The sequence below is a fragment of the Callithrix jacchus genome, chromosome 3 (genome assembly GCF_049354715.1).
Source record: "Callithrix jacchus isolate 240 chromosome 3, calJac240_pri, whole genome shotgun sequence".
NCBI classification, from domain to species: Eukaryota; Metazoa; Chordata; class Mammalia; order Primates; family Cebidae; genus Callithrix; species Callithrix jacchus.
This window is the reverse complement of record NC_133504.1, coordinates 142,013,180-142,157,358: the sequence shown is the minus strand read 5'-3', so window position 1 is coordinate 142,157,358 and position 144,179 is coordinate 142,013,180. Positions and strand designations below refer to the sequence as shown.

The window sequence follows — 144,179 nt, the reverse complement described above, 5'->3', positions numbered from 1 at the left end:
TCCTCTAGACACTGTTTTAAATGTGTCCCAGAGATTCTGGTATGTTGTTTCTTCATTATTGTTGGTTTTGAAGAACATCTTTACTTCTTCCTTCATTTCATTGTTTATCCAGTCAACATTCAAGAGCCAGTTGTTCAGTTTCCATGAAGTTGTGCAGTTCTGAGTTAGTTTCTTAATCCTGAGTTCTAATTTGATTGCACTGTGGTCTGAGAGACTGTTTGTTATGATTTCCATTCTTTTGCATTTGCTGAGGAGTGATTTACTTCCAATTATGTGGTCAATTTTAGAGTAGGTACGATATGGTGCTGAGAGTACGCTGTGGATTTGGGGTAGAGACATTTACATTTGTAATTGTCTATTAGGTTTGCTTGGTCCAGATCTGAGTTCAAGTCCAGGATATCCTTGTTAATTTTCTGTCTTATTGATCTGTCTAATATTGACAGTGGAGTATTAATTTTTCCCACTATTCTTGTGTGGGAGTCTAAGTCTCTTTGTAGGTCATTAAGAACTTCCTTTATGTATCTGGGTGCTCCTGTATTGGGTGCGTATTTATTTAAGATCATTAGCTCTTCTTGCTGCATTGATCCTTTTACCATTATGTAATGCCCTTCTTTGTCTCTTTTGATCTTCATTGGTTTAAAGTCTATTTTATCAGAGACTAGGATTGCAACTCCTGCTTTGTTTTTGCTCTCCATTTGTTTGGTAAATCTTCCTCTATTCATTTATTTTGAGCCTGTGTGTATCCTTGCATGTGAGATGGGTTTCCTGGATACAGCACACTGATGGGTTTTGACTTTTTATCCAATTTGCCAGTCTGTGTCTTTTGATTAGGGCATTTAGCCCATTTACATTTAAGGTTAATATTGTTATGAGTGAATCTGATCCTGCCATTTTGATGCTAGCTGGTTGTTTTTCCCATTGGTTGATGCAGTTTCTTCGTTGTGTCAATGCTCTTTACCATTTGGTACATTTTTGGAGTGGTTGGTACTGGTTGTTCCTTTCTATGTTTAGTGCTTCTTTCAGTAGCTCTTGTAAGACAGGTCTGGTGGTGACGAAATCTCACATAAGGTCTGATTCTTTCCATCATCTAACTCCTGTGTTCCAGGCCCTAGCTGTAAAACAGGCAAGCTGTAGAGTTAAGAGTCATAGTGGCATGTTATAAAGCATTTAGGAGGCCTAATCACCTTTAGATTGTACAACATTTCTGGCATAAATTTATTTTCCTAAATTCTTTCATGACTTACACAGACATTTTTGGACTTTCTGACTTGCCCTAAACATCCTTCTTTTTAAACAACCAGTGATTTTACTTTAGGACAAGGATTTACCATACAGTGTCCTTTCTTATATAAAATCTCCTTTTTTTATAAGCTTCTTTGCATAGCTACAGGGCAGGGCTAATTCCATATATCACCAGGCCTTATTTAGAAGTTAATGTCTCCAAAATAAGTTGAATGATTTTCAAAAGTCAAAGCAGTTTATGACCTTAAAGCATTCAGCAAACCTAGTGTGCAACCTGCATGATTTGGACAAAAGGTCTTTATCAATAATATTTAAAGCTGTTTTTATTTTACTTTTGAAATATTTAAGTGCTTATTTTTGTTTGGGCCAATTAATCAGAGCTCTTTGATATAAACATTACACACAACACGTATATATTTATACAGACATGCAGACAGAAGATTACTACAGCAGTTGTAAGATTTCTCATTTGCCAGTTTTTAGTTTCTTAACTAGTTATTGGCTTTCAGGTGAAGCCCTTGGAAGAACAGGGCCAGAAAGTGATTTCTGGTGCCTCCTGTTTTTCCCAAGGAGTTCACGCAATTAGAGCTTGAATATCCGATCTTAATTAAGCTGACTTTTTTTACTTTTTTCTTTGAGACAGAATTTCGCTCTTGTTACCCAAGGTTAGAGTGCAATGGCACAATCTCGGCTCACTGCAAACTCCAGCTCCCACGTTCAAGTGATTCTCCTGCCTCAGCATCCCAAGTAGCTGGGATTACAGGTGTGCACCACCACGCCTGGCTAATTTTGTATTTTTAGTAAAGCCGGGTTTTACCATGTTGATCAGGCTGGTCTAGAACTCCTGATGATCCACCCGCCTCAGCCTCCCAAAGTGCTGGGATTACAGGCATGAGCCACCACATCCAGTCCTATTAAGCTTTTAACTATAGTAGTCTTTAATAAAATTATTTTAAAATTTTTATTATCTTATTTTAGCCAGGTCAAACAGCTGATTATTTCTGACTTTTGAACTTTACCAAACGTAACCTCCCAGGTGCTCAGAGAAAGGAAAATTTAAGATAATACATGGAGGAAAAGAGACTAGACAAGGTCATGCAGATATTAAACTAGAAACAACTTACTTCATAGGCAGAGAATTGAACCCAGATCATCAGTGTGAGAGGGCAAAGCCTTAGCTACTGAGTTACATCATAGGGCCGTCTTCACTACTCTTCCCAGAGGGAATCAAGAGTAGTTAATTTTGAGCTTGCAAAGGCTTTTAACTACTCAAAATAATTTTTAGAACTATGACATAAACCCTAAAATTCCTGTTCCCTGGAGGGCAGAGACCAAGAGAAAGTACCGCCGTGTCGTTACAAGGTCAAGCTCCCAAGGACATAAAACAAGAAGGGGATAAACAGTGGTTTTTACCATTCATTCAACCATTTTCACAGAGAGAAAGAAGGCCAAAATCTGACTGGTAAGAAATTCTTACACTTTTGCTAGCATGCCAGGCTTCTGAGTTCCCTTTCCCTGAGCGGCCATTGTGACACAGCTTCCCGCACCATCATGCGGGAAGGGGCAAAGCCACATCATAAAGGAAAATTATCATTTTTTGTTCTGGCCAGAGTAAAATACATGTGACAAAAACATAGACAGTAGCCCCTCTGCTTAGCACCCCGTATCAAACTAGCAAGGCCCAAATTTGCCCCTGGTTGGCAAATTTGTTAATCCAACCTCCAACCAGGTGTTTCAACCTGTGGTCTCTGGGCAAGATGGTCACCCTGAATAATAGAAAGATAAGAAAGGGAAAGGAGAGAGAAAAAAAGCATTGCCTGTGGCAGGGTGGGGAAGGCTAAATGATCAGGGAGGCCAGAGAAGGACCCACCCATTGCAGCAACACTGAAAAGTTCAGGTGGCTACTTCTTGGTAGCAAACGGATTTTTCCAGCAGTCTCCTCATCTCTCAAGTTTCCCCTTTGAGGGAGGAGAAAGCTCCCTATGTCCCACAGTCCTGTAAACATGCCTAATCCTGTCGCCCACAGCCTTCAGCAGAGTGCAAGGCAGATTATGCTAAAGAGAATAGCAGTTGACATGCTGTATGCTAAACCTTTCTTAGCCCAAAGGGACTTTACCAAGAGCCCTCATTTTTTAAATGTACTTTAATGCATTGTTGTTCATTGGGAACATTCCACGTAAGTTATTTTTAGTAAGATTTTGCTGTTTCTGTAAGAGTTCGCTGCCTCCCAGGCCTAAAGTATAAGCCAGAAAGAGCTCAGTTTTCCAGAAATTAAGGATCCCATTTTTACCTCAAATAATAGCTTTAAGCTCAGGTTCTCTTGATTAACTTAGCCAATGATTTTTTTCCTACCTCAGCACTCAAGAAAAATGAAACAAAGGTGCATATGAATTTTCAAAAGCCAAATTTTATAACCTCTGTAATATTACTGCTTACCACCAGTTCCTTTCTGACCCAGTCAGATGTAAGAGACCTCTAACTGGATCCAAGCCAATTAATTCCTGGATCAAATCCATTTCTGGACCCGGTCCAGTTTCTGTCACGGCTCCAAACCCAATTTGGATCAGAAATTTATTCAAAGAAACTTGAAGAGCTCAAAACACAAATCTGTGGAGCTCTGAGATCCGAGAGGGAGTTTACCCACCATCCTCAGCGGCTCTGAGAGGTGAATGGACACAGCGGGGTCCTGCAGGTACCTTGCCTGTTCACTCAGCGCTTCCGGTGGTCACTAGAAGCTCCACTTCGGATATGGCTTCTGACACCATCTGATAAAAGAAAAACTTCAGCTGAATTAAATGTAAAAGAGTTTAATTGAGCAATGAACGATTCGTGAATCGGGCAGCCCCCAGAATCACAGCAGATTCACAGAGACTCCAGGGGTGCCTTGTGGTCAGAACAAATTTATAGATAAAAAGGGGAAAGTGATGTGCAAGAATCGGAAGTGAAGTATAGACACAGTGAGATTGGTTACAGCTGGGCATTTGCCTTATTTGAACACAGTTTGAACATTGAGCCGTCTAAGAGTGGTTGAAGTAAGGCCACTGGGATTGGTCAACACTCAGCCATTGTTACAGGTGCACATTATTAAGTTACATTTTCAATTTTGTCTATTAAGCTAGGTTATAGCTTATATATTTGAGTCCTTCAACCACAAGGACTCAAATACATTAGAGTCCTTCTCAGGCCATATTTAGTTTGCTTCAAGAAGGGTAATGAACTAAATGTACAAACATCAAGATGTATAGACCCTTCAAACAGAGGGTAAGAAACCAAAGATTTGTAGCACCATTCTATGTGTATAAATTGAAACCAAATAGAAACATAACACTACTAAAAAGGTACATGGATTTTAAGAACATACATGAACACATAATTAAGTCCTATGGAAGTGGGGAATGGGAGTGGAGATTGGAGATGAAGGGGAAATATACAAAATAAAAACAAACATGAGAGGAACCTCATATGGGTCAATAATGATGGTATTTTATGAAGTAAGAATGATTAATTCAATTCTCTAGATTGTGAGGACCAAAGTAGAAAATATAATTTCTAAAAAATTAATAGCAGACCAGGCACAGTGTCTCACGCCTGTAATTCCAGAACTCAGGCAGGCAGATCACCTGAGATTGGGAGTTCAAGACCAGCCTGACCAACATAGAGAAACCCTATCTCCACTAAAAAATACAAAGTTAGCAGGGCATGGTGGTGTATGGCTGTAATCCCAGCTATTCAGGAGCCTGAGGCAGGAGAGTCACTTGAACCCAGGAGGCAGAAGTGGCAGTGAGAGATCGCATCATTGCACTCCAGCCTGGGCAGCAAGAGCAAAACTCCATCTCAAAAAAAAAAAAAAATTAGTAGCAAATTATATAAAATGGTTTCTAATGCCTTTACAGGTTGTCTGCTTGCTGCTGAAGTTAGAGCTAAGTTTGAGTTTTAGTTGTGCTGCAGCTGGTTTATCCCAGCTGTTTTCTCAGAGATTTGTCAATCCAACTCAACTGAATTTCAATTTTGTGAGTGACTCACATTTCAGACACTAATCCCTTCTCAAGTGCTTGAAATACAGGCAAAATATTTATTTGAACTAACTGATTAACAAATCTGTGAATTAAGAGATACACAAAAGGCAATGAACTGGAATGAAAAGTAGTGGAAGAGAGAAACCTGCTGTACCATTTCTAAATCCTTGTCATCCAAAATGCATGCATTCTAATTTGAAATACCAATGAAACTCTCACTCCCCAAAGTCATTGACCCAAAATACAGAAAAATTTGGAATATACTGAACTTTGGTCTCAGAAAAACAGCTAGAGTAAACTAGAACTAAGTTCAAATGAAAACTAAGCCAAAGTAAATCTTCAAATTTATCAACTAATATTTCGTGAAAATCTTTAATATCTGCTAAAAATAATTCCATCCAAAACAAATTAATATAAACATTATGAACAGTTAAAAGAAATAAGTAAGTCAACAACCAAGGAGAATTTACTTGAAAATCTGGCTGATCATTTGGTGAATTCATCCTTAGTGAATTGACTTGGAATAAAGGATTAATCACTTCCTCTTCCCTCCTCAAGCTTGCCTTTGACATGCATCAGAACTGTGGGCACCTGGATCAAAATGCTGGAGGGTGGGACGGGGCGGGGAGGGGCATGAGATTGTCCTCAAATATGTTCATCTTCAAGGGCAGCCCAGTCTACCATGTGGCAGAATTTTAATACATGCATCCCCATCTCCCTGAACCTGATTACAGGAAACAAAGCAGAAAAAAATTAACCATGGGCTGAATCCAGTCCACTTGCAGCTGCAGCCCAAGTGGCCTTTTTAAAGCACACATTTGATCATGCCACTCCCCAACTTAAATTTCAAGGACTCAGGATCAAGTTCCAACAGCATCTTGAGGCTTACAAGTCCCTTCAAAATAAACCTGCCTCTTTGACCTCAGCTGAAGCCTACTTCTCCTCAGCCTCCAAAGCCTCCTGGGCTTTCTTTTCCAAGCTGTTTCCTCTAAAATACTCTTCCTACACCTCCCATCCCCAAACGTCTGTTAGCTAACCACCCCCCCACACTTTTTTTTTGTTGGCTCCCATTAGATACAACTTCCTTTAGGAAGCCTAGAATTGAGAAAACTGCTACTAGTACTGCAGTATTAGGAGACAGTTGCCTGTGGGTCTCTCACATTTGTGCACATCTCACAGAGGTATTTGCTTCTCTTTGCTCAAGACTAGCTTTGCAAGAATGTTTGGAGAGCAAACAACCTTAGAAGACAGAGATGGGGTCTTTCTCTGGAGCAAGGGACCAGGCTTTCAGCCCTACAAGATAGAAACAATGCCTCCCTCTCTCCAGATCAAAGGGCAGGTATGCTTACTGCCCATTAGAAAACATAGGTTCCCATGGATGGAGCTGGAGGCCATTATCCTTAGCAAACTAACACAGGAACAGAAAAACCAAAAGCTGCATGTTTTCACCTGTAAGTGGGAGCTAAGTGATGAGAACTAATGGACACAGAGAGGAGAACAGCAGACACTGGGGCTTTCTTGAGAGTGGAGGGTAGGAGGAGGGAGAGGAGCAGAGAAAAAATAGCTATTAAGTACTAGACTTAGTACTTGTGTGACAAAATATTCTGTACAACAAACCCCTGTGACATCAGTGTACCTATATAACAAACCTGCACATGTATGCCTGAACCTAAAATAAAAGTTTAAAAATAATAAATAAAATAAACTATGATTTCCCTAAGTTCCGGGTTTTTTCCTGTAAGGCAGCTCTCTGTGTGTAAAGTACAATGATCTGCAGTTTTTCATATCACCTTGGAGGGAATTTGGAGGCACGGGGAACTGACGCAGATATGCCATTCATGTCACTTGCTGTGTAATGAGTAATAAAGTGCTCTGTCTCTGACCCAGGAGTCTTATGGCTTCTGCCAACATCCATGAAACTATGATAAACTAACCTATCTGTTTGAAAGTGGAAGACAAACCCAGACCCTTCTCAGTTCTTCACAGTGATATGGTAACATTAATCTTCTGATTTAGATGGTTGTGCTGTATTTTAATCGAATTATGTCATTGTTTGTGTGAAATAAACACTAAAGTGTTTAGGAGTGGTGGGGTATCATGTGGACAAATTTCTCTTAAGGACCAAAATAGGTATTGTATTGTACTTGCAACTTTTCTGCATATTTGAGATTGTTTTACCTTTTTTAAAGATGGATCAGTGGTCTCAGGCGATATTAGCCTGACCCATCCAAAACACAGTTCCCCATTAACTTCTTACTTTGTGGTTTCGGCATTTGTTGACAATGATTGCCCAAATCCATTATTTCATTAGAGATTTCCAAAATGTTACTTTTCTAATTCAATTACTTATTCTAAATTTATTAACCATAATTCTACTATAAAAAATAATTTCTTCTCATCAACTATCTGGTTACCCTGAAATGAAATTTATACAGGAAAAGCAGGCCAAAAAAAAAAAAATTGATTCTGTCCCTTTATTTTCAAAGTAATGATTTGTTGCCCTAGGGAATTACCAAAGAAATTTGTTTTTGATTGCTTCGGATGAGCTTGTAATTTTTATATAGTTAATATTTTCAGTCCACGGCAGTCATTATTCCTTTTGATGCTCAAATGTCCCATCTTAGGTCAATGTAAGCCCGTTCAAGATGAATCTAGGGTTCTTTTGTCATGACTTTATCAGTCTTTGATGCTTCCCTGCTCTGGGCACAATTAGATAGTTTAGGTTCATTTTGTACATTTTTTGCCCCAGATCTGAGATCAGTCATTTCTTTAGAGATCTTTGACTCCTTTTAAAGGGAGGTTGGTATTTACAGGCCGCAATCTAAGAGTCAGTTTCTTCTACTGGTTCATCATTAATTTCAGGCTTATCAGTGGGCAGAGGTAGGACATTGGTATCTAATCCTGAGTTCATGCTGTATTTACAAGATTTACATAACTTCTTCGATTTTATCCTTTTTCCTATATATGGAAACCTTGGTTCCTAATCACCTTAATTATATGTTTATCTTATACTTTACTGTGCTTATACTATAGGTTTACTATAATGATCTTATAATACAATACTGCAATGAAACACTGAATGTACTTAAATATTTCTTTGTGGTTTGTATTTGCCCTTAGAATATGTCTTACTAGAGATGTGCAGCCAAAATGTAGGTTTTATAATCCCCTGTTGGGATGGCCAACTGTCTTGTTTGCTCAGGACCGAGGGATTCTCCTAGATCAGTGCTAAAACCTGGATAGTCCCAGACAAACCAGGAGGGTTGATCACCCTACTTGAAGTAATTCTCTACTCTTTGGTTTAGCCACCAACTTGACATAGAGTCAGGTTCATTTGTTTCAGGATGTTTTTGAAGTTTTAGGAATTTTTATTTATTTATTTATTTTTTGAGACGGAGTTTCGCTCTTGTTACCCAGGCTGGAGTGCACTGGCACGATCTCGGCTCACTGCACCCTCCACCTCCTGGGTTCAAGCAATTCTCCTGCCTCAGCCTCCCGAGTAGCTGGGACTACAGGCGTGCGCCACCATGCCCAGCTAATTTTTGTATTTTTAGTAGAGACGGGGTTTCACCATGTTGACCAGGATGGTCTCGATCTCTTGACCTCGTGATCCACCAACCTCGACCTCCCAAAGTGCTGGGATTATAGGCGTGAGCCACCGCGCCTGGCCAGGAATTTTTAATTAAAAAAAAAAAATCTGAAACATTTATATTGTTTCAAAGCCAAAACCATGTGATAAGTCACATTCAGAGAAGTCTAGTGTCCATCTTTATCTTCTCCACATTATTCCCTATCTCCTGCTAGATGCATCATTTGCCTTAGTTTTTTAAATTTATTCTACCATTTCTGTTTTGAAAAATACATACATGTAGTAATATCTCCCTTTCTTACACAAAAGATAACATTTTACAAACACTATTTCCATATATGGTGTTTTGTTTGTTTGTTTTTGAGACGGAGTCTTGCTCTGTCACCCAGGCTGGAGTGCAGTGGTGTGATCTCAGTTCACTGCAACCTCCAGCTCCTGTGTTCAAGCTATTCTCTTGCTTCAGCCTCCGAAATAGCTGGGACTACAGGCACCCGCCACCATGCCTGGCTAATTTTTGTATTTTCAGTAGAGACAAGGTTTCATCATATTGGCCAAGCTAGTCTTGAACTCCTGATCTTGTGATTCCCCCACCTCGGCCTCCCAAAGTGCTGGGGTTATAGGTGTGAGCCACCGTTCCTGCCACATACACTGCTTTTTAAAGGTTTCCCACATCAGCATTTACTCTAGAACTGCAGAGCCATATATCTAAATAATCACATTTTTCATCCTCAGGATGGCCCTAAACCTAAGACTCCAGAATTGAGGGAAACAAGCCACTCAGAAAGAGACAGGATTCTATGAATAAACCAGCTTAACTGAGATAGAAAAATTTAACATTTTCTTTCCATGCCAAACCCTGGCATTACCTACTTCATCCCAAATAGCTTTCAAAAATTGTTGCTGAGCTCAGGCCCAGGGCAATTAGAGATTGAATGTAATGATGGGTCCCCGATGGTGACAGGAATTGCTCTCAGCTCCCAGCTGCTGAGGATGGGAAATGGCTGGTGAGATGACAGCAGTGAGGGCCACTCATTTAGTTCAGCGTTACAGTACCGGTGTGCAAAGGTCAATGCATGTGGGCAGCTCAGGCCTCTGCTGTTACAGGGCCCAGGAGAGGAGTCAGAGTGTTTGTGTCCTGCTTATGGAGCTGTGTGAGACTCTACATGGGAGCCCTTGGCTGGGTGCAGTGGCTCATGCCTGTAATCCTGGCACTATGGAGGTCGACATGGGCGGATCACTTGAGGTCAGGAGTTCGAGACCAGCCTGCTAACATGATAAAACCCTGTCTCCACCAAAAATACAAAAATTAGCTGGGTGGGGTGGTGGGCACCTATAATCCTAGCTACTATATGGGCTGAGGTGGAAGAATCTCTTGAACCTGGGAGGCAGAAGTTAGCAGTGAGCCAAGATTACACCACTGAACTCCAGCCTGGGCAACAGAGTGATGAGACTCCATCTCAAATAAAACAAAAACAAATACATGTGAGCTCTTCGTATAATGTGTGCTCAGTAGTGTCACAGGAGAGAGGTTTCAGGGGCTGCAAGAGAAGTCATTTATGAGATCCAATGATTTCTTTTCGTGTGAGAGAGGACCAGTCTCCTATTGGTTATTTATGAAGAGCCAGGCTCATCTTGGTAAATTGGCTTGAGCGCTCTGCAGACTCACTGCAGATTGCCTGTGGCTGCTGGTGTTCTAGACGGTGCTGCCCAGATTTGTGGACCAAACTGATAGCTGTCTACCTTCTACAACTGAAATACAAACTCCCTCAGCCCTTTCACACTTCCTTTCTTCCAGGGCCTGTCCCCTTCCCCTCTCCTTCTATTTGGGGAAGACACACTCTCCTGGGTTCTTTTTGACTATGAAAGAAGGACAACATCTTTTGAAGATCACCCTTTAAACACGCTCTCACCAGTGGGAAAAAAAGATAGAGAAGCTCTAGCTAAACCCCGTAGAAAATTCAGATTGGTGTGTAGAGGGAGAAGAGCACAGTGTTTAGAAAGTCCCTGGAGACTGACTGCATGTGTTTGAATCCTGGTTCTATTACCTCCATGGGGATCTGGGGTATATTATTCACCTTTTCTGTGCCTCAGTTTCTCACTTGCAAAATAGAAAAAACTGGGGCTCTGACCGATTACCTCAAAAAGTTGCTTTGAGCCTGTAGTGGGTTGAATTGTGGCTCCTGAAAAATACATCCACCCAGAGCCTCAGAAGATGATCTTTTTTGGAATAAGAGTCTATGTCAATTGTTTAATTTTCTTCTCTTTTCTTTATTTTTCTTTCCTCTTTCTTTCTCTCTCCTCTTTCTCTTTCTTTCCTTCTCTTTCTTTTTGTCTTGCTCTCCTGCCCAGGCTGGAGTGTGGTGGTACAATCACAGCCCGCTGCAGCCTCAACCTTCTGGGCTGAAGTAATCCTCCAACCTCAGCCTCCCAAGTTGCTGGGACTACAGGCATGCGTCACATCACTCAGCTTATTTATTTATTTTTTTAAAGAGACAAGGTCTCACAATGTTGCCCAGGCTGGTCTTGAGCTCCTGAGCTCCAGTGATCCACCTTGACCTCCCAAATTCAGATATTATTAAGTTAGACATCTTAAAATTAGAGTATCTTGAATTTAGGCTGGGGCCTAAATACAGTGAATAGAATAGAACTTGACCTTTCCAATTCAGATGTTATTAAGTTAGACATCTTAAAATTAGATTATCTTGGATTTAGGCTGGGCCCTAAGTATAGTGAATAGTGTTTTTCTAAGAGGAAGGAGAAGGAGATTAGGAGATTTGAGTCTCAGACCCAAGAAGAGGACAAAGTTAGAGGATGGAGTGATGCATCTACAGGCCAAGGAATACCAAGGATTAGCAGCCACCACCCAAACCTAAGACGAGACAGGGATTATTTGTCTTTTCCTATTAGAACATAAGCTCCAGTGACAACAGGCCTAGAAGGGGGTTTGCTGCCTAGTAGGTGCTCAGTAAAAATGTACTTAAAGAATGATGCTGTTCCTTTTATTTGGAACATCCTTTCCCTCTTGTCGGCCTGGAGAACTCCTTTCTATCCTTCAAGACTCAGCTTCTACATTGCCTCTGTCAAATTTCCCTGATCCTGCCTCATGCTCACTTCTCCCAAACCACGTCCTCTTGTGGACCATTTGGGTTCTTCAAGGGTCCTCTGTGATGGTACTTGTCCTGCCATTGATAACGGTGGCTTTATAAGTCTGTCTTCTGGAAGACCAGGCATCAGAGAAGGTAGGGGCCAAGTCTTGCCGACTGAAGGCCCCCAATCCCAGCACACCATCCTAAAGCAGGAACAGTTAGTGAGCACCATTTCTAATAAATGTTTAGGAAAACAAAAATGGGAATGCCAAGTTGTGGGGGGTGTAGAGAGGTGGGGTCAGAGAAGGATTCCCAGATGAGAGATTGGAGCAGAATCTTCAAGGGAGATAAAAGGACATTCCAAAACACAAAAAGATATTCCAAGATCTGCTCCAGAAAGTCCTTTGAGAAAAGTGCTGCTAATGACTACTGGGCTGGCCAACTTGAGCTAAAAATAAGGTGGTTCAGAGGGTGATATCATTGCCTGAGCAGCCCTCTGTGCTCTCCACCAGAAGCCAATAACAGTCCCCAGCAGTCGCCTCTTCAAAGCCTAGGTCAGGAAGGCGGAAAAGAACATGCAAATTGCTATTCCAATGGCAGTTTTGCCTGCCGGCAATTTTTGAGACCACACAATAGAAGTTTTCAAATAGATGGTTTCAAGTATCCACAGTGCAATGAGATCAAGACTCAGGACTGCCAGCATGTAGCCTAACAGGAAAAGTATCATTTATGGCAGGCTCATGAGTTCTATTTGCATAAAACTTATGAACCCGAAAGCACACAGTCCCAATGCAGTGAAAATCAAGACTTCTCCCAGTTTTTATTTTCTCTGGATAGTGGCAGCCTATCAGACAAATCAGCCTTTGTGATAAGAGATTTCTCTAAAGCTGCAGAAGGTTACTTATAATAGATTCCTAAATATATGACTGGCCAGGTGCTGTGGCTCACGCCTGTAATCCCAGCACCCTGGGAGGCTGAAGTGGGCTGATCACCTGAGGTCAGGAGTCCAAGAACAGCCTGGCCAACACAACGAAACTCTGTCTCTACTGAAAATACAAAAATTAGCTGGGCGTGGTGGTGCACACCTGTAGTCCCAGCTACCTGGAAAGCTGAGGCAGGAGAATTACTTGAACCTGAGAGGCGGAGGTTGCAGTGAGCCCAGATCATCCCACTGCACTCCAACCTGGGCAACGAAGTGAGACTCAGGCTCAAATAAATAAATAAATAAATAAATTTATTCAGATATTTTTTATTTCTTTTATTTTATTATGACAGATAGTCTTTCCACTTAAACTGTTTTACAGCCCTTAAACACCTGCACACTTGTGTGCCCACTCTGCCCCACCTTCCTATCCACCTACCCAGGCACAAAATGTGCACAAACATGCGCCCAGGAGCAAGTGCACATCTACAGAAGCCTGGCTGTGGTACTGCAAATTTTTCAAAGCACTCATTCTCCCTGGCTGATCTGTAAGCTCACACAGGCATGGTCCCGTGTGAGGGAAAACACACCCGACAGGGTCAGGAGAGCTTCTTTCATAGGTAAATTGGGGGAGTTGAATGATGTAAAGCTTGAAGTCCCTTCCAACATTTCAGCATTCTCAATTTCCCTTTATGCCCTCCCTCCACACTGCCTGACCTTACAACACAGCATCAAGTTTAGCAAAGAGCAGGTGCAGGATTTCTTACGCAAGAGCCTTTCTGTGCCTTCAGGGGCCTGAGCTTTTCTGCTGGAGCTCTCCAGCCCGTGGTTTCCATCGGTGCCAGTTGCCACTGCATCATAGAGTTGAATAAATACAAATTGAATTAAAACCCTGCTTCAAATGCTTTGGATAATGTCCTTCATTAGTGTTTTTAGAGGCAACACGTCAAACCAGGGAGCCTAATGGTGAGTACCAGAGGCACCCAGCAATAAAGTGGGGCAATATTTCTGGACATCAGGGATGGTTAGGATCATAGAAAGCTGCATGGGTCTGGCAGGGGGTGAGGGCGATGGGGAAGATGAGGATGCACTGGAACTTGTGAGAGAGGGAAAGGAGCCAGGGAAGATGGCGTAGAGCAGAGATGAGCACAAGGACCTGAATATGGGGTCCTTCTGTTCCAGAGTTGTAAATGTCCCCTGTCCCAGATTGGCAGCGTAGTTTAAAAATCCCTAACCTGGCAGGTGCCAGAGCAGGGGTTGCAGATTCCAAAGCTTACTTAAGGACAGTGGTATAATTGTGTAAGACCTTGCTTTTTCTCAGTGTTGGGAAGAGAAGAGTGAGTAAAAGGGACTGTGGACAGAGCAGTCCAATTGTGTATTTTAATGCATAGGCACTCAGCATTGCAAGATCTGTAATTTAATGTGGAACTTGCACATTACATTATAGCAACTAAATCAAATTGAGAACAGCATGCATTCCAAACAAAATACCTTAGTGGACCAGATTTGGACCTCCAGGGGGATTTACGCAAAAGACCAAGTAAACATAGACACTTCATGGTGGCGGAACCCAAGAGTCTGGCCTGGGGAAAGCATGTGGGGACCCCCAGATAATCTGTGAAAGACAGACAAGTCATAACACTCAAAATGCCTAAAAGCGAGGAAGGCTAAGACTATTTGGAAGCATGGAGAAAGCTTAGCTTCTCCAGGAAGATTGTATGGTCAGGGTCCAGGGACACGTCATCCTAGGGTATATACGACTGTGGTGGAAACTGGAATACCATGAGCCACTCAGGGAAAACAAAACCAAACAGTACATTGATCTTCTTAGCAATACGTAACGCTAAAGACAAATTGTACCTAGGTTATACCAGAAGGAGGAAATGAGGTCAGAAAAGGGTGAGAATAAATCACCTAATCAAAATACTGGTTTATAGGAAGAGCTAGCCCACCTGCTTCAGGACTGCAAGAAACAGCAATGCTTTCAGGAGACCAAGTTGAAGAACACAAGCCTGTTCAGCCATACTTGATTACATGCAATTCATGCTCTAAGATTCTGTCTCACTATGGTTAAAAACTTGTGTTTTTTGAATGACAGGCTGGCAATATTGCATTATTGTAGATGTAGAAGGAATATTGCAAATGAAGTAGCATTGGAGAATCAACATTTTTGAGCACCACCGTGTCCCAGACGTGACTGAGGTGACTCAGGTATGACAACTGCTTTTGCTACTCACAACATTCTTATGAGACAGGGACTTCTTTTCATTCCTGTTTTGCAAATGAGGAAATTAAGGCACACATTGGTAACATGACTTCTCTAATGTTAGAGCTCTAATAAGAAGAACTGGTATTTAAACCAGTTAAATATAATAATGATAATAGCAGTAAACAATTCTATCCTCAGAAGTCTTTGTGTGACTTCTGAGCTCTGATTTCCATTATTAACTCCAGCCTGTCTTCAGAGGTTTGTGAAGATTAAATGAGATAGTGCCTGTAAGCACTTAACCCTGACGTGTCCAGTCAATTAGATTAATAGTTATTAGTAGTAATGGTAACTGGATCCAGCATGCAGAAGGCTGTAGTGGGAGGAAGGATAGGGACAAATTGCAATGGACTGAGAGTGACTGGGAGGTAGAAAGAGGTAACAGGGGTAGACTTCCCTTTGGGAAAGTTTCAGATTTGACGTTTTGTTTTTTGTTTTTTTTTTTTTGTTGTTGTCATTGTTGCTTTGTCTTCTTTTGTTTTTTTGAGATGGAGTTTTGCTCTTGTTGCCCAGGCTGGAGTACAATGGCACGATCTTGGCTCACGGCAACCCCACAATCTCCGCCTCCTGGGTTCAAGTGATTCTCCTGCCTCAGCCTCCCAAGTAGCTGAGATTGTAGGCATGCGCCACCACATCCAGCTAATTTGTATTTTTTAGTAGAGAAAGGGTTTCTCCATGTTGGTCAGGCTGATCTAGAACTTCCGACCTCAAGGGATCCACCTGCCTTGGCCTCCCAAAGTGTTGGGATTACAGGCATGAGCCACTGTACCCAGCCTGAAGTTCATTTTTAAGAAAGCTTATTTACCATGACTGCTATGAACAGAATTGTGTCTCCTTTCCCTCCCCAAACCACCAAATGTGTAGCTTGAAGCCCTCTTCCCCAATGTGATGGTATTGGCGGGGAGGGGGCCCCTTTTGGGAGATAATGAGGATGGAGCCTTCAGGATTGAATTACTGCCCTAATGAAAAGAGACTCCAGAGAGCTCTCTCTCTCCCTGCCATGTGAGGATGTACTGGTAAGTCAACTATCTGCAAGCTAGGATGTGGATGTGGGCCCTCACCAAACACCATATCTGTTGGCACTTTGATGTCGGACTTCTCAGCCTCCAGAACTGTGAGAAATAGTCTGTTGGTTAAGCCACTCATCCTATGGGATTTTGTTATAGCAGCTCGAGCTGACTAAGACAGTGGCTGCACGTGGAAGGAGAAAGCCTGATGGTGCCAATGGCAAGGGGTTTCAGGTGAGTGAAGACCAATCCCCGGGCCATGGAGGGAGGGCATCTAGAGCCCATATGAGAAACTCAGCCCTGAAAAGAGGTCAAAACACTTGTTCTCCTGAAACAGAGGGAAGAAGAGAAGAATGGATGGAAGACACTGGGAGATTTTGATGTGGAAGGAAGAAAATTGAGGGACTGTGAATTTGACGTAATCCAACTGGAAGGGAGAAAATCTGACTGATGAAAATGAAAGGTGAGGTGCTGGGGGTGGAGGAAACCGGGAGAGGTGGGCCTGGCTTCCATGGGGATTCAGGACCAGGACAAGCACACACTCCAGAACTTCTGGCATCGCTTTGATTTCTCTCCTGCTGCCCCCACCCCTATACCACATGCGTAGGCACTGGCTACTTATGGGATCTGAACAAAATAGTCCTACCAGCGCTGACGGACGCCATCTTGGAGTCCTGGTCCTTTTCACTTCTTAGCAGTTCTGGTAGACTAGTTTGTATTTAGGATCGGAATTGATAAATGCGGATAGCAAGTTTAGTAGTCTTCTCCAAATCCTCTAGGCGCCAGTAACCCCGCTCCCACCTACCCCATTCTCACACTTGTGAGAGGTAAGTGCTGGATATTGGGTGCTCTTTGGTCTCACAGACAGAAGGTGTGGGTTCAGACTTCTCCACCTACTAGCTGTGTGACTTAAGGCAAGCCAATTAACCTGCCTGATCCACAGTGTTTTTTAATTATAAAATGTACATATCAGTTCCACCAAGACACCTGGTCCCAGAAAGCATAAGTGTCTCCTTCATCATTTCCATAGACAAGTTACTATCTTGCTTGGAGGATTCATCTCAGGAATGAATTGGCATTGTTCAGATAGGTTGAACAAGGCTCTGGTTTGGGGATGGGACTGAGGGAAAGGAGCCTAACTCAACACTCCATCAAAGCTCCACACTGGAACAGGGCTATTTCTGTGAGCCATCTTCCTTTCCTTTAAAATTAATAGCAGGACCAATTTTCCCATAAACTTAGTACTACTTTTTGTCATTTCCACGGCCTTGATAGCCTATCTAAATTGATACTCATTTTATGTTTAAGTTTTTTTTTTGCCAATCAGTTTGAGCTTTATGAGGTTGCTCAGGTTAGCCTTGAACTGATGACCTCTCCTTCGCGAGCGCCATGACCTCCGGCGGGAGCCACTTTGGACCCCATGTTTAAGTTTTTAAACTAAGGTTCAATGCATGGCGTAGACTTGGAGAACTGGATTATTCATAGAAAAATCAGTGAAGCTGGTGATATATCGTAAACTAGAGGTATTTTTTATTCTCAAAGATACAGCAAAATTCAGGATCATTTTATAGGTACTTGAATCAGTGATTATTTTTTACCTTAGGCGTATAGTACTAAATGGGACTATAGATACTTACATATTCTCATGTCCTCAACCCTCCTAGAGGGAATTGAAAAAAAAAAGCAGAATAAAGTTGTTGTACTACTACTGTATAGTTCTTTTCACCCAAGAAATTCTAAGAGTTGTGCTAATAATGCAACTTGTCCTGGACAAAGCAAAGTGATATCGAAAGTGTCTCAATTTAATCAATGGGAAAACTGAGGCCAGAAGAGGTACATGCCCAGCTGGTCAATCATCATGCACAGAAAAGCCATCGTGTAGGCTCGAATTTTCTGAATTCCATCCTGTATCTTCTGTTTCATTTATTCATTCACACTCACATCATTCACTCACTTATTCGTTCAGTGGATACCATGGACATAGCAGTCAAAGGGGTTACAAAGAATACCAAAGAAATAGAAAAGAATTTTTGGAATTAAGGATCATAATCTAGCTGAAGAGATAACGCCAACACGGCAAAAACAAAACACAACAAAACAAAGCCAAAATGACAAAGTGCCTGGTACTCTTAAAAAGATACTTTAAAAATCCAGAGAGGGTCCACTACAGTGTACACCTGTCTGTTAAGGTTTTGCAAAGAAGGTGGAACTTGATGTCAGAAGTGACAACAGTTTTTTTGGGAGGAGAGCAGCAAGGTGAGGTGGTGGCAGCATAAGTCTTTTCAAAGAGGAAACGATGGTCTGAATATTTGTGCCCCTCATGATTCATATGTTGAAATCCTAACCCCAGGCACTGATATTAGGAGGGGGGGCCATTGGGAGGTGATTAGGTTATGGGAGATTAGTGGCCTTATAAAAGACAACCCAGGCCAGGCACAGTGGCTCACACCTTTAATCCCAGCACTTTGGAAGGCCAAGGTGGGGAGATCACCTGAGGTCAGGAGTTCGAGACCAGCCTGGCCAACATGGTGAAACTCTGTCTCTACTAAAAATACAAAAGTTAGCCAGGCGTGGTGGTGTGCACCTGTAATCCCAGCTACTCAGGAGGCTGAGGCAGGAGAATCACTTGAACCCAGGAGGTGGAGGTTGCAGTGAGCCGAGATCGTGCCACTACACCCCAGCCTGGGCAACAGAGCAAGACTCTGTCTTACAGGGAAAAAAAAAGAGAGACCCCAGACAGAGCCTTCATTCTTCCAGCCACACATGAGGTTGGTTACAAGGAGAAAATAGCCGCCTGTGAGGAATGGGCTCTCACCAGACACTGAATCCTCTGGCTCCCTGATATTGAACTTTCCCGCCTCTAGACGTTGAGAAGTAAAGTTCCATAGTTTATAAGTCACCCCAGTCTATAGTGTTTTATTATAGCATTCTGAATGGACTAGAGAGAGGAAAAACATAAGCAAAATAGTAGGAAGGCAAAAATGAATATTGCTTATTAAAAAATAGTGGGGTTGCCTGGGGTAGGGGGAGGGTATAAAAAAAGAAAAAGAAAAAAAAATAGTGGGGTTGTTTTGAAGTGAATATTTCTTTTGGAAAAGAAGGTGAGAGGAAGGGAAAAAGGTTAAGAGAAGAAAAGAAAACCTACAAGGGGGAAGGAGGCGAGGGTCTGTTGCCTATGCAATCAATTGGCACTCAGAATCTATTTCCCTTGCCCCTGGTATATATATGTACAGAAGCTAGATAGCAAAAAAATGACTTTTTCCCAGCCCCCTTGAACTAGGGATTGTGGATATTAATTAGGTTCCACTAGCCAGGCCAGCTTCCAGGCATGTAACCTGTGTTGCATAGGACCTCTTGCTCAGAAGGGCCCCAGGTTTATTTTAGTGCTCTGCTGCTGCAGCCTTGACATCCTGAATAATTTTAGCTTCAAATTCATGTTTTGTAAGTAAAGTCCAATGGAACAATTGAGGATGAGCAGAGGAGATAAGATCAATATGGGTGTCCACTGTGGTCCCTTACTGCCCTGTTCCCAGGCAGCTTCAGGGGTGCCCCAGCACAGAATCTGGTGGACCTAAGTAAGATGCATGAGAGCTCAGCCAACCTCAAAACCAGAACAAAGTAAGTATATCAGAAACAACTGAGTCCGCAGGCTGCTGAGAGCCCTGAGAGATCACGCTTTCCATGTGAGACAGTATTTGCTTGGAACACAAAAAGGTGAAGGTATTCTAAGAAACGTGACCCACTGAGGTACCCTGATCATGTCTTCCTACTTGTATATTTCTTACCTCTCTGTATTAGACAACCACTTATGCTGAAAATAAAGACATGGAAGGAAAGGAAAAGATGGGGCAACGCATAATTCCTTTTCCTTAGTCATCAGCAAAGCCAAAGGTGGAGAATATTGATGGAATGTTAGCATATCAAGAAATAAAATAAAAACTGTTGAGTGTTTTGTGCAGTATTTTTGCTGTTCTGGTAAAAACAGAATACCTAAGTATGTCTACAAGCTACCAGCTACAGTTGATTCTAAAGTTGTGCTTTTGGTGATTCTACACTTAAGTGAAATGCTATCATATTTGCTTTTGAAACTGGCATTGTACGATGTAAAAATGAATGATAAAATTCATACTGATAATGTTAATGTTTAATTTTTTTTTACTTAGAAAGACATTGGTTGGGCATGGTGGCTCATGCCTGTAATCCCAGCACTTTGGGAGACTGAGGTGGGCAGATCATGAGGTCAGGAGATGGAGACCATCTGGGCTAACACAGTGAAACCTGGTCTCTACTAAAAATACAAAAAATTAGCCAGGTGTGGTGGCATGCACTTATAATCCCAACTACTGGGGAGGCTGAGGCAGGAGAATTGCTTGAACCCAGGAGGCGGAGGTTGCAGTGAGCCAAGATTGTGACACTGCACTCCAGCCTAGGCAACAGAGCGAAACTTCGTCTAAAAAAACAAGTAAAAAAACACCATGACAAGAAAACTGTTACAGGAAAAAAACTTCCTATTTTAGTACCTTTAGTGGCACTTCTTTCCTCCTTCATGAGCAAGGTGCCCCACATACTATGTAGCAAACCCTGTTCTTAAGTTTGTTTCCCATGTGTGAGATCTAGGAGGCAGGCAACAATAGTGTGGACACCACCTTCCTTCCTACCCTCTGCCTGCATCAAGGTCATTGCCACTGCCTGAGGCCAGCTATGTTTGATGATTTAAGACACTGTCATCACAAGAGGAAAACAACGTGAATCCCGAAGTAATGTTCAAATTAGTTTTGAGGTTCTTTTACATATCCCAAAGCTAATTCAGGGTTTTGAGAATAATATAATGTAAAATTTATTTTAATTTTTATTGAGGTAATACTTTTGTAAAATTTAACATTTCAAATAGTATATGATTTTTAACATTTAGATACAATTCCCAAATCAGAAAATTCAGCTTCTCAAAGTACACAATTTGTAGTTTTTAGTATACTCACAAAGTGATCCAACCATTACCACCATTCTAATTACAAATATTTTCATCATCCCAAAAAAGAAACTCTGTACCTTATTGGTAGTCACACCCCATTTCCCCTCTCCCAGGCCCCTGTCAATTACTAATCAATTTTCTGTCTCTGTGGATTTTTAAATTCTGAATATTTCATACAATTGGAATCATATGATACGATATCTTTTGTATCTGGCTACTTTCACTTAGCACAATATTTTCAAGACTCATTCTTGTTCTAACAGGTATCAATACATCATTCCTTTTCATGGTTAATATTCCATTGTATGGATAGGCCACATTTTGTTTATCCATTCATCCACTGAAATATATAAAGTTATGTGTTTTGCGATTTTGTGGGTTTTTTTTTTTTTTTGAGTCAAGGTCTCATTCTGTTACCCTGGTTGGAGTGCAGTAGTGCAATCATGGCTCACTGCAGCCTCCACTCCCCAGATCAAGCCATTCTCCTGCCTCAGCCTTCAGAGTAGTGGGGACTAAAGTCACACACCACCAGGCTTAGCTATTTTTAAAACTTTTTTGTAGAGACAGAGTCCTGCTATGTTCCCCAGTTTGGTCCCTAACCCCTGGGCTCAAGTGATCTCCCCACCCCGCCCCCATCCCACTTCAGACTCCTAAAGTGCTGGGATTACAGGCATGAGCCACTGTGCCTGGCCTGGAGTCCATAAAGTTTGAATGAAATAAGAGTAGTTGCTTTCTCCATTCTTTCCTATTTTTCCTACTGCACAAAGGAAGCCACTTTCTAGTCTTTTGGTTGTTTCTCCTGGTATTTACCTGTGTTTCTATATATCCTCTTTATACTACAATTTATTTATAATTTACATATATATTTATTATATTCTTACTTTGGAAGATGATCATTCATTATTGTTACAACTGTTTACATACTTATTCTTTCTTCTTCCTTTCCCTTAGTATAGTTACATGGACACTTTTTGGTTAAATTACTATTTAGCAGATAGATTACTGTGACCATGTCAAAGAATGGTGACTGCTAAGCCAAGAATTACATCCTTGTTACTTTTGCTTTTCTGAACCAGGAGAATCGCCTCTCTTCCTGATCTCACGCAGGGGAACGCCATAGGGCTCAGGGCATGGGCCAATGCTTTTCTCTGTCTACACTCCCTCCCTAGCCATCCTCCTGGCTTAAATAGTAACCATGTGCTTATGACTCCTAAATTCAAACTGCCAGCCTGGTCTTCACCAAAATTCTAGTCTTTTTTTTTTTTTTTTTTTTTTTTGAGACTGAGTTTCACTCTTGTTGCCCAGGCCGGAGTGCAATGGCGAGGTCTTGGCTCACCGCAACCTCCACCGCCGGGTTCAAATGATTCACCTGACCCAGCCTCTCAAGTAGCCTGGATTACTGGCACTTGCTGTCATAACCGGCTAATTTTTGTATTTTTAATAGAGACAGTGTTTCACCACATTGGCCAGGCTGATCTTGAACCCCTGACCTCAGGTGATTCACCCGCCTCAGCCTCCCAAAGTGGTGGAATAACAGGCGTGAGCCACCACGCCTGGCTTGAATTCCAGTCTTGGTTGGTTTTGTCCAAAGCTGACTTGACGTTTGCACTTGGATGTCTAACAGGCACCACATACTTAACTTGTCCAAAACAGATCCCCTATTTCTCCTCCCGGGGAGCCACAGCCTTCACTATCTCAGTAAATGGCACTGCTATTTTTCCAGTTGGTTCAGCCCCAAACCTTAAAATGATCCCTTTCATGTTTTCCCTTTCATACCCTACATCCATTCCACAGAAAATTCTGTCAACTCTATTATCAAAATACATCCAAAATTCAACCACTTCTCACCACCTCTCCTCCCGCCTTCCCAAGGCCAGGACAGCAGCAGCATCTCTGACAGTTGTTACTGCAATAACCTCCTGACAGGTCTCCCTCCTGCCATCCTGACCTCCTGCAGTTTTAGACACCAGTCATTTTCACATCACCCCTGTGCCCATATCTCCCCAGTGATTTCCCACGTCACTCAGATAAAAGGTGGCGTAAGTTCTGGCTCTGCTGCCTTTATCCTCATCTCTTTCCACTCTGCTGCTCCTCACTGTATTCCAGCAGCACTGGCTTCCTTGACATACTTGGAACTTTCTAAGTTCATTCCAAGCTCAGTGCCTTTCCCCTTGCCACTCCTGCCTCCTGGAATGCTTTGCTCCCAAATAGCCGCATGACTTGCTCCCTTTCTTCTCAAAGGCCCTTCCTCCTCAAATGTCACTTCATTGGAGTGACTGTCCTCAGTTAGCTTGTGCAAAACAATGCTCTACTATGATTCTCTCTATACCTCTTATCCTGCTTTATCTCTCCCCATGATATCTATCGCCACCTGACACATTACTTATTTATTGTCTGCTTTCTTCCCAGTGGAAGGCAGGGATGTTGCCTGTTTTGTGCGCTACCATATCTCTAGTGTCTAGAATGTGTCTGGAATACAGTAAGCACTCAACAAATATTTGATGAGTACATGAATTAATAAGAAGTGTCAATAAATGCACGTATTCAATCTACAAATTGAATTTAGAAGCAGAGTTTTATATTCTGCATTAAATTCTATGTAGCTTCTCCTCATAAATGCATCCTTAGTCAGTAGGACTCCGTGTTTAAGTACCTTTCTCTCTACTAGCTTGAAGCTCCTCAGAGGGATTCTCAGTGCCTGCCTCAGAGGCCACTAATAAAATGTCTGTGCGACTGTGCCACCTTAGAGATTTAAAGAATTAATGCAAGTAACTGTTCATTAGAGTCACATGTTGCCTATCCCTAAAATATGTTTAGGAGTGAATGTGATACATCAAAGAAAGATTATTCCAAAACCTCATTCATCCATTCATTCATTCATTCAACAGTTATTGATCGCATATGTATTAAATACCTTCTCTGTGAAAGTTTCTAGTTCCTAAACACTTTCTATTCTTGTGTCTAAATTACCACTCAATTCTCCCTCAGTAGTGATCTAAAACACTGTTTCTTGTTCTGACCTCTGTGGAGTTGGGGAACAGCTGGGTATCAGCATCTGCCTAATCACCCTTCATCCCTTGGCAACTGTTAAGACATGCCAGGATGCTCTTTGCTGATGCCTCTCAAATTTAAAATGGGAATACTGGGTATTCAAAAAAAGAGGCCTTGACATTTAAAATACCTGCCACTTCTCTCTCAGCCTGAGAAAAATGCCTGGTTGTTGACATTAAGGGTCCAGCACTGGCCAGCCAACCTTCCTTGGGGCTGACGTTTGGCTTGGTGGGTTGAGTTCACAGAAAATGAGCACATTTCCTAAGTCATTGAAGCAGGAGGAACCCACATCCTTGGAAGCAAATTGTGGTAGTATGATACAATTTTCATATTTTATATGAAAATTTCATTTTTTTTTTAAATGGAGTCTCTGTCACCCAGGCTAAAGTGTAGTGTCACCCAGGCTGGAGTGCAGTGGTGCACTCTCTGCTCACTGCAACCTGCACCTCCCAGGTTCAAGAGATTCTCGTACCTCGGCCTCCATGGTAGCTGGGTCTACAGGCACCTGCCATGATACCCAGCAATTTATTTTTATTTTTAGTAGAGATGGGGTTTCACCATGTTTCCCATGCTGGTCTGGAACTCCTGGCTTCAAGTGATCCACCCGCCTTGGCCTCCCAAAGTGCTGGGATTACAGGCATGAGCCACTGCACCAGCCCTGGAATTTGAATTCTATTCAGCTGTTATGGAGCAATTTTATTTTATTTATTTATTATTTATTTATTTTTTTTGAGGTTGCGTCTTGCTCTGTTGACCAGACTGGAGCACGGTGGTGCAATCTCAGCTCACAGCAACCTCCACCTCCCAGGTTCAAGCAATTCTCCTGCCTCAGCCTCCCAAGTAGCTGGGATTACAGGTATGCACCACCACACTGGGCTAATTTTTTGTACTTTTAGTAAAGACGAGATTTCACCATGTTGGTCAGGTTGGTCTTGAACTCCTGGCCTCAAATGATCCGGCCAACTCAGCCTCCAAAAGTGCTGAGATTACAGGCGGGACAATTTTAAAATGTGGAGAAAGGAATGAGGCCAAATTAGAAACAAAGCTCCCGTCATACAGGACGCCTGTTTTGTACTCAGGACTTTACAATTTCTCTACAAAGTCACTGGGCTCCTTGCACTTCTTCCAAACTCCTTGCTTTAATTGGAATGAAAAGGTGTCCTTGGAATGAGTTTTCTGAAACTCTGCTCACTGTTATATAAACAAACCAGTTTTATAAGAAAGTGCCATGGAGGCCTTTTCCAGAAGGGCCTTATTTGTAGATCAGAGGTCAAGCAAAAAGGACAATTAACAATAACGTTTTGCAACATTTATTCAGTTTTTGTTAGCATCATTTTAAAAAGGTGATCGCTTGCAGGTTAAAGGTATGTTTTACTTCAGGAAAACAAGAGGCAAAAGTTTATTCTTTTAAAAAAAAATTTTTAACTCTCAGAGCCTAACTCTTTTAACTCAAGGAAAGAATCTGAAAAAGCAAGTTTCCCTGTTGTACTTGAGTGTTCAGTTTGCACAGACAGGTTTACGTACACACACTCTCTCACCCAATTTGATTTACACCCAGCTTTTTGTTTGTTTTTTTCCTCAGGTTCAAAGGTATTATGTAAAAGGAAGCTGTAGCCATTGATTTGCCTGTGGGACATTAGTAGGGGAAATGGGCTCATCTGCCTGGAAAGGTGAGCGGGGATTTCAGGATATAAAACTGACTGGGGCCTGATTCCTATCAGATACATTTGTGGGTGAAGTGACCCATTCAGCTGTAATGAGGTAAACCTATTGCCCATGGCCAGATTGTCCGGAGATCTCCCTGGAGCCGCTCAGGGACCTGCCGGTGAGGTGAGAGTTGGATTGGTTCCCCACACAGCTCCTGGGTTAAACTGGAGTCTTTTGTTTTCCACTGAGAAGTTGGCTCAAGCCTTCAGAACCTTGCATGTGGCCTGTTCCCCTGCCAAGTGACTCTGTCCTTGGGTAGGAATGGGCTGTAAACACAGGGACAGCCCAGGTAGCATGCATGGTTTGTAGTTTTATCTAACGCTGTGTTTCTCCTGATACGCCTTTCTTCAAAATCACTTTTCCCTTGACCACTTTCTACTGGGAGTGACTGTCGTGTTCACTCTAAAGGATTTTCAAAATCCTATGTTCTTAATCCTAACTTTCCAAGTCTTACACTGTTCCCCATTGTTTCAGGGAGAAAACTCTCAAACGGCATTTTTCCTCTGCTCTCAAACCACCGCAACAGAAGACTTCTGTGACCACAGATGTGAGGGTTTTTCCCCCACGCACCAAGCAACAGACACCAGCCAGTGGCCTCCAATTCAGTTCTGACACTATCTATCCAGAGACAATGTCAGATCCCACAGGTTGAGGGCTCAGTCCCACAAGATCTATTCCACCCACCAGCCCCCTGTCTCAAGTCCGAGCCTCTAGCACTTCTGACTGAGTGGCCTCAAGTTGGGGTTCCCATGACCCCCAGTTCAGGTTTGATTAATTTGCTAGAGCAGCTGATAGAACTCAGGGTAGCACTTACTTATGTTTGCCAGTTTCGTTAGAAGAATATTTTATTTTATTTTTTTAAGAGAGGGGAGTCTCAGGGTCTTGCTGTGTTGCCCAGGCTGGTCTCAAACTCCTGGCCTCAAGCAATTCCCTCCATCTCAGCCTTCTGCAGTGCTGGAATTATAGACATGAGCCACTGCACCCGGCCCTAGAAGGATATTTTGAAAAGTACAAATAAATAGCCAGATAAAGAGACACAGTGGGGGAGGTCTGGAAGGGTCCCAGGCACAGGAGCTTCTGTCCTCACGGATTTGGGGCACGCCACCGTCCTGCTTGGATGAGTTCTATGCCTTCCTGTCAGCCTCCATGTACTCAGCTCTCTGGAATCTCCCCAGACCCTGTCCTTGGGGCCTTTTATGGAGACTTCATTGGGTGTCTGTGATGGAAGCATGGACAACTGTAACTAAACAAGATTGGGCAAAAGGAGTGTGATCTAAACCCAGCATGGCCTGTCTGTTCAGATTCTTCTTAGCCTCTCTGTGCAGGATTTCTTCCTCCAGAGTATGGGGCAGGACCCTCTTTAGAATGAGGGTCATACGACCCACCATCAGGTTAGAGTCCTGCCTCGGGCAGGTGAAAGAAAAATAGAAGGTCAGAGAGAGAGAGATGTTTCCTGAGCCCTGAAGTGCCCCCAGCATTATAACAAAAGGCTGTAACAATGGCTATGACAGTTAGGAGCTAGCAACTGTGAACAAAAGATGATGTATATTACTATAATCATAATATCACATCCATCCTACTCACAAGTTCCAGATCAGAATGTTCCATCCACCTTATGCCCTCAATTTCTACTTGAACCACATTTCCTCTTAGCAAGAATGCAAGCAGATTGGGGATCTTCTGGACTGAGCCCTCCAAAGAACATGAGCAGTCAGTTTACCCCCTGATACCTGACTAAATAAGCATTGGATTTTTCTGTGTTTACTTAGCGATAGGGTTTCACCATGTTGGCCAGGCTGGTCTCGAACTCCTGACCTCATGTAATCCACCTGCCTTGGCTTCCCAAAATACTGGGATTACAGGCATGAGCCACAGCGCCCAACCAACAAGCATTGTTTTTGATGGAGATAAATAATAAAGAAAAGAAAAGCAGCATGTCTCAGGGAGTTAAGCAACAAAAACAGGTGACTGCAAATTCCTTTCTTAACTCTACCATCAAGTCCCTGTGTGACCTTGAGTTTCTAAGACTTATCATGAATACAGAGAACCTCAGATAACTTCCTAGGGCTATTTTGAACAATACATATTAATTAATTGGTTAAATAATGCAGTGATTACAAATCATGTTGTATATGCAGAGCTTTCACCAAGTAATTCTGCATGACTTACTAAATGACTGAACTAAAAGCAATGGAGTGAAGTTCACATTTTTTTTTCTGCTAATAGTGAGAGCTAACAAATATTAAATCTTCATTATATACCAGGTGCCTAACTTAGATGATCTCTAATTTTTCCTAACAGCCCTAAGTTGTCAATACTTTTGTTTTTCCCATTTTAAAGATGAGGACACTGAGACACAAAGAAGTTAAACAACTTCCGAAAGTCTTGCAGCCAAAAGGAGCCGGAATGAGGTTGTGGACTCTCAGAGTTCGCTTTTAGAGTTGGTGCTTTTACTCAGTCTGCCATAATGCCCACATGCCTGGAAGTTTCTCAAACCATTGCAGGAAAGCTTTGATAATTCTCTTTCTTTAAATCATTCAGTCCCATGGATGAAATAATCAATAACTCACACTTGTTGAACAACTACTATGTACAACTGCACTTTTATTTTTCTTTGAGATGGAGTTTCGCTCTTGTTGCCCAGGCTGGAGTGCAATGGCGCGATCATGGCTCACCGCAACCTCCGCTTCCCAAGTTCAAGCAATTTCCTTCCTAGTAGCTAGGATTACAGGCATGCACTACCATGTCTGGCTAATTTTGTATTTTTAGTAGAGATGGGTTTTCTCCATGTTGGTCAGACTGGTCTTGAACTTCCGACCTCAGGTGATCCACCTGCCTTGGTCTCCCAAGATGCTGGGATTACAGGTGTGAGCCACTGTCCCCAGCACAACTGCACATATTAAACCATTTAATTTTGACATTAGCACTATGAAGTTGGCACTGATATAATTCCCAGTTTATAGATGAGGCACAGAGATGTTAAGAAATTTGTCCAAGTTCCCAGAGTTAGCAAGTGGCAGAGGCCAGCTTTGAACCCTGGGCAGTCTAGGTTCCGAGTTCATGCTCTTTATCAAGAAATATGCCCAATAGGTGAACATGGTGCCTCATGCCTATAATCCCAGCATTTTGGGAGGCCGAGGCTGGTGGATCACATGGTCAGGAGTCTGAGACCAGCCTGGCCAACATGGTGAAACCCTGTCTCAGCTAAAAATACAAAAAAATTAGCTGGGTGTGGTGGCACGTGCCTGTAATCCTAGCTACTCTGGAGGCTGAGGCAGGAGAATCACTTGAACCCAGAAGGCGGAGGTTGTAGAGAGCAGACATCACGCCACTGCACTTCAGCCTGGGTGATAGAGCAAGAATCTGTCTCAAAAAAGAAAAAAGAAATACGCCCAATAAATGACTGAAGGTGTAGTGCAGCATGTAGAATGCTGGTATAGACTCAAGGGGTAGACCTGGCCACTAAACTAACCGTGTGATGTTAGGCTTGAGTTTCTTCATCTGAAAAATAGATGTTCTCCCTGACCCTGCCAGGTTTATAATTCAGTAATTTAACATGTATGCATTTCTTTGTCTTTTCTTCTTTTTTTAATTTTTTTTATTTTTTAAGACGGTCTCACTCTGATTGCCCAGGCTGGACTACAGTAGCACAATTTCAGCTCACTGCAACCTCTGCCTCTCAGGCTCCAGTGATCCTCCTGCCTCAGCCTCCTGGGTAGCTGGGATTATGGGTGCGTGTTACCACAGCCAGCTAATTTTTGTATGGGTTTTTTGCCCTGTTGCCCAGGCTGGTATTGAATTCCTGAACTCAAGCAATCTGCCCAACTTAGGCTCCCAAAGTCCTGGGATTACAGGCATGAGCCACTACACCCAGCCATGTCTGGATTTAGTGATAAAAGTCTGGAGACAATCACTGCAGTTTCAGAAAAAAATGGGTAGAAAAGATCAGTTTTGGGAATTTGAAAAGAGGCAGGAAGGATACACAGGTTTGGAATTTCATTCAGGAGCCCTGGGATGCCAGAAACCAGAGTGTTAGGGAGACTTCCAGCAGATGAAGCCACTTGGCAAGAGAACAGCATTTTGATTCCAGCAGGAGAGAGAGCAGGTGTGGTTTATGGAGATGTGAACAAAGAGCCCTACAAGATTCACCTGGAGCAGAAGGTGCAAATGGAGAGCAAGGAGGAGAGAAAGCAGAGTTTGATAGACAACAGTGACATTGTGTTTGGCGAATTGGGACCTGATATTGGGGAAAGAGTAGTCACCATTCCATTATTCTTAAAATTCAAGGTTTTATTTATTTATTTATTTATTATTTATTTATTTATTTAATTTTTGAGACAAGGTCTTGCTCTGTCACCCAGGCTGGAGTGCAATGGCACTAACCCTAACCCTACCCCAAGTTCAAGCAATTCTCCTGCCTCAGCCTCCTGAGTAGCTGGGATTACAGGTGCACACACCACTGTACCCCGCTAATTTTTGTATTTTTAGTAGAGATCGGGGTTTCGCCATGTTGGCCAGGTTGGTCTCGAACTCCTGACCTCAAGTGATCTACTCTACTCTGCCTCCCAAAGTGTTGGGATTATAGGCATGAGCCATCGTGTCCAGCCTAAAATGCAAGTTTTATGGTCGAGGCGGCATATAAAGAGAGCCTTTAAGGGCTTTGTGGTGGAGAGACGTGGTTTGTATCCCTCGTCCACTGCTTTTTAGCTTGGGATCCTAAGAAAGTGCCTTAATATTCTCTTTGGTAAAATAGGGATTATACAGACACCAAATAGGGACTCGGTAAATGCTATTTTCAATGTCAACGAGTCAGAATGGCTTCTAGCAACCCCACCCCAAACCTAAGAAAATCAAAACCCAACTAACTCCTAGCAGTGAGGAAAATCTTTGATCTTGAAGAGGAATGAAGATGTCATGTTTACCCCTGTTGTTCCTTTCAAGTTGCTTGAGATTTCTCAAGGAGCTTAGCCCTGATCTCAGAGAAGCAGGGATGGGAATACAGTGATTGGCAGCCAAACAAGCAATCCGAAATTAAAACGGATGAACTTGCTCCCAATGGTAAGTACAGAAGGGTTCCGCTAACAAATCTGAGTAGGGGTTTCCCCTCCTCAGTTCTGCTTCCTCACCGCCACCCAGGTACAGTCAGCTGGGCGGATGCTGGCCGATGGCTGACCCACTTCAGGGGGCTGTTCAAAGAAGGAACTCTGCTTATATAGCTTCTCAGGGCCCCCCAAATGGAAGAAACAGCAGCCTTGACGTCACTCCGGGGGAAAACTGGGGAGACAAGAGTGTCACATACAGAGGTGCACGAGGGCAGGTGGGAGAGGGTGGAAAAAGCCGACCTACATTAGCTTCCTATGGCTGCTACAACAAATTACCATAGACAGTGGCTTGAGACAACACAAATTTGTTATCTCACAGCTCTGGAGATTAGAGAGCTAATATGAGTTAGCAGGGCACCAATCCTTCTAGAGGATCTAGAGAATAATTTGTTTCATTGCCTTTTCCAGCTATTAGAGGCTGCCTGTGTTCCTTGGGGTTTTTTGGTTTTGAGACAGAGTCTTGCTCTATCACCAGGCTGGAGTTCAGTGGCACAATCTTGGCTCATTGCAACGTCCCCCTCCCAGGTTCAAGTGATTCTCCTATCTCAGCCTCCTGAGTAGCTGGGATTACAGGCACCCACCACCATGCCCAGCTAAGTTTTTGTAGTTTTAGTAGAGATGGGGTTTCACCATGTTGGCCAGGCTGGTTTTGAAGTCCTGACCTCATGATTTGCCCACCTTGGCCTCCCAAAGTGCTGGGATTACAGGCATGAGCCACCGTGCCTGGCCCCTTGTGTCTTGTTTTAAACCATTCCTACCTCTGCTTCCTCTTCATATCTCTGCCTCTGACTCTTCTGTTTCCCTCTTGCAAGAACCTTTGTGATTCCCTTGGGCCCACCTGGGTAATCCAAGATGTCCCCCCATCTCAAGATCCTTAATTAAATCACATCAGTGAACTCCCTTTTGCCATGTTAAGTTAACGTGTTCACAGGTTCTGGGGATTCGGACACAGTCATCTTCAGGGTACCATTATTCAGGCTACCACACTACCTAAGTTTTGGTATCCAAAAATTTGGCTCATCTCCCTAGCAACTTTGTGACCTCAAACAAGTCACTTCTCTCTAACCTTGCCGCCTATATCAGTAGCAATGCCACTTGATTTCATTACTTTGAGGGTTTATGGAGTAATCTATATAAAATGTCCACCACTGAGCCCTGCATGGTGTGAGTGCTAGTTCCCCCTCCCTTCTCTACCACCTGAGTTGACATTGCGCAGTTGAAGGTTGGGAGAGGGCACTGGGACTCTAGCCAGCGGTCACAAGCTGAATTCCTGAGAGAATTGACTTTGCGATGGAGATACACATGCAGGAAGTTTATTAAGGAGTGGTCTTAAGGCGGACACCTGTATAGGAGTGTGAAAGAAGGACTAGGCAGAGGGAGAAGTTGGGCTGCAGTGAAAATGTAACAAAGGCCCATGGGAACTCAGAGTTGACTCAAGTTAGGGCAAGGGACCAGGCTTTTCTATCCCTCCATGAACTAGTCATTATATGTGAGTTGCCCAGGAGGGCCGTGACATTGACCAAGGTGGCTCTCTCCCACAGAGACAATCCTGGGTTGGGGGGAGTCATCAGTGACCCACACTTCCAGCACCTGGGGGAATGCATGCCCCAGTCATGCAGCAAAGATCTGCTGAGTGTCCCATGGCATCCACTACAGCTGCTGATCCTCATGGCTTATTAAGAGAAGACCAGAGAGAAAAGAGAAGGTAAGTGTCCTAGCAAGGCTGTATGCCTCAGAGGCTCTGAGGTTTTGTTCCCAAGCAGGTAAGCCTGACTCCAAATCCCTTCCTCCCATTCTGTGATTTGGGGCATGCCCTTCAACAACTTAGTGTCTCAGCTTCCTCATCTCCAAATTAGAGGATTTACCTCTTAGAATTATTGTAAGGATCAAAAAAATAGTCCATGTCTCTGCAACGATGGATGACGGGTCCCATACATGTTAGATTTTGTGGTTAATAGTATTCTCACAACCCCTTGCCTGCTTGTCCCTTTTGGCTCAATCTAGATGTTTAACATATGGGCTGCAAAGAATAAAGAAGACTCCTACAAGAACGCTCATCATGATTTAAGACATGTATCAGTAAAGACAGGGATTGGGGGTTGGAAGGTGGGAAGAGGGGGTATTAAGAGCACAGAACTTGGAGCCAGGCTGCCTGGGTGAGATTCCCAGATGTGCCACTAACTAGCTGGATGACCTCTCAGGTCACTGCGAGAACTAAATGAGAGAAAGCAAGTAAATCTCATAAGACACTGCCCAACACAGACTAGGTGCCATATGTGTTGTAATAGTATTCTTAAACTACAATACAATTCACAAAGGCAACATTGAGGGAAGATTCAAGCCTCGAAGATTCTCCAAGAAGTTTAAAACACTCCAAGGCTGAGCACAGTGGCTCACACCTGTAATCCTAGCACTTTGGGAGGCCAAAGCAGGCGGATTGTCTGAGCTCAGGAGTTTAAGACCAGCCTGGGCAACACGGTGAAACCCCATCTCTACTAAAACATAAAAAATTAGCCAGGAGTGGTGGATACTCAGGAAGCTGAGGCAGAAGAATTGCTTGAACCCATGAGGCAGAGGTTACAGATCGTGCCACTGCACTCCAGCCTGGGACAGAGCAAGACTCAGTATCAAAAGCAAAAGAAGGAAAGAAGGAAGGAAGGAAGGGAGGGAGGGAGGGAGGGAGGGAGGGAGGAAGGAAGGAAGGAAGGAAGGAGGGAGGGAGGGAGGGAGGGAGGGAGGGAGGGAGGGAGGGAGGGAAGGCAACAACAAAAAACACTCCAGACATACAAAATGAATTCCTGAAGTTGGCTACAGACCGTCTGTTTCATCTGTTACCAGGTTAATTCTTCACTAGCACCAATTCTTTGGATTATGTATTTAATCATTTACAATTGCAACAGAATGGTCAAAGAGGATGATGTTTTCTATAGTTGCAGGTGTGATTAAGTGCAGAAAAGAAGTTCAGGAAAAATGATTCCAGGGATCAGTAAAGGACTTGGTGTTCCTTGAGAATTCTGCCCATCTCCACCCACAATAAAGGTAAAATAAGAGTGTGGTAAGGTAGGCTGAAGTCTCCATGCATTATATGATCTTTTCATAATTGTTTTTTTCTACATGAAAAATTAAAACTTGTAGGCCAGGCACAGTGGCTCACGCCTATAATCCCAGTACTTTGGGAGGCTGAGGCAGGCAAATCACCTGAGGTCAGGAGTTTGAGACCAGCCTGGGCAACATGGTGAAACTCCATCTCTACTAAAAATACAAAAATTGTCTGGGTGTGGTTGTGGGTGCCGGTAGTCCCAGCTACTCAGCAGGCTGGTGGGAGAATTGATTGAATCTGGGAGGCAGAGGTTGAAGTGAGCTGAGTTTGCACCACTGCACTCTAGCCTGGGTGACAGAGCGAAACTCCACCTCAAAAATTTAAAAATAAAGAAAATTAAGACTTGAGGAACTTCAAACACCCTCACAAATCTGCCGTTTGCTCCGTATTTGCTGTCTCCATTTTTTTTTTTTTTTCCCAGTCCATCCCAGCCTGGCATACCCATGCTGGATAGGGCTGCAGAAGATATGAATGATCAGAATAGAGCTGGGCCTACACTATGGGCATTGAGAGACATAGCGAACAGACTGAAGAGAAACTTCTCCTCACAGATGGCCTAGGCTCCAAGCTAAGAGTGCTTGCCCTAACCTCTCTCCTCATCTTGCTCCTCGTTCTGTAACAAGTTGAAAAAATATTAAATGTTTACTCTGATTTTGCTTTTCAAATATGCTTGGTTTTCAAGCCCAGCTTCTTTGTGATACTGCTCCACTGGGCTCAGGCTGGCTTTGCAGACGTCCTGCTGCGTAGAGTGAAAAAATAAACAAGTCACAGGAATCCCAAGTCACATAGCAAGTCAGTTATTTTGGACTCATTTAAATTTTATTCAAGATTAACTCCTCATTAGTTTTATTTTGTTAAGGGTTGCTATAAAGTTTATTCTGCAACTATGGTGTCTGATTTTTTTTTAGCAAGTAAAACAAATGCACAAGTATTTTGATAAGAGGGGCAGCTATGCTGTTTCTATCTTTTATAAATCTGAATAACTCCTGGTTGTCACATGGTTTTGGCGTCGAGGGAGATATTTAGCAGACGGATCATGCCCCTGACTTTGATCTTTGCAGACTTAAACTCAGTGAAAGTCAGTTCACAGAGATGTTCTTATTAGGCTGCAGTGGACTGTTCATTTCCTGCCCTGACTTTTCATATCAGAAGAAATAGTTGACTTTAAATCTTGTGATTTTTGTTTTCTAGAAAAAGTCAAGAACAGGCTAATAGAGAGTCGTGGGATTTGAGTAAAACCCCCTAAACAAGCGATATCTGACATCTAAGCCTTTCTCACTGTCTGCAATGCCACCATCTTACGGCAGCCACCATTACCTCTTCCTGAGATCATCACTTACAATGGCCTCATCTTTGATCTCCCTGTGTCAATGATTGCCTAATTCTTTTTTTTTTTTGTAGACGGAGTTTCGCATTTGTTACCCAGGCTGGAGTGCAATGGTGCGATCTCGGCTCACCGCAACATCTGCCTCCTGGGTTCAGGCAATTCTCCTGCCTCAGCCTCCTGAGTAGCTGGGATTACAGGCACGCGCCACCATGCCCAACTAATTTTTGTATTTTTAGTAGAGACGGGGTTTCACCATGTTGACCAGGATGGTCTCAATCTCTTGACCTCACAATCCAGCTGCCTCGGCCTCCCAAAGTGCTGGGATTGCAGGTGTGAGCCACCGCGCCCAGCTTGCCTGATTCCTTTGTGCTTTCTGCACACACAACAGCCAGGAGGATTTTTCAAAAAGTGTACCTTAGATCAAGTCCTTCCCCAACTAAAACTCCATAGGAGCTTCCCTAGTGCTTAGAGTAAACCTGAAGTTCTTAGTTGTGGATACATGGCCACGTATGGTCCGGCTCCTGCTCGTTTCTCCAGGCTCAGCCCACTATCTTCTAGACCCACCAGACTCCAAGTCCTTGAGTGGCTCTTTTAGGCTTAGGACCTTCACACATGCTGCTCTATTTAGAAACCTTCTCTTCACCCCATCCCTTTCTCCCAAGTGACTTTCTCCTTATTCTTGGGACTTCAGCTTAAATAGCATTTTCTCAGGGAGAACTTCTCTGACTGTCCTATTTCAACTAGATGTCTCACTCTTGTCATTAGTCTATGTTAGACTTTTTCAGAAGATTTATCATGATTATCATAATTTTTATTTTTTTTTCTGATTTATTTTCTGATTCCTGTGGTTGAACGTAGAGAGCCAAAATCGTGATTTTGTCTTTTTCATTTATATCCTTTTTGTCTAGGAAGCCATTTGACACAAAGTCAGGGACTCACCAAATAATTGTTGAATGAAGAAACCCTTTGTTCTGGTTGATAGAGAAAATGGCTGCATTTTCCAAGAAGCAGTCTTCTTTTTATTTATTTAATTTCGATTATTGGTTTTGTTGTCATTTTTAGAGATAAGGGCTTGCTCTGTTGCCCAGGCTGGAGTGCAACGGTGCAGTCATACCTCATTGCAGCCTCAAACTCCTAGGCTCAAGCAATCCTCCTGCCTCAGCCTCCCAAGAAGCTAGGACTACAGATGCGTGCCACCATGTCCACCTATTTTTTAAAATTATTTTGTACGAGAGGCTCTTGCTATGTTATCTTAGATGGTCTTGAACTTCTCACCTCAAGCAATCCTCCTGCCTTGACCACCTAAGTGATGGAATTACAGGTATAAACTATCATGCCTTGCCTGCTTTTAAAGCTTTATTAAACTCGATATGACATGCTGAACTGTCAAAATCATCTAGCTATAAATTTGAGATATTTCCCATCGAATTCCTTATGTTTTGTGGTCTTGTCTTTTGTGAATTCTATGAATATGAATGTAAGCTTCATTTTGCCTGCTGTATCTCCAGTATCTGTAATAGTGCTTGGCATATAATAGGCATTATATATGTACTGATGCTACACAAAAGCTAACCAGGATGAAATTTCTAAATTAATTTAGCACTAGGACCACAAACTCACAGAGAAGTGATTCTTAGAGAGTTTGCAAACTGGTAGCCTATCAGCTAGAGGTGTCCCAGAAAATTGTATTATTTGACTTGGGTAATGTTTTAACTTATATTCAATCAGTTGCCAATATATTAAAATTGGGAGATTTCATATAAAAATACCGATGTAACTTTTCTTGAAAAGCCAGAAGATCTGGCCATACAGGGCCCTCTGCCATGTGCCACAAGCTGCCCCTTTTGAAGGTGCATCTCCTTTCCATTACATTTTCTTTTTTTTCTTTTCTTTCTTGTTTATTTTTTTATTTCTTTTATTTATTTATTTTTGTATGCCATTGCACTTCAACCTGGGCAATAGGTTGAAGTGCAATGGTATGATTTCAGCTTACTGCAACCTCTGCTTCTCAGGCTCAAGCAATTCTTCCTGCCTCAGCCTCCCAAGTAGCTGAGATTACAGGTGCCCACCACCAGGCCCAGCTAATATTTTGTATTTTTAGTAGAGATGGGGTTTTTGCCATATTGGCAAGGCTGGTCTCGCACCCCTGACCTCAGGTGACCCACCCGCCTCAGCCTCCCAAATTGCTGGGATTACAGATGGGAGCCACGGAGTCCAGCCTCCATTTGCATTTTCTATCAGTTTGTATTGACGAAAGAATTGTGCCCCATTACAATCATCCTGAAAATAATAGTAGGGAATTTTAAAACTGGGTAAATATAGAATTCCATCAGAAATGAAGAATAACTCAGGGAATATTTGTGCAAGACTGCGATAGCGTCAGGCCTGATCAGTTCTTCAGAGATTTGTTCAAAGCTGTCTGCAAGTGGTGCAGTAGGTAGTGGCTGGAATAGAAATTATTTACCCTTGAGATTTTCTATCTTGTTAAATTCTAGGCATGAAGTAAGAAATTAAACCAATTTCTTCCTCTCAGGACCAAACTAACTTGGTTCATAATTATTCAAGGACACCACACCCCCAACTTCCAAAGAAAGGAGGAAACAATGTAAAGGCATTATTCAAATTGATTCCTGGGTCATATGCCTGGCAAGCTGGCAGACAACTAGTGCCTTGATGAGTCAAAGTGCACATTCCATCAATTGAGGATTAGTTAGCAGGAGTACAGCTTCACCTTCATCATCATCACCATCATCATCATTATCATTGTCGAAACAGAGTTTTAATATGGACCTTTGGAAACAAGCTGCTATAAAGAGGTTGAAGTTACATTTGATCAGTAAATTCTCTGGCCATGTGGTCCACAGGGTCGAAGTAAGAAATGATCTATGAGAACTGGCAATGAGTTACTGGCTCAAGTAAATTTAGGCTGACATCAAAATTATAATTAAGTTTATTATAATTTTGCTTTTGCCTCCATTTACTTGTTTTGGTCATCATGGAAAAAAAATCGGCCTGATGAGAGTAAAAACACCCAGTATTGCTGAGTTTGATTTAGCCTAGCAATTAGATACATTTTTATAAGTGCTACTAATTGTCCCTTAAAATAATCTGGAATGTCACAGTCTAAAATTACTCCTCTATTTTGAAATCTAATTCATAGCTTCTACTTAAATGTTTACAGATTATAGTAAAAAATAAGAACTATCAAAATTATAAAATGTTTAAGTATAACTTTGAGGAATTTATCATTCATGATTTAATTAAGCAGTTCTTTGCAGCTGTTCAGAGTCATTCCTGAGTAAAAATATCTTGCTCCCGAAGTACTACAGAAAACCAGAATTTCTTCTACAACAAGATTTGCTCGTTGTTTTTCTTTTTTCTTTAAAAGTGTAAGAAAACAAGAATTTAGGAAATTAGAAAATAATTCTTTTTAAATGTGGAAAAAATTAACACGTAGTCATTTACTGGAATAGTAGCATTGTTCCATGTTAAAGGACCAGTCAGTACCTTGGATTGAGATTACTCTGCAATTTCTGGCCCACCTGGGCCCCCAGGGCAGAGCAGCTGAGCTTCAGAATCACCGATGGAGCGTATTAAAAGTATACATGTCCCTGGAGCTTCTCATTGCTTTGGTCTAGATTGAAACCTGAAAATCTGTATTTTTGTCAGGTGTATCTGAGGTTCACCCATATTAGGCAAGTATTAGGCTAGTTCCAGAGGATTTAGAAACACTAGAGGGATCTGATGGATTTCTTATCTTGTTCTTCAAATTCAGATGAGCCTGGAACCCATGATCTGAACCAGACAAGAGCCCTCCAGGCCGATTTGATCCTTACATTCCAAGAGTCTCAGATTCAAATGCTTAATCTAAGTCGAATGATCTCAGGGGATTGGCAATTAGACAATTTTTTTCTAGGCATCTTTTTGCTTCTAACTTGTAGTGTGAAACCGCTCTCTTCTTTGGAATTACCATCTTGTAACTTACAGGTTTGTTACCCAATGCGCAGTGAGTCAGTATACCAAGACACCAAAATGGGCAGCAGAATGAGGAGGTGGGAGGAAACCTCGAATCCACCTCCCTGAGAGGTTGGAGTATGAAGTGTTTAAGGGATCTGGATGCGTAATGGGCTAAAGTGTGAGGATTGCTGATTGGTCACGAAGTGAGAGGTGAAATCGTGGGACAGAGAGATATAGAAACTACATTCTTACGCTCAGTCAGTTCCTTGGCGGGTTCTTCAGATGGGTTGGCATTTGCTGCAATTCAGAATCTGAAAAGCAATTTTGGGGAAAAAGGTGCAGTCCGAGGTTCTGTTTATAGGAGTAATGCGGGAGCAGGTGGTCAGCGAGCCACCTGACTCTTGGTTAGTTAGCAGCTATAGGGAAGCGGGTCAACGTGCATCAGCGCAGCCTGATCAGTGTCTAACTAAATCGGCCTAAAACCTGGATTGTAATTCTCATTAACCTTGCAAGGGTAGTTTCAATCTGTAAAATGAAGGAAGTGGGATAAATGGTTCCTATGACAAGCATTACAAAGCAGTGGCCCCAGGGCATATCCAACCTGCAGACTGATTCTACTTGGACCTACATGGTCTTTGAAAACAAATTTCAGTTATGTTCCAAATAGGGATATTTTACCCTCAAAAATCTGGATTTTCAGCTTCTCTTGGAAAATTGAAAATTCTGGGCAACACTGGGCTTCCTGTTCTTGTGACTGTGCTGGGTAGTGTTTTTTTGAAACAGGCCATGAGTTCTTATAGTCCAACAGTAGCTTCCCCTCTTACCCAGCAGCCTGCTCATTCATTTATGTTTCCTGCTCGTGCCTGGAGCTGCTGGAGCTGCAGGCTTGCCCCCAGGTCATTTTCAGGGTTAACGTTTCTGGATTCTCCAGCTTACATCTAAGGGCTGGGTCCTTTAAACAGGCCTGGCCTGATTGGGACCTTTCTTAATTTTTGAATCTGAAAAGCAATTTCTGGTGTTTCTTTTTCAGGGTACAGTGAGTCTTTAAAGGAAAGAGGCCAAGGCAGGCAGATCACAAGGTCAAGAGATTGAGAACATCCTGGCCAACATGATGAGACCCTGTCTCTACTAAAAATACAAAAATTAGCTGGGTGTGGTGGCATGTACCTGTAGTCCCAGCTACTCAGTGGCTGAGGCAGGAGAATCGCTTGAACCCAGGAGGCAGAGGTTGCAGTGAACTGAGATTGTGCCAGCCTGGTGACAGAGTGAGACTCTGTCTCAAAAAAAAACAAAAAAGGCAAGAGAGTAGAGGACTGAAGGAACGTGGTTGTTGCTTCTTCAGAAACGGCCCCAAAAAACTAAAAAATTTCTGTGTTTACAAATTTCTAAGTACAGTATACCCAAGTGAGTCTTATTTAGGCCAAATGTTTGTACCATGGGTTATGTGAAGTTCTAGCAAGAGGAAAGAGATTACTTAATTGCCAGTTTGTTGCAAGTTATAATGAAAACTGGAAGGCACCTAGTCTAAAATCTTTGTACCAATATAATAATTGCTGGATGGCTAGAATTACTGAAAGGAAGTGGCTTTTCTAGGAAAAAAAAAAAGTGGGAAAATTCTTTCAGCTTTTTCAGAAGCATCTTAAGCCTAAAGGTGGGGCAGCTAGGGTTGAGGAATATGTGTTTAGGATGCTATTGAACTGATATAGACCTGTTTGTGAATTAGTCAGATCTCACAGTTATCAAAGGGACTGACTTATCACACCACTTCCGCTTAAACTCAAAATGTGCCAAATGCAGAATGGCTAGAGCAGGTATTCTTAGCTTCCCCAAGGCAAATTAGTGTCAAAAGTACAATTCCTATGATCACTTACCTCAATTCAAATCAAGCATTCCTGGTCCCTAGTAATGGGCATGATTCTACATTACAAAAGATGGATCGAATTTGAGCCCAGAGCTAGTGTATGTTACAGACACCTATGCATGTGACAAAAATAACTGTTGAATGTTTTAAAGGAGCCCATTGTTGAGAAATAAACAATGTGCTATGTAAATGAGAGGATAGCATTTAGATTGGGCCTGGAAGGATGAGTTGAGTTGGGTGGTGAAGTGACAAGGAAAATTTAGGCAAAGGATCTGTCAATAGCAATATGTGTTTGGGGGACCCCGAGTGATCTGCTGTGACTGGAGTTGAAGCTTCTAGGATGATGAGAGAAATAAAATGGAATGAGGACTGGCAAGAAACAAGGCTAGAAAGCTAAGTTATAGCCAAACTGAATAGTCTTGAATGCCATGCTATGGGACTGGAACATTATTTTTAGGTAATAGTGATGTCACTGAATATTTTTGAGATAGCCATCAGAAATCCCATTTTTTTTCAGAGGTAGAGTTTTGTTTTGCTGCCCAGGCTAGAGTGCAGTGATGTGATCATAGCTAATTGCAGTTTTATCCTTACAGGCTGAAGCACTGCACCCACCTCAATATCCTGAATAGCTGGGACCACAGGTGTGTGCCACCACATCTGGCTAATTGTTAATTTTTTTCATAGAGACAAGGTCTAGCTATGTTCCCCAGGCTGGTCTCGAATTCCTGGGCTCAAGCAATCCTCCCACCTTAGTCCCCCAAATTGCTGGGATTACAGGTGTGAGTCACCATGCCCAGCCAGAAATATATTTATTTTGGAATATCATATTTTTATTTGCAACGTGCAGCATGGATTGGAGAGGCAGGTGTGATGGAGGAGAGGAAGAAGCAAAGTTCTATGGAGGTTTCTACCTTGGGCTTATCATTATCTTCTGCCTTAAATCTAAAAAAAAAATCTATCCATTCATATTTCATTCATTAATATTTGTTAACTGTTAATTTAAGGTTAGATTTGAATAACAGTCCTTCCAATAAATTGAATTATCCTGTTGAAATATTTATTATTTTATTCCAATACACTCCTTCGTTAAAAACATACATAAAAAATAATCACAGCTTAATTATTTAAGGATTCATCCAACACCCTTTATGAATTTCCCCTTTATGTCTTTCACTGTAGTCTAAGCAATTTTTTTGGTACTTATGAGCAATACAACCATGTTTGGCCACTAAATCAGTGATGGGAATTTGAGGTTTGGGCTGGAGAGCTGAACGTTTCTGGATATCCCTGTTCTCATCTGCTGCCAAAGCTGAAAGTGTTGTAAGACATATAGAATGGAAACTATTAAGTCAAATGTGGTAATAAACCGATAAGCAAGTTTTTAGACAAGAAGTAACAATGAAAAAGATGCATAACCCATTGAGAAGGGGACGAAACATACACACTACTATTTCTCCATGTTTTACATTGGTCCATTATATATGAGATCTGTTTCAGGCTCATGGAAAATGGATGATTCTCAGCAAAATCTAGCAATAGCAGACCTTTGGGGACACTGGAGGGAAAAAGGAGCCCTTATGTATAAAATGCAATTACAACCATATGAAGTGTCTTATTGTTGGGTCTGGTATTACTATACTGCTCTGGTAGAAACATATTTAAATGTTCTATTCCTATAAACTGTGGGAAATGATGGCTGATAAAGAACATAAGGCTGTTTCATGAATTTCACATAACTTCAGACACATTCTGCCCACCAGTATGCATGGGGAAGAAGAATTCCATGGAATGAGAAAAGACTGCATTTGATATTTTATTACTTTGCTAATACTTTTATTATTTTGGAGAATTACTTATAAACTTGATGCATGCCTTTATTAAATACTGTTACTAATTATAGATTAATATTATCTTAGTAAAAATAATACAATCTCAGAATGTTTTGGTTGGAAAGATGGAAAAGAGCAATTAATATACTCATAGAATTCACATTTTGAGCCGGGTGTGGTGGTTCACACCTGTAATCCTAGCACTTTGGGAGGCCAAGACAGGTGGAGCATGAGGTCAGGAGATTGAGACCATCCTGGACAAAATGGTGAAACCCAGTCTCTACTAAAGATACAGAAATTAGCTGGGCATGGTGGTGCATGGCTGCAACCCCAGCTACTCGGGAGGCTGAGCAGGTGAATGGCTTGAACCAGGGAGTCAGAGGTTGCAGTGGGCCGAAATCACACCACTGCACTCCAGCCTGGCAACCGAGTGAGACTCTGTCTCAAAAAAATTAAACAAGAAAATTAAAAAAAAAGAGAGTTCATATTTGAGCTAAGAGAACAGGTAGAGTTGAAGACACCTGCGTCCAAGTTTGTATATGGTGACAGTGATGGACTCTAGGAACTTATGGCAGCAATTCTCTGTTATGTAATCATAAAAGCCACAGTGTAACGCAAGATTATTTGTTGCTTTCCCACCCATACATGGTGGGCAAGGTTAAGACCTCCATCAGACAGGACTGCTCGGGAAAGCTGCTGCGCTGCTTACTAACTGTGTGGTCTGAAGCAACAGCTCTACCTCGCCTTTCTGTAACTCACTTTTCTCATCTGTAAAATGGAAATGACAATATTCCAGGGTTGTTTTGGATTTAAATGAGATAATTTATTGAAAGCAGGATTTATCAGCTTCAGCACTATTGCGATGTGGGGCTGGATAATTCTTTGTGGTGGGAGGTTGTCCTGTGCATTGTAAGATGTTTAGCAGCACCCTGGCCTCCATCCACTAAAAGCCAGCATCACCTCCCCACTCTCCTCGTCCCTTAGTTGTAAGAATTGAAAATGCCATGTGTGTTCCTACGCAACAGTCTTGCATGCTCTGCTCATGTACCCCAAAACCTAAAATCCAATAAAAAATTAAAAAAAAAAAAAATTGAAAATGTCTCCGGGCATTGCCAAATGTTCTCTAGTGTGTGAAACCACTCCTCCACGCTAACCAGTGATTTTAGAAATGAACCTGGCACACAGTAAACACTAAAAAAAAAAAAAAATAGCTCTCACTATTATTATTTTGTATTCCTGTTAAGGAGTAGTAATTTTGTACTTATAAAATCTTTGTTTCTTTTTTTGGCCTTCATGAAAAGGTGTAGAAAAAATGGTTAAATGCAAGTGGTAGGGAAAAGATTAGCCACAAACCGTATAACCAGCTTCTAAACAGTTTTGTTAAATGTAGTGATTATCCTTTTTTTTTTCTGCTTCTCTAAGGAGAAGAAGATGACCCCATACCTAGCCCTTGGATACTTTCTGATGTGTTCCGAATTTTACCAGGCCCTGAAGATGCCTGAGTCAAGAGAATGCTGTCGCCGTACCAAGCCTGCTATATGAGAAAAGAGAAAAAGATAACATGGTTAAACCACTTGCATGCTATTAATACAAGCTGCACTCTGGTGAGCCAAGCCATCCCCGAATGTAATTTCTGTGTATTTCTTCACCTCTCACCTTCCACCATTGCTATTACTTAACCCACTGACCCAGATAGCTGCTTATTAACATTTAATACATGTTGAAGTGTTAGTGGGCTTTGAACAAAACATGAAGAAGTTTCTGATTTGCTTTTAGCTCATTGCCCTTGAACCACTACGTGAGTAATTCTTTAAAGTCCTGCTCTGTCATTGCTATAACCGTGGTATGCATTTTCTTTAAGACAAAAATGAACAATTTATGAAAAGGAATTTCCTCCCACCCTCATGCATGCAAGCTTTCATTCATTTAACCAATGTTGATGAGTTCCTGTTATGCTAGGCATTCTAAGCTGGGGAGGTCACAATGAACAGACATGGTGTTTATTTTCCAGTTGCTTGTAATAAGGGAGATGGGAGGCTGGGAGACAGGAGGACATAAATGGGAGATTACAACACAGTGTGGGAAGTACAAAGACACAGAAGGTGTGTGTCCATCCACAGGGGACAATGAAACCCATCTGAAGGCCCCAACCAGTCTCAGGGTTAGAAATGTTTTCCCCATTGAAAAGCAAATGAAAATAGAAGTATCCTCCCTCCCCTCTCCTCCTAAATAAATAAATAGTCACAGGGAGAAAAATATGGGATTCAATCAGGTAGGAACCTGGAAGTCTGTAACATCTGAAGTGTGTAGCCCTCATACATGCAAAATGCAAGAGCATTTGAGAATAGGAATGTTTAATTTGACATAAATATTTATTAATTCCTAAGTTCATTCCAGAAAATATTTGCCGTAGCTAAATTGGGCAAATAGCAGCTTATTTTTTTATTTCTTAAAATGTAAAAATAATACATGAACATGTGTGAATAGAAGTTCAAACCATATAGAAACAAATAGAGGAAGAAGTGAACTCCCCTACAGAGCCCCCTCCCCTTCATTCCTTAATTTTACCCTCCTAGCCAAAGATGAGCAATAAACAGTTTGGTGAATGTCTTTTCAGAGATCTATTTATATAAAATCACATTATCAGTATCTTGGTATGATTCATCCTGATAGTTAACCTAATTCAAATGATCCTACACATATATTCTGTGACTTACTCTTTAACAACATACCTTTAAACTTTGTGTGAACAAATAGAGATTAATCTAATTTCTTTGGCACATAACATCTCTAAAAGCATTATTAAAAAATACTCTTGAGAAGATAGATTAATGCTACAGAGGAGATGCCAGTGATGGAAGAGCTGCTGGAAAAATTACTCATAATAAGGGACAATTTGAAAAATAATTCCTGGTCACCTGAGGTCAGCCCAGAGGCCCAGTTCTTTCCAAAAGGCCCAGTGTACACTGGTTAAGAAGCTTTTCAGTATGCAAACAAAAGAATGCCCCTGTCCCCTTCTCCCTGCTGGGCTGGCTTTTGCTGGCTGTTGTAATTTACCTTCCAGCCACCCAGTGCTCTCCAACTGCACTGTGCTGGGCTCCAAGCTGTCTGGGAGAGAGGCTGGCTGGCTCCAAGACCCAGAGGCCGCAGTCTGAGACTCAGATGAAGTTTTTGTGGTTAACAACAAATGTTAACTTATTTTCTGATGACTGCTGGAGTCTTGGGATACTACCTGATCCTTCTAGATTGTTGTCTAGTATAATTTTTCATGATTTGCTATTTTCATAATAATGCCCTAAGAGGGCAATTTGAGTAGAAGCAACATTGGATTTATGGTTTAAACATTGCGTTTAAATGTCCGCTTCCTCCACTGTTTATTAAAACGGATAGACTGGTTAAATCGCATATCCTCACTGAGCCACAATTAGTTTTAATAGCTATAAAATTGGAATAGTAAAAAACTATATATCTGTCATTTATTGGGTGCTTCCTATACGCCAGGCACTGCTTTTAGCACTTTACATGTATTAACTCACCTAGTAGTCATCATAGCCCTAGGAGGTGGTTATGACCCTATTCTCACCCTGTTCTACAGATGAGAAAATTGAGGTGCAGGGAGGTTAAATAAGTTGCCCAAGATCACATAGCTAGAGAGCGAAGGCAAGAGGTGCAGTGTCTGAAGAGGAATGAAGAGATAAATAGGAGTGGTTTCAGCAGCTCTGCTTGGCCACCAGAGCTAGCCAGGACAAAGGGTTAGGGAACTTTCTTTTTTCCTTTAACTAATTTTTTTTTTTTTTTTTTTGAGACACAGTCTCACTCTGTTGCCCAGACTGGAGGGCAATGGGGAGATCTCAGCTCACTGCAACCTCTGATTCCTGGGTTCAAGCCACTCTCCTGCCTCAGCCTCCTCAGTAGCTGGAACTACAGGCATGCGCCATCATGCCTGGCTAATTTTTATACTTTTAGAAGAGACAGGGTTTCACCATGTTGGCCAGGCTGGTCTTGAACTCCTGACCTCAGGTGATTCTCCACCTTGGCCTCCCAAAGTGCTGGGATTACAGGCATGAGCCACCACTCCCGGCCTTTCCCTTTAACTATTGTCCTCATATCTGATAATTAGAATTTTAGAGCTAGATGGAATCTCAGAGATAAGAGATTGTCTGGGGCAGACCTCTCATTTTAAGAGCGACAACCGTATGTCCAGAGCACGGAAGGAACTTGGGCAAGGTTCAAACTTGCTGATGGTGTGCAGGACAAAGATTTCGCTGCCTATGGCCCTGTCATTCCCTTGGTTTTCTCCATTGGGTTAAAATACCATTAACAATTTAAAACCACTGTTTATTGTGGAAAAAGTTAAATGCCTACAATAGTATAATGAACCTCTGCAACCTGCCACTCAGGCTTCAGCAGCCATTCCGCCAACCTGCATCATCTATATTCCCACCCACTCCCTACCGCCCCTCACCCCCACTCTACTGGAAAATTCTGAAGTGACTCTCAGGCATCGTAAGATTTCATTGTAAGTACTGAATATATCACTAAACTATAAAGACTCTATTTTTAATGTTAGTACAATGCTATTATCACACCTTAAAAATAATCTTGCTTAAAATCATCAAATATCCTGTTAGTGTTCAAATTACCCCATTTGCCACACATATTTATTTTTATCTTTCCTCTGTAGGAAGCAAGTTTTGAACTTTGATTCAGTATAAGATACTGTAGAGAACACAGAGATGGCTAAAAATACAATCCCTTTGGTTCCAAACAATGAAGTATGGAGTTGAAAACCTATTAGTAAAATGGAACAATAGTGCACTACAGTCCGGTGGTGCAGAGGGAGGCAGCAGTGGAGAGGTTTGCCTGGATTCTTTTTATTTTACGTTTTACATTTTCTTTTTTTTTTGAGACAAAGTCTCACTCTGTCGCTCAGGCAGTGGCGTGATCTCTACTCACTGCAACCTCCACCTCCCAGGTTCAAACAATTCTCCTGCCTCAGCCTCCCACGTAGCTGGGATTACAGGCACCTACCACAATGCCTGGCTAAGTTTTGTATTTTTAGTAGACATGGGGTTTCACCATGTTGGCCAGGCTGGTCTTGAACTTCTGACCACAAGTGATCCGCCAGTCTTGACCTCCCAAAGTGCTGGGATTACAGGTGTGAGCCACCACGCAAGGCCTATTTTACTTTATTTTATTTTTGAGATAGAGTCTTGCTATGTTGCTCAGGCTGATCTAGAACTCCTGGGCTCAAGTGATTCTCCTACCTCAGCCTCCTGAGTACCTGAGACTACAGGCATGGGCCCAGCTGGCTACCTGGGTTCCAAGCCGACCTCCACCACTTACTAATCAGGTGACCTCAAGTAAGTCACTTGACCTTTCAGTGCCTTCCTTTCCTTATCTGTAAGATGGGGTTAATGATAGACCTACCTCAAAGGGTCATTTGAAGGAGAAATGTGGTAATACAAGCAACCACTTCCATCAGCACATGAACCACCATGATTAATCAATAAACATTAGCTACTATTATATCTTGATATGGTTATGGCCCATGAATAAGTCTTAAAGTCACTTGTGTAGTAAAACATGGGTATTCTGATCATTATGTCCTAAATATATAATTATGAATTATTATAATGAGAATGATGATTATTTTGGCCAGGAATTATTTTTTAAATATGCAGGTCAACACTATTGGTGTTTCTCAACTGGCTTAAGCTCTCTCTTTCTCCCTGACAGCCCATAATCTTCACACTTTCCTCCAAGCTGAGGTAAAAAGCACTCAGTATTTGCAGCCACATTTTTAGGGCATTTCTGTTCTAAAGGGCCTAAGGGATAGAAGAGACCTGATTCCCAACTGAAAGGGTGTTAGCAGAGAAGTTTCCACAACCCCTATCCTCAGGATAGCCATTCATCCTGGAGTGCTCAGTTTACACCTTTTGTTCTTTTTCACTACTAGAAGTGTCCCAGTGTGGATGATAAATTACATGATCATCCTACTTATATGCAATTCAAAATCTCAAGCATGTTTTTAAAAAAACACCTTGTAGAGTCACCCGCCCTCACATATCTCCTTCCTCTTACCTCAGGGCCCTGCCAAGTAAATATCCCCATCTGCAGAGTCACTTTAACCAGTGGAAGCCTGTAGTCAAGTGATGATCAGAGACTCCTTCTGTTCGCTGGGAATGGTTTATGCTACAGGAGTTTGAGACCAGTCTGGCCAACATGGTGAAACCCCGTCTCTACTAAAAATACAAAAATTACTTGGGTGTGGTGGCATGCACCTGTAATCACAGCTACTCGGGAGGCTGAGGCAGGAGAATTGCTTGAGCCCGGAAGCTGGAGGTTGCAGTCAGCCCAGATAGTGCCACTATACTCCAGCCTGGGTGACAGGACTCCATCTCAAAAAAAAAATGAAAAGGCAGTCCCTAATCTGAGATAGTTTAGTTGCAAATGTTAAGAATTGCATATAGATTATAAATAATTCTGTTTCCCCATTCCCCCACCAATCAGGAAACTTGATTTATCTGTACTCTTTCTTGTGTTAAACACATATTTACTCCTTGTATTTACTCAATCATTTAAGGCTTGTATATATATACATATATATATATATATATATATATATATATATATATTTTTTTTTTTTTTTTTTTTTTGAGACGGAGTTTCGCTGTTGTTACCCAGACTGGAATGCAATGGCACAATCTCGGCTCACCGCAACCTCCTCCTTCTGGGTTCAAGCAATTCTCCTGCCTCAGCCTCCCGAGTAGCTGGGACTACAGGCGCGCACCACCATGCCCAGCTAATTTTTGTATTTTTAGTAGAGACGGGGTTTCACCTTGTTGACCAGGATGGTCTCGATCTCTTGACCTCATGATCCATCCGCCTGGGCCTCCCAAAGTGCTGTGATTATAGACGTGAGCCACCGTGCCTGACCTAAGGCTTCTATTCTTAAGAATAAAAAGAAGAAAACCAAGTTTTTCTCCTGCAGCAATGTAAGGTAACTTCTTTATCAGATCAGAAGGAAAATAATAAAAGTAAAAAGAGTCATAGTGTTCACTAAGAGATTAACATAGATTTGGATTATACAAATTTATGATGATAATAATAATAATAATAATAATAAATTGGATTTCCTGGGGACAAAAAATATCCAGATGAAGTAAAAAACAGAGGGAAAAGCCTCCAGATGCATAATTTGTCAGTAATTATGGTTTTGTGAACACAGTACCTATTGGGTGCCTGGCTTACCTGCCTTTGTTTTGGGCAAGCCCTTTGTTTGAGCCTCACAGTTGACTTAGGGTCCGATTTCCTCGAAGAATTTATTACTCGGTAAAGAGGCTGTGACAAGGTTACAAATAATTGTTATACAAGCCAAAGAAAAATATATGACTTAAAGATGTCTGAACTATGTGCTAAGGAGATTTATGGAACTCTAAAGTTCAGAAATACTCCTAAATCTGGGAAGCAACAGGGATTGAGATAAGACGCCCTATCACTTTATATATGTATGTATGTATTTATTTCTGTGCAGTGCCTCTGTTGTAGGAAATTCTCAGGAATGATGGTTGATAATTATGAAAAAGTTATCATAAATACTCACATATCTAATGGGACTCTAGCGTTTTTAAATTCAGCCTACACACTTTGCCTGTTTCTCATTGGACTTGTTCCTTCCGTTTCTAATGTTCATTCTTCTATCTTGGCTTTAGATTGTGTTTTTATTTCCCTTTTAAAATCATCCTACCCCCTCACCTAGATCTTCCAGATCTATTTTCTTTTCTATTTTTTTTTTTTTTGAGACAGTGTCTCACTCTGCTGCCCAGGCTCAAGCGATTCTCCCACCTCAGCCTCCCGAGTAGCTGTGACTATCTGCACACACCACCGAACTCAGCTAAATTTTCTATTTTTTATAGAGACAGAATTTTGCCATGGTTGGTCTCGAACTTCCAGGCTCAAGCCATCCTCCTGCCTCAGCCTCTCAAAGTGCTGGGATTACAGGAAAGAGCCACCGTGCCAGCCCAAGATCTCTTTTCTCTGGTGCTTTCAGTGGATCCTACACACTGTGCAAGCCTCCCCAATCTTCCCTTAACCTCCTTAACCTCTTGCCTCTTCCCCTCTTTCCTCATATCAACAAACGTGAAAGCTTTCCAAGGAATAAATCGTTGGGCCTACCTCTTCACTTCTAACGTATTGCTCAACCTGCTACATTCTGATTTCTGGCCCCACACACTGTGTATGTGTATAGATGGTTGTGTAGGTGTGAGAATATGTGTTTAAAGTTACCAAAGACTTGTAGGTTTAGGGACATGAGATATTACAGTAATTAGCACAGGGGTTATGCCAAGGGTTCCAATCCTGGCATAGGATTCAAATTTTGTGCAAGTTACTTCACTTCCTTGTACCTCAGTTTCCTCATCTGCAAAATGAGGAGAACAAGAGTATCCACCTGGTAGAGTTCTTGTGAAAATTAAATGAGTTAGTGTACATAAAGAATGGAGAACTTTGGTAGATGTTGTCAGTTCTTATTCTGATTACAAACTCCCACTGATGCTCTTCTGCCCTTATCATATTTGACCTCCCTAAGAGATATGACACCGTTGAGCACTTCAACTTTCCTGAAAATCTCCTTTTGCTACAGCCCTTCTTTTGGCTTCCTGAACCCTGCTTATTGGGATCCGTTAAGGGGTACTTTTTTTTTTTTTTGAGAAAAAGTCTTGCTCTGTTGCCCAGGCTAGAGTGCAGTGGCGTGATCTTGGCTCACTGAAACCTCTGCCTACCAGGTTCAAGCAACTCTCCTGCTTCAGCCTCCTGAGTAGCTGGGACTACAGGCGCCTGCTACCATGCCCAGATAATTTTTGTATTTTTAGTAGAGACAGGGTTTTGCCGAGTTTGCCAGGCTGGTCTCAATGTCCTGACCTCAGGTGATCTGCCTGCCTCAGCCTCCAAAATGCTGGGATTACAGGTGTGAGCCACCACCCCCAGACCCTTTATGGGGTACTCTCTGCCTGTACCTTACATGTGAATAAGGAGATGACATCTTTCCTCTGCTTTCCTTGTAATGTACATTTTATCTGGAATGACCTCATGCAAATCTGAGGCTGCAGTACACCCTTTCTGCAGCCTGGTCCTGTGTGGAGCCCCAGACTGGCATATCTAGTGTTAAAACATCTGGCCAGGCACAGTGGCTGTAATCCCAGCACTTTGGGAGGCTTTGGTGGGAGGACTGCTTTAGCTGAGGAGCTTGATTGAGACAAGCTTGAGCAACACAGTGAGACCTCATCTCTTAAAAAAAAAAGTAGCCGGCTGGGCATGGTGTCTCAAGCCTGCAATCCCAGTGCTTTGGGAGGCCGAGGCAGGCAGATCACAAGGTCAGGACTTCGAGAGAGCCTGGCCAACATGGTGAAACTCTGTCTCTACTAAAAATACAAAAAATTAGCTGGGTATGGTGGCAGGTGCCTGTAATCCCAGCTGCTCAGGAGGCTGAGGAAGGAAAATCACTTGGACCCAGGGGGCAGAGGTTGCAGTGAGCCAAGACCACACCGCTGCACAGCAGCCTGGGTGACAGAGCGAGACTCAGTTTCAAAAAAAAAAAAAAAAATTAGCCGAGTGTAATATCATGTACCTGCACTCCCAGCTGCTCAGGAGGCTGAGGCAGGAGGATCAGTTGAGCCCAAGGAGTTTGAGGCTGCAGGGAGCTAGGAGAGCACCACTGCACTTCAGCCTGGGCAACAGAAGGAGACCTTGACTCCAAAAAAATAATTAAAATAAAAGACCACGAGCATCTCAAAACCAACAGGCTCAACTCCAAATCTTTCACCTTCTACAACCAACTACCTCCATCCATGTCTTGCTGGATGGGAGCACGAGAAATTGAGCTATCATCCTAGACTCCCTCTTCCATTCATCTTCCATAGTACGTTTGGTCAGGCAGGCCTATTGAGTCTTCTTACTTTCCTTCATCCCCTCTCACTAGTCTCACCTGTGTGGACTTAATTCAGTTCCTGTTACTCCCGTGGATCACTGCATTAGGCTCCTTACCATTTTCTTCCTGCCTTAAGTTTTGCCTTCTTTCAACACACCCCTCACTGAGTTTCTTCACTATCTTTCCAAACTGTAAATCTTATCACATCAGGCTGCAGCTTACAGTCCTTTAGTGACTCCCCATAGCTCAGAGGATGAGATTCGCATTTCCGAGTATTTACAGTGCTTGTCTATCTCTGTGGCCTCAACTCTTCCTGCTCCCCTCCAAGTCCCGTTTTCTTGACTGGGCAGCACTCCTTGTTCTTCCGATTCCTGTTGTTTCCTGCCTTTAGCCCTGTGTGTTTGTACTTCCCATTGCTGGAACATTCTCCTCTTCTTTCCCTTTCCTCACACCTGATCCTTCAGAATCTAATGACCACCTCTCTGGGAAGCCGCATGAGCTCACCAGACAGGTGCTCCTCTGTGTTTAAACATGACTGTGCATGGCTCTATTAGAGTACTTCATGCCATGTCATTTTGGCCCCTTTATTCGTCTCTCCCCTCATTTGCTGGAAATCCCATAAGGGCAGCATCTGTGTCTTGTCTAACTTGGTATGCCTGGCACCTAATGCACTATATCTGACACAGAGATGTTCAATTAATACTGAGTGAAAGCTGGAACGAAGACCATACATTATCTCCTTTCATACTCACAAACTGCGAAGTGGTTATTGTTAGTATAGAATGTAACCAGGGGGATTATATTAATCTATTCATTTCTTCAACTTTATGGACAAAAGACTTTCAGATGATTGCTGAAAACCAAGAAAAGCTATTAAAAAGCGAACTTGAAAAGGATTATATTCTTGGTGTAGTAATTCTACCCCTGGGTAGGAATGCATACTTAACTAATCAGAAGCAGGCAAGTTTTATTTACCAAGAAATTAATCATCAAGTAATTTACGATAGTAAAAAAATTGGAAAAAAGATGAATGATTAAATGCCCAGAATTACGGTACATCCATACAATTGAACATTATACTGCCACTAAACAGTACGTTTCCAAAGGATTTTTAAATGATACGTAATAATGCTTATGCTCTTTGTGAAAAATCTGGATAGAAAACTAGAAAGAATGTAAAGGAAAAAAAAAAACCTCACACATAAACAGAGAAAAAAGAAAGAAACATAGTAAAACAAACCATTCAGTGATTGCATCTTGAATGCTTATTTTGGTTTCTGTAATTTTTGGTATTTTCCAAACTTTCTACAATAAGCATCTTTTCTTTTACAGTCAAAAATAAAATATTTTCAAGTTCAAGATTTTAGCTGTGTTAGTTCTATTTGCGTGGCATTATTCCTTTCTTCTGTCTACGGTGAGGCAATTTTTCTTTGGGGATGCAGCCCTCCCTATCTCAGGCCACATGACTCAGACATGGCCAATTAGCGTACTCCATCCCTCTGGCTCCTTCCCCGTGGGCACATGACTTAGGCTGGGTCAATGAGACTGGGTTTCTCCCATAAACTTTTATAGGAGATGTTTATGGGGGCAGGAAAGCTCTACTTCCCCGGGGCAATAATGAGCTGAAAGTCTAGAGCTGCCCTGAGTATACACAAAGACAGCAAAACAACGCAGGAAAGTAGTGTTGAGGATAAAGGTGGAGGAAAGTGTACATGTACGTGTGCACAAATGCACCCATGCACACTTGCCCTTTAAGTCCTGATAACTGAGTCCTTGGATCTAGGAAAGTCTGAAACACTATCATCCCTGGACTTACCAGTTACCAGAGCCAATACATTTAGGTTTCTTTGCTTGCTTAATTTAAGCAGCTTCTACAAGTTGCGATCGAGAGTCCTTACTAAAAGAATTATGAAAACAATAGAATACATAAAGCATAACCCCTGAACAAGCCCAGGACTATCACAAAATACAGTATAGAATTAATCCATACATCCTACCTGTAATACAAAACATTTCCATCATTGCCAGTGTTCCATTGGACACTGCTGATCTATAATATAGTTCCTTATATATTACAGCACATATGTTCATTCATAGTGCCTTATATATTATGCTTCCTTCCTTTATTGAACAGGCGGTGGGGGGGGTACTATTAAAAACAACTAAAGGTACAAGTACTGGAGGCTCTCTGTTGTGGCCAGCATTAACATTTGAATTCCCAGATCCAGGAGATTTGGTGTGTCTCAAGGTTGGGTTGGAAGATGTTTCAGGGGATGGCTTTTTCTGTAATCAGCACAGAAGGATTTCAATATTGTTCCAATAAGGCCAAATTGGTGTGTACTGGCTGAACATAAGCTCTGTTAGCAGATATTATAGTTTCTTATTTGAGTACCTATTTTCCCTGCTGGACTGTGAATTCTACTAGGCAGAGACGTTGTCTTACTCATTTATGTGGGTCTTATGCCTACCTAGGGGCTCAAAAAATATTTGCTGAATGAAAAACAGGAATGACAGTCCAACATCGTATAACTCCCTATTCAGTTTTTTTTCCTGATAGAAGATTCTTGCTTAGAATTAAATTGCAATATGGTCTCTTTTCACCCACTCTTTTGAAGATGTTATCCTCTCCAATATCAGCTGATAGAAGAAGAAAATTGTAAATTTTCTCTCTCAGGCATAATGTTGATATTTTAGCTCGTAGTGATTTTTTCTCAATACAAAATGGATTTTAGAAATATATCAAGATCCCAGAAACTTATGATTGCTTTGAGTGGTATCTTTTATCTGTCATCCTAAGAAAAGCATGAGATCTGATGGCCCAGAGCACAGACCTTTTGCATTTCAGTTCTCCTACAGCTGCAGGACTTGAAACTTTTGCTGGGAGATTGGGATGTAGGTCCCATACTTGATTATAAGGACTGTGAGGGCAGGGGCCACACCTGCATATCTGTCTATTAATAATAGTACTCCTGGTACCTAGCTCCTCCTTGCTTCACAGCAGACACTAAATGTTTGCTGAGTGAACAAATACATACATTTGAAGAGAGGCAAATATACACATTGATTATTTGATCATCCTCTAGTACTGATAATTTCTAAGTGATTAGCTTTAAAAATCACTTTTCTTACATCATCCTGGGCCCTGTCACCATTAAACAACAGGAGAGCTTTCAATATCCAATGAAGTGGGGTAGCTGGGCAACTATAAATTTTGGATGATACTTCAGAGAAGAGTCTAGGTGTATCTGTTCTATCCCTTTTTCTGATGGGCAACTGCCATTCATTTTCCATTCTTAAGCTCTCAGGAGGGATGTCTTATTAGTTTATCAAAATGCTTAGGGGAAGCTCATCTTTCTTGGAGTAGGTCTTCAAACAAGGGTTTTTCCTTCGCTACAATAAGAAACATACCTGCTCTATACCCCTCACAAAGCTGTTATCCTGAGCATGAAAGAAGAGTCGGTGTGGAGAAGAACTAGTAACCCCTACACTGTTGCTGCTTTCCGTTCAAGGATCCACCATGAGACCGTGGGTAGAGCACTTTCTGGGCAGTGAAATCTGGCTTAAAAGAATCGTTGTACTTTTATCTTACTCCTGGGACCGGCAAGAGCAGTTAAGAGGAACACAGGGATCCCTAGCCCTGAAACCGTCGTCTGATACAGAGGCAGAGAAATCATTACAGGGGTTGGCAGCATTGGGGTGGGGGGAGAAATGTGTAAGAAAACCTGGGCTCCCAGAGCAAACTTCGCAGCGCGCCCCTCCCCACTCCCTCGCCCCAGTCTCCACAAAAGTCCGGGTACGGGCTTCTTGGGCGTAGGCCAAGCCGACCAATAGGAACTCACTGTGTCCTTACATGTTACAAAGCAGGTGGAGAAACTGAGCAGAAACAATTAGCTAAGCCAGGCTCAGCCTTTACCGCGGTGCCAGGCGCTCCTAACAGGCCTGGAGGGTAATGTCGGGGCTCAATTTCCTACCGCTCCCCTCCCCATCCCCGTACCTCCACCACCAGCGGCGTCCAGCCTACTCTCGCTCGAACGCGCCGGAGGGGCGGGGAGCCGACCTTTATTGTCTGGAGAGCACCTGGCAGGTGGCGGGCCCGTGCCCTAACGTGCGCGTGGTGCCCAGCTTCACAAAGCCAGCGGGCAGCACCTCCCTGGTTCGGGAACGGCCTCGGACGGGCAGACCACATCCCGGGGTTGGAGAGGTGGAGAGAGAAAGGGGCTCCGGGGTCAAGAGCCAGCGGCAAGGGCGGGCACAGCCCCCCCGGCATTAGCACGTCGAAAGAGCAGGGGCCAGACGCCGCCGGGAAGGAGCGAGACCCGGGCGGGCGCGAGGGAGGCGAGGCGAGGAGGGGCGTGGCCGGCGCGCAGTGGGAGGGCGCTGGGAGGAGGGGCTGCGCTCGGCGCTCGCGGCTCTGGGGGCTCGGCTTTGCCGCGCTCGCTGCACTTGGGCTAGAGCTGGAACGTGGACCAGAGCTCGGATCCCAGAGTAGCCACCGCGATGAGAGGCGCTCGTGGCGCCTGGGATTTTCTCTGCGTTCTGCTCCTCCTGCTCCGCGTCCAGACAGGTGGGACACCGCGGCGGGCACCCCGGCCGTGCGACTCCTCGGCGAAACCTGTGCCTGGGAGGGTGGTACACGCCAGGGTGCGTCCGGAGGGGGAGCTGCGGGCCCTCAATACCCTTGCGTTCCAGCCTCCGGGGAGACTCCAGGCGGCCCTCGGACTCTCCAGAGGCCTGCCTTGCTCACCTGTGCGAGGAGACCTCAGCTGCTGGTGGTGGGGGGCGCGAAGCCGGGGTTCTTTCGGGAGTGGGGACAGCAAGGGGGTTAGGCGTGAGCGAGGCTGCAGGCTGCATGTGAGTTTGGGGTAGCTTTTGTGCCGATGGTGCGCTGGGGGCGGAGGCGGGCGGCTCAGGGGTTCGCACCGAGCGCCTTATCTCTCCGTGCGAGGCGCGGCCGCAGATTCCTTTTGTTAAAAGTTGCGTGTGTGTAACCGGTGCCCAGGATGACCTGCCCACAGGTTCTCCGCCACGCGGAGGGCAAAGTTAAAGAGCCCTTTCTCTCCTCTGCGGCTGCTGCCTTCCAACCGCAGGCGCTCTTTGTGCCCAGAGCTGGGGACCGACCCGCTGCTGCCTCTGCTCGCGGCGCCACCCGTGGAGACGAATCGAAGGCTGCAGCGTTTCCCCGCCTCCTGGTTAGGGTTTTGCACGGGAAGCGTGCGGCGTGCGAGTGTGGGGCTGGACCCCCGTGAACCTGGCGGTAGTGGCGACGGGGACAACTTGGGTAGGGCGTGTGGAAAGCAGCCGCTAGGTTGCAGACTTTTTGCTTTCCTACATCGCGTGCTCGCCTCTTTCTGCCGTGGCGCCGTTTCATTCCTGCCAAGCGCCCCGGGGCTGCTGGAGGCTGCGTTTGCCGCCTGCTCCTCTAAGGCAGCGGACAGCGTGCTGATACTCTGCGGTTTCTGACCCTGGCCGCCTAGCCCGCTGGCCCAGTGCCTGGCCTGCCTGGCGGGCTCTGGAAGCCCCTAGTCCGGCTGCCTGCGAACTGTATTCGCAGGTCCTTATTTTCTTAGGACATTTTTGAGGTTCGTAACCGCCCGTCTCTCCACTCCCGGGGCGTCGAGACTTCGGGGCTGCCTGGGGATGGAGAGGGAGATGGAGTGGAACTTTTTGCAAATCTTAGTTCTTAAAGCTGTAACAAAAATCTAGGTATATTCGCGTGGGAACTTGGGTCTTAGGTGTAGGACTTCCAGGCTGCTGGAGCCGCTCGGTCAGATTCCTGCCTCCGGTTCACTTGTTTTCTCGGTGTCGCTGGTGCGCGCGAGTGCAGGTCGCTCACTGAAGCTAACCCCTGAAGCCCTGTTCTCTTCCAGGTCATTTTAAAAAACAAACCTTTAAGGTTACCCTGATGATGTAAGGATAGAAAGTGAGTCTGAGCTGGAATCAAGTGCTTGAAAGGAAGCGGCGCAATGAAGGGTTGTGAGACTGTCGACTATCGGTCAGTTTCTCTAGAAAGCTTCCAGGCGCAGCCTCCCGGGTCCTCGTCTTGTAACCATTGTGAGGGCTTTCCTGTGGGGGTAGAGAGGCCTTGCATCTGGACCCCTGCGCAGCAGGAGGGGTCAGCAGGGGTCACGCGGGAGTCTTCGGATTCCCTGGAGGATTTGATTACCTGTCTTAAAAAGACTCATCTGGTCTTTGTTTTTGTGCCTTGGCCTTTTTAATATCAGTTAAGGTATGTGAACTAGACCCTACTAGGAGACTAGAAAGACAGCCCACATTGAATATCTGCCTTTTAAAAAATTAAATGAATCAATGGTTTCCTTCTTCCCAGTAGATTTTTGGCAAAGGAAATTTGAAGGTCTGCCTCCTGGGGGGCAGTGTGGTATAACGACCAAGCCTTGCTCTCTCCCCGGGATTCTCCTTTTCTCTGCCATTCCTTGGCTGCGTGTCCTTGGGCAGGGTGCTTACATTCCGGGGAATCCAGTGTCCTCCAGAGTACAAGGGGGCATCTGCATCCTGAAGTATCCTTTGCGTCTAGAATTATCCTCCAATGTTCTAAGTGTAGACTCAGCAGTCTTTTCAACTATTTCCCTGGTCTCTGCCTGCCTCTTTGAAATTCCTCTGCCTCTCCTGCTCACAGGGACCTCATAGTGTATGGTTGCATCTGACTGGAGCTGTGGCTTATGCTGCCCGCCCCTCAATTCCCATATATTCCTCTGCATTGCTCTTTGAGGGCTAGGAGGTACCCACTTTGTCCTAACCCTCATTCTTCTCCTCCCCTTCCCCCCTACAACAGTATTACAGCTCCTGTGCCTAACAGGATGAACCTGCAAGGAATAGTGAATCATACCTTCTCGCCTCGTTCCTGCAGGTGTGAGGCTGGAGTCATTCTCAGCAGCTGGACACAAGGCACTCTAAATTATCCTGCTGGAAATAATAAAATGGTCTTATAAAGAGATCCCAGACAATTCATTTATCCCTATTGTTTTTCCCCCCACTCATCCCCCTATTTTCTTCTCGTGACTCTGTAAATCCCGTATGCTGTGCATTTACAACATACTTTCTAACGCATCTTAAATTCCGTATGACATGTGTGATACATAGTTGTTGCTCTTCAGTTGGAAACGATGTACCAGGCCCGGTGCTTGGGGCTTTACCTGCTATTTCTAGTAGTCTCAATGAGCCCAGGAGGTAGTACTATTACTCTAATGTTTTACAGCTGGAGAAACTGGCAAGAATAAGCCCCAAATCATCAGTGGTGAAACCTGATGATTTCTCACTACCATGAAGGTAATGAGATTGGCTTCATGTGCCCAGCTGTATATCCATTCACATTACTCACCAGAATCTGTTGTAAGATTCATTCAAAAATATTTAATGAGTTTTTACTATGTGCCAGGCATTGTTGGAGGTTCTGGGAATGTAGAATGGCCAATGTCACTACCTTCCTAATTTTGGTCAAAAATACTGAGAATTGCATGTCTTATGACAAGAGAGTATTTGTGGAGGGAGGATTCATTAAATTTTAGCTTGGAGAAGGGGCTGTAGGCATTTAACCTGTGGTATGCTGGCTTTAGGTGTTAGCTGACCCATTCCAGGTAGGGTCTCTGAAATGAAGGTAAGCTGTCTCTAAAATGATGATGCAAGCCAATTTAAATCCATCTCTCCAAAACATAAACATGGTCTTGTGCATAGGTGGGAGAGAACACCCCTAATAATGGCTGATACCATTGGCTATTTACCCTGGATAACACAATGAGAAATAACGACAATTTACCATCCAGGGCCATTTTTTCTCCCAAAAGAAATTCTCATCAGAAATGTGCCAGGTATTCTGCGGGCTTTCCTTGGAGCACATTTATGTAAAGATGTTGTGGTGATGAATTTTGCTGCTGTTGTTGACAGTCCTTCAAAGTTACCCTTAGGGTTTTGACTCATTTCCTCAAGCTTCTTCCAGATAATTAAAGAAGGACACAAGGAAAAGAATCACAGTGTCTCCAGTGGAATTTTCAGAGCTGGACTGCAGTGTGGGGACCCCTTCAAGGTGTAGTGGTCAAGGCTGTGGCAGCATTTTCTCCAGAATGAATTCAGTTGAAGAGTTGGCAGGCTATCATGTTGAAGTGCTTTCTTTTGCTGCATTAGTGTGTGGTAACTTTTAAAAAGAGGAATTAAATGACATTTACAGGAATCCAGATATGCAGAATTGCATGTGCAGTTTTAGTAACTTGAATAGATATTGCCATAGCTATAAGTCCAGAATGAGCAAGGCCTGGGAGGGAGTAAGCGGAGGTAAAAGTTTGCCTGGAGGGCAAATCCAGTGTAAATCTTTGTTGTACATAGAGAGGACTAGAGTTGAGTCAGTTTGGCCCAGCAGCTCTGATTTCTGACATTTTTTGGACATGATCATACTGCTCATCTTTTGACCTCAGATTCTTAAGTAAAGGGCAGTTGTAATCTGATAGCCGGCGGAGACGTGTTTTGTTTGGCCTACATGATGCTTTTTAGAAAACATTGAGGTGATATTAAACAATCTAGAGTTTTTATCAAGATCTCTATTTCTGTCTTCTCTCTAAGAATTGAAGGTCATGGCCCCCGTAGATGGGGCCTGTGCTCTTCAGGTTGCATTAGGCTCTAGGACTTGATCCTGCCAACCCTTAGCATTTCCCACTGGGCTCTGGTGAATGCAGGAATCCAAATCTTCCCCCTGGGACCACGCAGAGGCAGATGACAAGTAGGAGGAGCACAGTCCAGCCTACCTTGTGTTGGTCTGATGGCTTCATGACTGACAGCTCTGTAGCCTTCAAGCAAAAAATGGGATTAAATGACACTTGGAGGAATCCAAATATGCAAAATTTCCCGTGCAGTTCTGTTAACTTGAATAGATATTGCCACAGCTGTAAGTCCACAGTGAGGAAGGCCTGGGAGGGAGTCAGGAGGTAAAAGTTTTATTTTTATTTATTTATTTATTTGTTTGTTTGTTTGTTTATTTATTTATTTATTTTTGGAGACAGAGTCTTGCTCTGTCACCCAGGCTGGAGTGCAATGGCGCGATCTTGGCTCACTTCAACCTCCACCTCCTGGGTTTAAGTGATCCTGCCCCAGTCTCGAGGCACTGGGATTACAGGCTCCACCACACTCGGCTATTTTTTTGTCTTTTTAGTAGAGACAGGGTTTTACCATGTTAGCCAGGATGGTCTCAATTTCCTGACCTCATGATCCCATGATCCGCCTGCCTCGGCCTCCCAAAGTCCTGGGATTACAAGCGTGATCCACCTGCTTAACCTTTTTGAGTTTTCATTTTCCATCCTAGTTTTGCCACTTACTAGCTCTGTAACTTTGGGCAAATTTCTTAATATCTGCCAGTAAATGTGTTGCTACATGTAAAACTTTTAGAATGGTGCCTCATAGTACAGGCTCAATATATGTTAGCCATAATTACCATCTGTAAAACGGGAATTATTGTTGTCCCTAAAATGGGAGTATTCCTACTCTGTTAATATGATTGCCCTAAAGATTAGAAAGAGATTTTTGTAAAGGTGCTTGGCACAGGCTAGGGATGGGTTAGGCACCTAATAAATGAGTGAATGCCTCAAGTATATATAGAACTTGACTATTTCTCTATAATTCTTGAGCATGGGTATCAGTAAATACCAAATTGACAGTTTTTTGTTTTTGACATGGAGTTTTGCTCTTGTTGCCCTGGTTGGGGTACAGTGGCGCAATCTGAGCTTACTGCAACCTCCACCTCCTGGGTTCAAGCGATTCTCCTGCCTCAGCTGCTCAAGTAGCTGCGACTACAGGAGCAAGCCACCACACAAGGCTAATGTTTGTATTTTTAGTAGAGACAGAGTTTCATCATGTTGGCTAGGCTGGTCTGGACTCTTGACCTCAGATGATTCACCTGCCTTGGCCTCCCAAAGTGCTGGGATTACAGGTGTGAGCCACTGCACCCAGCCGATAGTTTTTAAAATGAAATAAACTTTAATATTTTTATCTTGTTTTATTTAGCTTTTGATAAGAGTTAGGAAATCACTAGTCTTAGAGACTGAATAGATCTTGAACTTTTTTTTTTTCTCCAGGAAATAAACAAAAGAAAACTACACATCTTGTAAGATTTATCCAACAGAAATTTTTGTGTCTGGTACTTTTCCCGTTCGTCTTATGTTTTGGCTTTTATGCTTACATTTTGATTATGACACATTTTGCTAGACATCTTCCTATACATACCTTTCTGACGGGTTTTCAACATTTTTGCAAAATTTAAGGTTTAAACCACATTATTCAGGACACGTGGCATCAGTTAATTATGAGCTTGGGCTCTGAAGTTGACACCCTGGATTTTTATTCCATTTCTGCCTCTTCCCTGCTGTGTGCTCTGGGACAAGACACTTAACCTCTCCTTAAGCTTCATTTCCTCATCTGTAAAATGGAGTTGATAATGTAGGGCTCCTGCGAGGATTACATGAGATTCTGCATGTAATATGCTTAGCACAGTGCCCCTCATAGAGGAAGTGTGTGGACTCCACTATCGGGCTGATTTTCTTATGTTCCCCTTTCAGCTTTGCCTCTCAGAAAACAAAAAATGGAAAATGTGTAAACAGATTATGTCGAGTGGTTCTTTTTGGTATTAAGATGAAGTTGTTATATTTAATTAATATACCACAGTTAGTGGTAATGCATATTTATCCAATTGGCTCTTTGTTTAACTGTATTCTTCGGTTACTTTCCACCAAAAGAGATACAGATTTCTGGATCAAAGTTTAGATGGGGGAAATGTCTGTAAATGTCCATTTTCTCTAGGTGAATAAGTACATGTTGCTAATCTGGGGTCCATGAAATCAGTCAAGGAGCTTTTCTTTGACTGCTTCCCTTAGGAGTTAAAGGACAAAGTTGAACTTGTCCATTGCCCCAGGCTAGACATAGTGGTTGGTGTTTGGTAAGTATTAGTTTAACATCTTTTCCATTCTCCAGCACTTACACTAAGCTTTGAACATAATAAATGCCCAGTAAACATTTTGGATTCAGTTTAACAAAGGTTTACCAATCCCAATGCCTTGGTCTTCCGTTACGGGCTGGGGTTGGAGGAAGGACAGGGCAGAAGCACAGCCTCTTAAGAGCACAGCCTCTGATTCAAAGTAGAATTCGGTTGTCTTAAGTGCAAAGTACTCTGGGCAGGATTTTAAAGGAGATGAGCTTAAATCTCGATGGGCAGGTAGTAGGAGATCAGGGATCGGTAAAAGCATCCGCATGAGAGATAATGTTTGAGATTAATTTCTCAACCTTAAAGGAAGAAGGTAGTATATTTGTGGCTTCAGCTGGAAAAAACTGTAGAAACATGGAGCAAGGCATTCAGATCTGACTTGAGGATTATCAAATCTTTTTATTGGTATGATGGCTGGGGTTAGGAAATTGGCTAGGAAGGTAAGACTCTTCTCTTTAGCCTTAAGAAGCATGGATGGAATGTGTATTTAGTGCTGAGTTTAGGTTATGAAGAAGGCTTTTTGAAGTCGAGGGTAAGGTGGATTTGACCCAGGAGTGGCCCCCAGGCTTTGCTTACTAGTCAGGGCTGCCTGTTCCACCATTCTGTCCAGTTAGATATACTCCCCAACCTGTTCCAACAGTCTGGTGAAGTGAGAGGCCAAGCCCTTCCTTAAAACTTGGACACCCCCTTGCTGTGGGCAACCAAGACTAACGGAAGGTCTGTTTGTTTGTTTGTTTATGAGACAGGTCTTGCTCTGTTGCCCAGGCTGGAGTACAGTGGCATGATCATGGTTCACTCCAGCCTCCACCTCCTAACTTATGTGATCTTCCCATCTCAGCCTCCTGAGTAGCTGGGACCACAGGCGTGTGCCACCACACCTGGCTAATTATTTTTTTGTAGAGAGTAGTCTCAAAATTCTGGGCTCAAGCAACCCGCCAGCTTCAGCCTCCCAAAGTGCTGGTGTTACAGGTGTGAGCTACCACACCTGGCGTTTTTTTTTTTTTTTAAGAGTAAAATATACATAATATGAAATTTATTACCCTATTCATCTTTAAATGCATAGTTCAGTAGTGTTAAGTACATTCACACTGTTGAACACTTTTCATCTTGCAAAACTGAAATTCTATACTCATTAAACAGCAGCTCCCCTCTCTCTCCCCCAGTTGCTGGCTGTACATGTAGCTAACCTAGGGTCCATGAGATCAGTCATCCTAATGTCTTTCTCTGAATTTGACTATTCCAGGTATCTCTCAAATGCTGAATTTGTCCTTTTTTTTTGACTGGTTTATTTCACTTAGCATAAAGTCCTCAAGGTTCATCTTGTTGTAGTGTAAGTCAGAATTGTCTTCCTTTTTAAGGCTGAATAATATTCCATTGTATATATAGACCATATTCTGTTTACCTATTCGTCCTTTGATGGACATTTGGATTGCAAACAATGCTGTAATGAACATTTGCATACAAATATCTAATGGAGATTTTTGTGGAGACTATTTTAGCATTAAACTCACGGCTGCGAGCTGTGTGCTGGGGAGTTGGGCAGACATGGGATCTTTAGATTATCTCTGGGTGAAGGGGTAGAGGGCCTGGGCATTAGGGTGCATGCTTTGGAAAGAAAGCGCCGTTAAGAGTCAGCAGGATAAAGGTGCAGGTCTTCACTCACTTGGAGTATTTTATGGGCACCTTCTGTGTGTCAGGGACTGATGAGATTGAGGGGAAGGAGAACTGGAATGATCATGGGTGTAGGTAACTGGAAGTAATGTTGATACTATGGAATGAGTGGAAATATAGCCAAGAGGAGGAGGGGTGGCCTGTCTGAGGGAGGGAATATAATGTTGGACTCTGCTGTGTTTGCTCATTGATTATTTGTGAACTGCATTTTCTTGAAACTGAATTTCACAGACACGATGGAAGATGTCAATGAAATTCTTCTTAGGGTCAGGTCCCTATAAGAAACTAAACCCCAAAGTCATAGAACTTGGCTCTATAATATGATGGTGGCATTGGGGACTATAAAGAATGGTGTGTTAACTGTGAACCAGTCATAGGGTGAAAAGGAAGTTTTCATGAAAAGAAGTGTAGACTATGAAGGGAATCCTGTGTTCTTCTCTGCACTAGGCCATGTTTAAGGTATGTTTTTTGTTCTTAGGGAATAAAATGGCCATATTGGGTTTAGACGACGGCATAGAGTTGATGAAAGCTTTGGGGAATAGGTCCTTTAAACGCAACTTAAAGAAATGGGATTTATTAAGCCTGGAGAAGATAAGGTGAGGGGAGGTTTAGTGAATGGCAGTCTTCAAATATTTGTGTTGTGTGAGTGAAGAGTAGAACAAAATGAGAGTCATTTAAATTGCCCCATAAGGAAATTGAACTTTTTTTTTTTAAGGAAAGTTTTTTCATTGGAAGAGTTGGCAGAGACTTTATTGTGTTACCAGAGCTAGTTATAGGGCCTTTGCTGGAGCTGTGAAGAAAACCAAGTAATTGTCATTTTGAACCGATTCTTAGGTCCTGCCCAACTCGGTTGGTTTGATGGCCCTTTAAGGGCCTGTCTGAAATCCTTTTGGAATAATTCAGAAATGGGAAAATAACCGGTCGTTTTTCTTTCCTCCCTGCCTTGGCTGTGGGGCAGAGTTTCTCATCAATGCTATGTAGACACTAACATAATCCATGACTATAGACACAATTTCAGCTATATTGAAAACAGCCAGTAAAGAACCCACAACCTAAAAATGGGTTATTGATCTGTGAGGTGTGGTGGGATCTAACCACCGAAGAAAATGTACCGTGTGATAGCTTAAAGTGAGTGTCAAAATAAGACAAATAAAAGGAAGCTCAAGGTCTAGAGAAATCCATAATCAGTCATTCAGCGCTACCCTAAGAATCGTGCTCTAATGTGGCACGGAGGCTGAAAGGTCTGTATGGACGAAGGATGGCTCCCGAAGTCCTCTTCTCTTGATTACTCAAGGATGGATTGGTTTGCCCACCACTCTGACTCCCCTTCCCATCTGTCCTGTCCCTCTGGTCATTTTGTGGTCATGGCTCAGTGACATGTTTGAGATCAGCCAGTGGTCCAGTGGGGAAGGTGGTAGAAATGAAATTGCAATTCCGCAGCTCCTGGATGGTAGACATCATCAATTTTGACGTGGCAGGTATTAATAAAATGATGTTAAGATGGGATCCCTGCCTTTAAGGAGCCTAGGACCTATAGGAAGATGAATGCTGGGTAGCTGCTAAGGTTACAGGACTTGTAATAAGATTTAAGTAACAGTTCTGGTGCTATTTATTACCATTGGTTTGGAGGACATAGGCATGACTTTTTCAATAGAGTGGCCAATTGAAAGGAAGATAGGGGCCTGAATGGGGTGGAATTTGGTCAAGATGTGAAGAGCAGAAACAAAGGTTAGAGTTACCCGAAGGCTCTTCTCCCACAGATGGAATGTCTGTAGAGACTAGCGGAAGATAAGATGGGATAATTTTTAGGGCACCTGGATTTTTATTCTTCAATAATTGGTCTTTCCTGCAGTGCTATATGTGATGTGAGATTTTTGTAAATGTAATCTGGCTAAGTAGTTGCCTATTCAGAGAAGTGAGTTTTAAAAATGGAGAAGTATGGATATCACTTTTGCATGTATTACCTATGTTGCATGTTCAATGCAAATCCAGCATGGATATGTATTTTGAGTTGTGTTTAAGTCCAAGACTGCTTCTGTTCCCTTCTCCCCACTACTGCTGCCCCGACACCGGCCAGGACAAGAGATTCTGTGGGCTTAACATCTGATTGTGACAATAGATGACCTTTCATTCTTTGCTTATTACCCTATTTTAAATATTTAGCAAAATAATACACCATGTTTATGTCAGTTCATTCATTGAAGCAAAGGCAGCAACAAACGAGTGCAAACCTTGATAAGGGGCCTGGGTGGTTTAGATCATCTTGAGATTCTTCCCTGGAACTCCCAGTCTGTTTTGACAGGGTGTTATGAGCACTGTTGGCTGCCCACCCCAACCCAGGGAGTCAGGGGAGGGAGGAGGAAGGGGGCTGTTTGTGGTGGGCAGAACTCTATCACTTAAGGAAAAGGAAGGTCTGATAGCACTTGCCAGTAGTGAATGCCTCATTCTTGACCAAGTAGAAAAAAGATAAGAGAAAATATGAAAAAGGCGAAACTGTGCTCCTTTATCTTGTATTTTTAAATTGCTTAGTGAAGCAAAATATCCAACTTCATTTGGGTTTACCCTAGGTAACTCATTACAGAGGGTTTTAGAAAATTCTTCCAGACAACGCCGGGACTCCCAGTAATTTAAATATAATGGCCTATGTAGGTTCTTAAGCAGAGGAATTAGTTGACAGAGTTAGAACAAAGGAGAGCATTATCACAAAGACCTCCAGAAGGTAATGTGTCTCTTTTTATTGGAAAAGAAGTATTTCTAGAACAGAATTCAATTGGCTTCTGGGGAAAATATTTACTGGAAATTTTAGAAGCGTGGAAGGTGGCAGGAGACGGAGAAGTCGGCTATTATTCTCCTTGGCTAGTGCATGCTTAAAAATAAAACAAGAATGTTAAAAAGATCTTGAGAATTCTCCTTGGAAAGACTGAAGTAAAGATAGTACAGATACTTTTCAAAGGATATAATTTTTGGCCTAAAGTATTTCAAATGCATTTCCATCCTAACTTTGACAATGCAGACTTTCTTTTCAATGGCTGTTGTTGAGGGAAGGTACCTTGGAAGATTTTCAATTTAAGAAATGGGATATTTATTTGGCTAGTGAAATAATCACAAGGACTGGTTTTTAGAATTTTTGTCATTATTTAATTAACCCAGGATTCTTAACCTAAAATATATTAGGATAGCTAATGAAAATACTTAAGTGGAATGTTTAAACGTTCATCTGCTTATTTTACTATATTCTGTGTATATGCCACAAGGAAATAGTATGTACGTTTTTAGCCGAACCAAAAAGCATCACTTTGATAAAAAAGGACACCCCTCCCCTTGCTGTTTTAAAATAAACCAGCATATGTAGGAGGGTTTGTGAAGTTTTTTGTAGAGCTAAATGTGTTGCCCAATTTACATTCCAGCATTTTCAAGGGATATTAGTTAAATGATCATCTTGGTTTCAGAACCACTGAGTTTCAAAGAGTGTGGCCCAGATCACGTGTGTGTGCCTGCGAGTAAGGTGGGTCCCATGTGGGTCTAGTGGCTTTGCTCCATACTGACCCCTGGAATACCAGCTCTGGCCATAGACCATGAGTGCTTAACATTACAGCTTCAATCTTCATTCTCTTGGTCCCTTCTCGTATCTTTAAACTGACCCTATACCCGAAATCCATAGATTTATTCACAGTTATTGAAGTGTCAGAGGTGTAGCAGTGAACATAGCAGGCAATAATCTTCATCCTCTCTTGGGGCTTATGTTTTAGTGAATTATTTTCTCTCCAGGAGAGAGAAGTCCAGGAGTCCAGACAGAAGAAAAAAAGATGTAATTTGAGGGGCTCTCATAGAAAGCAGTTTAATTTAGACTTATTTCAGTACCAAAATATGGTTAATTAACGAAGAAAGAGAAAGGTTATGCAGAGGGTCGGGACACCAGTTCAAAAAAGAGGAAAACCAGAGAAGGCAACTAGAACAACGGGAAATGGAGATTCAGGATCCAGGGGCTGGGGGAGGTGGGTGGGAGGGGAGTCAGGGAAGCTTTGTGAGGTGCTTGTCACACTGCCTGCCACCAGTCCTGCCCTTCGGAGGGCTGTGCACCAGCTCTATCCCAGTAAGTCCCTGCCCCAGTTTCTATAACTTCAAAGCAGCAGGTCTCTTCGTTCAACAGCTGTTTTTGATGGAGGAGTTACCAAAGAGGCTTGACTAGTGACATGGGTCTTCACTTTCAGGACTTTTGGAGCCTTTAATGTGCTGAAGTGTGCTATTAGTCTGCAGGTTTGGATCTGTTTGTTCTGGAATGCTCTTTCACAGCTGAGAGAGACGTTTTGGGGTCCAGGCTGGATGCTCTTTGTTATCTCTCCAAGGACTGGAGGTTGCGCACCTCCTTTTAAAATTCATTCCTCTTTTTCTTATTAAAATATGACCCACTTCTGTTTTAATAATAACTGTTGTAATAACTGTTAGTCTGTTTGACATGGTGCCGTTTAGCCCCTGTCAGCCCTAAACTGCATGTCAAGTTTCAATGTTCCTGTTACTGTAGCTGGCCTGGGTGTGATGCCAGCAGAGAGGTGACATCAAGGTGACTTCATCCGGCTTTTTGCATTTTAGCTTTAGGGTGGTCTTTCACTGGCCCATGAAGTGATAAACTCTCCAGTTTCAAATGAAGAACTGACACCGTTGCATTCCTCAGGACGGGAAAGTTCCTTCTCTGTCTGTTCTTGGGCACTGTAGCCTACTCTTGTTACAGATGGTATTGTTCTGGCTCTTGGGGAGGAAATCCAAGATAAAGGCTGTCTAGTGATAGAAAATGGTACCCTTTTGGGATATGGTCAGGAAGGCATCCCCAGTGACAACAGCCTTGGTTGACGGTATTGCGGAATCTTGAGGTGCTTGGCAGGATGTCAGTTAACAATTTAATGAAATTACCAGCATTAGGTCTGTATGTGTGGCTGCTTAACTAATTATGAACTCAGCTGCTTAAATATATTTGCTCCAGGTTTCACAATTCCTTTTATCTACGGTAATTATCATTGGTTAGCACCTATTTTGGATGAGAATTTCAGGGTCTACATTTAAGTAGACCCTATTGAAATTTATTATCAGTTGACTAGGGAAGAGTTTAAAAACAAAAGCAGTAGGGAGTTTATGACCTCTAGGATATTCCCTGGCTTGTTTGAAAATGTGTTAGCAGCCATTTTATTTCAGTATGGAAGAACAAAACTTAAAAAAAATGCGTATTTTAATTGACAGCAACATTTCAAATGGAATAGTGTACAATATAACCTTCTAGCTTCAACACATATACCAACATGACCTCTATCCACTGTATCTCCCATGACTGGGAAGCATGTCTCAAGCATCACAGAATCTCATCTGTAAATATTTTCAGTATGTAGTCCTAAACTACAAAGACCTTCTTTTCTGAACATAATGACGATGCCAATATCAAGCCCTTCCAAATCAATATAATTACATAATGTCATTGAATATCTAGTATTCACATTTTCCTATTGAAGATAAATAAGTTAGAGACAAACAAGATCTTCATGTAGCAATTGGTTGATATGTCCTTTAAGTCATTTCTTCTCTTTAGGTTTTAGCCCCCTTTTTGTTAAGGAAACTGCACTTGTCCTGTGTAGCTTTGCATTCTGATTGCATTCCTGCAGTCTTCACCTGTAGCGTTTTGAATATTTCCTGTAAGGTGGCGACTTAGACGTTTGATCATACTCAGTTTGATTTTTCTTTTTAATGAGGGGACTGTGTAAGTGGTGTGTTCTCTTGTTCTGCTTTCTGTCTCTTTTTGGTGTACCTTTGGGTATTTGTGAAGATTCGTATTTTTTTTGTTAGATTTGTATTTTTGGTTTTAATGGTTGCCTTCGGACTGATAGCTTTCTCTAATACCCTTGTCTGCTCTTTTTGAGGGGGCTATTTTCTGTTGGTTTGCTACTGTAACATTTCAATTAGCCAGCATTGTACTTTTCTCTTACACTTCTCTCCTGAGCTGGGGATTGGAAGTAATATTATTTTATTTTATTTTTTATTTTTGAGACCGAGTCTTGCTCTATCACCAGGCTGGAGTGCAGTGGTGCGATGTCGGCTCACTTCAACCTCTGCCTCTTGAGTTCAAACGATTGTCCTGCCTCAGCTTCCTGAGTAGCTGGGATTACAGGTGCACACCACCATGCCCAGCTAATTTTTGTATTTTTAGTAGAGACAGGATTTCACCATGTTGGTAAGGCTGGTCTCGAACTTTTGGCCTTGTGATCCACCCGCCTCGGCCTCCCAAAGTGCTGGGATTATAGGCGTGAACCACCGAACATGGCCAGGAAGTAATATTCTTTCACTTCCAGTTAATACCTAAAAGGCAGTCAGCAAGCATATTCTACTTTTTGGAACTTCACCTCATCCCCATTTTTCTGACGGCTATACTCTTTGTCAGAGCACACGCAAGTAGATACTCTGCTATCTCCCTTGCTACCATCATTTGGTCTTAGTTGTACAGGTAAATATCTGTTTAATGCTGGCAACCAGTCCTTTTACCATGGCTTTCCTGGCATTTTGGTTTTCTGAAGCGCACCCTCTAATAGATGCCTCATGGGAAGTATATCCTGAATTACATGTCCACAACGGGGAGTGCGTAGTCAGGTTGGCTAATATAAAATTGCTGGCCCATCTTATCTTTGCTCAGATATCTTTATTTTCTGTATTGCCTTTTGCCATAAAGTGGTGTCAAAATCTGATGATGATCTTCTTTCCCTCACATTTAACTTGGTGTTTGCCTAGATATCCAAAGGAATGTTTTTCTACCTTTATTCTTTAAAGTCTACCAGTTGGTTTTATAGTATTGGCTGCTGTTGATTATTTTTTTTCTGTAGACAGTGTCTACAGACACTGTAATTTTATGTGTAATTTTAAGAGTTCCTTTGTATTTCTTCTCCAATAAAGATTTTATTTTGTTGTGTTCTATTTGTTCTGTTCTTTGTTGGCTCTGGGAACGCCCATTATTCATGTTAGACCTTCTTTGGCTGTATTCTGTATCTGCCACTTTCACATCTTTTTAATTTCATCATTTGTTTGAATTTAGAATTTCTCCTCTTTTCTGTCTTCTGGTTCATTTAAGGCACTGTTCATTTTTATTTGCTCTCATGTTTTCTTTACCTGTCATTTCTGAAATGATTTTCTTAATTCTTAGTTCTTTTGCTTCCATTTAAAAATCTTCATTTTCTTCAATCAACTTATTTCTGAGTTTTAAAAATCCTGATGGATGCTGTCCTTCACAGCTTCTTTCACTTAGTTAATTTCTCTTAGCTCCTTTTTAAATATTAGGTCATAGTTTTCCTTTGTGCCCTTCTGGCATGATTTTGTTTATACGAGGTATGTCATTCTGCTCCTTAGTTTTTCTTTAAAAATAACTGTGGAATTCAAGTGTGATTCTTTTCTGTGGTTAACTGAGTTTTCCTATACTTTTAGGAGGGCCAGTGTAGATTTCCTAGCATCAGAGGTCTAGGAGACTCTCTTAGTTGTTTTCATTTTATTTTATTTTAGAAACAGAGTCTTGCTCTGCCTCCCCAGTTCAAGTGATCCTTCTGCCTCAGCCTCCTGAGCTGGGATTACAGGCATGCACCACCATGCCCAGCTAATTTTTTGTATTTTTAGTAGAGATGGGGAGTTTTACCATGTTGGCCAGGCTGGTCTTAAACTCCTGAACTCAGGCAATTCAGCTGCCTTGGCCTCCCAAAGTGCTAGGATTACAGGCATGTGAGCCACCACGCCCAGCCTTATAGTTGTTTTCATAAAGGGGTTATATATATATATATATATATATATATATATATATATATATATATAGACTCTACTTTTCTATATCCTAGGACTTTTTTTTTTTGCCCCTACCCGCACTGCTCACTTGCCCGGACTTTTCCTTACCTTTGCCCCTATTTCCTCCTCTTAGATCTCATCCCAGCAGCTTCTCCCCATTGTGGGGCTTTGTCTTGGCTTGTTAATTCATAGAAATCAGAACATTCTGGCACATTGGACATACAGGTGGCACAGCCCACTCCGCACTCACTAGTAAAACTGGAACTTTTTTCTGTGTCTACCATCAGGACGACCCTCTGAGCTTTCCAGGGAGTGCCTGATGGTGGTTCCTGTAGCTAATGGTAGTTTGTCATGTAGGTTTGTGGAATACCTTGTCACCTAGAGTTGTAGATGTTCCCCATGGTTTTTGAGTCTGCTCTCTTTGTCGATTTTTATGGTTGGGGAAAGTCAATAATTATGCGCCACCACCATCTTCCCAGAATCTATACTGACATTTTAACATAAAATTTGGCACCCTTTGGGTTGACCAAATCTGGACCAAAGTCCAGTCTTGAAATCTCAGCTCACAGATCGCTTTTTTTCAAAATAATTTGCTTCCAAGATAAGTTATTTAAAATTTGTGACTATCTGAAAACTGATTACTATGGAAACGAACACTGTATGGCCTACCTAACATTAGCTTTCTAAGCTTATTGTTTATGACAAAATATAGTGGCTGAAATCATCCTAGTGCCAGGAAACTCATTGCTGAGCTATTATTTCTGAGAAAAATTTATAAGAACTGACATGCTTTTGTCATTATTTGTTTGGTGTGAGATTCCTTGAATTTTGAAGGAGAGAGGGCTGTTTAAAAGCATTAAGCCATATTTATACTTAATACCATCTAATAAAGATAACAGCATTTCTTAATTAGGTGTATTTTCTCAGATTTATTTTCCCCGCTGAAAAGTCTGCATATCTTTAATTATAATCATTTCTGGGGGCTGGGTGGTGGCTCATGCCTGTAATCCCAGCACTTTGGGAGGCGGAGGCGGGCGGATCACCTGAGGTCAGAAGTTCGAGACCAGTCTGGCCAACATGGTGAAACCCTGTCTCTTAAAAAAAAAAAGAAAGAAAATTCTGGGAAAAATGCTATTAGGGATTGACATAATATTTAGATTTCCAAAAATACTAAATTTCCTTCTTCCAACTTGAGTTTTCCGCCAATTGGTCATTGATTTAAATTACATACTCAAAGGTTGCAATTTTAGAATTGACCCTTTTACCCCCCTGCTTTTGGGGATGGCTAATATCCTAAAGCCATGTAAAGAATAAGGAAAGCTTTCTCAATAGACATATTGGAAACTTTTGTTATTTAAACTCTGGAAAATAGAGCAAGATTGTTTTTAGACATTTCCTCTTGTTTTCCACAAACAGTGAGAAGTCATTTCAAACACAGGGCTGGTCGTTAAGAATTCGTGGTAAAGGGAAACAGGCTTAATGTATTGCTCTAAGTGAATGTCACCCAAGAAAAATTAAGGGAAAAGTGAATACTCATTAAGCAAATTGACCAGCAAGCGTTCTGATGAGTGTTGAAACAAATTTGAATAAACTAATTTTGTCCATTAGTGTGCTTTTAAACCAATGTGATTGTTTTGGCCTAATTACTTTCTACTTTGCTTATTCAGATGTAGAATGGCTGCAGAATTAACTATTGCAGCAATTATCTGATTAGCAATTTAGAAAATTGGTGAATGGTATCTGACTACTTACCAAGAAATGTCGGGTATTTCATAGGACTGTGTGGAGGAACCCGGACTGTCCAAGGAGGTATCTGCCGTTTTTCACTCACTACAAATGGCAGCTCAGAGGCTCTTGCTGGATTAGTATGGGCTGTGGATGTGGGCTCCGGGCTGTCAGATGTAGTGCACCAGATTGAGATCTGATGTGCTGCAGAAGTTGTATTTGCCACCTGGTGTCACTATTCTGGAGTCCCATAGCTGTGACTGGAGAATTCTGCAACATTTCCCACCTCTAAAGCTTGGGGATTCGAGAAATCTGTGCCCGACTGGCTGCCAAAGCTTGTCAGGGGGACCCAGTGCTAGGCCGGTTTCTAGGCGTAAAAGCCAGGCAGATATGCTCACTCAAGAAAATCTGTTTTTGCAGGTTTGCTTTGAGTTCCAAGATACAGATCCTGGTAAAATTGTTTGCTGTGCTAATGCCCTGGGTTTCTTCTGGAAGCCGAGTTCCTAAGTGGTCTGGACCAACAGCATCAGGATCATCTGGGACTTGTTAGAAATGCAAACTTTCCACCCCCACCCAAGAGCTGCTGAGCTGGAAACTCTGAGAGCAGGGCCCAACAATCTGTTTTAACAAGCTCTCCAGGTGATTCTGCTACAGGCAAAAGTTTGAGAACCACTGGCCTTGAGTGTAAAAATTACTAGGCTTTGTCACAGCTGTCAGTCTGTGCTAGTTAAAAACTTAAAGCCCTTGTGGCTTCTTCAATCCCCTCAATGTCAGAATGGCAGACGAGGATGTAATTCTCAGTTCTCCTTCTGTCAGACTAAGAAAGATAGATAAGAGTTTTGGTAAGTGCAGACAGGAAAAAAGACAATTGTAGTACCGTGGGACAGCGTTGCAATAGAGGCTTCGAGAAACGTGCAAGTATGGATGGAGCAGGGGAAGAGTGGTATTTTTCAACAAGACAAATATGATTGTGTCCCACCCTGATTAAAACCTTTCAGAGACTGCCCAGTGCTCTGGGAATATTGCCTGTCCCATAGATTCCTTTCAAGCCTCTAGTATCTCCTTTTGATCTCCTTTTAGCACACAGCACCTGCCTCATTCTTGGCGCTAAGTGCACCCTGTGCCTCCAAAGGTGTCCAGCTCCTATCCACCCATCTGTTGCCTGTGAAGGAGCTGTCCTCTGCCAGGGGAGCCATGGTTCTCCCTGGCCTCCTAGTACATTTCATGGCCCACCTCCCACCTCTCTTTTGCAATCTTAATCTTCTCTGACCTCCTAGGGTAGGTCAGATCAGCTCTCATTGTACAGTGTACTTGTTTGAAGTAATCACATTGTAATTAATTGTATAATTATTGGGTTATTGCTCATATGGAGCTAAATATAAACTCTATGGGTGGGGAGTGGGGAAGTCTTACCCTTTTGACTGTCCCAAGGGCCCCGCACATAGCTCGCTTTACTTTTGGATGAATGAATGGTGGCGGGTGAGGGGAGCAGTTCCCATCTTTGTTCTTAGGATACATGGGCTGGTTAATGTATTAAATTTTGATTGAGGTGTCACCTGAGTTTTAGACCTCCCTCATCCCTCCCACTCCCATCCCCACCCTCTCCTGGGAGCATTTGCCATCACCATCTCATTCTACCCTGGGAAAGGCAGGTCCCTGGCACAATGGCAGTGGAATTTCATAACTTGGTTCTAACTTGGGGTCTGCCCTGTGGGACACTAGAAAGAGGTTCTTATCAGTATTTAGGGATATAGGGAAGGAAGAACTCCTTTGCTTTTGCAGACATTCGTAATACATGGGTCAGAAGCCAGTGCCCTGAAGAATAAAGGTGGCCCCTGGGAGGGTTTCAGGGAAAGTGACTGTTGCCTCCTCTTTCCTCGAGGCTTCCGAGAAGCGCTGCCTCCTTCACTCACAGAAATTGATGGCAGGTGCGGGTTGTGTTTCTTCCCACCCACTTCCAAATCTATTTAATAGAAGATTTGCACTTTTTTGCCTATTTAGTCAATTTACTTTGGCCTGGTGAAAGCCAGTGGTTTTTATGCCTATTCTAGAAGGTGAAGGCATGGAAGTTGCCCTTCAGAAGCAACAGCTGTGCAGCATTGGGACCATTTGTCTAAAAGAAACTCAGCCTTGCTGATTTAATAGAAGGCTTGACAATAACTTATACAAATACAGATATTGGGAATGAGGACTCATTTTTTGTGAAAGATTGGGGTTTCAAGACTGAGAGGGTAAAGAGGCTGATGTGCTTGTGAGAATCTTGCTTTTGATGGAGGAACTGGTAATCTGTTGACTATTTGCATGTTGATTGATTGTTCAGTGGTTTTTGTTTTTTACATTTGAGACTCAACATACTCTCTCATACCTATTGTAAATGTCTGCTAGATTAAGTGAATGTAATAAAACACAGTAAATTTGGGAACAAAAGATATAAACACAATTCCTCACTCACTGTCAGAGTACAGTAGCTACCATCTGCCAGGAGTGTTGATAGCAGGAAGAACTATAATTTTGTGCTGTGATAACCTATGTTGTCTATTTTCTTTATTCATCAGGTCAGTTTCTCCTCATAGCTCCAATGCATTCCATGACCCCCTTCGTTCCCCTCCTGGACCCCTGTGAGGCTGTCTCCCTGCTCCTTCACATTGCCTTACCCCCTTCTCTTCTCTTCTTGCTTTCAAGTGCAGTAATTACAGTAGTATAACAACAGGATCATTTTATTTAAGCATAAAGCATTTAAAGGATTTGGAGGTGATGTGAAGATTCTGACCTATTTTACCCCCTATGGATGTCAAAACTGAGGTTTGAAGAGGTCAGATGAGTTTTCCCAAAGTCTCACAATTGCTTGGATTGGAATCCATGCATATCTGAATCCAAAACCCACACCTGTTTTCATATTATTCCTGTTGTTTTCACCTGCTGACCCAAGCTCAGAGAAGCACCGTCATTTCCAGTGTTGGATTCTCCTTCTAGATTTTCCAGTATTGCTGAATAAACTTACAAACCTGGACCCACTTTTTTAAAGCTCCTTTTTTGGAAATAATTTCAAACTTACAGGAAAATAGCAAGATTAGTACAGAGAACTCCAGTATGCCAGTTGTTAACATTTTGCCACATATAGTCTGTTTTATATACGTATTATTTTTTTTTCCCAAACCATTTGAGAGTAAGTTGCTAACATGACCCCCTCCCCACCTTTGCTGTGTCCCCCTTGAAGACCACTGAAGGAGACAGCCTTCTATTCTATGAGAACACCAAGGCCACCGAGGGTGAGTTCCTCTACCTCCACCCAAGTGCAGGTTTACCCTGTCCCTCTAGAGCTGAGGACCCTGCTCCAAGGAGTGACACTGTGAACTGCTTGTTTGTGAGCCCTTTAAATTAAACTCATATTCTAAAACACATTCACTGCCTTACTGGGTTTGACTTTCTCAAGCACTTACAAATCAGATCCTCCTCTATGGCAAGGTAACACAAAGGCAAGTGAAAAGGGGCTCCCTGAATGTTTCTACCGACTCCAGAAAGAGAGGAGAGAGGGGATTCGCCTCTAGTTGTTACCCAGAGCTGCAGGTAGACTATTTTGCCTCTGCTAATTCAAGTCTGTCTGCAGAACAGTTACCAAGGCCAGTGACCTTTTTTCTAGCAACTGCCTCAGATAAAACTTTTTTTTTTCTTATTAATACTTTTGTTTTTACTTCCTTTGGTATAAACCATCCCTGTGGCTATACAATGACATTTTCGAAAGTGGAAATAAAAGGAAAAATGTCCTGTCTGCTCAGTGTGTAGAATGGATGGGAAGGTGCATTTTCCCTATCGGACAGGCTCATGGAAAGCAGGATTTCAGAGTATATTCCCTAGCAAAATGTACTGATTTACCCATTATGATGAAAATTAGCTTAAATATATAAATCAAGTATAATTTCTAGCATTTTTAAGAGCTAGAAAATCATGCTTTTCTAAAATGTAGATCATAATCGAAGACAGGTTTTTAAAATGCCTTAGGGAAATAATACAAATATCAAGACATGGCTAAACAAAAATATATACACAATGGAATATTATTCAGCTTTAAAAGGGAAGTCAGTTTTTACAAATGATACAACATAGATGAACTTTGAAGACATTATATTGAGTTAAATAAGCAAGAGACAAAAGCACAAATACTATATTATTCCACTTATATGACGTACCTAGATAATGAAATTCATCCAGACAGAAAGTAGAATCATGGTGATCAGGGGTTGAGGGGAGGAGAGAATGGTGAGTCATGCAGACGGTACAATGTTTCTGTTTGGGATGACTGAAAAAGTTCTGGAAATGGATAATGGTGATGGCAGTACAACAACATGAATGTACTTAATGCCACTGAACTGTATACTTGCAAGGTTAGAATGGTAAATTTTATGTATATTTTACCATAGTAAATGATAAATTTTATGTATATTTCATGTATATTTTATCATAGTAAAAAATTTCTTAAATGCCCCAGTTGCCAGATATATGTGTATATATACACATGCACACAGATATGCATATGTGTGTGTATAAATGTTAATCAGTTAGTCTCTCACTTATCTGTGTTTCGTTTGATGCCATTCAAATTAGATGCCATACATTACAACTAGAGTTGAGGGTGTCATACTTTTTTTTTTAATGTCTTGAAGTTTTGTCTTCCTCACAACTCCTCCTGAGCCTGCAGGGAATTGACATTTTGCAGAAGTTTGAGTGTCCTGATAAGAGGAAATTTGGTGGTTAGTGAGTATTGGAGCGCCTAGCTCACACTCCCCCAGATCCTGCTACACATGTCCAGGACAATGCTAACATTAAGGCAGTTTGTGCTTGACAGGTCCTCCTGCAGGATCTTCCTGCGGGGATCAGGCCACGCCCATCTGTCTGTGGAGCCGAGCGCGCAGCCAGGAGGATGGGTTGGGAAGTGAGAACTGCACCAGGGCTCCCTTTGGTATATCCTAGGTCTGGAGGTGTTAAGCCTTTGACTAGTGTGGCTGACCTCTGCCATGCTCTTTTGACCTGTTTCTTTTTACTTTGTTCTTAATTGTTCTTTAAGTGAAGGAAGCAAATGTTCAAAGAAAGGATGAGCTCCCCACCCCCACCCCAAACTTCACAGATGGCGAGGCCCTTGTTTTGGTGTTTATTGGATTCCAATCCTCAGTGCTTTTCTGGTTCACATTTCAATATGTGCTTTCCAGAAATCAAAACATGGAAATCTACATATTTACAGGGGGAAGTGTGCTGGGCTGTTGGGAAAAACCCACTGAAAATAAGAAAATTCCTCCTTTCTGCTCAGGGATGTATCCCAGTATATTTTGCTTGTCACATCCAGACCTTATCCAGCTTCCCAAAGTCTGACTTCATAATGGCAGAGAAAGGTTTCTTCTTAGTCCGTCTCTGTCTGAGGTCAAAGGGGAGGTCTTTCCTCAAGCATTAGGTTGTGTTTTTGTTAGGATGAGTGAGAAAAGAATATATTAAGTAGTCCTATGAAAGTCTTTGCTGCTGGTAATGTGGGTGTATCTAGAAGTTTGACCAAATAATTAGCTGAGAAAGGTTCGTCTTTGAGTGTTAAATGATACTTGGATCTTCACAGTTATTTATGATGTCAGATCCATGCCTCAAATTCCATGTTTAGATCCTTATTCTAATTCTGGTCCAAAGAGTAGTATAAAAACAATGTAGTCAGGGTATGGTGGCTCAAGCCTATAATCCTATCACTTCAAGAGGCCGAGGTGGGTGGATCACCTGATGCCAGGAGTTCAAGACCATCCTGGCCAAAATGGTGAAACCCCAACTCTACTAAAAATACAAAAACTAGCCGGGCATGGTGGCAGGTGTCTGTAATCCCAGCTATTTAGGAGGGTGAGGCAGGAGAATTGCTTGAACCCAGTGGGCAGAGGTTGTAGTGAGTGGAGATCGCACCACTTCACTCCAGCCTGGGAGATGGAGTGAGACTCCATCTCAACAACAACAAAGTAGATGTTTAGTTATATATTTATAAGAAAATCACTGCTATTCAGTCTTGCCACAAACATTTGAGTGCTTTCTATGTCCAATCACTGAATTTTCTTTCTTTTTCTTTTGAGACTGGATCTCACTTTGTCACCCATGCTGGAGTGCAGTGGCATGATCACAGCTCACTGCACCCTCAACTTCCTGGGCTCAAGCAATCCTCCTGCCTCAGCCTCCCAAGGAGTTGGGAGTACAGGCACATGCCACCATGCTGAACTAATTTTTGTATTTTTTTTGTAGAGATGATGTTTAGCCACATTGCACTTGCTGGTCTTACGCTCTTGGGTAAGCAGTCCTCCTGCCTACAGGCATGGGCCACTGTGCCTGGCCCAAGTACTGAATTTTTATTAATATAAGAGATATCTTTATCTTCCTTTAATTTTATTATTTTTTGAGACGGAGTCGCTCTGTTGCCCAGGCTAGAGTGAAGTGACATGATCTTGGCTCACTGCATCCTCCATCTCCCAGATTCAAGTGATTCTCCTCCCTCAGCCTCCCAAGCTGGGATTACAGGTACGTGCCACCACACCCAGCTAATTTTTTTGTATTTTTAATAGAGACAGGCTTTTACCATGTTGGCCAAGACTAGTCTTGGACTCCTGACCTCAAGTGATCCACCTGCCTCAGCCTCCCAAAGTGCTAGGATACAGGCGTGAGCCAGTGCACCTGGCTGAGATTTCTTTATCTTGACTGTTTTTTGGTTTTTTTTTAAAGGCAGAGTTTGGCCTCATCGCCCAGGCTGGAGTGCAGTGGCAAGATCTCGGCTCACTGCAGCCTCCAGCTTCCTGGTCCAAATGATTCTTGTGGCTCAGCCTCCTGAGTAGCTAAGTTACAGGCATGTGACACCACACCTGGCTAATTTTTGTATTTTTAGTAGAGATGGGGTTTCACCGTATTGGCCAGGCTGGTCTCAAACTCCTGGCCTCAAGTGATTCACCTGCCTCGGCCTCCCAAAGTGCTGGGATTACAGGTGTGAGCCTTTGCGCCTGGCCTATCAACCTTCTGATGGGCCTACGTGTTTAATTCCAAACATACAATGTGTAATGGTGAAATCAGGATAATTGGGGTTATCCCAACACCTCAGGATTTATCATTTCTTCTAGGTATTTAGTTACAGATCTTAGTATTGTTAGTGGCTTTAGACTACCTCTTTAATTTTTCAGATGAGCAAAATGAGGCCTGGAGATTGGCCAACATGGTAACTTGCCTGATGATTTAGAATCCAGAACTTATGTGTCTCTGCCAGTACGTTTTTCCCCTTCACATCCTTTACTAATTGCTTAAGAGCAAAGTATGCAGTTATGCCTGGGCACGGTGGCTCACACCTGTAATTCCAGCACTTAAAGGCAGAGACAGGAGAAGAGCTTAAGCCCAGGAGTTCGAGATCTGCCTGGGCCACATAGCAAGACCTTGTTCTCCACAGAAAGGGGAGGCAAGGACAAAACCCCCCCCAAACCCAAGTGTAATATCCACAAAAGTATGCAGTTATAAATTTCATCTAAAATATACAAATATTAAGTATTTAGCAAACACCAAACATTTAATAATTTCGTTTGTCATCTCCAGCCTGAGAAAAGCTTCGACAGATGTCCTATCTCTAGAAGGCACTCATTGGAAGCTTGAGTCGCTGCTGGGTCCTCTTAGTTTCCTTAGAAGCAGGCCGAACATTTAACATGCTCTCTCTCGGGAGTGCTGTTCAAAAAGTGGAAGCAGCCTGAGGGCGTCTTATTTTGCCACCAGATGGCACGCTTGCGAATTGGGAACCGGTGGAAGGAATGAGTCAAGGTGAGGATTCCACTAAAAGGCATCTCCCAGCTGGGCAATGTCAAGGAATCAGCGTGGGGAAATGCTTCATAGCACAGGATGAAGTCTGTCTGATTTGCCCAGAGATCACAAAAATAACAGACGGAAAAGCAGAGCATGCAAATGCTGCAGGAAAGGTGGGATCGGCACACATGATACGTTGGTACTATGTCTGTGTGGTTTAAGGCAGAAAATTGAGGGCCATGAGCAGGAAACTACTCTCAGCGGCAGAGGCAGGAAGGGCCCAAACCACAGGTGAATCCACCCAGGCTGTACCACCCACACAGAGGTGTGCAGGTGGAAGGTGAGTGAAGTGGGGTGGTGCAGCCTGACTCTGCCTCCGCTGCAAAGGATGTACCTTTGCGTGCAGTGTGTCATCCTTCTCTAGCTTTGGGGATCCTGGGAACCACTTCTCCTTATATGTCCTTGGAAACATGGGACCCATATGTATTATGGGCTTCTTTGTACTACTGAGAGTCTCCTGAAAAGAGTAGGTCCAAAAAAGGGGGGGACTTGCACCCAAAATGGGCTTCTGCACCTTATGGACACGTGCATCAGTCCCTGAGGCTAGCCGCAGCCGCCTGGAATCCCACACAGGTCAGCTTGGGAGCCCTTCTGGTCACTCTGGCTGTCCTGCCCTCAGTTCCTTCTTTGTTTATTGCCATCTTCCTCTGTCAATGTTCATCTCCCCAACTCTTCATTCTGAGCCCTCTGGAAGCACCCTGTGCCTTCATGCCACCATCAGGCACTGTCCCCCCACACTGGCTGACTCTGAGGTTCCTCCCTCCACCTGCTCCCCGAAACCAGCCGGCTCCCGCCATTGCTGCTCCCCAACAGCACAACAAAGCTCCCTTCTTCCACGGGCAGTCCTGCTTCTGCGGTGCCAATCGCCAGGCCCCTCATCTAGAGATCCTGGCTTGACTACTGTGGGCAAAGCCCTGGTGATTCTGACGTGCAGCTGGGGTTGCTAATGAGTGTATGAGTTCTGCGATCATCTCTCCTCCCTGCTGTCAGTGGCCACTCCTGTGCCCTGGAGACTTGGGGGCGGGTTCCCCATCCTTCTCTGCTCCCCCACCTGCAGGCTTGTCCTCAGATTCTAGCATCCATCTATTTCGCCATTAACAGTAAATGGCAAAAACTGCAGTTACTTTTGCATCAGCCTAATACAAGGCCCTGTGCACTGTCTGATCTGGAATTTCCTGGTTCTCCTTTAACAATGGAGTCACTGTCATCTCCACCCTACTTCAGCCACCCTGGGCCTTGTCATCTCCCTCGGGCCCCTCTGTTCTTTGTAGTCTCCACTCCCTCCCTGGGGGATTTCATGGACACTACTCATTACCCTCTGTGTGCCAGCAAGACTCTAGAGTATATCTGTGGCCTTGACCTATCCCCATCTCCTACCTCCAGTTTCCAGAACCTTCTTGCTGCTGTCTGCTAGGCCAAATGCCTTGAAATCTGTTTTACGCCTTCAGTCTCTTGGCACCCCATCTTCCCATCTTGGCACCCCATCTTCCCATCATGTAAGGCAAAAGCAGGGATTTTTTTTCCTCCTCAATTCTTCACTGCCCAGGGCCAGCCCACCCCGAGGTCCCTGGCTCACCTAGCATATGGCCACCTCTCCCCTTCATCCCATTGCCTCTGGCTGATTCCCTCATCAGCCCTTGTTTGGGTCACTGACTGGTTGTCTCCTGGCTGACCTTGTCTCCTGTTCTGTTCCCCTAGCCCTGTCCTTCACTGCTCCCGTAGTAGTCCTCCCAATAATACACCTCCAGCTCACCCTCTTACCGTGAGGAGGAGGCCTGCAGGGGTCCTGCCCTCCTTACCGCTCTGGCCTCACACCTACAGCAATTCTGAATGATTCTGTGACTCCTAGGCACTGACTCTACTAGTCCTGTGATATTTGGTCTTGAATGTGTCTCTTCTCCCCCAACCCAGCTGACAGACCTTTCTCCTCTTCTGCCCCTCAGCCTGGCCACACATATTACTTGTTTTGAGCCCTAGGAATCTTTTTCTGAGCCCTCTCCACTTGCCCACCACCTTTCCCAGCACAGTTCTCCATAATACTCTGCCCTGTGTTTTAGCTTGTACCTGCTTCATTGTATGGTAATTATCTGTGTGAGTCTCTTCCCCACTGGGCTGCGAGCCCCTTCTTTGTACTCCCAGGCCAAATGATAGGAGCTCAATTCCCATTTCATCAATGAGGACACGTTGCACAAGTGCCTGCTTTGTTACTGATCCAGCCTTGTTTGCCATTAATTACCGACACTCTAGCTTTAGCTTTATTTCTCTGTCCTGTGGTTCCCCCGTGTCAATTTTCATCATCTTTAGACCAACCTTGAAGTATACTCAAGGAGCTGCTAAAAAAAGAGAACATGCTGTAATGAAGTCTCTGTTATTTTGTGATTTTTAAATGGCTAATCATTTTAAATGGTATAGTGCTATTGCTTGAAACCATCAATTGTCCAAATGTTGAAACTGATTCTGTAAAATCACTAAATATCCTCGACATAATATCGTACTGAGACCTGGCATGCAGATAGAAAATTTCTTGAATTTTTAAAAGCTAAATAGAAACTTGCTTCGTTTAAAGGAATTGGTTTCCCCGGCCTGGATATGGGAGTATTACAATGAAAGGCAGGGAGGAGACAATGTCAGACAGTTACCTGTTATTCACCTCAAGCCTAAGCCTGAGTAGGTTTTTTGTTTTTCTTGAAGTGGGGTCTTACTCTACTGCTCAGACTGAAGTGCAGTGGTGCAATCTCAGCTTGCAGCCTCAACTTCTTGGGCTCAGGTGATCCTCCCACCTCAGCCTCCTGAGTACTTGGGACTACAGGAGTGTGCCACCATGCCTGGCTAAGTTTTGTATTTTTTATAGAGATGAGTTCTCACCATATTGCCCAGGCTGGTCTCGAGCTCCTGGACTCAAGTGATCTGCCTGCCTCGGCCTCCCAAAATGCTGGGATTACAGGTGTCAGCCACCATGCCTGGCCTTGAGCAGAAGTTAATCATGGATTCTGCCTAAATAAGTGCTTTAATCTCTGTATTACTAGATTAAAGATACATCTCAACTTTCTCTTACCCAGAAAAATCTTTGGAAATAGAAAGTGTGATTCATCCAGGTATGTTATCAAACATTTCAATGGAACTGCTTATAAAGATTGGAGGTACTAGGGGTTTGGGTGGGACATTTGGGAATATATAGTTGTTTTTTTTTTTTTTGCCAATCAGTTTGAGCTTATGAGGTTGCTCAGGGTAGCCTTGAACTGATGACCTCACCTTCGCGAGCGCCATGACCTCCGGCGGGAGCCACTTTGGATCCCAAGGGAATATATAGTTGTAAAGTAGTTCAATTTCTTTGAAAGCTTATGTATTTCCCCCTGAAAAAAAATGCATTTGATTTTACCTTCTATATTACAGTATGTAAAACAATGTGAAAGATTGTTTAAAATTATTTACCACTGATTAAAATCGACCTTTGAGAAGACTCATGATCAACTTTGGGAGGCCGAGGGTGGGGGTGGATAACCTGAGGTCAGGAGTTCGAGACCAGCCTGGCCAACATGGTGAAACCTTGTATCTACTAAAAATGCAAAAGTTTGTCAGGTGTGGTGGCACGCCCCTGTGATCCCAGCTACTCAGGAGGCTGAGGTGGGAGAATTGCTTGAACCCAGGAGGTGGAGGCTGCAATGAGCTGAGATTGCACCACTGCACTCCAGCCTGGATGATGACATCAAGACCCTGTCTCAAAAAAAAAAGACTCAAACAGATGAAAGAGCATTGCTCTGTAGGATGATGCCACAAATTATTCTTTCCCTTTCTGCCCCTTTGTATTTTCTGTACTGTAGACATTTCTTCCCTCTGCACTTGTGGAACCACATGTGGTGTTTCTGACACTGGACAGAGACCATACTTTGGATTCTGAGAGCTCACAGTTTGATTGGGCTGGGGTCGCCATAGCTTTTCCTGAAGCACCACACCCCTCATGCTTTGAGATCCTTGTCTTTGCCTTCCCTTTCCCGGGATATACATAGAAACACACACACATGCAAACACATATATGAAGTCTTCCTGGCTCAGCTCTCCCCCAGAGTGTTTCGTGGTCCTTCCAGGCAGCACAGGCCCATGACGTGTGTTCCACCTCTTGATACGATGGTGCAGTGGGCTCCCCACAGTAGAGCAGGGACAGTTCTGGGATTCTCTGTCACATGGCTTCCTTCAGTTCGTGTGAGTGATCCACACTGAGCTCATACTCCCTCTCCCCCATCTCCACACCATTTCCAGTATCATCTCTTTGTTTAAAGGCCTCATTGGGTGTTGTAGGTGATTACTGGGATCCTTCCATCTTGGTTTTCATCCAGTGTATTCCTATGGGGATATAAAAGTATGTCAGAAACAGTATGATATACAAATCATTAGCTTTTTTATTACAAATTGTGGTTAAACACTATGTGAACCGAAGAGTAACTGAACTGCAATGCACAGGCTCTGCCCTAGTCACGGTTCTTCCTGCTCTACTTCCCCAAAGCTAGAATAGGCCTCTCTCATGTGGTGGCCTTTCTTCCTCATCATTATTTGGTCTGGTTCCTTATATTTGTGTCCAAAGCAGGTTTAAAAGGACTTCCTTACTTTTAACCCCACCTATCAATCCAGTTGCAGCTTTAGCCTTTTGCGAAGGATAGATAGACGTTGCAGACTGGTTGACCTGGGCCAGCCACTGCTGAAGGTGCCTGGGAGCACCCTTGGGCTCAGTCAACAGGTTGCTCCTACTTCCACAGGTCACCGCACCCAGAACTGATGTCTCACGTAGTCTGTGAATTGACATGTTAAAAACTACAGATATGCTTTGCATATTTCATTTTCACTTAAAAAATGAAGATGGACAGTTGCCTAAAGGGGGCCAAAGCTGCCTCTTTTGAGTTTCGGTTGAGCGATGGTTTTCTCAGGAAAGTTCTGAGCTCTGATAATCCTTTCCCCACACCATACCTCCTTTTATCTGTGTCCTTAAATGGAGCACTTGTGAAACAATCCAAATGCAGAACCCCCCGACTAAGTTTTTGTAAGTTGGAGGCCCTCCCCATCTGCTAATGTTTGTCCACATTTAATTCAGTGGTAGGCTTTGTTTAGATGAGTGACCCATAGATAGTCTTTTTAGTTATGGAAGAATCAGCAGCTTTCTCCCCCATATGCACACACTCATTTTCCACCAGTTTCATAATGTGCATTTCATACATATTATTTATACATAATAAAATATCAAATACAACTCTCATAAGCAGGTTTGGGGATAAAACCACATGACTCAGGTTGTGAGCAGAAGAGCAAAGATGCACTGGAGAAGAACTTAACGGTCCTGAACTTTAAAAATGCCTTGGGCGGGGTCAATGTGGTTTAAAATAAGAGCTTCTAGGTGTTTCTGCTCAGAGTTAAAGACCTTCTCCTGCCAATGCTTATTTAGTATACATGCAACTGTATAGAACAACTACATAAAAATAGTGAAGCAATTAATTTTTTAAAATGATATGATTTAAAACAACATTGGGGGGTTGTCATAGAGGCCAAGTGCAATCACATAGAAAAGCATCAGGATAGCTGAGGAAGGTTTTAGGTTTAGCCAGGCCTTAAAGAATTGTTGAGTTTTTAAAAAATTAATTGTGGTAGAATACAGGTAACTTAGGATATACTATTTTTAAGTGTCCCAATTCTGTGTGGCACCAAGTATCTTCACAATATCGTGTAACCATCACCACTAACCATTTCCAGAACTACTTCATCATCCCAAACAGAAATTCCACTTATTAAATAATAACTGTCCATCCCCCTCTGCACTGCCTCCCCACACCTTGGTGACCTTTTCTCTTTCTGTCTCTATGAATTAGCCTATCCTAGGTATGTCATATAACTGGTATGGCACAATATGCTGTGTCTGGCTCATTTGGCCTAGTATACTGTTTGCAAGGTTCATCCATGTGTGGCATGTATTAAGAATGTTATTCCTTTTTTTTTTAGCTGGGTAATATTCCATTATATGTATATACCACATTTTATCCATTCATAAGTCATTGGATGACACTTGGGTTGTTTCTACCTTCTGGTCATAGGGAATAATACTGCTGTGAATACTGGCATACAAGTATGGGTTTGAGTTTCTGCTTTCAGTTATTTTGGTTGAATTTTATGCTGCTAATGATGGGGGAGACATAGCAAGTATCTGATTAGGAAGGTTATAAGCACAGGGTATGTTGGCATTTCTTTTATTTTGAACTATTGCTAAAGTCTTGCATTGTTGACTGTTCCTAAGTGTCCCCTTCTTCCCTTATGGTCTTTGAAAGCAAAGGCCATTTTCTGGGTTCAGGACTGACCTGAACCTGGGATAAGTATTTACTGAATAGTTCCTGGAGTTCCTAGCTTCGAACCATCATTCCTTATAGTACTGGTTGGTCTCCAGAGTGCTGGGTTTTGCCATCTATCCTTTTTTTTGGTTCATTAATTAACATGTGTTCAGGGAACAGAAAACAACTCTTAAGATTAGCGTTAGCCAAACATAATTAGGGAAGTACATTTGCTAATGCAAAAAGTCTTGTTGTAGATAAAACACAATTTGACAAACATTTGTTGAGAACTTGCTATCTATCACACACATTTCAAAATTTGGAATTTCAGAACAATTTCAGAGCTAAGTTGGAGTACCTTTTTGAAAGGCATTCTTTTAATATGAATCTCTGTACTTTTTAAAAAAAAAACCTCACATTTAAAAAAATTGAGACTGTTATAACAATATTAAAGATAGTTTAAAAAAGAGAATAAACATATTATAGTCCCACCCTAATAAAAGCCCTATTTTCATTTTATAATGTGAGTTTATAAATCATTTATTTTGAAAATAAAACCCTGAATACTTCTGGTGGCAATTATTGTAATTATTTTTTAAAACTCTAGAAGTGAAGCATGAACTCATGGCCTTGAATTTAGAGGCCCCGTATTTGAAGGTATGCATGGCTGTTTGACTTAATGAAGCCAAACTTTTCTTGGTGGAGCAGCAGAATTGACATGAGTCATCTTTTGGGTGTAGATCTGTAGACTGTTGACATCTGTTTAGGGACTGGGTGTTTAGGAGCCTGTCCTCTCTTTAATCTTTTATATATTCAGGATTGAAGAGAATGTTTTTATTACAATGCTAGAGGGAAAAGTACAATTTAGGATCCTCACCTGCAGGCTCTAAGACCTTGGAGTGGGTGTAGGAGGTAAGATATGGACACAGTTGAACGTCAGTACAATGCAAATGAGTGACGGGCTGCCTCTGTTGGTGGGATTTAGTGAGGACAGGTTATCGCAACCTGGCGTGGCTAGGGAACAGCATGCATGAAGAGGCTGTCCTCAGCAGAGCTTTCCACATGACAGGACGTGTCCAAGGGACGCAGGCAGAAAGGATGATGGGCATGTCAACGGATGAAGAACGTTCTCAGGATCCGTAGCCAGTCAGTCTAAGGAGAGGCAGGTTGGGTCCTGGGGAAAACAGCTAGAAGTTAACCCCATGACAATTCCTTTAAAGTTGTAAGAGCTGTTACTGTTAGCTGCTGCTGCCTGTGTTGTGGTTTTGAGGCTGGGGATGGAGTTGTTAAAAGAATATTGGTTTAGGCTGATGGACCTTAGAATTTTGAGGGAAGATGAGTTGGGGTGGGGTGAGTGGAGGCTGGCAGGGAGTCTTTTAGGACAGGACGTTAGCTCTGTGAGGTAGTTGGCCGGTCTGGGTTGGGACAGCAGGAATGGAAGGGATAACAGGGTGTGTGGAGGGGGCTCTGAAGGAAAGATTGCTAGGATGTGCTGCCCGAGAGGAGGAAGGAAGTCAGGTAGGAACTCATTTGGGAGACGATGGGAACTCTTCCCATACATAGGAAGTGGGTGAGTCCAGACTGATTTGGAGGTCCAGTAAGAAGTTCCATTTCTGGAATAAGTGTGTCTAACATTTATTGTGTATTTTCCATGTACCCAAGCATAGTTCTAAGAGCTTTACATAACAACCTTATAAAAATAAGTGCTGTTACTATCCCCACTTTACAGATGAGAAAGTGAGGGCAGATTTGAGTAGGAACTTGCCCCAGGGTTACGCACGTAGTGGCAGAACCAAGATCTAGACAGTCCTAACTCAGGAGCCAAGCTCTCACTTGGTATGCGAAAAGGCTTTCCTGCTTTTTTATGATGGCGTGTATTAAAAACTGTCCAGTCCTGTTTTAATCTCCTTGCTTGTGTTACTTCACTTGATTCTCAGAAGAGCTCCATGAGGTGAGGGTATTTTTATCCTCGTTTTTCAGGTGTGGAAATTTGGACACAGAGTTAGAGTGATTTGCCTGTGTCACACAGCTAGACTTACCTGCACTGGCCTGGTGTGTCTCAGGAAGTCAAGGATGTTTGACTGGATTGTAATTATCTATATTCATCAGATCAACCCATGAGAAAATGGAATTGATTGAAATAGATTGCCATATACATTCTTTAAGAATTATTGGGTCAAATTTGTTATCAATATCATGCACATTCATTGGGAACTGTTGCTTTTTTAAAAGGAATAATAATAGAAATAACAGCATCTTCATTAATTCCTGCCTCTGTTTTTACTATTTAGTGTTCTGTACAACTCTGAAAATAATCCTGGCTACTGCATGTCCATAGAATTGCTGCCACATTTAGATGCTGCACGTAGTGGACTCAGGGAGTCTCACTCTATAGCTTTTCTCACATTGTTGGTGCCTAATAACATGTAATGCTTATAACTGGCCTTACTGGCTTTTGATCTGGGGTATACTTTGCTTGACATAATGGGGCTATAGTTGTGCTACCACATGCAATATTTGTCTAGCTAATAAATAGGAATTGAGACTGGTCACCTATACAGACACCTGCAGGGAACAGTTTCCACCCTCCTTTAAAGCAGCTTTGGTCTGTCCCTATCTACAAGCGCTCTTCTTTCTATCTCACATGTGAAGGGGTCTCCTGTTTTTCTTACCTTTAAGCCTGGTTTGGCTATAGATCTCTATTTCTGTCTTGTACTGCCAGAACTATCCAAGGGAGAGGTCTGCATTTGCAGCCTGTAACCCTGGAGCAAACGGCACTTCCCACTCAACTGAAATTGTACTTTAGGATTTCCAGTGGTCTCTTTGAAACCAGATTAGGGGTCTTTTATTCATTCCCTGCTGTCTTACTGTGGCATCTGCCCTCAGAGCCAACACCCTCTCTTTGAAGCTTTGTAACGCATTGCCTTCTTTGCCACTTAGCCTCTCCGTTTTCTTCCTGGTGGTTCTTTTCCTTAAATCTCTCGTGACCTTTTCGTACACCCTCTTGGCTGGAAGAGCTCTTTAAGATCAGTGCTTGGTTAGTTCCCCAGACCCTTTTCTTTAATGATCTGATCTTGTTTTTTAACTTCACAAGGCATCACTGGACCACTGTCATCTGAATTCCAGGTCACAAGCAACCCACTGCTGAGAAGTCCAATTACTGACCAGGTTGTACCTGTGAGCAAATTACACCTCTCTCACATATCCTCCCCTCTGACTATGCCCCCATCCCCGATCCTCAGCCATCCTGAACTTGTGTGGCTCACTCAGATCAGTCCTCATCTGCAACCTTGCATATGGTGACAGGGGACGTAAATCTGATGTGCATGAACCATTCCCCTCACCATCCTGCAGAGGTGACTGAGAGTCCCCAGGGAGTCTCATTATCACACTGCCCTAGCCCACCTCACCCGGGGACCTTGCCTTCTGCCGCCCTGCTAAAGTCCTCCCTGAGTCAGCCTTTTTTTGCTTTTTCGTCCCACTGATGTGTCCTTCCTCTGACAGTCTTTTGCGTCTTTTCCTCTTTATTCTGAATTCTTTACTGTAGGTTCTCATTACTTCTGCCTACGACCAGCACTTTTCACTCATTTTCTTGGATCTCATTGATTCTCTAGGATCTCACTGTACATGTCATTTCTCTGCTGAAAAACTTAGAGTGAGTCTACAGGGTTCCTGAGGTAACTTCCCAGAATTTACACCCAGAAGTTCAGGACCCTTGATGGATCTGGTTTCATCCCACATAGTCTTACCTGTCACGTGCTCTACAAGGTACCCTGTTTTTTAGCCAGGTTGGTTTCTGTATAACTCTAGAGGCTCTGTGCTCACTTCACGGCAAGCTCTTTCTTCATGCTGTCCTCTTCTCCTCCTCCTCCTTTGCCCTTATGATATGGTTATACCCACCATTTTGCTTTCGTTTTCTTGAGGTTGACAGTAAAAATCTCTCTCTCTCTCTCTCTCTCTCTCTCTCTCTCTCTCTCTCTCTCTCTCTCTCTCTCTCTGTCTGTCTCTAAAGAGAGAGTCTGAGTCTCACTCTGTCACCCAGGCTGGAATGCAGTGGTGAGATCACAGCTCACTGCAGCCTTGACCTCCTGGGCTCAAGTGATCCTCCCACCTCGGCCTCCCGCCTCAGCCTCCTATGTAGCTGGGACTACAAGTGCTCACTACCACGCCCAGCTAATGTTTTTTCTAGTTTTTGCAGATGAGGGGTGGGGGAGGGGAGTCTCACTATGTTGCCTAAGCTGGTCTCAAACTCCTGGGCTCAAGCAGTCTTCCCACCTTAGCCTCTCAAAGTGCTGGGATTACAGGCATGAGCCATGGCACCTGGCCAGCAGTTTGTTCTTTAAACCCTGAAATGTATGTAAGGACTATGTGTCACACTTGCATGGACTTTTTCCCAGCAGCTAGTATAGTGCTTTTGCAGATGATAATTAATGAATAGGTATTTGAATACATGGAGGCATGCATGACTGAATGAATTGGGTGTTGTAACATTTTTAAGGTTCAGGTTTCATATTCAGAGCTTAAAGTTTGCATCTTTAAAGTAAATAAACTAGTTTCTTATCTAAGAAACCTATTTAGGCATTAGGGTGATTAGGTTGAAACCTAACATAGGCCAGAAATTATTGGTCTGATCTTTAAAACAGGTGTATCATTTTCTGTCATAGTGTTTAGAGATTTGTGAATAGTTCTCATTTTGATGAACATTGCCATGTAAAGAGAATTGTATAGAAATAACTGAATTTACACAGTTGTAAGGAAAAGCTTATTCTATGTCATGGTCATATATATTCTGCCAAAGAGAGTGACAGGCCAGTAGTTTTTTTTCCACCCGCATAGTGTGAAATTTTGTTTCTGTTGTTTCTAAGCTGGGTGTCTGCATGTCTGCTGTGAAGATGGCCCATATTCAGATGAAAACTTGACCCAGTTGTATGTGTTGAACCCAGAGAAGGCTGTGGCATCCAGCACATCCCGGCTTGGGAACCAAATGTGACCCTCGAGATTAATTGAGGGTTGCAGAACATAACTTAATTTTCTAGATTAACTTAAGTTTTAGACTGAACTCTCTTTTTAGCCATAAATAGCAGGGCAGCTTTGTCCTATTTTTGTTGTAGAGTACACAGAAGATGGAACTCAGTATTGGAAGAAGTGCTTTATTTCGCCAAGGAAGAAGATCATACTCAACACGATTCTGTTTTTCTTGGCAGGCTCTTCTCAACCATCTGTGAGTCCAGAGGAAGCGTCTCCACCATTCATCGATCCAGCAAAATCAGAGTTAATAGTCAGCGTGGGCGATGAGATTAGGCTATTTTGCAATGATCCGGGCTTTGTCAAATGGACTTTTGAGGTCCTGGATCAAATGAATGAGAATAAGCAGAAAGAATGGATCATGCAAAAGGCAGAGGCCACCAACACCGGCAAATACACGTGCACCAACAAACACGGCTTAAGCAGTTCCATTTATGTGTTTGTTAGAGGTAAGTGCTTGTCTTTCTGTGATGCTGTGCTTTTGAGAATTTAATATCCTGCTCTTAATTTTGGATGACATATGGATGACTGAGCCATAGATAAAATATTTCTGGCTGGGTCTAGAAAGCCTAAAACACATGTTTCTTTACTGTTCTCCCCCATCTTTTGATATGATACACAGCGGTTTTGGGTATGGCCCCAGCTGGAGGACTGCAGGACTGTGATACTCTTCCTAATGAGGTTACAGTAGGTTTAGCCCATTTGTGCTGGTGCTCTGAGTAAACCCTGGGAATCAATTAGGCCCTTTGGGAAAGCTGCATTTTAATACCTTGAGATACTAGATACTCCAACTTAGTAAAAACACTTCAGGGAACCAAAGGCCTCTCAAGGCCTAACCAAACCAACACTTCAAAAGATGTGGCCCACTCTTAAGGAGTAAATTTCAGAAAAAATAACTTGGTCGGCTAGAGACATCCCATGTCTGTCATGGGTTCTTTCGTAGAGTTTTCCATGGAAAATGTTGTGACCTCTTATAAACAAAAGAAAGAGAAATATGGTAGTTGAATTTCTGTGCTTCATTTCCTATGACAAGTTCAGTGATTTGTCTGTGGTTTTAATAGCTTTGTCAAGAGTAGGCATGCTGGACTGGGGTGTATCTTGTACTTGATGTAAAAACTGATCTACTCGGCTGGGCGCGGTGGCTCACACCTGTAATCCCAGTATTTTGGGAGGCCAAGGTGAGTGGATCACGAAGTCAGGAAATGGAGACCATCCTGGCCAACATGGTAACCCCGTTTCTACTAAAATACAAAAAATGAGCTGGGCGTGGTGGTGTGCACCTGTAGTCCCAGCTACTTGGGAGGCTGAGGCAGGGGAATCGCTTGAACCCAGGAGGCGGAGGTTGCGGTGAGCTGAGATTGTGCCATTGCACTCCAGCCTGGTAACAGAGCAAGACTCTGTCTCAAAAAAACAAAACCAAAACTTATCTACTGACATATTCAAGTGATGGACAAAGAAATGGAGTCCTGTTTTCTAGGTCTGGGTGTACCTGGACTGGGGCTATCTGTGAAACAGGCGTGAGTGAGAGGCTTTATCCATGGTATTGTGAATGAATAATGGATACATTTATCCTAGATTGGAGATCTTAGCTACCTCCTGAGCCCATTTCCTTACTACAGTATTTGGATAGATGATCTGTTCTGTCTTCCTTATGTAATAATTAGGGAGCCAGGGTGGTACAAATTCTGATGGAGCTAATAAAGCTGACTCTAAAGCTTGATTGTGCCTCTGCTTTATCAGTTGTCCTTTTCTAAGGAGGTGGCTGCAAACAGATATAGCCTGGTAAGTCACCACTTTGCCTTGGGGCACAGTCTGTAATTGCTGAACTAACCCACGTTCTGTTCTTTGACATTCAGGAAGGTATTCTGCAATTTCCAGGTGGCGATGAAGTATCAGGACAACTGAATAAATGAGGAAAACTGCTGAATTGGTTAAATCACTCTTAACAGGGCTCAAAAACTTTCTTTAAAGGGAAAGTCATCTTCTGTAACTTGGAACTATCCTTAATTATAACAAACATAAGATGTGTGAATACTTAAGTAATCTATGTTACAGCAATGAAGGAGGTGGGCCATCATTGTAGAAGCTAGACTCAAGTGACCTACAAAGAGTAGACAGAACAATAACTAGCTATGGACTAGGGCCATACATAGTTCAAGCATCATGAGGTCATTTATTTGCAGAATAAATTAGTAAGGCTGGGAGATGCATAATTTATCTTGGAAAACTTTTTTTAAAATTGGTCAAAGTTAAGGATAAAACACAAGCCTATTTCAGTGATGTCAAGTTCATGTTTGTGAAACACTTGACTTCCGGGTGGGAAGGACACTTTAGAAATAGATTTTAAATGTAATCTGTGGGCCTAAGCATGTATCTGTATTATCGTTACACTGTAGAGGGTGGCAGCATATTGTGTATACAGAATTAGGTCTGTCTGTCTTCTGAACAGAAGCTGACTGAAGACAGCTTCTGAAGCCCCAGTCAGCCTGGGCCACTCCCAGTTTATGTCCGTGTCCTGGCATAAACTAATAGTGTTCACTTTCACTCATAAGTATCCTGGTGGACTATGGAATTTGCCACAGTATTCCCAAAACTCACAGCCTCCCTTTGTGCATTTGAAATTATTTGATTTCCAGAAGTTACATTTGTGTTTCTTCAGAGGAATATGAATCGAGTGAGGCTCACTTATCTATGATGGGTACTGGGTGGCCTGCTGAGAGTTTTCTAGATTCTCTTTGGAAGCTGAAAGTCTCTGGAGATGGGAAATGCTGGAAAGGGCCCTGCACCAAGGGGTTACAAGGAGGAAGCCTTTCCTGCTCTCAGTAGGAATCACTACACTAGCTTATTGGCCGATGATCTCTGGAGTTGTAATCAACATTTCCCAAAGTTTTTAGAGCTCACCTGTTGCTCTCTGTTGACCTGGGTTTGAGTTTCACTCAGCCATTTCCAGGTCATGTCACTTTAGGAGGGTTGCTTTTATGACACCTCAGTTTCATCTATGAAATGGTAATGATGGCACTGATCACTGAGGGGCATTTTGAAGATTGAATGAGATTAAGTGTAATGGTCCAAACTTAGTACATGATACATAGAAAGCATTTAATAAATGTTAATTCTCATTCAATAGTACTAGATGTATAAATGAAAAAAAAAAGCAGTCACTTGGACCATTAGTTATGAAAGACAACATATTAGATCTTTTAGAAACTGTTTTCAGTGTCCGTCCCCAGCCATGCCAACTACTAATTTTGGATATGCTTCTACAGATCCTGACAAGCTTTTCCTTGTTGACCGCTCCTTGTATGGGAAAGAAGACAATGACACGCTGGTCCGCTGTCCTCTCACAGACCCAGAAGTGACCAATTATTCCCTCAAGGGGTGCCAGGGGAAGCCTATTCCCAAGGACTTGAGGTTTGTTCCTGACCCCAAGGCCGGCATCACGATCAAAAATGTGAAACGCGCCTACCATCGGCTCTGTCTGCATTGTTCCGCGGACCGGAAGGGCCAGTCAAAGCTGTCGGAGAAGTTCATCCTGAAAGTGAGGCCAGGTACTGGCCCTTTCTTAATCGGCCTCTGGGAGTTGAAAACTCACTAGTCTAAAGAAAACTTCTCTTCTTGTTGGTCTACCTTAGTGTAGTGAATCAGGGAGCTGGCTCTTCATAGTTCCCCAGCTTCAAAAAATGTCATCTGCTTGTGAGTTTATTTCATGGTCCCGACCCCATGTGGCAGTTCCATGACTGCCTCTAATAGAAGTTCTGCCACAGATTGGCACTTAGACTGGACTGACTTAGGTCAGCCCAAAGTTTCATAATTGCACCGAGTATTCCTTCCAAGAGAAACCCTTTGGGAAACTTGAATTACATTGGTTGAAAAGACTAGCATGCAGATTATTCATTCTTTGATTTACTATTGACATATGAATTGGCTTTCCCCTCTACTGATTAATTGTAATACATTCTTAAACTGTTTGAGATCTGAGAAGGAAAATTCCAGTTGACAGTGGAACTTGTTACTATTGTGGCATTTTGTAGAATATTTCGTTAGCTGGAATATAATCTAGGTTTTAAATCTCAGATCATCTAACTCAACACCGGTTGACATGCAGCTATTGAATATAGTTTTTACTAAGGCTTTTGAAAAAATATACTTATTGAACTTAAGGAAAGTTTGATTATTTAAAACCTGGGATTTCCAGAAGCAAGCAAGGTAGGATTTGCATGGGAAAGATGCCTGTTTGCTTAAAAGAATATAAGTAGTTGTCCTCATGACTCCATCAAGGTTGTCTGAAGTAAAGATTAAAGCAGCTTCCCTGTGCTAGGGCTTCTGCTTGGTTTTGAAAAAGCATTTTCCAGAAGCATTATAATCTCACAGTGGGCATTTCTGCCTTTTTTACTCGCTATTAATGAATATACTTGAAGGATGCATGATTTAATTGCTCATACCTTCAGATATGCAAGTAGTACAGATAGGTTACCATCATGCTTTGTATTTTATTTAAAAGATGAAGTAAGCTGTACATATTTGAGGAGAAATGGTAAATCAAAATTTCGTGCTGTAATACAACAAATTTTTTGAGGAGCCACATTTCTTTTCATTCTAGCCTTCAAAGCTGTGCCTGTTGTGTCTGTGTCCAAAGCAAGCTATCTTCTTAGGGAAGGGGAAGAATTCACGGTGACTTGCACAATAAAAGATGTGTCTAGTTCTGTGTACTCATCATGGAAAAAAGAAAACAGTCCGGTGAGTGAATCACTTCCTCCTCCTTTCTCAGCATATTGTTCTGTCTCTGTGGGAGATGATAGGTTTCTCTTTAAGAAGAGTCTGTCCTGGAGCTGCCCTAGCTGCTGAGTCTGTCAAAGGTGGATTGTCTGGGAACATGTTGGGATTGTATATTTCCCCCTTGCATACCTCCACATAGAGATACATGCGTTTATTATTAGTAACAAATAAATTTCATTTTATACATTTATTTTGAGAAACTTGAAGAGAGAACTTCAGATTCATGTGATTACTTCATGCTGTTTCTTTGAAAAACTTTGCTAGGGTCTTTAAAAACATGGTTAACTGCATGAACAGTTTGATTTAAAACTATTGTTGATACTGTTTAGGCCAGACTATTTAAAATAGAGAAAAGAGTTGCCAGTTTTTTTCCTTCCATGTTTAAAAAGAATAGACAGTCTCAGGTATTCACCAGAAAGCCCTTCTCTCACTCACAAATTGGCCTATCCATTTGAAAATGGGTTTCTTTTTGTAAGGCTCTGATTTCCTCCTCTGAGGCTGGTTACCTGAGATTAAGTTGCTAATGGTTTTCAATTTGTTTTAGTCACTATTAATAACATCATTATCTTTAATCTGAAACATTTGGGCATGTTTGCATTCTCATTCATTTAACAAATACATATTCAATGCCTATTATACCTCAGATATTCGGTTAGGTGTATCTGAAAATTAAATAAGTTTTAGCTAGTTATATTTGAAGTTTTCTCCAAATGCTCATAGAGTTTTTACACTTCTGTCTTAATATCCAAATATTTTGCTTTAAATTTCCCATTGACCAAGTTTTCAGTAATTTTTGTTTGAGTAATCTTGGCCATCTAGTTGATTAGCTAACACAGTGGTTTTTATTCATTACCTATATATGCATTACACTGGAAAAAATAAATCTATATTTTCCTTCTCCTCCTCTTCCCCTTGCTCCTCCTCATGCCCTATATTCAACATTGGCAATTTTATGCCTGTTTAAAAAATTATTTGCTAAACAAATAACCATGGTAATTCCCATAATGCAAAGACATTGTGATGATATTCCTGTAGATCTGTGATGGATGATATCTTGCTAAATGGAGCTGCCATTGACTGGGAGAATGGATTGTACTGTAGACTTATTCTTTCAAACCAGTGACTCAGAGAAACATTTTAGTTTTTGTATCATATAATGTAATAAAAACAATGGTTTATACATGGATTTTTGGCTAACCTTACAGAATACAATCCCATATTAATTGGCTTTCTATAATCCTTTATTTCACATGAGAGAACAATTTAGACTGGGTGTGCATTTGAGCCTCTGTATAACTTGAAAATTACCCTTTTTGAGATGCGAAATTAAATTGCCCCAGGCAGTTTTGTTCTGAACTATTTTTCCCAGGAGCCCTCCATGCCATTCCCAATTAATCCACTGGTGCTGGTAGATAAGCCTTCAGTGTTAGGAGCTCTTTGGGGAAATCCCAGCGTGCACATCCAAGGGTTAAGGAAAACCAAATCACGTGCAAACAATATGTAATGTGTGACTTGCAGATGGGGCTTATGGCTGTCTGCCAAGGTTCATCCGTGAATCTTTTATTGATATTTTTTGGCTTAATTTGGAATACTGTTAGCACTATCAAATTATTCAAAAAAAATCCATAATATTTGATTCTGACCCTTTGGAATAGATTTAACACACAATGTAATTTAAGGTAAAATGATTTTTAGTGTTGGAATTTTTTGTTTAAGCGCAAGAGAGTCTTGCAGTTTGTTCAGTACTGTTAATCTTGGTTAGCTTTCTTAATGCCTCCAAACCCTCATATATTTACTTGCTTGGAATCAGAATCTTTGTCAGTATCCTAAATTTTGGTCTTTGAGTTTGGAGGTTCATGCTGCATCTCTTAAGACCACACCATTCCTCTGGGCCCTCACAAGTTCAGCGTTCTGTTTGAGCTCTACTGTGGACTCTCCAGCTCTTGAAAGAACTAGATGGAAGATATCCTAAATTGAGACTGTGGTGTGTTATCTGTCCGTTGTCACTCTGCCTTTGTAGCAAAGTCTGTGAAACTATGGACTAGGAAAAGCCAGTTTGAAAATGTCACTTCACCTTGCTCTTACATCTTCTGGACAATTGATCTTATGCTGTGAAATGGTAGATTTCTGCCAATTATTACAAGACTGTCTTAGAAGGGGGTAGTAGCAGATCTACAAAGTGTTCCATACGAGAAGCCTTTAAAAATAGTTTCGTTCCCATATATCCTTTTAGAAACAAAAGCTAAGACTAGTGATTTTCTTGACTTACCTAAGATCTCACAGTTAACAGCAAAACAGGTTTCTGTTCTTTTTAGTTTGCAACATTCAACTTCAGTCAACTTTTATGTATGGACTTTAACAAAATTTCTAAAACTATAATAACATTAAAAAATAGGTACAATCCCACTATCATATAATAACATCAAAAAATAGGTACAATCCCACTATCATAATAACATAAAAAATAGGTATAATCCCATTACACGACATTGCTATAATAGCAATGTCGTGTAATAGAAATACATGAACCTTACATGTAATTTTATGTTTTCTAGTAGGCACATTACAAAAAATGAAGGTAAAATAGATTTTAATAATATATTGTATTTGACCCAATGTATCTACAATATTATTCATAATGTAATGAAACATGAAAATTACTGAGATGTTTTACATTTTTTTAATACTAAGTCATCAAAATCCAGGACATGTTTTCTATTTATAGCACAACTTACTTTGGACTACCAGATTTCAATTCTCAGTAGTCCCAAGTGTCTAGTCCTTATAAATGCTATATAGTCTGCATTTTTTTTATATTTCTTTTCTCTTTTCCCCTATGCATATGTATTCTCACATGATTGCAGTTTTAAGGTACATTCAATTTATGCTTTTTAAGTAATATAAACACCTCTCTTATAGTCATAATGCTATACTTGGTATATGTTTAGGTCATTTCTGAATTTTCACTGAAACCAACATGTTGGAGCTTTTATTTTCTGTTGAGCAATTTTCTTGAGTTAAATTTGCTGGGGTTGATCAGAGGGTAAGAACATCCTGGAAAGCTCCTCTTCCAGAAGGATTTTTCGATTTATAATACTGTCAGATATTTAACTCTATTAGGTTTACCATAGCGTCGCCAAGGAATCAACCTTGATTTCATTCCACGTCAGTATCAGCTCCTTTTACTTTAGTTAGTAGTTTTTCCCACGTTGTAAGAGGAATGTGTGTACATTACAGAAAATTTGGAAGATGTAGAAAAGTATATTTAACTCTCAATCTTTTCAGAAAGCTGCTGTAGTTTATGTTATGGTTTTCCCATGACGTTTTAAACACAAGAAATCTCTCCATGTCTTGTCTGCAGACAAATAATGAGATGGTGATATCACAGGGGTAAATTAACAACCTTTTCTTTTCAGCTCATGCTGAAATAATTTGGGCCTTGTTCTTAGATATCTAGTATACCTTGGAAAACCCTTCAGTGGTTCACAAGATTCTGCTGGGTGAGAACTACAGGCTGAGTTTCCAAGTTGTTGATATTGTGATTCTGTTTTCATTCCTGCAAATAATAAATTTTAATAAAATAGGACATTATTATTAGTAATGTGTTGTCTCTCAGTCATTGGAACATAGAATAGAAAAAAGATATATAACCAGGACATGACATAAATATGCTGACTCATTTTAGAAAATATGAGTATCCCATACTATTTCATATATGGAAACTTTAAAATTTCGCATTGCACAGAATTTGGAATTATACATACTAGGGTTAAGAAATGAATTTTCGTTTTTTTCCCAATCATTAATAATGACTGTCTTTCAATATAATCCTGTAATATGAAGTGTTCCAATGACAGAGTTGTCATGGTGCTTTATTATTCTTACTTAAGTAGTGTATAATGAAAGCTAATATGGAGAAGTTAATTGCTGCTATTTTTAATTTATCTAGGAAAGATTCTGAATATAAATTATATGGTAATCTTTATTTTTTTTTTCTCCTTTTCTGAAACCAGCAGACTAAACTACAGGAGAAATATAATAGCTGGCATCAGGGTGACTTCAATTATGAACGTCAGGCAACGCTGACTATCAGTTCAGTGAGAGTTAATGATTCTGGAGTGTTCATGTGTTATGCCAGTAATACTTTTGGATCAGCAAATGTCACAACAACCTTGGAAGTAGTAGGTAAATACCTCTATGGGAATGTTTAAATTATTGGCAGTAGTGAAAGAAGAAATTACTAGATAGTTTCCTTTTTATGTAAATGGAATGTTGAACAGATTCTTAGAATTTTGTTATCACTGAATGAATGAATGAAAATGATCATTGTAGCCACTTGCAAGGAAAGCTCAAAACCAAATGCTACCAGTTTAGTAGAGGAAAGTTGAAAGCTGTTACTAAAATTTTTCAAACCTGTTACTCTCTGTGCACCCCACCCTCCTTTCCCCACCAAACAAACAAAACATAAGTTGAGATTTTTCAAAAATGCTAGTGCTTGCTGAATTACTTGAGTTTGGAAATGGATGTAGAATTTCTCAAGGAGCACAAATGCTTAGAGCCTGAAGTATTTCTTTGAATCTTTTGGTAGAGGTTCTGCCTCTTGGTTTGTTGTTTTGCCATTTATCAGCTCTAGTTCCTTGTAGTAAGGACTGAATTGAACTTTTCCTCCCTAGTATGCCCTACCTCCTTATCTCACCTATTCTCTAAGCATAAAGATGATAGCATAAACCTTCAGGAAAGAGTGCCATTGGGGCACAGGTCATTGGTTCTACAAAGCATAAACTACAACATGGGTAATCTGTCTTCCAACCCCATCATATCTGGGATGCACAATTAGTTTAGCTTTATCTTTTTTTTTTGGACACAGAGTCTCGCTCTGTCACCCAGGCTGGAGTGCGATGGATTGGTCTTGGCTCACTGCAACCTCTGCCTCCTAGGTTCAAGCAATTCTCCTGCCTCAGCCTCCTGAGTAGCTGGGATTATAAGTGCCCACCATGACACCTGGCTAAATTTTGTATTTTTAGTAAAGACAGGGTTTTGCCACGTTGGTCAGGCTGGTGTCCAACTCCTGATCTCATGATCCGCCTGCCTCAGCCTCCCAAAATGCTGGGATTACAGGCGTGAGCCATCATACCCAGCCTTTATCTTCTCTATTCTGGAAATTTCACTAAATATTTATTTTCCAAGCATATGTTTAAAGAGAGCAGAGCATAGTGAATTTCTTCATGCTTTTGATTTACTGAGAACAATTATTTTAAAATTACTTTGTTTATATCTTTTTTGTCTTTTGAGTATTGCTTGAATTAAATCCATTTTCCTGTCTTTTTAGTACAACCATATTCCTAGTGTGTGACTTTTCATTAAATACTTCTAGGGTGGCAAAATTTTTTATCAAGAACAATAATAAAATGATGCAGTATTTGTTTTCATATCTCTTTCCCCGCCTCACCAAATTTCTTTAATAATTTATGTAGCAGTATTAAAGCTTTGTGATTATCCCACAATAATCTCATAAAATTTTGGTGTTTCTGCCCATGTTATAATGGAAAGTGTCTCCCCAGACTGAACATGGGAAAGATACTTTACCTGCAATTATAGTGAGCACACAGAAAGTGTATCACTTTGTTCCTAAACATGATTGCGAACCATTTATTAATTTGAATAGAAGGCTATGCTTTTAAAGTATTAAACTCCATGAGCACTAATTTGCTAAGTTGATTAGGGAGCATGTTGATATATCAGCTTCAGCTCCAGAAAGCAATTAGTAAGGATGTTTTGAGAACATTGTTGTATGTAATCTGATTTTTTAAATCCATTCATCAGTTTCCAAGAATTATCACTCTATGACTGGAAGGACTTGTGGCTGTGAAACCTGAATCTCGTTTTGTATTGTTTTGAGAATGGGCTGGGGTGGAATAGGAACAGGAGGAGGCAAAGAGAAAAGTAACTTTTAGTGGCTGGGAGGAGGATTTGTATCCATCATGAAGTGATGGAGAGAACAAAGCTTTGGGATCACGCTTTTTTAAAGAATTTTTTTAATTGTGTATTTTTAAGGTACACAACATGATGTTATGGGGTACATACAAATAGTAAAAAGATACTGTAGTGAAGCAAATTAGCGTATTGATCCTCTCACAAAGTTATCCTTTTTTTCTGGTTTTGTGATGAGAGCCGCTAACATTTTACCTGGTTTTCAATTGGGGTCTTTGCTGCTTAAGTTTCTAATGCACCCCACTTAAACTCTGCCTACACTTTGTTTTCTGAGAAACACAGCCTCTAACTCCCAAAACTGTGGAAAGGAGAAAAGGCCATAGGTTTTCTCTTTTCTTTTCTTTTTTTTTTTGAGATGGAGTCTCACTTTGTCAGCCAGATTGGAGTGCAGTGGTGGCATCTCAGCTCACTGCAACCTCTACCTCCCGGATTCAAGGAGTTCTCCTGCCTAAGCTTCCCAAGTAGCTGGGATTACAGGCATGTGCCACCATGCCCCACTAATTTTTCTGTATTTTTAGAAGAAATAGGGTTTCACCCTGTTGGCCAGGTTGGTTTTGAACTCCCAACCTCAAGTGATCCAACCACCTACTTGGCCTCTCAAAGTATTAGGATTACAGACGTGAACCACCGGGCCTGGCCACATCACCCATTTCTTAATACAGAAGTAGTGGGGGAAAAAAATTATACTTCATGTTATAACAACCTAGGTGGAGTTGATTCTTTATGTTACAAGAAGCTAGGTGGAGGTCTAATAATTCTTACTCTTCATGAATTTGAAGTTCTGTTACACTGTAGGACATGAAGCTATATTGAGCAAACTAGACTAGAAAGCTCAGGAGCACTTAAGTATTTTGTATATGGTAAGTGAAAGAGAAATAATTTCAATGCAAATATTGTTGCCTGAAACAATGGAAATAATTGTTGCCTAAAATAAGTAATAATTTTGCATAATTTACTGCTTTTGAATTGGTGACCTTGAGAACCTGAAAATTCAGTGTAGCATTTAGATGAAAGACTGACTCCCTCAAAATTAACCCAAATTACCTTAAAGAATGACAGGGCGAGAGTATGTTATTTCTGATTCAGACAAGGAGGTAATTTCCATCTCTTCCCAGCTTTTGTTTGGATTTTTTATTCTCCTCCCCAAAATCCATTTTTTAACTGGTACACTGGGTAGAGGATAGTTGGGCTACATTTTTTATTCTGAATCTCTAGGAAACTAAAGGAGCAGTACAAACTATAATTATAACCACATGTGGAACTTTAAAATATATTTAACCAGATAGCACCAAAGTTAATGTGTGATAATTTTAAATTTTATAATTTAACTTTAAATTTTAAAAAATAAATAGAATAAAATCAAAACTCTTCCATACTCTCACTAACTTGATGTAATAATTGTAAAGATTTTGGCATATTGCTTGTATTTTTATATCTAACAGAATTTGAATTATACGTACAACTTTATTCATATTCGCACTTAAAGTATGTAGCAATTGTAGGATTTGCTGTAGTAAGAAGAGGCCAGCTTTGGCTTCTCCCAGACTTGTAGACGTGTGTTTAAATCTAGGTTCTTCTAGATGGCTTTTAAGGCCTTGGTTTTTTTTCATCTATAAATTAGAGAGTATAAACTCACCTCTCAGTATTATTATCATAAGATTAAATGGGCTGAGCATGGTGGCTGGAGTGGGTAGATCTCTTGAGCCCAGGAGTTTGAAACCAGCCTGGGCAACATGGCGAAACCCCATTTCTACAAAATACAAAAATCAGGTGAGCATGGTGGCACATGCCTAAGTTGCAGCTACTTGGGAGGCTGAGGCAGGAGGATCACTTGAGCCCTGGAGGTCGAGGCCTTAGTGAGCTGTGGTTGTGCCACTGTGCTCCAGCCTGGGCAACAGAACGACACCCTGTTTCAAAAAAAAAAAAAAAAAAAACAAAAGATTAAGTGTCACAATTATTAAGTAAAATACATGCTTAACTGCTTAAAGCAGTTCTTAGCACATAGTAAGCATTCCATAAATGGTGGCCATAAAAATAATGTTAGCAGTTACTTTGTTGCTCTCTTTTTCACAATCTTTTTTATATTATTATATAACCTTTTCTAAGGGCTCCTTTAACTAGTTCTCTATTTTGCCATTTTAAAAATTATAGTAGTGTATAATGTAAATAGTACTTTTTCTTTGGCCCATAGCTGTCTACCTCATTTTAAGAAGAGTTCTCAAATGGAAATTACAAGATTTAATAAAGGAATAGATAATTTAAAAAAATCTATATTGCTAAATGCTTCCTGAAAGAACTGTGCCAATTTAAAGTGTGGAATCAGTGTGCTACTTTTTAACCACACTTACAAAATTATTGAGTTTAGTTAAAATTAGTTTTGCTATTTTTAATAAGTGAAAAGTGATGTCTTATTTTAATTACTAGCTTAGCTAAACGTTTTTCCCTATATTTTATTCTCTTTTTCCTGTTTCATTAATTATTTTACTATATAGACATTTAAAAACATTTATGGATTTATTTTTTTCCTTTTGTTGCTTCTAAAAAGGCTAGAAAACTGCCCCTTCTGTAGAAGTTTCATGGGAGTCAATTCTGTTATTTAGTTAAAAATACCATTTTGTTAAAATGCTCTTTGATTTATCAGTGATATATGATAAGAGCTAAGATTATTTTTCTTCAAATACTAAAGGATATTCTTTGAACATTTTAATTCAACATTAGGAATCTCTTTTTTCCCCCCCTTAATTTATGATACCTTATGTATACAGTTAAGTTGGGTCTGGGTATGAACTCACTGCTTATTCCAGATACTTTTTAACCTAACAGACATCAAGACCAGTAGATTTAGACTTTTAAGATGGTGATAGATCTTTAAGAGAATTGCTTAAGAAACAGAGGTGGGAGAATCAGTATTTCAAATGTGTATTCTTTTTTACTTGTGACGGTGATTCTACAAGAGCAAAATAAAATGAAAAATGGCTAGGTAAAATTCTCTTACTTATTGCCAACTAATACTGGAAATCAGTCATTTATCTTTGTAATTCCAAGATGAAGTTGTGGTTTCTTTTGTCCAGTAGTTGTAAATAATGGTTTCTTTCTGTCTTATTTCATTCTCATTAGATAAAGGATTCATTAATATCTTCCCCATGATAAACACTACAGTATTTGTAAATGATGGAGAAAATGTAGATTTGATTGTTGAATATGAGGCATTCCCCAGACCTGAACACCAGCAGTGGATCTATATGAATAGAACCTTCACTGATAAATGGGAAGATTATCCCAAGTCTGAGAACGAAAGTAATATCAGGTAAGAAATGGACCTTGCCCTGGGGGAGGATTACACATTACCCCCCGTTTCCACTGAGCTTAATCAGATCCTGTTTCTGTAACCCGTAAATGCACGAGAAGATAACTGGTAAAGAAGAAAATCTGGGGCTGCCTCGTATGTCTTCATCCTAGTATTCAATTTTGTTATGTTTAGAGCATGCACACTCTTGCACGCATGCACACACACAAACACACACACACAAACCCTCTGTGTGCTTAGTTTTCTCACTTGTAAAATCGGAGACCGTTCTTAGAGATCTGAGCTTAGCTCAAAGCCGTGAATGGCATGTACTCGGGACACAGCAGATCTCTTCAGAGAACGTGGGAGTTAGTATCTGTAATTGTTTCTTAAAGCTCTAAAAAAACTAAGAGTCAGATGACTTCGGCTCAGGCAGTGAACCCATGTTCTTTTATGGTAGACCTCTCATTTGATCCTCAAAACATTATAGTAAAAATAGTCGCAATGGTAATATTTCAGGTAAGCCATAAGTGCTTTTTTCTGAGGCGTGGTTCTAAGTACTTTACACATATTCACCCACTGACCTGAAGCCTCACAGACCTTGTGGGCAGGCACTCTTACTTCCCACCATTTTTGTAGAAGAGGAGACAGAGGTATGAGGGGTGAAGTAGTTTGACCAAGATCGAATGGCTAATAAGGGCTAAGTGCCTTGATAGGGCTTTGCTCTGCTTTTCCAGTCAGGACTATTGACTGTTGGAAAAATACGGGTGAGAGATGATAACATCCCAGGCCAAGGACTAAAGATTGGAGGGAAGAGGATCGATTTGGGAGGTCTCCAGGTGATTGAGAGGGCAGGAGAGATAGGGAGGAGCCAAAGATGCCCTTAGGTTGGGTGGGGAGAGGCCATACCATTCAGGGACTGGAGGAGGAGGAGCAAGTTTCTGAGGAAAGACAGTGACTTTGGGTTGAGGGTTGGTGGATTTGAGACTGAGTTGGATCTTGAGTGGGATTGTTTGGGTGGGAAGTATCTTAGGTCAAGCACTCTAGAAGCAGAGCCTGAGACAGGGATTCTGAGGTCAGGGACTTATGCAGGGAAAGAGAAACTGACTAGGGAGTAGGGGATGAGGGATGGGAAGGTAAGGGGGCAAGTAAGGATATGGCTCAGATAACCCCAAGCCTTATTCTTATCCAAAACTCTGGGTGGGACTTTTGCACCTCTCCGGCTATCAGTTACTCACTGGCTGTGGACCTGGCTGGCCCAAGGGCGATCCTTGGAAGAAGCTGCAGCCAAGGATTGGTGGGCATGAAAGTAGCTCTGTAGACGAGCCTGCGCTGGAAGTAAAGATGTGAAGGTTGTGAGCCAGCAGTGGGCTGCCCAGGAGTTGCACAGTGCGAGAGCCTGAACACTGCCTGTGGCGAGTTGGTGGTGTGGCCATGTGGATCGCATGGGTCGTGGGCTGCCCAGGATGATATATGCACGTCAGAGCCCCTGCCAGTAACCCAGAGAGGGTTATAGGGCGTTAAGTGTACACAGCCGTATGTGACGGCCCTGTAGGAGGTCAGAAGCTCGAGAGGCAAATACTGCCAGGAACACTGAGGAGAAGTCTCCAGGGTGGAGGAAAACCAGGGGATGGCAGTGTTGCAAAAAGGAAGGTGAGCAGCGTGGGCCTCTCGGAGGTTCCCGAAGTGTCTGCGTGAGGGCAGTGAGCATGTGTGTGCAGGGTGGGTGAGTTCAGGACACCATGGAGAGCAGGCTTCAGCAGCACCACGGGCAGGGGAGGAAGTGGTATGGGGACAGCCCCCAGGTGGGGGACGGCATGGGGAGGTGGGGGCCAATGGAGAGATTGCAGCGTCTGTGAGGTCACCTTTGTGCTTAACCTTTCCCTGCTCTGTGTTCTCACACAAGAGGCATCTGCCCTAGATGGGAATATGTGTGCGCACGTGTGTGTTTTTGTTAATGTGGATTTTACTAATACTGAATTAAATTAGTTATATTTTTTCCTCAAACAGGCATAGATTTTCAGGTAGAAACTGAAAAAGACATGTCTTCCAAGGCAGACTATCCACAGGCAATTGATTAATTGTCTTTTCTTTGTAGATATGTAAGTGAACTTCATCTAACCAGATTAAAAGACACCGAAGGAGGCACTTACACATTCCTGGTGTCCAATTCTGATGTCAGTGCTTCCATAGCATTTACTGTTTATGTGAATAGTAAGTAACATGAAGCATTTCTTCTCTTTTAATTTTTTAATTCTTTTTAAGTTGTGGCTTGTGTTTATAACAACTGCAAGAACTGAACTCGTGTACTATGTAAATAACATTTCATGATAACCTTGACCTTCACAGACCTTGTGGTTTGGTGGTTAGAGTGTGTCAAGCCAGTTCCTTGTCCTACATTTCACTGACCACATGACCTTGTAGAAACTGTTCAAATTCTGCATGCTGTTTGAAGTAAACAGAGGAGCAGTAGGAGCTGAAAATAACAGTTGTTTGAGGGAAAATGTATTGTTATTGATTGCTGGAATGGGGAGCTAGTGGTTGAATAGGAGCTGAATTACTGCATAAGGTAGGAAAGAGAAGCTGTCAAGCCCTGATGTGATGTCTCTGTTACAGTGCCGTCTCTTCTGAGGCTGTGATATGATTTGTGTTCAGATTGTTCTTCCACTGAGACGAATGCAATATTGACAGGTCCATGGGTCACTACTGAGCACCATGTGGCATGTGGGAGAAGGTAGCAGATGCTTAGAATGGGAGATGGCCATGGCCGTGGGCACCTGAGCACCTGAATCCTGCACTGCTGGGGTCCCACCCACCCCACTTTTAGAACCCATTACTTCTTAGAGAAATGCCTTTTCCGAAGTTGAGGCCAAGGGAACCCAATCATGAGCTGTAGCTTTTGACAAGTGCAGGGCCTCTTCCCGGCTCCACTCTGGGCCCTGTGGGCATTTCCAAGAAAGGTGCCTGCCACACCATAACTGCTAGGGCAAGGGAGGCCTTCAAAGACTTGGAATTCCAAGGGAGTAGCCCAACAAATCACTGTCGGAATTGGCTTTCCTGGGTGTGTGGAGGATGAGGAGACATCTGGAACATTCATAGCGAAGAGCTTAGGAGATATGCTGGCTGCTTTATGTGTGTTGGGCTATAGGAGCATTGTGGGAGCAAAGTACTGGGGCCAATTCCTTGTCTTGAAGGAGCTTACTTTCTGTACAAAGTGATGTGGTTTTTGATTTTTTGTTTTTGAGACAGTCTCTCACTGTCGCCAGGCTGGAGTGAAGTGACATGATGTTGACTCACTGCCACCTCCACCTCCTGGGTTCAAGCGATTCTTCTGCTGAAGTCTCCTGAATAGCTGGGACTATAGGCGAGCCACCATGCCCAGCTAATTTTTGTATTTTTAGTAGAGACAGGGTTTCACCATGTTGGCCAGGATGGTTTTGAACTCCTAACCACTGGTGATCCACCTGCCTTGGCCTCCCAAAATGCTGGGATTACAGGTGTGAGATGCTGCACCAGGTAGATGTTTTGTTTGTTTGTTTGTTTGATTTTGAGAAGAACATGTTTTTATTTTCAAATATGTCGACAAACATGTTGAGCCAGGGTCTGGCTCTGTCACCCAGGCTGGAATGACCATCCATCACTATGTCCTTGTACTGCTGGACTCAAGAGATTCTTCTGCTTCAGCCTCCCAAGTAGCTGGGAGTACAGCATGCACCACCACACACAGCTAATTTAAAAAAATTTTTTTTTTAGAGATGGGAGGTCTTGCTTTGTTTCTTAGGCTGGTCTTGAACTCCTGGACTAAAGCAATCCTTCTGCCTTGTCCTTACAAAACGCTGGGATTGCAGGAGTGAACCACAATGGTCAACCTGTATGAAGTGATTTTACATAATTGCCTCATTTGATGCTATGGCTCAGCAAAGATGGTAGGGTGGGTGGTGTGAAGCATTTATAAATGAAGAAAAGAAATAACTGGACAGATTTTTTATTGCTAATCTAAAGTCTTTTGACTATATGAGCATTTCAAAAATTGTGTTTTCTGAGTAAGTTATTGATACAAGTTTAGATGAAGTTCACATTCATGTAATTAAACACGTCTTTATTACTGACCTTCCCAGAATCTTAATATGCTGATGTGACTTTGCCAGAGGGGGCCATGGGTTAGGATGTATAAATCCCAAACTTATTTGAACACAGAGCTCTCCCTTTTTAAGGGAAACATGGTAATTATTATCTGAGTTCCTGCAAACAGTTTTGATTACATAGCATTTCACTGGCCCTCAATTAGAGTGCCTCTAGATTAATTTCAGTGTGAATCAGAAAATAGTATATAGAGGTTAGACATCATGCTGTAATCCCAGCACTTTGGGAAGTTGAAGTAGGTGGATCACCTGAGGTCAGGAGTTCAAGACCATTTGTTTCACCTTGGCTGACATGGTGAAACCTCTTCTCTACCAAAAATACAGCCAGGTGTGGTGGTGGATGACTGTGATCCCAGCTACTTGGGAGGCTGAGGCAGGAGAATCACTTGAATCTAGGAGGCAGAAGTTGCAGTGAGCCAAGATTGTGCCATTTTCCAGCTTGGGCGGCAGAAGGAGACGCCATCTCAAAAAAAAAAAAGTAATAGTATATTACATATGGACAAAATTACTTGCTCCTGAAAAGTTTTAATGTTCATGTGATTTAAGAGATGACTGTAGGTAAATCAGTAACCTTGCAAGCATAATACGCATATTGTCTATAGAGAATTTTATTGTGGCTGTTCTTGTGTGATGCTTCTCAACCTGTCTATGGTAAAAGACTTTCTTTTCTAAGATTTCCAGTTCATCGTGGATCAATATGTCTTGTAAAGTGTAGTAAAAACCAATTACTAGAAAAGTGAAATGAAAAAGAACAGAGATATACAAAATACAAGCTTGGGTTTTTTTATTGTTTAGATTCAATAGATATAAAAATTACTCTCTGTCAAATTGCTCCTCCTCAGCGCTTCTTCTCAGTTTCTGTATTTTATCTCCCATTCACCAGCAACAGCAGATCATGAGTGGGGCCCACTCCACAATTTGAGAGCTCAGCGGTTGGGAATTTTATAAAGCAGGGTGCTTTGTGTTATCACTGTTTCCCTGGCTTTAAGGCCAAAGGGGCATTTAGATGTGTCTCTTTTCCTTTTTTTTCATGCTTCCGTTTGCCAGTGTGTGGTCTGCCAGTTGGTCATGAGATACAGACCTCAGGAAGATGTTTCTGACTTTTCTCTGATGGGGGCAAAATTGCTACCGTTTTTCTTACCGGGCTAATTTGCCATTCCAGCAGGCTCAGTTTTAATCAGTGCTGCTGGTGAACCCATGCCTACTTGAAACTAGATAGGATATGCTGCTAACCTTCCAAAAGGATCTCTTCTTGGATTCCCTGTTGGTGGGAGGCCTTTTCTGTATTTGGGGGTCTGGGTCTCTAATACCCACCCAGTACTTCCTGAGGTCCTGCTCTATCTCACTGGAGATACAGGTGGGGATCATGTTGGTCCTGACCTCAAGTTAAGATCTTCAGAAAATCTTTTCCTTGATGTCAGTTACAAATAGCAAACTGACAAAGGCATTTATTTCACTTACCTAACATGTTAGATTTCCTGATTGCCAAATGTTTGGACAGAGGTAGTGGCATTTATGTTTGAGTTTTAAACTCTGTATGAGGTGTGTCCCAGTTGTTCTTTACAGATATAGTTAGCTGATTTGTTGATTTTTTTAATTGAAAAAAATTTCAGTTATCATAATTATGTGGTAGTATTTTTAAAAATGTTATTTCAATAGTTTTTGGAGAACAGGTGGGTTTTAGTTACATAGATAAATTCTTTCATGGTGATTGCTGAGGTTTTGGTGCACCTGTCACTCAAGCAGAGTACACTGTACCCATGTGTAGTCTTTTATCCCTCACCCTCTCCCACCCTTCTTCCAGGTCCCCAAAGTTTATTATATCATTCCCATTTTGCATCCTCATCATTTAGCTCATGAGGTAGGATGTTTTTCAGGTTAAATTTTAAAATCAAAAGCTAAATTCATTTCACAATTTTAAACTTCGAATAGTTGTGGCCTTTTTGACATCAGTTTAGCTGACCCAGTTACATGTGTAGGTGTGCTGTATGGTTTATTTTGTAAATAAGCTCAGTCTCAAGGACAAAAGGGATTGTGTTCTGCAAAAATCAGAATTGATAAAAATCAGAATAATGAATGCATGGTGTTTGTTAGTGCAGAAATTCAGCCTACTTTTACTCTGTGACACTAATGCATAATTGCTTAATAGATTCATCTGCAAGAAATGCTAGTGAAAATCCTTGATTTGGCATGGTTAAATGTTTGTCGGTTGAAAAATCTATTTGTTTGGAAAATTCCAAATGTAAATTTCAGTATACTGAATGTGGGGGAGGGGCACGTTTTAATTGCTTATATGGTAGACTTCTAAAAAACTGTGCTCTGACAATTTGTGTTAAGAAAACATGTATATAATATGTTAAGCTTGAAAAGGTTCTAATACTGTTTCTAACCTCTCTAATCAAGCCATGATTTACATGGGCCTGTCAAACTGACTCAGTGACGTTTAAGGTAGTTTATAGTAGCCAAGAGCTATAACATGGTTGCCATCTTTGAGTAGAACTTCTAGTGGAAACTAATAGGAATTTTCATAAAGCAAAACCAAAAATTAGTGATGATCTGCATTGAATCTGCATTATTCTAATTACTTTTGGAATTGCTTGTCCAAGATGTGTATAGGAATCAAATTCTTAGTTCTGAAATGTTTGCTATCCTGCAGTGAAAATGGTGAGTTGTTTTTCTTGCAGATGACAATCAGGAAGAAAGTAGAATTTTGAAACCTTAACTCAAAGTGCTTTCTGAATAGGCATTACCCTTTCCAAAATTCTTGAAAATATTAGAAAAAATGACATTGTCAAGATGCTGTGGGTAGCTTCTGCTACTTTTTTAGGAACCTATGGCCTCTTTGGTTATATTAAGTGTCACACAATAAGGTTTCTTGCCAGATCCAGGACAAATAAAAGGTCGAGTATATGCACTTTAATCCTAACATCCACTTGGCTTTTTTCCCCTACTCCATCTAGTATATCTTGAATAAATAGCACATTTTCTAGTGGACTTAAAGGATAATCAGTAAAGTAAATATTTTGTAAATTTATTTTGCCTTTAATTTAAATACCCATGTGAATCCTGAAGTAATTTACATAAATTGTAGAAAGAAATTATGACTGATGTGATAAACCAGATGCTTTTCAAACCTTTGGAATGATTTTAAGAAGGTCCAGTAACCTTAAAGTGGATAGTGCAACACATGATCTGGTAGCATTTCCAGGACAGTATTATGCATTAAAATATGAGGCAAATGGTATTTGGGGATTATAAATAGATCTCTCTCCCATCTTGAAGGCTTATCCTTTAATGACGAACTTCAGCTAGTGCAGTGGGAGTTCTGTGATCCTCACATGGTGGTGACAGGGAGGCAGACATTGGGAACTGAAGGGCTCCCCTTGCTTCATTAGCTGTACATAGGATGCATTTAATGTTGAGCTAGCTTGGAAACCCAAATAACTGCTGAAGTGCACCAAATGAACTCAGAAGTCACCAATTTTACTCCATTTATGGAAGGATATTAACAGGGGGTTGAGAAACAATTTAAGGAAATGTTAAATAATGTACTATTTCTAAATCACTGCATCATATAATTAACATCCTATCTGTTGTTAGTGATTACTTATAGGTCATACAGTATACCAAAATCAGCCAAAGCAATAAATCACCCAGAATAAGGCCTCTCAATGAGAAAGATCCCCTTTGACCATGTTCTCAGAGTCTGAGCTGCCTTTTATGTATTTTTGGTCATAGTTAAATCCAGTTATGGATGGCTGAACCAATTCCAGGGAGAAGCTCCTGCAGATAAATCATATAGCCAGCTAGCTTTTGGCCAGCCAGAAGTGATAGCAGGTGGACTGTCAGTGCATTTGTGTTGCTGTAAAGGAATGCCTGAGGCTGGGTGATTTATTTGGCTCACAATTCTGCAGGCTATAAGAAACAGACGCTTCTGGTGAGGGCTTCAGGAAGCTTCCACTCACAGTGGAAGGGGAAAGAGAACAGCATCACATGGCAAGAGAGGAGGAAATAGAGAGGAGATGGAGGGTACCAGGCTGTTTTTAAAAATCGGACCTCCAAAGAACCAATTGTGCAAGAAGGCACTCATTACTTCTAGGACAGCACCAAACTAGTCATGAAAGATCTGCCCCATGACCCAGATACCTCCCATCAGGCCCCACCTCCAGTTTTCAGGATCAGTTTTTAAACATGAGATTTGAAGAGGATAAATATTCAAACTTCACAAATCATGGGTCTGTGAAGCCAGCCATATAGATAGCTTCACCTGCTTGCCAGCTCTCTGGGTCTCCCACCTGGCTTGAATCTCCAAGTATCCTTACCCAGAGTAAAATAATAATGGCAGGCTTGCCTGCAAGAATGCTCAGAATTGGGCCTTAAGGCCCCTGTGCCCTTCAAGAAGATCTCACAAAACAAAGAGAGCAAAGTTACTAGAACTTCACCTTTTTTGGAAGATGAAAATGTCTTCCCATTTAATAATAAACCTATTAGTTTATTTCCATTTTTTTTTAAATGATAGGAACTTTCAAACACATGGGTGTCCAAATCATACTTGTGTTACAGGCTACAAATGTTAAGACTTGCTGTTGATTTTTGCTTGAAAATCTTTGCTTTTCAGTGTCTTCCCCATTAGGTGGATTGTATTAGAGTGACAACTTCTTATATTAAATATTGGAATTTTTAAACACTAAAGTGCTGAATAAAACTCCTTTTTGATTTATTTACTTGCTTTTGAAAGTTTGCTCTAAGTATGCAACAGTAACTGGAACATAACTTGATTTGTGTGAACATTTGTATGCATATGTTTTTAAATTAAAACAATTTTTTCTTATTACAAAAGCATGTGAAGGGTAGAACAATTAGGAAATGTAAATAAGCAAAAATAAAAATCAAGTTTTAAGTTTATTTTTACTTTTTATGTCTATTTCCATTTTATAGATTATCATTACTAATATTCCTTTTAAATTTTTTTCATAAAAATTAGGTCATATTGCGTCATTACCTGGATTTGTGATTTTGCACAACAAAAGCATTGTGAATATTTTCTGTAACATCATTTGGTAGCTCAGTGTATGGATCTTTCATAATTTCTCTAGCCCGTGCCTGATGCAGTTTTGAGACATCCAGAATTGAGGCGGGACTCTGCAATGATGTGACTGAATTTTAAAAGAAATCTGTCAGATGATTATTTAAAGTTTATAATTATCTTGTTTAATCTCTAATGAGTGACCTTGCTTAGGTGGCTGGAAGTTAATAAGGTTATCATCTGTCGTTATCTTTCAAGTTCTGTCTTCAACATGTGATATGGCAGCTACACTGTGCTGGCTTCCAGGACAGTTCTAAACTAAGGGGAATAATTTTCAGATCTTCTTAGTGTGGTAGCTAATCTATGTAAAAATCATTGCTTGTCTTTTCACATTAATCTTTTTATAGATAATGTCTGTTCATTTGAGATAGCTGACAGTGTTTGAACTCTGTTTTTATTTTCTCTTCCTGAACTTGAAATGAGTTTTTGTTCTCAAATTGCTTGGGAATTATGAATGTTGTTTTTGATGTGACACTCTAATATCTCTTTCTCCTTCTGAAGAGTATCTCTGTGGAGACAAGAATTGTTATAGATGTTTAAATTGGAAACAAAAAGATAATGGCAACCTACTTTTAAAGTAGAACTTGATTCTCTTCTGTTCTGAAAAAATTTAACAGAAGTAGCTCTGAACATGGCCAGACATCTTTCTCTCCTCCAAGGTTGGCGTCATCACTGTTCCTCCCTATCTCATAGGAAAGTTGGTCTGGTGGGTGTGTTAAATGGGCCTTGATGTAAACACTGCACCTGTAAGAGAACCAGGTAACTTGTCTGGATCCATAGCCCTTGGTTGCCCCAGTTTGTGTGGTTTGGCCATTTTTTTATATTGATGGTGGAAAAGTTAGGTGTGTAGCCATGTAAACTTCTGCTGGAATTGACTCTAAACTTGGATACACAGACCTTGCTAAAAGCAGCAAGAGTAGTCCCTTTTGTATTGTGGAACTCCCACTCTGTGGAGATTTTCTTTTCAGTTGAGCCACTTGTTTTTACATCACATTAGCCTCCTTCATTTACAGATGTATGCAAGGTCACCTGTAATATAGGGAAATTTAAATTAATGCAAGAATGGGGACATAATGTTTGCAGGGACATTCTGTCAATACCTGTCTCCACTTCTGAATTATGTGGCAAAATGAATTAGCTAGTTTTTCAGAGTAGGAAAAAAGAGGCTTTTGTCCCATGCCTGCACTCCTCGGCAGCAAGCAGGGTGGCATGGTGATGTGTGTACAGGTCTTCCTCTCTGCGGCTCGGTGATACAGCACTGGTGCTCCTGTAAACTGAACAGTGATTCTGGCTCAAGAAGTGTGTCTCCAAGTAGTTTCATCATTTTTCACCAGAATCTCATGATTGAGATAGCTTTTTGATGGCTGTTTAGAACAAGGTAGAACTATAGCCTGCTGGCCAAAATTGGTCTGTAGCCTGTTTTTTTGTTTGTTTGTATGTTTTTTTGCTTTTGAGACAGAGTCTTGCTCTGTTGCTTAAACTGTAGTCCAGTGGCACAATATTGGGCTCAACACAACCTCCACTTTCCAGGTTCAAGCAATTCTCCTGCCTCTGCCTCCCTACTAGCTGAGCTTACAGGCACCTGCCACCATGACTGGCTTACTTTTGTATTTTTAGTAGAGATGGGGTTTCACCATGTTGGCTAGGCTGATCTCTAATGCCTGACCTCAAGTGATCCTCCTGCCTTGGCCTCCCAAAATGCTGGGATTACAGGTGTGAGCCGCTGCACCCGGCCTGTAGTCTGCTTTTGAATAGCTCACAAACTAAGAATGTTTTTGAACTTATTTTTAAATGGTTGGGGAAAAAAACAGGAGATTTCATGAGTCATGAGAATACAACGCAAATGTCAGTGTCCACAAGGAAAGTTTTATTGGTAACAGCCATGCCTGTTTGATTATAGAATGTCTGTGGGCACATTTGTACTACAGCTGCAGAGCTGAATTGCAGGAAAGACTCTTATGGCTCACAAATTTAAAATATTTACCTGAAATATTTATCTCGCCCTTTATAGTAAAAATTTGCTGACCCCTAGTTGAGAATATCCCTTCATTAAGAGAATGACTTTCTTCCTTTTAAAATGACAGTCACCATTAAAAATAAATGGATACAGGAGATTGTAGTTGAAATTCTATTCTGTTTTTAAACTTCTGATAAAATGTCCATACGCCAATTTCTGGAGTATCTTTAAGAATGTATAAGACATAATGTATGTCCAAAATATCTATTCTGGGAATTTTTAAAAAAGTGTAATACTCCTTTTATAAATAAAGTTGGGTTATTTTTATACTCCAATTTTAGCTGGCTTAAATTTATTATTAATGGTATTATGGCACAAGTGTAGGTTTTAGGCAGACCAAAACCAGGATAGTGACAAATTGCGGAAAAGCATCGTTTCATTACCATTAAACACCAGCAAACCTTGAATTTTAAAAACAAATGCATCCTTCTGATCTCTCTTCACTTAGTCTTCTATTATTTGGAGACATAGTGTTTGCGTTTTTTGTCCTGCTGATTATAAAGTGTGGGCAAATGTGCCTTTATAGCAGAAGTTGGTTAAAGTGGCTGGGGTAAGAGAACTCTGCTCAAAAATGCCTCCCCGCATTTAGATGAAGAAAGACCACTTGCGTGTGTACTGCCTTCCAGCCACCAGCCTGGCTTTGTTATCTGTGCCGTGTTCTTAAAATTCATTTTGTTCTTGCTTTCCACATGGACCTGATGGTGACGAAAAGGAATATTTTCCAAGATCACAAATCTGTGGGGTAAATCAGTGGATGTGTAGGATTTTTAATTGCATGAGCAATAAATTCTCAGTAGAGTTACAAGCGTCTGAAATCTGCCTACAAGCTGATCAGTGTTATTGGAGATATCAGAATGACTCAGGTCCACATGCTTTTAAAGGCAAAAAGGCTATTTTTTTAAATCACGGCAGGAAATGCATAACTTATGCACCTCTTAGGCTTATCTAAACCTCCAACTTGGGAGGAATTAGGGAATGTGTCATGTGCTATACTGCTTATTGCAGAATATCTAAGAAGCCACAGCTCAGATTTAACCTGGAGAACTGTGGAGAGTTATGTATCTTTAAAAGCAAGATGTATATTTAATGCCAAACACGGTGCACCGAGGCACTTACCCAAATGCAGATGAGCCCAAATTTTCATTTTTAGGAATTAGATTTCTACCTGGCTCATTCTTTATGCATTAAACATTTTCATAATGCAACTTGCCATGTACAGCTCCTGCTGTACTAGTGTGCTCATCCTTTTCAGAAGCAGGTATCTTAGCATCAACATTAGGGAAAGGGCTGGACAGAGGTGAGGCAAGAAAGGCGCCTAGGGCGTGAAATGTAAGGAGGGCCTCACTCACAGGTACCAACTCATAGGTATTTTAGGGCGAGTGCCTTATTTTTATGCCCTGGGTGCTTCTCTTGCCTCACTCTAGTCCTGGCCCTGATCAGGGTTCCTTAAAGGCCCTTTTTAAAAAGTACGTTGCTGGGTCATATCCGCAGCTTACCAGTTCTCTGGAGGTGGGGCCCAGAAATGTGCATTTAACCTTTTCCCTTAGTGGGTCTGAGGCATATTGAAGATTTAGGCCCCTGTGAGCTTGGTTGGCCAACCTAAGGCCAACAGGACAAAAGCTGCTCAATTAGCCTCAGGTTATGACCCATCTGGGATAGGAGCTTAACTAACCGGCACACAGGAGCAAGTAGGCCAGCCAGACCACACCGCTGCCAGCCATGGCTGTTGTATAACTGCTACCAGGTGTCACGCTAGAAGGCTTGGATGTTAGAGCACACTTGTAACCAAAGCTAAATGGAATTGATTATGTAATTTTGAGCTGTTCCAATTTTTTAATTAAAAAATGTTTTATAGGTTCACTACCTGTTCATTGCAAAATAAAATTAAAAATAATAAAATAGAAACTTTTCATAACCCTACTGCCCAGAGATAAACATTGCACATCATCTTAAGGTGTCCTTTCAGCCTTTTCCCACCACTATTGAGTTAATATTTAATTCCACTAAGAATTTCCCATGTAGCATTATGAGCATTAGGAAGTATGCATGTAAAGGGAATATAGGTATGAGGACATCTATGTTATGAACTTAGCTACTATTTGAGTCCTATTCAGTTATCTCTACCATCTTTGTGTGGACTGGTCCCACTCATCATTCATCTCGATGTTATAAAAAATTCATGTAATCAGGCACTTGGATTTCTTATCTCATGGCTCTCTTTTGCAAAAATAATAGAAATAGTGCCCTATTTATGAAAGTCAACTTTAGGCTGTTCTCACAGGTCTCTTCTTGTAACTCTATAATTGAATACCTTTGGAATCTTAGAGACTTGTTTCTTTGGGTAGGGTCCTCATTAAGCCTTGCTGCGGGTCACACTGAGCTAGGAGTCACAGGTATAGTCAACAGTAAGATGTGGTTCCTGCCCTTGAGAACGCTGAGTCTGATGGAGGAGGCAGACCAAGATCTTGCCTACCAGCATCAGGTGTTCTTAAATCCTTTGGGAATAAGGAAAGGAGAGAGACCAACCTACTTGGCATCAGAGTTGAGGCTTGCTTAGAAGAGGAGGTGACACTTAAAGTGAGTCCAGAGACCCATAGTATGACACCTAGAGTCCCCAGCAAATAGCATTCTCCCAAGGGTCCGCTCATTTTTTGTGTTGTGTCCTACTTTTCAGCCTGATCACACAGTTGCCCATGATAATTAAATGAAACTTGCCAGATGGATGCTTTAGCAAGACGATGGCTTGCCTTCTTGCTCTATTTGTGAAAGCTGGCATTGGATCCAAACTCTCAAGGATACCCCTACCTTGAGATTGTTTTGGAGAGTTGCTCTTTTGTTTGCATTAGCCAAATGGCCTGCTCATCAGCAGGGCCAGGTTGAGTGACAGGTGGGTGTGTCATGCATGTGGATACTCTGATCTCTGCCAACTCATTTGCCTCCAGGGAGGTGAGGTGCTGAGAGGTTGTTCTACAAAGATGTCATTTATCAGTGTTACCTTCCTTTGGGGAAATAAACTTCCTAAGCTTCTGATCTGTCAGTCTTTCCTTCTGACTGCATATATTTTCCCTATCGGTTGCAATATAAATGATGTTGAATTCCGTGCACGTTGGGTTAAAATATACACATTATCAGACTATTTTAAAGAAGCAATTTTTAGACTATTTAGAATGGCAAATACAGCTCACTTTATTTCTAGTGAAATTGATTACCCAAGAAAGGTAGATATTCTGATTGTAAAAGAATAACTCAGTAATAATAATTAAAATAATTTTTTTTGAGATGGAGTCCCACTGTGTCACCCAGCCTGAAGTGCAGTGGTGTAATCTCTGCTCACTGCAACCTCTGCCTCCCGGGTTCAAGTGATCCTCCTGCCTCAGCCTTACCGAGTAGCTGGGACTACAGGCACATGCCACCATGCCTGGCTAATTTTTGTGTTTTTAGAGATGTGGTTTAAATGTGGATTGCCCAGGCTAGTCTCAAACTCCTGACATCAGGTAATCCACTGCCTCGGCCTCACAAAATGCTGGGATTATACATGTGAGCCACCATGCAGCAATAATGATAATAAATTTTTTCATTTCTATAAATCATTTTTAGCTCTCTGTATGCTCCATCTCATTTAATTGTCTCAACATCCCTGTGAGATGGGCACAGTTATTATTCCCATTTATACGTGAGGAAAGAAAAATTTAGAGAGAGATACAGAAACTTACTCAGGGTCAAATAACTGAGAAATTTAAGAGCTGGTATTCGGATCTGTCCACTAATCATGGGGCTCCTGTAATTCTGTGCTTAGACTTGGCACAATCAATGCTCTACTTCCAGGTACAGGGTGAGCATGTCACCATCTCTGCCATCCTGATGCTTCTGTTGAGCTTACTTATTCTCAAAGGGTTAGAACGACCAAGTCTAAGTGCATCTTCCTTTCACTTTGTAAGTAACTTCAAAAATTAGAAATTCTTGAGTATCAGCCGGTTATTGTAGTTACCCAGAAATACCAAATTAGAGCATTTCTGCTGTTACAGTGAATATATTCAGATTCGTAGACATATATTTATATATTCAGGTTCATATATATACAGATATATAAATCTCACGCTGGTTTTCTCTTCTAGTTTTCTGTTCATGTTTTGCATTTGAAAGATCTGAGTAAAGCCCATATTGTATTTTACTCTTTATGTGCTAGCTTCCCTGTAAATAGTGATTCAGCTTCTAACCAGCACCACCCTTCTACCCCGCCAAAGGAGAAAATTCTTGAAAGAGCAAGAGAGTGGGGCTTATCTTTTCCTCTAACAACTCCTAATTTCATCCATTCCAGTTCCCACAATAACTTGAAATTCCTAGGGCAGGTACAGTCACTTGAAATCCCATTCACAGGAATCCTTTAAAGTGACTTTTCCATATAGAACACTTTCAAGTCCTAGAGTCTTGATTAGAAGCAGTCTCTCAGATCCCCACTCCCTGAAAGCAGAAACCCTGCAGGTGGCCCTGCGACCTGTGCCTCAGCCATCCCCTCTGGAGCTGGGCCACTGCTGCTCAGAAACCTTTTCTAGGTTGGACCCTGAGAGTCACCTTCTTGTACCTTCTACTCCCTGGTGCAGAGTCTGCACTTTGAATGTGCACCCTCAGGCTCCTCAGCAGCCTCAGGAAGGTTGTAAGGATTACAGAGGGAGTGAAGTAAATGTTGCTAAGGTTTTTCAGCACTCTGACATATGGCCACTTCTGTTTTCCTGCAGCAAAACCAGAAATCCTGACTTACGACAGGCTCATGAATGGCATGCTCCAATGTGTGGCAGCAGGATTCCCAGAGCCCACAATAGATTGGTATTTTTGTCCAGGAACTGAGCAGAGGTGAGATGATTATTTTTGGCACTGCTTATAATGCAGAGGGGAAGGGCTGCAATTCAGTTGAATTTCAAATAGGTTTTCTGATTTTTTTTTTTATAAAGCTTTGTTTTGATTATTGTTTTTTTTTTTTTTTTTTTCCTAGCCATGTGGCATTTTAGAGGGGATAATTGCTATATTTTTCTTGGTAGACATTAATTTTGTTTGCTGAAAAATGATTACTGAATGACTTCTCTATTTTGGTGGTTATCTTTCTGGATTTATCATGCAATTTCTAGCCTGCAGGTAGATAAAGCAATTTTGCAGGACAGAGTAATTAGATTTCCATTCTATACACAGGAGGTAATGTGTGTGGGAAATGTGACTGTAGTTATCATGAAAAAATTACCTCAGTAGTTAATTGCCAACTTACCAAAAAGTAATGATCACACAATTACAACGTACATATGGCGTTTGCAAGCAATCGCTTTTAAAAAGGGTTTCTTCTTGATTAGGTGCCCAGCCCCTGAACAGAGAACATCTGGCATGGTGCTGCTTGCCCCTCACCATCCACACTTAAGCCTTAAGTTGTCCTTCTGCATTACCTGAAGATAAAAATGAGGTCACCACAGCTGTTTTTATCCATCAGTTGCTATTTTATGCTCATGCTTTAAAAGCCTGGGTTAACCTCACAATTGAATAGTCAGTATGATCACAGAAATTTTATTTTTCATGGAATAAGCCTCTTTATCACAACAAGTTGGAAGGGGTTATATTGGATTGCTGTTTTCAGCTGGGTTTTAGGAGAGTGTTTTCTTTTGGGGACTCCTTTTCTTTTCAAGGCCCCTGGGAGGAACCACAGTGGAAGCAGGCCCCGTAGTTACAGGAGTTCATTTAGCAGTTATACAGGGAGTGGCAAGTGGGTATCAGGCACTATTCTAATGGATAGAACACCCGTGTCTCTCTACCTTTATATTCTAGTACAATCTTTTGGCTTTCCTGGGCCACATCAGAAGAAGATGACTGTCTTAGGCCACACATAAAAGGCAGTAACACTAATGATGGCTGATGAGCTTAAAAAAAAAAAAAAATTGCAAAAAATCTCATAAGGTTTTAAGGTTTGTGAATTTGTGTTGGGTCACATTCAAAGCCATCCTGGGCCACATGTGGGCTGCAGGTTGGAAACGCTTTTCTAGTGCATAGAGACACATAATAGCTGGAATAAACAATGAATGTAGATAGGTGTTAAGGAGAACAGGGAATAGCTAGGTGTCTAGAGTAGGAAAGTCAGGGTCTGGCTAATGGAAAGGATCCCTCATAGTGGTGGTCTCAGCCACTTGCAGTACAACCAGGCCTTCCTGCTTAGAACTCAAACTTTGGTCTGCACTTTGACTATTTCCCGGTTTGCCTCCTTGATTTTTTTTTTTTTTTTTTTTTGGTAAAGAGTCTTGCTCTGTTGCCCAGGCTGGAGTGCAATGGAGTGATCTTGGCTCATTGCAACCTCTGCCTCCTGGGTTCGAGTGATTCCCCTGCCTCAGCCTCCCGAGTAGCTGGGATTACAGGTGCCCGCCACCATGCCCGGCTAACTTTTTTTTAGTACAGATGGGGTTTTGCCATGTTGGCCAGGCTGGTCTTGAATCCTGACCTCAGGTGATCCGCCTGCCTTGGCCTCCTGAAGTGCTGGGATTACAGGTGTGAGCTGCCATTACTGGCCCCGTGAAGATTTTTTATGCTTTCCTCCTCTCTGCTATTTCTTTTCAACCATTCATGTACCCTTTTGAAACTTGTTTATTTTAGGGATCTACTGTATACCAGCATATATGTCTGCCATTTTATTGAATTCCTTTCCAGTCCTTTCAGTAACCCTTTGCAATGGGTATTACCTTCCCCATTTTACAGTTGTAGAAACTCAGTCTTGGTGGGGGTTAAAGCAACTCGTCAGGATTCAAACCCACATCTGACTCCAAAGCTTCCTCTCCCCTTTCTTCTCTTCCACTGTGCTTTTTTTCACTCACTAGGTCACCAAAGTGCTTATTCCTCATCAGACACTTGTAAAAAGACATTTTCTGTTGATTATGAACCTCTAGCTTTGTTTTAAAAGTATGCCACATCCCAAGGGTTTTATGTATTTGTTTGTTTTCCTAGAGTAAGCCTGGGCTTTTGTTTTTTCCCCTTTAGATGCTCTGCTCCTGTACTGCCAGTGGATGTGCAGATACAAAACACATCTGGGCCACCATTTGGAAAACTAGTGGTTCAGAGCTCCATAGATTCTAGTGCATTCAAGCACAATGGCACAGTTGAATGTAAGGCTTACAACGATGTGGGCAAGACTTCTGCCTATTTTAACTTTGCATTTAAAGGTAACAACAAAGGTATATTTCTTTTTAATCCAATTTAAGGGGATGTTTAGGCTCTGTCCACCATATCAGTCATGATTTTAAGTTCATTCCTACATTGACCATGTCATGTCTGGTAATATGTACATCACACCATACCGTCATCAAACTCACTACGTTTCATTTTGTACTAGTTTGTTAATAAAGTATATGCTTTTACCAGAGTAATTTTAACTATGCTACTTTATATATTTTATGTTTGTCTCTATTATATAGTTAGTTGTAAATTTCAATTGTCTCCATTAAAAAGGGGTAGAGAAAGAAAATGGAGAAATGAATATATATATATATATATATATATTTTTTTTTTTTTTGAGACGAGGTTTTGCTCTTGTTACCCAGGCTGGAGTGCAATGGCGTGATCTTGGCTCACCACAACATCCCCCTCCTGGGTTCAGGCAATTCTCCTGCCTCAGCCTCCTGAGTAGCTGGGATTACAGGCACGCACCACCATGCCCAGCTAATTTTTTGTATTTTTAGTAGAGACAGGGTTTCACCATGTTGACCAAGATGGTCTCGATCTCTTGACCTCATGATCCACCCACTTCGGCCTCCCAAAGTGCTGGGATTATAGGCGTGAGCCACGGCACCTGGCCAATAGGGGGAATATATTTACCTTACACCCAAGCATATTAGAACAATCTAAAATTTAATTTCAGTTATTTAAAATGAATTATTTTAATACTTTGTCAGACACTGTATCCAAAAGTTAACACTGCCTTTATGAGGTCATGTTAGGAAGTTATTTCTTTAAAATACTTAAAATTTGATTCATTTGTGACTAACTCTCTTAACATAAGTTAAATGAGCCTTGTGGACAAATTGATGAATTGGTACAAAATGAGAAACAAAGAAACTGGGCCCTTACTTTTTAGGCCTTCCTGGGGTTTGTTTTTTTTTGAGTTGGCAAAGACCAGTGCCAAAAAGTGGCGTATTTTCTCAGGTTTTGAGTAATGAGGGGAAGAATCTTCCATTGTTCTACATCATCGATTTTTCAGAGAGGGCAATGAAAAGAATACCTTAAAAATGTTTTTTGTGGTTGTGAAAGATGTTCATGCTCAGTGTAGAAAATACGGAAAATACAGGAAAGCATAAAAAAGAAAATATAAACCATCTATAAAGGAAGCTTCTTTTTAAAGTTGTGCAAGGCAGGAATTTGATTGAAGTACAAAGTGCATTCAGATGTTGCTTTTCATTGAAAAACAGCATAAATTATTCCTGTTCTACGGAAATCTCAACTTTTATTCTGCAGTATTCTGGTTTCAAGTTATATTTTTGAAGATTCATTTGAATAACAAGAGTACAATATAACAAAGGTGGGGCTCTGAGACTCACACAGCTTTGTATTTTGCCATGGACTGTGAGCGGGGAGGTGGGTCGATCTGGAATTGCGGGGCTATGGCAGAGATCCCATCCTGCCGATAGTTTGTGATTCCACATTTCTCTCATTTTAGAGCAAATCCAGCCCCACACCCTGTTCACTCCTTTGCTGATTGGTTTCGTAGTCGTAGCTGGCATGATGTGCATTATTGTGATGATTCTGACCTACAAATATTTACAGGTAACCATTTATTTGTTCTCTCTGCAGAGTGCTCTAATGACTGAGACAATAATTACTAAACGTGATCTGTCTTTGCCTTTCTCCCCACAGAAACCCATGTATGAAGTACAGTGGAAGGTTGTTGAGGAGATAAATGGAAATAATTATGTTTACATAGACCCAACACAACTTCCTTATGATCACAAATGGGAGTTTCCCAGAAACAGGCTGAGTTTTGGTCAGTATGAAACAGGGGTTTTCCATGTCACCTTTTCGGGTACATCTAACAGTGACTTTAGGGAACTCCAGTGGCTTCATTTGTTTTGTTCCACCTGAAACAGAGTTTTCTGTGAAATTGCACCTCCTCTGATAGGTTTGGCATAGAGAACAGTATAGGAAAATGTCTCTAGACAAAATTGTCCCTAATTCCTTAATTGATTTTGAAACTACACAAATGGTCCTTCAGTTCCACCACCAGCACCACCACCACTTACCTTGTTGTCTTCCTTCCTACAGGGAAAACCCTGGGTGCTGGTGCTTTTGGGAAGGTTGTTGAGGCAACTGCTTATGGCTTAATTAAGTCGGACACGGCCATGACTGTCGCTGTAAAGATGCTCAAACGTAAGCTCCTGTATGGTACTGCATGCACGCAACACGAGTTTGCCAAATGTGCTTTTTGCTAAAATGCTTGTTTCCAATTTTAGCAAGTGCGCATTTAACAGAACGGGAAGCCCTCATGTCTGAACTCAAAGTCCTGAGTTACCTTGGTAATCATATGAATATTGTGAATCTTCTTGGAGCCTGCACCATTGGAGGTAAAGCCATGTCCAAATTGCCTTTTTTTGTTAAGTTATCCAAAGATGACATTTTAATATGATTTTGACAATGCTGGATTATAAGTTGCTGGAAGACTTTCACCCAGACTATTATTCTCTCCTGCTAGATTTTGTTTTCCTTACTGTTCTTAAGAATGCAGATTTTAATTTTATTACTACAAGGTAGATCAGCCCAGGACATACACTAGTTACTGTCGTGTTTGTAACATCAACAACATTGGCTTCTCGAATAGCTCATCCTGACCAGAAGGCTTCTCTTATCTTGTAAGCTTTATATCTTTCTTGATCATATGTAGCCACTGAAAGGGTTAATATTCATTTGCATACTATAATTGAAAATAGGCACCTAAGCCTACTAGTTCTCAGATATATACCAAGTGAGGCAAACATTTCACTTCTGTAAAAATAAGTTTCCAATCTGAAGCCTTAGTTGAGGTTTCCATCAAGGATGTCTGTGATGTTTACAGAAAGTATTTCAGTTGAAAGAAACAAAGATGTGTAAAATGAGCTGTTCCTGGAGATGCACGGTGAAGTTGACAGCTTTATGTAATGTCTACAGACAACCCCTGTAAATGTTGCTTCACCGCATCATGAATTGTTTATGAGGAAATTTCTTACCCAAGTTAATTAGTTGCCTCTTACCTCCGAACTACAGTTTTAAACATTCATAACACCAGAAAGATTTTTCAACTAGTAGTGCTCAGAACAGAGGTCATTTTAGGTTTTCACTCACTTTCCAGTCTCATCCCAGCAAGCTGCTCCATGTGGCTGATGTCCCCACTATGCCACAGTTTGTACCTTCATTATTTCCATAATAATGTTACAGAGAGCACGTGAAGCCCTGCTGTAAACAGAAGTGAATCAAAGGATTCACGTAGGAAGCTTGATGATAGTAGAACCTTTGAAAGCAGTAACTTCTGTCTGTAAAACCAGCAGTCATGCTTGGCCCCAAATACTGATGTCACTTAGAAATTCAGGTTAACAGAGGCTTGCTTGTTTTATGTTACTCCATAATGCTGCTTTTTTGATAAGCATTGTTAATATATAGGATCGTATTGGGACTAAGTAGGCTTATCCACTGAAGCTGAATATTAATGGCCATGACCACCCTTGGGTATTTTTATGGGAGGCAGAATTAATATACATATCTCACCTTCTTCTAACCTTTTCTTACGTGCTTGTAGGGCCCACCCTGGTCATTACAGAATATTGTTGCTATGGTGATCTTTTGAATTTTTTGAGAAGAAAACGTGATTCATTTATTTGCTCAAAGCAAGAAGATCATGCAGAAGCTGCACTTTATAAGAATCTTCTGCATTCAAAGGAGTCTTCCTGGTAAGATTGATTTACGTAAATAGTTAGCTGTTGACAGGCAGTTCATGGGGTCATAAGGGTTTGCAATCAAGGCTGATTCTTTAAAAAATGAACTGAGGTACTCTGAGGTATGAAATCAAAATTATTAAATCATTTAAATGTGATTAACAGTTTAGAAAGTTCAAATTGTGTTTTTAAAGATTCAAACTGTGATAAACCTGGATTTTTGCTGATTTTTAAAAAATGCATTTTTACTTTTTTCTACACTTTAGTTCTATGCAACTGAATGAATTCTATTTCTGTTTCTTATGGTTCTGTCCTGCATGTATTTCCATTTATACCACTGAGCTTGGTGCTATATGCATGTTTCCAGTGAGACACTGTTTATAGGGAAAATGCTAAAGCCTCTCAAGTTGCCACAGTAAAGTCCTTTAAAACCTTTAGCAGAATGACAGAGAGCTCTGAACATATCTCTACACGTAGGCTTTTTGCCATCGACCTCTGAATTATTCCTATATGCCTTGCCTCTTGCCCCTTTTAATTCATCATGCTATTAAAAGATATAACCACTCCAGCACATTTTTATAAATTCTGGACACCATTCTCATCTCTTTCATCATGGCTGCCATTCTGAATTTGAATCATCTATAAAGAGCTTCAAGTTTGATTTACAACCAGAAAAGAAACTTGCCTATTCTTTCTTTGGAAGTGCTGTTATGAGCCACCATTTGAGAAGACTTCCTAGATTTACTTCACCCAGTAGAAGTCATGATTATCTTGGCCAATCCCCTATACTACAGTTGGGTGGGAGATTTCTCTTATCCTTTTTATGCACTACATCCCCTGCACCTTGTGACGGCAAGACGTTGCCTCCTAAACTCTTAACACCAGGCCCTCTAGGAGACCTCAGTAAATAATATTGATGGGCAATTACCTTTTAGAGCCATTTTCTGTACCTCTGGCTAAAGTTTAAAGCCCCAGGTGAAACTTTTTATTTTTTTAATCCTATAAACTTGAATAGTTTAAAGTGGTAGTAAAATTCTGTACAAAACCACCTTTTATTAGTTTCTCCTGGGCATGTGCTCATTATATGAAGAAATGAGCCATTTTGCTTCTTTCCGAAATCTTGGCCCTATCTATATTCTTTAACTTTCTGAAATAATGGCCGAAATTGTTCAATTCTGTGTGATGTTCTTTGTGCTTTGGGATCCCATATGGGATTGGAACCACCAGCACACTCTGAAGGAGATTGTTGTCATGGTGTTTCTATGCTAATCAGAAGCAGGAAGTACTAGAAATCTTGAAGAGTCTCCAGCCAAATGTTGCAGATTGAAGAGGTCCAGATGGTTCAGAAAATCATCCAAATTATTGGTGTTTATCTGAACCAACTTGATTTTTTTTTTTAAACCTTATTCCATCAGTCACTATATGTTAACGATCTCTGTCTCCCCCCATAACACATCTTAGAAGCTCCTCTTCTTTGTCTTTCTTTCATCTTGTTTCCTGGGGCTCATTTAGAGAGTTTGAGGTAATACAGGATACCATTTTCGTTTCCCATTAAATCCACGTGTCAAGAGATGGGAAATTTCTAACCTGGGTCCCCTCTATGATTAAACACAGAAAGGACACCTAATTTCTGGGCATAGACCCCAATATTGAATATTAAAAACTCATATTTTACAGAACAAGATTTTCATTCATATTTTACTTTCCTCAAGTCAGTCCAGTCTATTATGTAGCAAAGGGGATGACGAGGGAGAGCCTGACCCATGAGTGTCAGGCTTCTGCACGTCCCACTTGATTCAGTCATGACTTGTTTCATCTCTCCCAGCAGCGATAGTACTAACGAATACATGGACATGAAACCTGGAGTTTCTTATGTCGTTCCAACCAAGGCCGAGAAAAGGAGATCTGCGAGAGTAGGTGGGTACCCACCTATCAAGCAACAAGAGCAACTTTATTTACAGAGAGTATATATATATCATGCTAATGTGGAATACAATGTCATTCCCAGTAGCAATGATGGAAACCAGTTCTGCTTTATGGTAGCCATGCCAATGGTCGATGGCAGTTAGGGTTGCAAGTGGGTGTTTGGGGTTAGAGTATATGTTTTTGTGTCTGAGCATCTTACTATAGACTTGGGATTTTTGTATTAATTCGCCATCCCTCTCTTCTACGGATTTTGTAACCCAGCCTAGGATTGTTAAATACTAATTTTGTGATTCAGCATCTACCTTTCCTGGACACCAGGGAGGTGATCTGCCTGCAAGTTCACATTAGTTCATTCATTACCAGCCTTTGGTATTGTCATTGCCACTGTCTTTTCCTTTTCTAACCTTTATGGTTTTAATTGCTAAGAAAAACCCTCCCTTCATCACAGGCTCATACATAGAAAGAGATGTGACTCCTGCCATTATGGAGGATGACGAGTTGGCCCTAGACTTAGAAGACTTGCTGAGCTTTTCTTACCAGGTGGCAAAGGGCATGGCTTTCCTCGCCTCCAAGAATGTAAGTGGGAATGATTCTCAAAAGAGTTTTTTGTTTTGTTTTGTTTTTTAAACAGAATTTTAGAGCCATAGTTAGAAGGCAGAGTGTCATTTTGAAGTGTGGTAACCAAAAGCAGAGGAAATTTAGTTTCTTCGTGTTCCAACTGCTGTCTCTTTGGAATTCCTGTTCTAATTTATAAGCTTCAAAGTGTAAGCCTGTCAAAATGAGTTTTCTATGAATATTCTTTTATATGCAGTGAATTCATTTAAAACTTCTGACTTTTAGGATATAGGATATGTTCCTAGAGAATAGAAACATTTTATCAGTAAAAGCAGAGGGCACCTCATAGTTACAAGGATTGGGGTGAAGCATAGACTTGAATTTTATTGAAGTTAGACCCAAGTATTACAATGCATGGCTTATGAAGTGTTGGGAAATAAGGGGTCAAGAGAGTATAATAAACACTTGGGAGAAAGATAGGAATGGAAAAAGAATGATGGAACCAAGAAAAGAAGATGGTCTGTGGAAAGGTGAGAGGAATTCCTTAGGACATAAGATTAACCGAACAGAATGAGGTTACCAGTCCTATCCTTAAATGTCATGGGTGACATTTCCCAACAATTACCAAACTAAGAAAGGACACAGGATGGCTGAAATAAAGACCTTCTTCCGTGTGTCCTTGGGAAATGTCAAATTGAAGTTGCAAAGGCATGTTAGGAATTCTGTGAAAGGACATTCAAAGAGATGTATGCAAAATGAATTTCCAGTTTCAGCAATATGATATGACTATTTCTTATGAATTTTCCTACGAATAAAAGCAGTCCTGAGAAGAAAATACATTTATTAGAATTGCTTTTGAAAGAGATTATAGTAATTAGACTCTTGATTATGTGAACATCATTCAAGGCATGCTTTTGATTTTTTTTTGTTGTTGTTGGTGTACTGAATACTTTAAAACAAAAGTATTGGATTTTTTATAATATAACAACACTCTAATATTAAAAAGTTAGTTTCACTCTTTACAAGTTAAAGTGAATTTAAATGGTTTTCTTTTCTTCCCCAATCGAATAGTGTATTCACAGAGACTTGGCAGCCAGAAATATCCTCCTTACTCATGGTCGAATCACAAAGATTTGTGATTTTGGTCTAGCCAGAGACATCAAGAATGATTCTAATTATGTGGTTAAAGGAAATGTGAGTACCCATTCCCTGCTTGATAGTCCTGCAAAGGAGTTGTAGTTTCAACTTTCAATAAAAATTGTTGCCTATGATTTTCATAATGTAAATCCTGTCTTGAGCTATCACATATTTTAGCAGTCAAATTTAGTGTACTTCAGCAAAATTTGCATGGTATGCTGAACATTACTACAACTAACATTCAGTAATGGAATTCCTAATTCTAATTGTGTAATTATGGGGCACGTGAAGGAAACAGAAATAGCCTTAATTTTCATTAGAGCCTGAGAATAGCAATGAACTTGATTTTGTTCAACTGTATCAAATGTAGGTCATTGAAGGTCACAGCAGGAGAAATTTTGGGGGATTGACATGCCGTGTGAAGAAGATTAAAATCTAAGGTCATGTTCAGAGTTAGCCATATAGAATGTTGGATCCTAGAATTCATGGAGAGCTATTAAATGGGTTCATAAGTAATAATGAGTTTGTAGAACATAGAAAATGTTTTTCAAAGTGCTATATTTCATTGCCAATTTTTATTGAACTCAGAACAAACTCTTGCCCTACAATTGCAGTGTCTTCCTATTTTAAAAGTTGGAGAAACTAAGGCATAGTATATTTTCATGCTTTTTGTCTGAGGTGACACAGGGCAGGACCCAGAGCCTGTGATTTCCAGAGTGGCATCCCATCGCCATGGAAAACCATATTGCCCTGTATATTCTTCTATGTCTTTTTCTTACTGGGCCCATTTCCACAGTCCAGATTTATTCCTGGAGGTAGATTTTTGTGCCCCTTATGATAATGTAATATTTTCTCTCTCATCACTATGGTGTCTCTACTGGTAGTCTGTACTTGACTTGGTATGGCTGTGTTTATCTTCTGGCCAAAGCATGAATTTCTGAGAAGTCTGTCCTGAAGCTAGATATCATCATCAGGAGTGATAATAAAAACAACTTCTCTTCATCCTGGTGTGATTTTGGAAGGAAGAATAACAAGTTGTTTATTATCTAGGCCTCTGAACATTGACCAAAGGGAGGAGAAAGAAGATGGCAACCTCCAGGCTCAGTCTTGATTAATTCTGTAATCTGCCTCCATTATTTCATGGCTGTATAATATTGTCAAGACTTACCCAACATCTCTGAATCTTGGTTTTTCTCCCCTTGGGAATAATAGTGATTCCTGACTCAGAAAGTTATTTTGAGGATTAAAGGAGTTAATAGATGTAAAGTGCTTAGAACGTGCCAGACATATTGTTACGATTCTTTATAGATGTCTTATAAATAATCCTGCCTATTGTTATATACTGTTTTGTTATTGGTTAGTAGTGACCTTAGTTTGAATTGACAAAGGGGTTGGCCCCCATCAGGCTTCCAGATTATAGACTCCAGCTCAAGGAGTCTACAATCGAACTAACCAATCACAGGCATTGCTTTCACCAGGCTTGTGGGTAAGGAGAATTTCTGAAACAAGATAAGGACAAGGAAACTCACACATGTTACTGCCCAGCGTGTATGTCATCATCATTTGAGAACTCCTTGTTGTGTCAGGGTCTCTGAAGTTCTTCCTTTCACATGAGTTCTTCATCATTTTTTCATGTCATGGCCCCTTTTAGAGTCTGGTAAAGCCTGTGGAACCGTTGTCAGAACACTGTTTTCAACGCCTGTGATGAAATACATAGGACTGCCAAGGAAAACAGTTAAATCGAAGTAGCTATCAGGATATTAAGTAAATTTGTGGTATGTCAGTACATGTGTTTACTACAGAGAGTAACAGATTCTTTTAGGTTGGTGTAAAAGCAATTGTGAGCTTTGCTATTTTTTTTTTTTTTTTTTTTTTTTTTTTTTTTTTTTTCAGAAAACCACTGTAATTTTAGAGTGGTGATTAAATAGGATTTTGAGATACATGTAAAGACTTAATAGGATATGAAGGTATTTATGATTACTGTTCATGACAAAGCCACAGGTACAGCTGATACTACTGTGGCTTATCACCTTCGTTAGTAATTTAAAGAAATGCTAAACTTCATCTAGAAATTAGTGAAAGTAAGGATGTCGTTTTTCCTTTCCAAGTTCACAGGCCCCTGAGTTTGACACCTGTAGATCTTAGGTTAAGAGCCCTTATAGGATTTAGCACAAGATATAGGAAGAGAAGGCTTTTTTTTAACTGACTAAAATAAGAAAAAAAAAGAAAGAAAAGCTTTCCCAGTTTTCAATCCTAAGTTGATTCAGAGAAGGGTTGATTTAGCTTTTTATGGCAGATTAAGATCAGGAATCCAGAATGCATCTAAGAGGAATAGTTTAGGTCAACTTTAGGTCAGAAAGTTTAGGTCATCTTCAATGAAGAGAGTTCTCCAAAGAGTCATGATCATCACAAGCCACTACTGTCTATCGAGTACTTGCCTTTATTCTAGGCAATTTTTCAGATAGCACTGAGTCAGGCAGTGCTAAGCATTTTTACCCACATTACCTTATTTAACCCATAGGACACATAAAATTAAAAGTATTTATTTTGTTTTACAGAAGAAGATACTGAGGCTTAATTACAAATATTTCAGCAACTTTCCCCATGTATTAGAATTTTGGGTTTTAAAAGAAAACCCAAAATAAAAGAAGTCTAGGGGTAGCAGGCCAGGATTGGTATAACGGTTCCATGGAGTATTCCAGGCCAAGTCTTTCCTTTGCATGCTTAACCATTCTTGGGTGTAACCCCATGTTCATGGTCCAGGATGACCACCAGGTAGCCAGCCATCACATACACGAGGGAGGGGGCACATGCCAGCTGTATTTGTAAGGAGGTTTTCCAGAAGTTGGCGTACAGCACTTAACAACTTAGTGGCTAAAACCGAGTCACCTGACTATAGCTAGCTGCAAAGGAGGCTGGGAAATGTAGTCCTAATTGTGAGAGGCTGTATTTCTGTTTTAAGAAAGGAGAGGGACATATTCAGTGGCAACTAAAAAAATCTCTGTATTACGTAAGGCACATGGTCGAGCCAGGGCTAAAATGTCTAGTCATCTCGGACATTTGTGCTCTTAATCACCATGCTGTACTGACATAGTGTTCACAGCTTAAAATGGGGATAATGCACTTGTGAGCCATGTATTTCAGAGGTAGTTGGGATCAGTTGAGATCATAAAGGTAAAAGGTCTTTGTGAGATGGTACTCAAGTTCTCACCCCATTTTTCAGCAACAGCAGCATCTATAAGAATATCTCCTGTTCAGTTTTGTTGAGCTTCTGAATTAACATTGTTGACTCTGTTGTGCTTCTATTACAGGCTCGATTACCTGTGAAGTGGATGGCACCTGAGAGCATCTTCAATTGTGTATACACATTTGAAAGTGACGTCTGGTCCTATGGGATTTTTCTTTGGGAGCTGTTCTCTTTAGGTAAAGTGATCTTTGCCAAAGACACCTTCCTTAGGCTCACAGCATCTTCTTGAGGTTTCATTAGTGTCCTCCCTCCCTGTGATTAACACTGATTTACAAACTATCTCAGGAAGCAGCCCCTATCCTGGAATGCCAGTTGATTCTAAGTTCTACAAGATGATCAAGGAAGGCTTCCGGATGCTCAGCCCTGAACATGCACCTGCTGAAATGTAAGAGCCGAGAAGTTTTTCCTTTAGATCACATTTCCCCTTTTATTTTTCTTTTTAAAGACAGAAACCCAGATGTGGAGGATTTTCATAACACGGTTTGAAACGTCACTTGTTTCCTTTATGACACACTGGCCAAATGTCATTTATGTACTTTATCTTCATATTCTTTTGTCACCAAAAACACAGAAAGTTTCAACAACATTTCATACATGCAGTGTTGTTTTGTTTTATCCATATGTCTGTCCATATGTCCAGTTGCATAGGCCGGGAATTATTACTGAAGTTGTTGGATGCCATACAACAGGCTGAGGGCATTGAGGAGGGATAGTAAATGGCCCTTGTCTTGTAGGTATGACATAATGAAGACTTGCTGGGATGCAGATCCCCTAAAAAGGCCAACCTTCAAGCAAATTGTTCAGCTTATTGAGAAGCAGATTTCAGAGAGCACTAATCATGTGAGTATACCCTGGCCAGGCATAGAATCCCCCTTCTCCCAGTTCCGGGGGTGTCCTCCTCCTCCTCAGGCTTTCAGGGTGAGGACTAACCTCCCAACCCCTTCTCTCCTCATCTTAGGTTGTAAATTGGGCTTCAGGTAGGGGAAGTAAAGCAATGGAAACCAGTTCTTTCTGCCCATCCCCCCTGTTCTGAGCCAAAGAAGGATGTGAGATTGAGGGGGAAGGGTGGAGAGTTCTGTACTCAGAAGCGTGGAAGTAGAAGTTTCCGTAAGGATTTGCCATGTTTCCTCCCCCGTCTCAAGTGCTGGTCATGGGGTCAGTATTTTCTCCCTCTCACATGTCAGGGCCATTCATCCTTTGGAGGCTTGGGGTGATGTGAACTAGAATAAAAGCATAGAAAAGACAGCTTGTTACTGCAGTGAAATAAGCCTTCTGATCAAACAAGCATAGCCAGAAAATGGCAGATAGCTGTCATGCCCACAAACCATATAGAATGAAGAGCTGTTTGAAGTTGGAGATCCCTCCCAGTGCTTTGGGAAGTGGGGGGAATGAAAACTCAAATCCATTATTTCCTCTCTTGCTTTTACGGAAGAATTAGTGATACTTTGACTCAGATTTTTTTAAGCTGCTTTCTTTTCTGGGCTATGTGCTTGGAGCTATCTTTTTTTTCTCTCTCTAAATAGCATACCACTGATATTTTTGGGCTAAAGCTTGTTCTTCTGGGTGTCAAAGCATATTTCAAATTAAACAGCATTTTCCACCCAATTGCTTTGATTCTGAAGGGCCATGGGTTTCTCAGCAAATTACATTGGTTGTTGGGTTGTAGTTGGCTATAGAGATGTATAAGCCTTTTAAATAGGTTAGATTGTGCTTGCTCTCCTTGGTGTGCCCCATCAGAAGAGCTGGGCTTGCACATGTTTTGTCTCCACTTGTCGTATAAAGTTATTTCCTTGGGAAAAATGAAGGAGAAAACAAAGTTTGTATTTGTTTTGTCAGTATGACTTGGGTTTTGGCCACAAAGTTCTTGTAAACCACTTCTCTCTTAAGAGTTTCCATCCATTAGTTGCAATCTTGACGCCGTAAGTATGCCTTTTGCTGCTGTGTTCATTGCAGGGACTGGTGTATTGACTGTGGACTTGTTTTCCCCAGATTTACTCCAACTTAACAAACTGCAGCCCCAGTCAGCAGAAACCCGTGGTGGACCATTCTGTGCGGATCAATTCCGTCGGCAGCACTGCATCCTCCTCCCAGCCTCTGCTTGTGCGTGATGACGTCTGAGCAGAAGGAGAATTCGGGTCACCCCCTCCAGGAATGATCTGTTCTTCTGGCTTCCATGATGGTTATTTTGTTTTCTTTCAGCTTGCATCCAACTCCGGGATAGTGGGCACCCCACACAGTCCTGTCATACTGAGCACACTTTAGTGGTCGATGATTTTTGTCATCAGCCACCATCCTACTGCAAAGGTTCAAACTGTAAATATTCCCCATAGCACTGTAGCTCCTACCATAAACAGCAAACATTCTAATTTGGACAAAAGAGAGGGAGGTATGGGCTGCATGCCCAGAGTACTTTTCAAGGCTCCTCCAATTCTGCTTGAAAACATGGTTGATAGTTTACCTGAATAAATGGTGGTAATCACATTTGGCCTTCAGAATCATCCATAGTAGTATGATGGTGCAACAAGCTCAGAAGCTGAAAACCTGAGTCCTTTCTATGGAAAACAGAACATTGTTAGAACAAAGGACAGAGGATGAACATCTGGGCTTAAGAAATCTAATATTTCATGCTGGGAATGAGACATAGACCTTGATAAAAATGATCCCCAAGTGTGAATAAAAGACACTCTTTTGTGGACCACTGCACAAGATTTTGTACTGACCTGGTTTCTAAATAGAGTTTGCTATTAAAGTGTTGAATTGGAGAGAAGGCCTCCCCAGCCAGCACTTGTATATACTCATCTATAAATTGTCCGTGTTCATACATTTGAGGGGAAAACACCATGAGGTTTCATTTCTGTATACAACCCTGCCATTATGTCCACTGTGTATAGAAGTAGATTAAGAGCCATATAAATTTGAAGGAAACGGTTAATACCGTTTTTTTAAGGAAACAGTATAACCACCAAGCACAGTCTGAACAAAATCTCCTCCTTTAGCTGATGAACTTAACTCTATAGATTCTGCAGAACAAGACGATCAGCTTCAGAATGGCGTTGTACTCAATGGAATTGATGCTGTTTGACAGAGTTACTGATTCACTGCATGGCTCACTCAGGAGTGAGAAAACACTGCCGTCTTAGTTTGGATTCTTATGTAGCCGGAAATAAAGTTTAGATTCAGCCTCCTTCACAGGCATGTCCTGGACGCCAGGCCAGTATCTATGTAAGTGTGTATGTGTTTGTATGTTTGTATGCGTGTAGACAAATATTTGGAGGGTTATTCTTGCCCTGAGTCCAAGAGGGTCCTTTAGTACCCAAAAAGTCATTAGTACTGCTCTTGTTTCTTTTCGCATAGCTATCTAGAGTAGCTTACCAGAAGCTTCCGTAGCAGTGCAGAGGAAGTGGAAGGCATCAGTCCCTGTGTATTTGCAGTCCACCTGCACTTAAGGCACTCTGTTATTTAGACTCATCCTACTCTATGTGTTCCTTAAACCTCCCATAATGCTACTGTCTCACTGAAACATTTAAATTTTAATTTTACCCTTTGACTGTTGCCTGGATATTATTCTTATAGTTGACCTTTTCAAAAAAAAAATAATAAACTCTCCTTCCTCGCTGCCCAATATAAAAGGTAAATGTGTACATGGCAAAGTTTGTTGTCTTCAAAGGTTGCCTTTACAGTTTCCCCCTTCTATGTTCCTTAGATTACATTTAGAGAACTGTGGCCATTATCTGGAAGTGACCATTTGCACTGGAGTTCTACACTCTCGCACCTTTCCAAAGTTAACAGATTTTGGGGTCGTGTTGTCACCCAAGAGATTGTTGTTTGCCATACTTTGTCTGAAAATTCCTTTGTCTTTCTATTCAATTATAGTAAGAAAAGTGGGTGTTAGTTCTAGATGTCTAGGTACTACAGGGGCACTTCATTGAGAGTTTTGTCTTGGATATCCTTGAAAGTTTATATTTTTATAATTTTTTCTTTAATCAGATGTTTCTTTGCAGTGGCTTAATGTTTGAAATTATTTTGTCGCTTTTTTGTAAATATTGAAATGTAGCAATAATGTCTTTTGAATATTCCCAAGCCCATGAGTCCTTGAAAATATTTTTTATATATACAGTAACTTTATGTGTAAATATACAAGCGGTGTAAGTTTAAAGGATATTGGTGTTCCACGTGTTTTATTCCTGTATGTTGTCCAACTGTTGACAGTTCTGAAGAATTCTAATAAAATGTAAATATATAAAGCAAGTGGAGTCATTTGACTGTTGTGATTTGTGAGATTAAACTTTTAAGTATTAAAGTGCATTCGTCCTGACAAAGTTTTTTACTCAGTTTTCATAAAATATGCGTAGGACTATCAGATCACAGTAGGATTTATATACTTGATTCAACAGATACTGATTAAGAATCTTCATATGTGCGATGTTTTCTCATTTTAGTCTTACAACCTGAAGTCTCTGTTTAAATTGAAATATAGATACAGAGAACATTCTAAACATTTTGCACATAACTATGATTATTATTAGGTTGATTCAGTAACATCAACCTAATTTTTGGTATTCATGTGAATTTGCTGCCATTTTTGGCAGAAAAACAATAGCAATTTCATGTGGCTTAATCTAATCTGTCATGTTTTCTTCAAAAAGAGACTGTCTAAAAATTAACATGAACAGTAAAATAATAGCCCAGGTTGACATCAGGTATCCCGAGAAAGTGGCTTGTATTCTTGTTGGCTTGGGTTTTGAAGAGAGGTTATTTCAAAATGAGATATCCTTGCTCCACCCGAAGTCCTTATTACTTGCTTCTGGAACAGAGTTAAGTTCCACTTCTACTTGAAGAGAGGTGCTTGATGTGTATTAGCTGGGTACTGTCATGTGGGTGAAGCATCCTGCATGCCCAGGTGGTACCGTCCAGACCACTGGAACCCAAACAGGCTGAGAGTTCTTCCAGCTTAAAGGAAGCACCCTGAATGACATAATCCTATTAAGAATGAATTAGGCACCCACACACCCTCAGTCATGACTGCCTTTATTGATGTGACATCTACACCTGCAGAAATGTCTCCTGAAAGGAAAGGGAAGGGGTGAAAAGTGACCTGTAATGAAAAGGAATCCTTTTAAAATCAAGAGGGAATTGTGTGGCCAGGAACACGTCAATAATCAGTGAAAACAGACCCACATTTCAGTCAGGCGATTGCCATTATTTTATTACAGACAGGAATGAATGCTAATTGACCACAAAACAAGTCTTTTCTTTCAAATGTTTTCGTTGTCATTTAGCCTTTGTCATGTGTGAGAAATATTGCGTTAGAAGCAGTTGACAGGCCCCTGTGTCAGGAGTCCAGCTAATTTTCCTCACCAGCCTAACTTTTCGTAGGAAAGTAATACCAGATCTTGGTGCCCAGGCTCAAACTTGGTTCAAATCCCAGTGCCACCCTGTCTCTACCACTTACTGCTGTGTGATATTAGGCAGATTAGCTCTTGAAATCTTAGCTTGTGGTAGTAGTGACTACCTTGATGGAGTAATGTGAAGCTGTTGAGACCAGCTTGTTCATATGCCTGATAAGTTTTGCCATGTCCAATTCACCTTATTAAGCAGGGAGGGTGGTGCCCCTATACTGACACAACCCATATAAAATTATACAGTCAAAAACTTGATTCTAATTGTCTTTCTCTTAGGTGCAAACAGTATTGTACAAGTATGCTGCAAAAGGACATTGCTATAAAGATTTCTGGGTGTTTTTTTTTTAATCCCAGTGTTTGGGAATTCAAGGCTCTCTATTCTTGCTCCAGCCTGCCTTCCTAACTTCTCTCGCCTTATCGAAGGCCCATGAGTATGCCCCAGGCTCTTCTCTGCTTCCATTCTCAGACTGCATATGGTCTCTTCTCTCCAGCAAGACCCCATCTTTCAGGACCAGCAAAATCATCTCAGTGGGAAGTTGTCGCTGAACTCCCACAACACTCCTTCCTTCTATGGCTCTTACAATCGATTTTACAATTATTTTGGCTCTTGTCCCCACCTCCACTATATCTAGACTTAAAATTGGTTAACATAAAATACCCATGTGTACCAGGTTTCTGGTCTCAGTTTATTGTCCAGAGACTCAGAGGTTAAATTGTCCAAGAGGCTGCAAGAGTTACACCTTGCCCAAGTTCATGGAGCAGTACGTAAAGCCAGAATTGGAATCCAGATTTGTACCTCAGTGATGGCAAATACCTGGTCTTCCATGCTGGCCATGGAGACATAACTCATCTGCCACCACACCCTCCAACTGAGCCCGGGTGCTTTAGAAGTCACAGTCTTCTCCAACAAGCTGATATAAATCAATTGGTGTTAGCCTGCAGAGAGACTTACCTGTGCCCCGTAAATGATGACCAAGTTTCCATCTTCCTGAGGTACGGATGTTGTTCATCTCAGACACCCCTGTAGCTCCTAGTACAGTGCTTCAAGAGTGCTTCTTTTTGAATAAATAAACATTCCATCAGTGTTTGGAGTGAGAGAGGGCCATTTGGGAGGAAATGGGTCCAAGATAAGAGAGGAAATAGAAGAAAACAGAAGCTAGTGAAGTTAGATTAATTTCATATGAGGGAGTGGCACTTTGGAGAGAAGGGAAAGGGGAACTAGAAACGTTCCTTTGGACAGCCTTACGGAGGCTTTGTGGGAACAAGAAGAAAAGGAAGGCCTTGGTAGATAGGGAAGGGTAGAGAGGAAGAGAAAGTGGCAGGAGTGCTCTTCCTTATTCAGAAGTAGGGAGAGGAGCTGAAGTTGACAAGCAGTTTCTGGGATTGAGGT

The 144,179-nt window shown here is 41.5% G+C and overlaps 1 protein-coding gene across 27 annotated transcripts; it reads left to right on the top strand.

The window, feature by feature from the left end:
• The first annotated feature begins 56,841 nt into the window (after window positions 1–56,841).
• KIT (KIT proto-oncogene, receptor tyrosine kinase) lies at window positions 56,842–141,635 on the top strand. 27 transcript variants are annotated; one of them, XM_078366037.1, is made up of 23 exons: window positions 57,402–57,526; window positions 81,548–81,664; window positions 82,718–82,936; window positions 94,488–94,757; window positions 97,575–97,856; window positions 98,909–99,045; window positions 103,101–103,269; window positions 108,193–108,382; window positions 110,460–110,575; window positions 124,343–124,457; window positions 126,609–126,790; window positions 128,281–128,387; window positions 128,478–128,604; window positions 128,883–128,987; window positions 129,071–129,181; window positions 130,387–130,537; window positions 132,351–132,439; window positions 132,897–133,024; window positions 134,075–134,197; window positions 137,452–137,563; window positions 137,673–137,772; window positions 138,122–138,227; window positions 139,377–141,635. In XM_078366037.1, exons 3-23 carry the CDS (start codon window positions 82,927–82,929, stop codon window positions 139,503–139,505), a joined length of 2,859 nt encoding a protein of 952 aa, XP_078222163.1. In that variant the 5' UTR covers window positions 57,402–57,526; window positions 81,548–81,664; window positions 82,718–82,926; the 3' UTR covers window positions 139,506–141,635.
• The last annotated feature ends 2,544 nt before the right edge of the window (window positions 141,636–144,179 follow it).

What these genes read in the sequence shown, in the direction of transcription:
- KIT (XM_078366029.1), top strand. Translation starts at nt 81,586, where the DNA reads ATGATCTTGGCTCACTGCATCCTCCATCTCCCAGATTCAAGTGATTCT. An exon ending in CAGAAACAGGCTGAGTTTTG is followed by an intron (nt 128,605 to 128,882) that starts GTCAGTATGAAA and finishes TCCTTCCTACAG; the next exon opens with GGAAAACCCTGGGTGCTGGT. An exon ending in CGCTGTAAAGATGCTCAAAC is followed by an intron (nt 128,988 to 129,070) that starts GTAAGCTCCTGT and finishes TTCCAATTTTAG; the next exon opens with CAAGTGCGCATTTAACAGAA.